General features: G+C 35.2%; 2 protein-coding genes across 6 annotated transcripts; one reads left to right on the top strand and one right to left on the bottom strand.

Moving 5' to 3' along the window:
- Positions 1–55,914: 55,914 nt before the first annotated feature.
- SERINC1 (serine incorporator 1) lies at positions 55,915–78,901 on the top strand. Its single transcript, XM_045544284.1, has 10 exons — positions 55,915–56,102; positions 67,743–67,904; positions 68,354–68,523; positions 69,523–69,602; positions 69,733–69,870; positions 71,580–71,749; positions 71,860–71,950; positions 75,481–75,625; positions 75,737–75,967; positions 77,314–78,901. The coding sequence occupies exons 1-10, from the start codon at positions 56,064–56,066 to the stop codon at positions 77,447–77,449; spliced, it is 1,362 nt and encodes a 453-aa protein (XP_045400240.1). The 5' UTR covers positions 55,915–56,063; the 3' UTR covers positions 77,450–78,901.
- A 7,788-nt stretch (positions 78,902–86,689) lies between these two features.
- HSF2 (heat shock transcription factor 2) lies at positions 86,690–118,871 on the bottom strand. Of its 5 annotated transcripts, none has more exons than XM_045544279.1 (13): positions 118,598–118,871; positions 105,934–106,042; positions 105,647–105,774; positions 104,712–104,836; positions 102,342–102,417; positions 99,652–99,713; positions 98,286–98,373; positions 96,568–96,716; positions 95,906–96,148; positions 95,160–95,265; positions 90,997–91,050; positions 88,182–88,266; positions 86,690–87,744 (listed from the first exon to the last, which is right to left on the bottom strand). In XM_045544279.1, exons 1-13 carry the CDS (start codon positions 118,688–118,690, stop codon positions 87,449–87,451), a joined length of 1,614 nt encoding a protein of 537 aa, XP_045400235.1. In that variant the 5' UTR covers positions 118,691–118,871; the 3' UTR covers positions 86,690–87,448. The 5 variants fall into 5 exon arrangements, with proteins under 5 accessions (XP_045400235.1, XP_045400236.1, XP_045400238.1 ...); XM_045544280.1 differs by having other exon boundaries at positions 95,906–96,145; positions 118,598–118,806; XM_045544282.1 differs by lacking the exon at positions 90,997–91,050 and having other exon boundaries at positions 95,906–96,145.
- Positions 118,872–144,179: the final 25,308 nt, after the last annotated feature.

The raw sequence follows: 144,179 nt of genomic DNA, 5'->3' as shown, positions 1-144,179 counted from the left end.
AGTATATATTGAGAAGTAGAATTTCTAGGTTATGGCATACATCTTAGTTGAAAAGATATTTCTGTGCTAGGAAGTTTTATTAGGATCATAAAGGCACAGGCACTGAAGTAAGAACCTCCTCAATCCTGCAGTCAAGAGTTACACATCTATCAACTTAGTGGCAGTCGTATTTTTCTGATGGAAAACACTCTAGTTAGACGAACCTTTCTGCCACTAATTAGAAGATGTGAAGCCTCTCCAGACCCCTGTTTCCTCAGCTGCAGTATTGGAGATAGTGCTATATGATTTCTCAGAAATTTTCTAGATCTTTAAATTTTCCTTCTGTTATTTATATCTAGTTTCAGTCCATTTTGATAAGAAAAGACACTTGGTATGATTGGAACCTTCTTAATTTTGTTAAGACTTGTTTTGTTACCTAATATGTGATCTATCTTGGACAATGTGATATTTGCACTTGGGAAGAATGTATATTTAGCTGATGTTTGGTGGAATGATTTGTATAGGTCTGTTAGGTCCTTTTGGTCTATAGTATTATTCAAGTTTGCTGCTTCTATGTTGCTTTACTATCTGTTTTTTTTTTCTATCTATTATTAAAAGTGGAATATTGAAGTCTTTTAATGTTATTGTGTTGCTATTTCTCTCTTCACTTCTATTTATGTTTGCTTTAGGTACACTCAATAATATATTCACAATGCTACAGCGTTCCACTTTCAATCCTCCTTTCATTTAATCTATCCAAAAGTATGCCAAAATTTGAAGTAAAATTAGATCCATTTGTTCACCAGAAAAATATTAGAAAAATAAATAAGACTTTCCCTCATTCTGCTATGACTTCCCAAGTTAGAATCTCCCACACTGCAAAGACAGTAAATACTAACTCTCCAGTTCTTCATCCAAGTGAAACCAACAAAAGAGGTGTAGCCCAGCATAAAAAAGAAAGTCTGATAAGCCTGACAGTTGGCCTCTCTGGTCTATTCTCACTGGTCTCCGAGGTCCCTAAGGAACTGTTTACCTCTGTAATCAAGAAACAATAATTTAAGTTCAAATCTATGAAAATAAACTAATCCAGATTGTGTTATTGTTATTGCTGATATTAATATCATCACTCCTGTGATTAATGGTTCCATTAGAAGAAGTATTTGTGCTTAGATGAAAACCAAAAAGACACATTAGGATGAAACACTACAGAATGTATATATATGTGTTGAGTATGAATGTATTTTCTTAAAGTAAACAGTGGGAAAGGGTGTGGTGCTAACTAAGGTAGCATTCTAAATAGCCGCATAGATCTACTGGAACAACCTAGAAAATAAAGAAGAATGCTTAAGAGGCATTTCAGAGAATCATTTGTAAATAATTGTATTTTGCAAAATGAATTATAGGTCTCACCTTTAATATGTGTCTTACTGGCATATTACCCATGTCATTATTAGAATAAAAATCCTCTATTCTAAGAACAATTGAATATTGCTATAAATAATGTGTAAGTGGTTCCATAGAGGTGCTTTGGCATATCTGTCTCATCATTTGCTGTCTGCATAATGTAGAAGATACTATTAATATTTCTATTTCAAGGCTAGCAATCAAATGTTTCTGAAATATATTTTGCAAATAAAAGTATTAAATACTCTATTGGTTTGTTCAAAATAATCATCACTAAAGCTTAGTTTGTTTGATTTCTACAGTGCATTATGCAATGAAATCAAAACATCAACCCATATAATCAACCTATTTGAGAGAAATAGCAAAAAAGAAAAGAAAGAAAGCACGTGTGATAGAAGTATTTTTCTGTCTTGATTGCTGACTATTCTACATTTTATATTACTCAGTATTAATACTCAGCAAATTATTATGAAAACAGAAAAACAAAACACAACTTATATAGCCAAAGACAACAAAATGCAAAAATAATGTGCCTGTATTTCTTTCTAACATTGTATTCAATAACTATCTCCTTAGTGACTACTATGTGTTAGTCACTGTTTCAGGTCTTGGGATACATAAGAGAACAAAATAGACAAAAATCCCTAAGCTTGTGGAGCCTCTATTCCAGTCTCTACTTAAACATGTTTATATGTAATAATGTGTTAACCTGTCATCAGTTCCTTTATCACAGGCAGCACAAAGGAATTGCACTGTCTACCAAAACCATCCATAGCCACAAAAAAAGCAGTGACTGCCGTAGGAACATAAGATACAAAAGATGGCAGTCACCTATCTATCTCGTAGTACCCTCTTCCAGGTAATACCACCCCTAGTTCAACCTCTTTGAAGGACATATTAACAAATATTATTAAGAGTGGCTTTTGAGGAAAAAAACAAACTTTGTATCCAGAATCTGTTTAATAGTAACACATTCTGGTGTAAAAACGTCTTTTGGCCTTTGGAATCATTCACAGTCATTCTCATCTGGATAAAAGCCACAAGCCAACAACTGGGTGGGTTGTTAAACAGTAACCACATCTCCTAGTTCTCTTACATTTTCTTATTCACTTGCTTTTTTGGTGACAAATAGGAGAAAAGAAAGAGAAGCCCAGTGGAGTGAATAAATTCTACTTGGTGAAGAATTAACTACCAAATACTGAGCAGACATGTTAAAGCCGCTCAAGGATGACCTGGATGATTCTAGGACTTCTCTCTTTTAAGACGTAACTGTTACCATGTTAATTCCATGAAGATGACAGAGAATAAGCAACTACAGAGTCCTGTCATCTATTACCCATAGCCACAAATGTTTCTCAAATAACTACTATGTATACTGTACATTGTAAGGTTCATAGTGGTAAAAGACAATCTTTGCAGGAAGGAAATAAACATTAAAAAAATATAAAATGTCATATCCCCACATTTATAGTGACTTCCCATCCTCCATTCAGACCATTCTTGCCTGTGGAGATAGAAAGCTAGAACAAAAACTTCATATTTTTGTAGATAGCATAGAAATGGAAAGATGGCAATATCCTCATAGCTCTATCCTGATAGTTCAATCACCTAATCTTTACTCAGCACTCAGAGACATATGGCACCATTAAAGATCTGCAGTGGCCCCTGCCCACAGGGTAGATTAAGATATAATAAGGAAGAAAACCAGAAAAAAATATATACTAAAGCAAATGCACATAGGTAAATTACAGAATTAAAGAACAGAGCACTTTAAAAGGAGGATTATGTTTGTGTGAAAGAAAATGAATTTATTTTAAACCTTTAATCTCAATCCTTGAAATTGTAAGGATTTGGTAATTGTTTTTCAACCTTTACATGGTAAGTTATTTAAATTCAACAGTCTTGCTATTTCCCATTGCAAATCTATTTAAGTCCTTTGTAGGTCTCTCTGATCAAGTAATTTAATTCCTTCTTTTTTCTTTCAGCTTTTTATGCTTAACAATGCTTAGTTTTAATAATAACTAGCCATGATAAGTCAAGATGCAAAGGAAAATCTCACATCACAAAAGAAATGTTATAACAAAAACAGCTCTGAGAGGACTGACGGGGGGGGGGGGGGGGGGGGATTCTCTAAACAGAACCAGCATTTCCTAGATCTTAAATTCAATACCAAGAAACTGCTTCAGACCTGAAATGCTGTATTCTGCCCTCTATATAGAAGAATGGTGGTGGGATTGTAATAGTTAAATTCTTCCAAATCACAGTGTGATGTAGTAGTTAAATTTTTATTTCCACAAAATTACCAGAGCTATTTGAATAGTAACTAAGTTGTTATCCTGGCTGTGCAATAACCAAAGGTCCCTGGTTCTGGTGGGACTCAATGTGATTGATGGAGGACCTTGGGCATTTGGCAGGCTAGAGTCTGTAATAAAGAATCAGCACCATCCACCTAGTGGTGGCCCACACAAGAATTGATGATAATGATTGTTTCCCCATCAGCTACGACTCACGTGTTCCTAGACGGTGAAAAAAAAAAAAAAAAAAAAGCAGATTTACCACAGTTCATGTCAAACAAGATACTCAGCACAATTCAGTAAAAATAAACCTTATTATTTCATCTATTTATTAACATTTCATTTTGGAGGCTCATCAACTAAAACAGATCCAATCTTTTAAAAAAAGAAAAAAAAAAGTTGGTGTGCCAGGAACCAAGGTAAAAGACCAAATAATATTCTCTGCTGCTTGTAGTATATGGTGCATATAGATATGATACTGAAAAATACCAGAATACCAGCCCCAATGTTGCAGCCGCATGAAAAGCCAATGTCAGGTGGAGCAAATCCTGCACAGGCAAATGATTCATATTAATAACACACTAAGGAAAAAGAAGAGAGATACAGAAAAATATAACACTGGGGATATTTCTTTCTAATTCACTTAATGAACAACATACTAATGGCAACAGGCTTAGTAACTACCTTCATTTAATAGAATAGATGAAAACAAATAACATCATTACATGTCAACATCATTTTCCAGATCTCCCAGTTTACCATCAAAATCAACCAAATTCTAATTGCTAGAGCTTTGTGTGTTTACTGTAATTCATAATTTAGGATAGAACACTTTTCCATGCTTAGACACCCCATGTGAACCATTTCAGCCTAAAGAAGGATCTTCAAGCAAATGTGTTTGAATTTAAACTGTATTCATGTGAAAATTTCTATTTTCAAAGAAAGGAAAACAAATTTTAAAAGCTTTACTATATTGTACTGGTAAAATAGGTCAAATGTAAAATAGTAATTAAATAATTTCAGCATAAATTTACTGAAAATTTTTATTTTAAAAATTAAAATAAGAGATGTGTTAATTTTACTGAATAGAAGGCACTTGAAAACCTATTTTTAATAATCTCAGAACAAGGCTGACTGTATTATTTGTCTATACACAATGTCTCCTTTTCTTTGCATTTTAATCTCTCTAAATGAGAAGCAGCTGGTTGTATTTAACACAGATCATTTATTTACTGTGGCTACTTGTGTGAGAATAATTCAGACTTCCCCAAGCTAAACCATTAAGAGATTGCCACTTTATTTTCAGTAATACTATTTATTATTGACAACCTAATCTTGATACATGAAGCCTAGAGAAAATATGAAAGGATAACCTCCATTTTGTTGTGTAGTACTTTTCATTAGAAACTGACACATCTCAAATTTTAAAATTTGAGTGAATGACCAAATACATCATATTTTTATAAATAGTACTTTGTTACTAATTATTGATTAATGAACCATAAAGATGAGTAATACATAAATCCCTACCCTGGAAAATGCTACAAGGTAGTGTAGAAAATAAAAATAATTCATATGTTTTTGTAATAGAAGATAGAGTAAAGAATGTGGCACAAAAATACAAAAATACAGTGAGAGTTCAAATAAGGGAAAAGCTCCAAAGAATTTGAAATACCAGAGAAGGTTCACAGAGGAATCTGAAGAGAGGTTTGGGCATGTTGGATAGAGGGGGAAATGGAGAATATTCCGTGCAGAGCAAACACAAATGCAAAGCTGTGAAGATGGAAAAGCATGTGTTGTGTCAGGGCATTAGTGTAAAGTCCAATTTTATTAGAATTTAAGAAGACTATAAGCAAGTCATTGGAAATAAACCTGGGAAAGTAGGCTATCGTAAATTGTGGCAGCCTTCAACTCCTGACTTTATTCTAAAGTAATGAGAAGTCATGAAAAGGATTTGAGCAGGGGGAGTGATATGATCAGATCTGGCTATCAGAAGATTAACATCATTAACTGTGTACAATGTGAGAGACAAGCTGGCAGGCTCTGCGGGCTCAGGCAAGAAGGAACAGAGACCAGCATTGGAGTGGTGACCATGGAAATGAGAAAGAAGGTAAGATGGATTAGACAGAGGAAACCTGGACAACTAGGCAAATAACTTAATGCAGGAGATGGAAAAGACAAAATAACAGTTTGGCATCTAGGTGACTAGAAAATTAGTGTTATAATTCATCACAATAGATAAGTCCAGAGGAAAATTAGTTTTGCATGGGAAATTGATGAGCTCCATTTTGAACAAGTATTAATAGAATGCGAAATGCTAGAAGGGTAGCAAGAAAGAGAGGTCAAAAATTATATCACTTCCTCCGCCTTTTTTTTTGTTTGTTTTACATAAGTAGCAAATTCACCACCTTGAAGCATCATATGTGATGCTAACTGATTTGCCAGAACCTGTGAAGATGTCTTGGTCTAATTCTGACTTAATTTTTGACCACAGCTCACCAGTCTCATTTCACTCCCATTTGAAGTAGAAACCATCTTCCTGGCTCTTATTGCTTCTATCCACATTTTCTTCAAACTTAAACATTTCTCATTGATCAGATGTCTCCTCTCTTTTAACACCATCCTAAAGTAATTCCTGTTCACTAAGTTTTATCCCTTTCCCTTAATTTTTTTTTAAATTCTTTTCTCCAACTATGCTTTTTACTGTTTCTCTCCAGTTAATACGTTTTAAATAAATGTATGCCTTCTCTATTTAAAATGAGATGAAACCATTCCATTTTCCCTCAGTGCTGCTGTTTTTCTTTTTTACATTAACATTTAAGAGCAAATGGGTACTGTTTTTCCAGGATTGATATGGACTTGATTTGATGAATTCACAAACCTGAAATCTTTATCACCTGTGTCCATCAAATTTGTTTGAGAAACAGCATAGCAAAATACTATAAACTCCAAGAAAAAAGCAACATATAAACAAAATGAATCCAAATACAAAGTCCATAGTGAGAGTATTCTCATTTGCTTTTTCTTTGCATTTCTTCAATCTTGCTTCCCTCATCCCAGGAAAAATTATTCCACCATAGATTTACTTACATAAAAGTAATGTAGGTAGGGTTTTAATTTCATTTTACTCCCTAGAATTCCTAATTTGAAATCTGCTTATGACACTGCTTGGCTAAGTGCCCTAATCAAGCCATGAGTCACTCCACCCTTTCTGTACCCCCAGCACTTTTTACATAGCCCTATATATAATGTTACAGTGTAATCACTGGCTTTTCATTATATTGTGAGACCTTTAAGACAGGGACTATCCCATCTTAATTCTTATATGTGTCATGTCTGGCACAGTACCTGATACATAAAAAGTGGACCAATGTTTAATGAATAAAATACATGAAGAAATGAATGGATGACTGTAAGAGACAGACCTAATGGCTATCCAAGGATCTTTCAGAAGCACCATGCTTAAAATGTCATATCTATTTCCTTGATTCTCTCTCCTGATAGTTTTCAATTTGTTTACAAATCTAAAGCCAAGCATCTTAGAATTAGTTTAAAAATACATGAGATAAGGCCAGGCGCGGTGGCTCATGCCTGTAATCCGAGCACTCTGGGAGGCCGAGGTGGGCGGATTGCTCGAGATCAGGAGTTCGAGACCAGCCTGAGCAAGAGCGAGAGCCCGTCTCTACTAAAAATAGAAACAAATTAGCTGGCCAACTAAAAATATATATAGAAAAAATTAGCCGGGCATGGTGGCACATGCCTGTAGTCCCAGCTACTCGGGAGACTGAGGCAGAAGTATTGCTTAAGCCCAGGAGTTTGAGGTTGCTGTGAGCTAGGCTGATGCCATGGCACTCACTCTAGCCCGGGCAACAAAGTGACACTCTGTCTCAAAAAAAACCAAAAAAACATGAGATAATATATGATATGCTTAATAAAATTAAGATGTGCTATCTTAAATGTATTGTTTTTAACAAATAAATACTGTCAGTAATGTTTACTTACTCTAAACTAAATTTGCTTTTTTCCATTATATTAGCTTTGTAACCTTTTTTTCTGATTATGGAAGTAATGCTGTTTGTGGTAAAAGACTTGGAAAATACCAAAAAGCCTAAAGAAGATTAGATGACAATATGAAGATGGTTTTATATCTGGGATCTACGTCCTATCCCAAAGGTCTATATCTCTGTTCTTGTGCCAGTACCATGATGTTTTGGTTATTATATCCTTATAGTAAAGACTGAAGTCTGGCAGACTGGGGTGCGTGAACCCACAGCTAATAGAGATGGGGAGCACTGTATGGGGGAAGGACATGCTTGTGGCCCTGGCTTGAGTGAGGCAAATGCATTTCATGTAACCAAAATATTTGTACCCTCATAATATCCTGAATTAAAAAATAAAAATAAAGTCACTCTTTATCCCCAAAAAAAGTGTACAGAAGAAAAAAGTCATTTATTTTTTGACATATAAAATTTTACATTTTTATAGTTAATTCTATTCAGAGTTTTCTATTTCTGACTTTTGTACTTATAGATTGATGTTTATTTAGCTATTAGATTAATATTTCTTTATGAATATTAAGTGAATATTCTTTACAAATATTTTGTTTTATTTTAAGTATCTTTTATTTTATGTATCTTTTAAGATACTTATTTTAAGATACTTTTAAGTATCTTTAAGTATCTAATTATTATCTTAAGTAATAATTTTTATAATAACATATTTCAGGCATGTGGAATGATATAGCTATACAGAGCTACAATGCAGCTTAAAAAACGAAACACAACCGAAGCCTCCTATGTAACCCTCCCTATAACATTCCTAACTGCAATAATCCCCCTAGAGAAGGATTATTCTAGAGAGGAAGATATTGCAGTTCTGATTTTGACTTTATCATTTTCAAGCATGATCTATCCATAAAATTTGTTATATATTTCATATCATTTTGCACTTATGTAATTTTTGGCATATATGCCATTGCTGCTTCCTATGTATAAATTGTTTTGTGTATGTGGTTTTACACAAGTTCTTTTATGAATACTGCCTATTTATGAATTCTCTGAAGGTTTTTTCATTTAATAATGTTTTGAGATTTATCTCTATTGACACAAATAATTGGTAACTCATTTTCTATTAATTTAGCCAATTTAAAATTAAGTGAATATAACTAATGCTGGTGCTTTATCTAGGGTTGTCCCAGAAGCAGACCCTGAGATAACGATTCAAGTGTGATAGTTTATGTGCACAATACAAGGAACTGTGACAAAGGAGTGTAGAAGAGAGACAGAGAACAGAAAATAGCCAGTTAATAGTGCATTATGAAGCCTGCTACAACAGTGGGTGACCACAGCTTAATTCTGTAGATCAGTGTAAAATACATGTTTCAAAGGGTATTTTATTCACCAACTCTCACTCACCATTTGAGAGCTGCTCCTGAGGTATGTTGATTCTCTAATATTTCTGACTTGGAGGACATACTTGGAAAAAAATGCCTTCTGCACTTCAGAAAAAGCCCAAGCCCAAGCACAGAGATACAGGTGCCAGCAATTAGAAGTCACCTGCATACACCAAAATGCGACAGTTTGAGAAATATGGGCAGGACAATGGCCTTGACCAAATTGGGGTGGGCAACAGGGTAGTGAATACTCCTTTTGCACTAGCTTTACAGTAGTCCATCTGTGCTATATAGAAGAAAAGCAGATGTTTAAAACATTACCTGTCATACCTTCAGAGTCAGGTTATATATCTGCTGAGGCTAGAACTTTAGAGAACTTGGTAAAAAAAATGTCAGGATGCTGGAATATCTTAGCCAATTTTCTCAAGCTTCCCTATTTAAAAGCTAAAAAGAAAACACAACCTTGCTTTATTTCTGTATCTAATAGTACAAGATAGCTGAGATTCAGATAGCCATGAGCTTTAAAACTTGAAAAAGGCAAATTCTACACCCTAAGGAAAAGTTAGTGCAAGGAGACCCAGGGAGGCTAATAATAATGTTACAAATAAGAATAGGATCTAGGAGAAGCTACAATCTGACTAGCCCTTCTCAAGAACCTTGAGTGCTAAACCTAAAGAAGGTGTTAGCTAGGACATTTTATGTAAAAGTGAAACTCCAATTTAATCATCTGAATTAAAAGACAGTCAAAAGAACTTTCCCTGTCATGCTACCTAGAGATATGATGAGGATTAGTTATCCCAATTCCAAATAATTGTTCTGCACCACCATAAACCTTTAAGCTAAGAGTTGAAATATGGGTAGATCATTGAGGCCTAATACTAAGAAACAGAAACAGAAACCACAGACTCCAATTTCTCCTGAGACTATGACTCAATACAATCTCAGGTTCCAGTTACTAGTCTACACCATTAACCAAATGAAAATTACCTGGATGCCTACCAAGGTTTTAAGAAAGTTTTCCTCCCAGAGAAACCCTAAACCTGGCAAGCAAATGCTTAGAAATACTCAATCCCTAAGCATTTCCTACACCATCAAATCCAATAGAAAATGGGTTGCTAATAAATGGCAGCTACCAAAAAAACACTCCTTCTCGATGTCAGTATCAAATGTCAAGTAATTTACTGGACAATATAAAATTGTCAAGTAAAATATTTCATGAAACAGATTGGCTGACCAAGGAGCTCAATATCTTTCCAGGGCAGGAAGAACTTACAATTCCTGATGAGTAGAACCACTGTTTAATAATTTCCTCCCTCTTTCCATTTCCAAATGATAATTTTATTGAATTTTATATTCTATTTACCCCACTATCATCTGTTATGTTTGTTATAGATCGTTAACAAATATACCCCTTAGTCATAGACTGCTCGACCATGAGAAGCTATGTCTGAGACAGACAGGCATAAAGCAAAGATCCTGATCCGGAAGTACATAGAGTTTGTGCTCAATGTGGCAGCACATATGCTAGAAGTACGTAGAGTTAACTGTACAATGCACATTTGTACTTTTTACAGAGGAGGTGAATATGGTATTTTGTTCTGTATAAAATAGTTACATTATGTTACATAGGAGAAATGTATATATTAAAAGAAATGTGAACATGTATGAGTTAAAAGAAAATGTATGTGTTTTCTGGGCAATCAAGGGTGATATAATGGAGGTGTATTGATTTTACTCACCAAACATCCTAACTACAGAACTCATCTTTTCTTTATGGATGTCTCTATTTCCAATGCATTAGGTTTAGATGGGCTGCCCTAGTTCTTGGGGCATACTCTGACCTTATCCTTCACAAGTAGAATCCACAATTACTGCTTAGGAGGTGGGCACATGTCAACCAAATCAGCTTAAAGACTTTTGCTAAATGTATTGGGGGAAAAGCATTGTTATTCCACTGGCATCACTAAGCTTGCAGAATATAAGCCTGAGATTGCCAATATTCATCTTTGCTACCACTTACAGAGCTTCTGAGAATGAAACCAGCCAGGAAAGCAGAGCTGAGAGGCATGGAGAGAGATTCTTGATAACCTTGTGTAAGCACCTAAATTCAGCTGTACCCAAAGCCGACAAATACATCCTGCCCTTCTCAGCAATTTGAGCCAGAAAATTCATTTTTCTGCTTCAGTAAGTTCAAGATATGTTTCTGAAACTTAGAGTCCTAATAAATATAAGTATATTTCTGATCTTACTCTCTATTTCAATAGTTCAAACTTTTAATTTCTAAGTCTTTCTGTTATGTAATATTTATTAAATTTCTCAGGGGAAAAAAAGCTTGCACAGAAAAACTTTCTAATTCCTTAAAATTCACTTGTAATCCTTCTCCTGTTTTAATATTATGAATATTTCCAAGAAAATCAAGAGCTTGGAGGGCATGTTTGGCTCCATCATGGAAGTAGAGTTCACTATGAATGCTACAGAATAAGGATATATTGTAGGAATCAGACCTTACCCAGTTGTGGGAGGAGCTGGGTAATTGCCAGTCCAGAGTGAGAGTAAGATGATCAAAGAAGTAGAATCCTCCTGAAGTGCTGGTGCAAGTCGAAAGTCAAAAAGTGAATGATTGCAGGGATATCCGAAAAGAGCAGCACATCTAGCCAGCAAAGCGAGACTAAGGGGGACGGGGGCGAGGGACTCGTGAGAGGTGTTTGGGAGGCTACCTATACAGCTGCTGTCGATTTACAGCCAAGCCTACGCTGAGGATTTGGACTGCTCTTAACGGCCAAGGACAACAGTTGTGAAGAACTCCTTCTCCTGATCCCTTTGGCCACAAAGAGAATAAAGGCTGCTGTTTCACACTTGTGCCTTCCAAATCTCACACAAGTTCTCTTTTTCTCAACTTTAACTTAAAATCTTTCAGGGGAGAGGATTCTGGGAAATGTTGTTCTCATTTTAACCAAGTTGACACAAAGCAATCCAAAACAATCCTCTTCTGGTCAACCGGGTATCAATGTACAGCTCTTTTAACCATATTCGTTATAAGACAAAATCCATGCTTTTGCCTCACATGATGCAACTCTCTTGCATAACTGAAAACATACTATCCCTTTCCCCAGAAGAGAATACACAAAATATCGTCTTAGGGTGATTTCTTCTTCTGAATCACGCTCCCCTTTTGATATCCTATAAGTAAATACGGAGCTGTAAGTTTAACTACTGTGAACACGTCTTATTTAGATAGTAGGGGAATGGGAAAGGAAAGAAGAAATAAGAACAAATATAGACACAAATTTATGTTAAAATAAAGAAAAAATACTCATAACTACAATTCGCATTTCTCCAAATGGCCATATGATCATAGCTGGTATTTGTAACTTTCTTCTTCTACTAGCTATTCTTTAGTCTCTGTGCTCCCAGAAAGCACCTCAGCTGGTGGTGATTTCTTTCCTGGTTGGATAATCAAAACCTTAATTTTTGAAGGGTCTGTACCTTTACCAGTCCCAACTCTATTGGTCAGTTGCAGCTTCCTATTAAATTCTATTGCAGGATATGGAAGTACTATGGCACCTCAAAATACCTTTCCCATTCCAAATATGCTCCTTTTTACCCAACATAGCATAGCAACCCAATTTTTTGCCAGTTGATTAGTTGGTATGAGAAGTCCACAGTGGTCAGGTGTCAGTATCAATAACCAGTTTGGTGAAACTATTACTGAGTTCCTTGTTATCCCTCCCTTGGGAACTAAGATCTCCAAACCTGCAGTCAAAATTTACAGGAATAAGAAGCAAAAATGTTGATAGATAGCCACTTTGTGTCAACCCCTCGTACCTTAGTTATGGAAGAAGAATAACATATATTGGTCTCAGATTCAGATTCAGATTGAGATAATATATCTAATTCCAGAGAACATTACTCCAGTCCCCAAATAGTGTTGCTATCCAGCTGGCACCATAACTGAGTTTTCAAAAGGTCATTCTACTGTTGGTATCAGGCCAGCTGCTTTGGTGTGATAAGTAGCATGCTAAGACCACTGAATTCCATAAACATGAAACATTGCCCCACTGCATTTGTTATAAAAATAAGTTCATAGGTCAGAGACAGTGCTGTGTAGAAGTCTATGATATTGAATAACATGGTTATTCATGTATGCCTTGGATCCAAACCAAATATGGATGATGGTTTTGGCAGAAGCATTGCAGGTAGAGAAGGAAAATCCATATTGAGAGAAGAATTTATTCTAGGGAAAATAAAGCAACAACACTTCCACGATGAAAATGGTCCAATATAATCACTCTGACAGCAGGCGGCTGACAAGACGCCAGGCATATGGTGTCATATTAGTAGTGTCTCAGGTTTTGTCTATTGGCTGATTGGACATTCCGCAGTGGCCATGCCCAGATCATTCCTGGGTTGGTGAGCCCATGCATCCCCTCCATCCTTGCTTCCATGGCCACCTCCTGTGTTCATTTAGCTTGGACAGCAGTGGCTAGGGAAAGTTATTGACTGATGTCCACAGAAGAGCAACTTTTCACAAGATTCCTAAAATCTTCCTTTACTGATATTGCTCTTCAGTGAGCATTCACACAGGTCACAAATACCTTCATACTCTTGTACACAGTCAGGTCTCTCCACATACCACTTCCTCAGATTGTCCTGTGACCAGTTTTCTGATTCTGTTCCTTCCAAGTCTCTGACTATTCATCCAAACATTAAGCAGTGCATATGGATTGAGGCAGATCCATGTATTTGGCCAGCTTTTCTTCCAGGCAAAAAATAAACAACCAGGTGCACTGTTCTGATGACTTCTCTTAGCACTGTCATTTAGGGTTACCTGAGTGGAGTTACAGCCTTGCAGCTTTCCACTTCAGAGTGATGCTAGCACATTGTGCAGAATCACCTATAAACCAGACCCTAAATTTTATTATTCCCTAGTCAATTGGTCATAGGGAGCTCTCCGTGAGACCATAGGCACAGGTTGAGATGGAGGAAGCAACAAAGCAGAAATATTGGCTGTGAGCCTCTGTGATACTTGCTCCTGCACTAACTTGTGCTTTCAAGACCTGCTTGAGCCTCATCTGCTGTGTACCACTTTCATTTGATGATGGAGTGCTGCTGTACATATCCAATGTTTTGGCTTGGTGCCAAACACTTGGTTTGTGACAGGTAGCACATGTGGCTTAGTAACTCACTGTACAATAGTCAAACTTTCAGTTACTTGTCTCTTGGCCATTAGGAAGCCTGAAACTGTTTTTAAAAGGAGGAGAGTTTTCTGCAGAGGAGGAGAGCTCTGCTCCAAAATTGTTAAAGCTTTATGTTAGGATTTACTTGTAAGGACCTGCCAAAGTTCCCATGCAGCATCCCTATCTACCGCTGACACTTGAGGCACCATAACATCTGCTCACTCATGTGCCTCAAGTTGTAAAGCAGCTAGTATGGCAGCTTGGACCTTATACGTTGCCTTCTCTTGCACTGGTCCTACTCAAAATTGGCAGCCTTTAGAGATACTTCGTAAATGGGTCAGCATAACATGTCCAAATGAGATATATGTTGCTTCCCAAACTCCAAAGAGGCCCACAAGGTATTGCACCTCTTTCTTAGAAGGGGGCAGATGCAATAATTTGTTCTTCATCTTCAAAGGGATTTGTTGACATGCCCCAGACCAAGTTCACCAAGGTGGCAAGCCCCAGAACTTTGATGTGGTATTTCTGTGTTATACACATCCTTGCATTTCCAAGGTGGTGAGTTTTTCTCTTACATGCTGTGATGAGACTAGCCTCTTCAGAAGTATCAACACTAATATAGAAGAGCTAAATGATAGTGAACAGGATCTTCAAACCAGCCATCAAGTAATGTTTTGAAAGAAAGCAGAATACTAAGTAATGGAACCAAAGGCTAAAGTCCTAATGGCAATTTGAAAGGAAAAGTAAGCCTGCAGGGTAGAAAATCACTAAATTAGGACAAGAAATTATCCCACCACATCAAAGAGAGAATGTTACATTCAGGACTAGTTCTGAAGGGCTTTTATCTTCTATTTTTCTGTTGGCTTTTAACACTTTGTGTCTCTTCTACTCTTGACCTAAAAACTGAATTTTATCAATTTTCCTTGCCACAATATATCAAGTTCTAATGCCTCTCTGCTGCCTCCAAGATAAAAAGCCTAAAGGCTCCCGACTATTTTCACAGCCTTGGCCGTAAAACTTCACCTCATCACACAACTTGTTCTCAAGTCAAGATGAATTCCTCACCTTTCCTAGAGGAAAATATTGTGTTTTCTCAACTTCCAGTCTTTGCACATCCTGGGCCTTTGCTGGGAATGACCTTCCTCCTCTTTTCTTGGATTACTCAGTTTATCCTCAAGACTCAACTCAAATATCCTTCCTTCTCTGATTTCCTTGCTTCCCCCAAACAAGTGGATCAGTTCCATCTCTAGGTTAGCCCCAGTATGCAGTCCATATTGTTAGAATGCTCACCACAGAGAGTGTTGTTTTTCTATCTGTATGTGTCTATCTCAGTGACTAGAACAAAGAGGAGCATAATAAACATTTTATCAATAAATAAATGGATAGATTTATTACCTTATGGTTTGTCCAAATCCTTCACTATAGCTCCCTATCTATTTACCTGTAACTTTCTATTGATTTATTTAAAACCTTTAAGAGAGAATTTATTTTTCCCAAACAGCCATGCAAGAAATTATCTAAAGTCACTAACAGAATGCTCCTTTGAATTGGTTTTTTTTAGAGATCACTTAGAAAAGTCTGGTACTTAATGTTTAATTAGTTGATATTTTTGGTGGCCCAACCTTGTATGAATCTCTGTATAAGAAAGAGAATTGACCTATTAATTTAAATGTTGATCTTCTTTTTATAGTTTACTCTGTTAAAGTTATGTACTTACCCCAGAATAACAGACAGAGCCTTAAAATTAAAGTCTTTGTTTTCCAAAGGTCATACTAGCTGTGTGACCTTGGATAAATAACCTCATGACTGCTAAGTTATCTTTCCATTGTAAAATGAAGATAACAATTCCTGCCCATCTTAAAGGTTACTGTAAATGTGAGTTTTTAAAGTGAGTACAAGCACTATTCATATGCAAGCATTGTGAGTATCATGTGCCTACTGAACATATTGGCACATTTAGAGAGGCATTCTATGGACGTCCTCTGTGTCCTACGATTTATTTAACAGTATATCTCTACCAACCTGCACACTGTCTGAACAAAATGGAAACTTAATTAACACATATTTAAATATCTACATTTCAAAGCAAATCATTGAAACAATGCCTGGAAAATTCAGGAATCTTTACTTTATAGATGCAATTAATTATTTTTTCTATCATTATTGTAGGCTAATATGTTACTTTCATAAGAAAGAAACAAGTAGTTGGTAGTCACAGTAATGTAGTCTAGCAGTCCTTGTATATAGGCCAAATTCCAGCCCAGGTGAATCCTAACTCTGTAGTATAGAATAAATTGGCAAATTTAAGGAATCTATGAAGTGCTAAAATTTTTGATTTTTTTTTTTTTTTTTGAGAACTACAAATTCTCAGTTATACCTGTTGACCTACAAATGCAAATGGCCACCAGAATACTGGAATATACTGACAATCGATTTCCCTAAATAAGAAGCACCTGTGTTACTTTGCTCTGCTCGTGTGAGTTGTGAAGAGCCTGGAGCTCCAGCTGGCCCGACAGCTGCTTTGCGCTAGCAGGGTGCTGCAGCCATAACTGTGGGGACAGCAGTGGAGATATGGCTACACTTCAAGGGAGAATCATCCTACCACTTAACATTTTTTCCTGTCCTGAAATCTCACCTTTATCTTGCTTTATCTTCATAGTTCCATTCTCTATGGAGAAAACTGTAAATCAGATTCGTTAAAAATTAAGCATGTTCATTCATTTCACAAAGGTTTATTGAGTTCTTAACATGTGACAAAGGGCAGCATGCGAGATGTGGTAATATAAAGGAAGATAAAAGGCTCGCTGCAAACTCAGGGAGACAGACCTGTGAATGGCTTGTGTCCAAAGGGAAGCAAAAGGTAAAACCAACTATTAATAATTTCACATGAGAAAGAGTCAGGAAAGTCTTCTCAGAAAAGGTGGCATTTGAGCAAACTTAGAGATGAGTGCACCAAGCTAATAAATTTAGGGATTTCTAGAGTGAGGGAACTGCATACAATTAAGACCCAGGGTATTTATCTGCTTTGTAGATCCTGAAAACTACTAGTAATTTAGACTCATGAAAAAAAAAAAAAAAATGAGTGCCTAGAGATGAGTGCCAGTCAGGATAGCCAAGGGATAAATGGAGAGTTGGTTGCAACAGAACAACCATGCTATTACCTTGTGGTAGCAGACAGCCTCTCCTAGGCTTTAAATGACTGCATCAGTCAAGAATGAATCCCAATACTGTAATTTGAGCAGGGAGAGTTTAATATAAAGAATTACTAACTATAACAGGGAATTGGAGTAACCAAGTATTAGCTAGTAAGAAGTAAAAAAGACTCTGGTGAATCTAGGAATAGCAGGTATATGGAGCAGCTACCACCCCTTAGGATGAGATAGAACTCAAGGATGAACCTAGTCTCCAATGTCTCACTCCCCAACTCCCACCCCAAAGGCCAAGATCCAGACCTTGTGGAAGAAGGCACAGAAGTGGCTCACTGGATGCAGAGACGGTGGTGATGCTGCTCAGTTGGAACTTGCTGGAAATTTAACCTCTAGGGTGGCAAGGGTAACTATTCTAGGGAGAGGGCTCACTGGAAGCACTCTGTTATATTATATTGAATAAAACTGCCTGATGGGAAGATGCTGAGGAAGCTGCTGGCCTCTGAGTTCTGCCACCTGGCATGAACTGTGAGGCCAGGCACTGGAGAAGTTGCCTGAACTGGGAACAGGCCAGAACTGCAGATTCCACTCATGCTTTAGGAGCCTGACAAAGGGAAACACTGGACCCAAGAAGGAAAGCCCCCTCGTCCTGCAGCATCTCGCCAACGTCCCGTAGTACAAAGCTTAACATTACGCCAGCTGCAAAGAAAAGTGTTTAATTGGCCCAGTTTCCTTTTTACAGAGCAGGCAAAAAGGGTGAAATTAGAACTGTGAGGCAGCTGTGGAGAGAGCAGAGAACCAACACAATATCAAGAATGAACAAAAGCTCAGGAACTGGCGCCGTCTCTAGAACTGGCAGTGAAGGTAGAGGCTGAAAACAGAGGAAAGTTGGAAAGTTGTTTTAAGAAGTAGTAAGATCCAAAGAATCCTTCTGTCACTTTCTACATCTGGGTGACTGCCCTCCTTCAACCCAGAAATACTGGAATTTTATTCTTTGAAGACAAAAGAAAAGGTCTTTGGACTGCGAAATTCCAAGCATAGTGTGAAAATTCGACAAAAAGTGAACATAGATGTAGTGAATACAGAATGCTGAGATCCCTGAATTCCCTTACAGATTTCAGAAGGCTGGCTCAATGTTAACAACTTTTTAGTTCCCCACAATTAAAGTGATAAGACATCAGAGGAAGGCACTAATGTGAGCAATAGAGACAAAAACAAAAACTGAAACAAAGACCTTACAGGTAGAAGAAAGTTCAAATGTTCCCAGAGAAATAAGAGAAAATATTGCATCCATGAAACAAAAACAGGATGCTAGATAAAAAGGGACATTTGCATAATAAAACAAAAAAAGTAACATGATAAAAAGCATGGTGGCAGAGATTAAAAACTCTGTAGTAGTGATTAAAGATAATGTCAAGGAAATCATCCAGGAATTAGAGTACAAAGATATGGGAAATGAGAGACAGTCCAGGAGGTGCAATATTTGAATCAAGAAGTTTCAAAAACAGAAATCAGATTAAACCAGGGACTCACTGACAAAATAATTCAAAAAAAATTTCCCAGCACTGAAAGACATGAGTTTCCAGATTAAAAGTGCCACTACATTACAGCAGTAAAGATGAAAAATAGACTCATACTCTAGCCTATAAGTGAAATTTCAGGATAACAAAGGTAAGCATGAAAAGAAAAAAAAGAAGCTAGTATGCCATGCAAAATGGAGGAATCAAATTAACTTCAGGCATATCAACAGCATTACTGATCTCTAGAAGGGAATGAAGAAGTACCTTCAAAATTGTGAGGAAAAAAAAATCTGTTCAGCATAGAAATTGATGTGCAGCCTACCAGTATTATGGTAAAATAAAGACATTTTCAGGCATGGAATTCCTCAAATATTGTATTTCCCATACACTCTTTCTCAGGAAATAAAGGATATGCTCCAATAAAACAAGAGAGTAAACAAGAAAGAAGAAAAGAGGGGATCAAGGAAACAGGACACCCAAATTAGAAGAAAATCAAGGGAATTTTTATCTTGGCAAGGAAGGAAAGTTCCTGGACAAGTGGTTTAGGGTATCTCTGAAGAACAGTCTATTCAAATAGAAAAAGAAAGGAGATCTCCAGCTGGACGAACCCATAAAATACAGTTTATAAATTACCTCATAGGAATGTTCTTTGGGAAATTTGTACTGAAAGACTGTTGGAAGGATATGAAAAATTAGCAAAATGAAATCAGTCTAATGAAGAAGCAAGGCTATCATTAATGTCCAGAAAAATAAAAAGGAGAAAAGGAAATGTAATATTAGTAAATTTCTAAAATGCTCAGCCAGAAATATTATTTACATAGTCACAATAATTTAAGCAATGAATATAGATGTAAACAAAATCTTTTAATATAACTCTACTGTCAGTAATAAGAAGGGGAGGCAGAGGAGAGGGAAGTTTTAGGGTGTTTTAGTTTTAGTTTTAGGGAAGTTTTAGATCCTCAACCAACATATTAGAAAGTCAATAGAGACCAACTATAATGGAATAATCAAGATACAAGAGTATGTCCGTATCATTTAGAAATATGGTAATATATAAAGAAGAAACCTCTAAAGGAGTCAAAAGTGATTGCTTCTGGGAAAGGAAACTGGAAAAGAGTTTGGCAGAAAATTACTATATTTTGTTACATATCAATTTATTCTATTTGACTTATAAATTATGTGCCTATATTATTTTTTTAAATAAAATCAATTTTAAAAGGACAAGAAAATATATTAGTTAAAAATGTATTTTTCATATTCATACCCATTAAACCAGTATGTGTTAAGAACTGACCGTGTCCCAGCTCAGTGCTATGCAGTGGGCATAAAACTGGAACAAGACAGGGTTCCTAACCTCAGGGAGCTCACGACATTAGAGGATGACAGAGGGATGGTGAGAAAAACATGAAACAAATAAATAAGAGGACAATGCCATAAATGCTAGAATATGGTATTAACCATAGCATAGGAAATGAAATTCTTTAAGAGAAATATAAGAGGAATATTTTTTTTGACAATAAATGTTTTTACAGTTTAAAAGAGGTTGCTCAAGCAGGCTACCATATCATCTCCTTAATAATAGTAGTAATAGGTACGCTTTTTTTTCACTGCCTCATATGTATGATACCCATATGGGGTCTATTACCTACATCATTGGATTTAATCCTCCTGACTCTAATGAGGCAACTCTTATTAGACTTATTTCACAGATGAGCTGAATCATAGCAGCTTTAAGAATAGAAGAACTTCACATGAGTGCGAATGGCTGACACATGATTCAGCCTCAAAGAGAGAGAATAAACGATTATCTTCTTGGCTGTGATCCAACAGTGTATTTCTTTCTGTGGGTTGTAGTCAAGAACAGTTGGAAAGCAACTTCTGCAGGTTACCAGAACCTCACAATGGTTGTGAAATGGACCTGTGTGCTAGAACATGAAGATATCTTTGTTATGCGAAACAGTCATTTAAAAATTGGATTGTAACTATTTATTTACACAGACATATATAGTTACCAAAGAATGTATTTCTTCTTTTCCTTTAAATAAACTTCTTAAAATTTCCATGTGAATGAATTCAAAACACAATCAAAGTATGCCTAAATGTTCTCTTCTTTTGTAATTCTCAAAATGCTAATATTAATTGTTCTCTTAATATATTCTGAATAATGTAATTTAAACTTTAGATACCTAACTCCATTTTCCTGCCAATTTAGTCATTGTGTGCTTGCCATATTTGTCTCTTTATAACCTAAAATAAAGAATGGAAACTGAATAATAAAATGAAATGCTTAACTCTATTTTGTATTCATTCTGCCATCCTATTATTGAAGTACTTTGAATAGTAACTACATGTGATCTGTGTAACTATCACAATACTGCATTCTAAATTGAAATGCAATGATAGATGCTATAAATATTTGATGTCCTTTCCCACTATTATTCTCTATGTATGCTTTCCATTTTGGCATCAGATGACCATTTTGAAAAGAGTAGTATGAGATTTCATATTTGCCAAGAGATTTATTTTTTATAATGCTTTAGAAATGCTTGGGAAATCAAGAGTTCGGCTGAGTTTAAACCATTGCTTAAATTCTAGAAGCCTTTAAAATCCTCACCATAAAAGGTTATTTTCATATTTAAAATTCACTGTGAATTTATTTGTTTTGGGACCAGAAAATGAGTTGAGTGTTGTCTTTAAGCTACTGTAATTCCCAGGTGTGTTTCATATTAGAGTCATGTCAAAACAACTCTGTTGAAATTAAATTACCCTTGTTTCTTCTTTTATAAAACATTTCCAAGTCTGGGAGGAAAGAGATCCAGTAAAATAGTAGCAATAAGGTTCTTGTTCTCAAAAATATGAATGGTAAATAAAATGTTCTACAGATACACACAGACCTATTTTATGAATTTGGCTTTGCTATTCACTGATCTAAAGCTGACTTGTACACATAAAAAGTAAATAACAAATGATGCAAGGCAGTCATTTGTCTTGCATCTATGCTCCTAGAGCATTTGCTACTTTCTACCACATATTCTGTTATGTGTGAAAGTCTCATTTCTCCTACTATGATACAACTCTTTAAGGAAAAGGCCCCTTCTCTTATTTATTTGTTTATTTTCCATAGTACCTAGCTCTGATTTTGCACACACTTAGCAATCAATGAATTTATTGTATTAATATTACAGTTTTAAAAATCTCATCCTAGAGTACAAAGGCATATATTAGTTTTTTGAAAATAACATCTGTCCATTCAAGAGTATCTGAAAAAAACAGTAAAGTTAAAAAAAAAAATCAAATGAACCACAGTTTCTTTATGTGAATATATCAGAGGCAGTGTTTTAAAATAATGACCTTCTTTTACCTTTTTCTTGTTTGTGGCTATTTTCTTTTTTTTTTTCCTAGAGACAGGGTCACCCAAGCTGGAGTACAGTGGAGTGATCTTAACTCACTGAAGTCTCTAACTCCTGGTCTCAAAGGATCCTCCAGCCTCAGCTGCCTGAGTAGCTGAGACTACAGGCTTGGATCACCAAGCCGCCAGCTTTCATGTTATTTTTAAATCACAGTAAACAGTTAAGTAGGTAGATAATATTTAATATAGTGTGTATTACAGCATTCCTTTGTTTTGAAGTATAAAGTTTCTTGCAAACTAAGCTGTGGCTGCAAACTATGCCCCTCCCTCCCTAAGTTTTTGAAATGCAACGCATCGCTTTGAGGACAAAAGCGTGCTAAGTGATTGGTGATGGGACCACAGCTCATGGTGTAGGTTTTAGGATGCATTGTGTCCAAACAAGAGATACTCATGCTATCCACAGCTTTGAAGTGTGAGATCCTGGGGTTCATTAGATATTATTAGCAGTTTGTTTCTCCACTTTTCTACCTTGATCACTCAAAAAACTTACCTTCTCAAGAAGAGGAAGAAGTTCACATCTTTAAACAGCTGAAGACCTAATTGGCCCCAGTGCATTTCCAGTTGACACTAAATCACTCCCTATTTACACTGTTAGTCATATGCTTCCATTAAAGCAAAATACTCCTTTAAGAGAAGACATGGCACCATATAAAAAATTCACTCAAAATGAATAAAAGACCTAACTGTAAGAGCTAGAAACACAACTTTCAAAAGAAAGCATAGGGGAAAAGCTTCATGATGTTGGATTTATTAATGTTTTTTGGATATGACACCAAAAGCACAGGCAACACAAGCAAAAATAGACAAATGGGATGACATCAAACATAAAGCTTTTGTGCCTCAAAGGACATAATCAAGAGAATGAAAAGATAACCTACAGAAAGAAAATATTTATAAATTATCTATCTAATAAGGGATTAATATCTAGAATATATAACAAACTCCTACAATTCAACAACAAAAAATCAATTAAAATATGGGCACAGACTCTAACAAACATTTCTCCAAAGATGATATACAAAAGGCCAACAAGCATATAAGGAGATGCTTAACATTGCTAATCTTCAGAGTAATGCAATTCAAAATTGTAATGACATATCACCTCATACCCATTAGAAAGGCTAACTAATAAAAAAAAGAAAGTAACAAGTGTTGACAAGGATGTGGAGAAATTGGAAACCTTGTGCACTATTGGTAGGAATGTAAATTGGTTAGCCACTACGGAAAACAGTATGGATGTTCCTCAAAAAATTAAAAATATAACTACCATATGATCCAGCAATCCCACTTCTGAGTATTCATCAAAAAAAAATCTAAAACAGGATATTGAAGAGATATTTGCACACTCACCTTCATGGCAGCACTATTTGCAATAGCTTGGAAGTGAAAGCAACCCCAGGGCCCATCAACAGATGAATGGATTGCAAAATGTAGTATATACACACAATGGAAGATTATTTAGCCTTAAAAAGAAAGGAAATTCTGACATATGCTACAGTGTGGATAATTCTTGAGGGCATTGTGCTAAGTGAAATGGTCCAGTCACAAAAAGACCAATACTATATGATTTGGCCTATATGAAGTATCTAAAGCAGACTGATTCATAGAAACAAAGTAAACTGGTAGTTACCAGGAAATGGGGGAAGGGGAAGAGGGGAAGTGGTTTAGTGGATATATGATTTCAGATCTGCAAGATTAAAAAATTCTAGAGATCAGTTTCACAAATGTGAGTATACTTAACACTATTGAAGTATATACTTAGGACCTGAAATCAGTACAGCAAAAAGACATCTGCACTCAAATGTTTATCATGGCACTCTTCACAATAGCCAAGACATGGAATTAACCTACACGTCCATCAATGGATGAATGGATAAAGAAAATATGGTATATATACACAATAAAATACTATGCAGTCATAAAAATAAAATCCGGTCACTTGTGACAACATGAGTGAACCTGGAGAACATTATGTTAAGCAAAATAAGCTAGGCACAGAAATACAAACACCATATGATTTCAGTCATATGTAGAATCTAAAAAAAGATGATCTCACAGGAGGAGAGAATAGAATTGTGGTTACCAGAGGCTTGGGTGGTTGGGACTGGGGAGATGTTGGTGAAAGGACAATCACAGCTAGATAGGAACGACAAAAAAATTGTACAGAACAGCCAAACATACAGAAACAGAAACTAAATGAGTGATTGCCTGAGGCCATTGTTCTGATGGGGGTCAGGGGAGAAATAGGGAATGATTACTAATGGTTATGGAGTTCATGTATTGAATGAAAATGTTCAAATATTGATTGTGGTAATGGTTGCACAACTCTGTGAACATACTAAAAAACACTGAATTAAACATTTTAAAAGGATGAATTGTATAGTATGTGAATTATATTCCAATAAAAATATTAAAAATAATAAAAGTATTTAAATGCCCCAAAAATGATTAAAATGGTAAATTTTGTATTATATGGGTTTTTAAAATTTGTTTTCCATAATAAAAAAGTCACTTATTCTTACCCTGGACCATAACGTGTCTACTTCCAATGCTTCCTTGAAGGTAAAATATGATGGAAAAAGAAGCTTGAATTGTGTGCCTAAGGATAGAGATAAATTTTATTTCAGATTCAGGCAAAGAACAGAGAAAATTGTGATCATAGTGCATCAACTTTCTAGTAAAAAATTAGCTGTGAAAGGTACTTTGAAACTGGATATGAAATTCATGAGAAAAACCTTTGTTGGGAAAGCAAGAAAGGAGGTGATATATTGTCTTGTTTGACCACTATAAAAAATACCATAAACTGGTGGCTTATAAAAAAAAGAGGAATAATATATTTCTCAGCATTCTGGAGGCTACATCCAAGATCAAGGCAGATTAGGTGTCTGGTGAGAAACTGCTTCCTCACTGACAGCCATCTTGTCACTCTAACTTCACATGCCAAAAGGGGCAAGGGATCTCTCTCATACCACTTTTTATAAGGACATTAATCCCAGTCATGAGGACTCCAACTCCATGATATAATCACCTTCCAAAGGCCTTATCTCCTAATGCTATTACCTTGTGGGTGAGGATTCAGTGTATGAATTTTGGGGAAACAAACTTCAGACAATAGCATGCATTTACACAGAGTCTGAGAAGAAGAAATAATGACTTTGTACTAGAGGAGGGGGTTCGGCATCACCGCAGGAATATAAGCCAGAGGAGAAAACCACATGTGCACTTAGATGTGCTAATTATTTCAACTTTGCACTGTCTGCAGAGTGGGCCTATGGTGAATGGAGACAATTGATATTCATAAGATTTCTTCTAAGGAGATGCATGCATGATTTATTATAGTAAATTCCTGTATCAAGTCAGATCTTCAGAAAGTAACAAAATCAACTTGTGTTACTCAGGCTCATTATTCCATAGACTTACCAGACTTATAAACCATCAGTAAACATTTAATGTGCACTTATTATTCTGAGTATCAGGGACATGATGATTAACAAAAAGATATGGCTCTTTTCCTTTAAGAGATTATAGTCTAGTTGAATAAAGTGACAACATTTTCACTGTAATATAGCAAGTGCAATGACAAGGTATGGACAAAGTGCTAAGAAAGCAGACTAAAATGCACTTGGCCCAGCCTGCACATTTAGGAAATAATTCTTAGATTTGATGACCTTAGTCTCAATGGATGAATATGACATAACTGTGAATATTAAGATGCTTTGGTAATAATAATGAACAGCACTATAGAAGGAATCCTTGGAAGGTGGGAAATTACATAATAAATTTAGAAAATGCAAAAATAAAGTGGATGGCATATGATGTAGAAATAAAATATATTTGTATTAATGAATGTGGGCCTTGTATACTTAATCCTTAATGCCTCAGTTTCTTAACCTAAAAGGGATCATGATAATTACAGCAATGGGTACATTTATTGAATGCCTGTTACCCGCTAGACACTCCTCCTTTCCCACAGATGTGATGAAGGCCCTCTCAGCGCCTTCCCGTGTGCTCTTCCTCCTGCTTGGAAGACATGGCCTCCAGCTCTCCTACTGCAGCTCTGTTTCACTCTTCAGTTCTCAGCTCAGATGCTTCCTCCCAAAAGTGGTCTAACGGGGTCCTGACAACCTCCAGCCAAAGCAGAGCCCTGCTCCTTCATTTCGCTTCATGAAATCTTCTCTGATATACTTGAACAGTGTTAGTCCCTCTCACTGGTGAACTCTAATAGAACTGTGAATGTACCACCCCCAAAAGACTTAAAGTACTCTATTAAAATTGGAATATCTGTTTATTTTCTTCTATCCCCTTCTAGATCGTCTTAAATATTAAACTCTTAAACCAGGGTTGGCAATCTACGCCCACAGGACAAATCCTGCCCACTGCCTGCTTTTGTACAACCGAGCTAAGAATGGCTTTTACATTTTTAAAAGGTTGGGAAATGAAAATCAAAAGGAGAACATTTCATGGCATGTGTAAATTATATAAAATTCAAATTTCAATGCCCATAAATAAAGTTTTATTAAGACACAGATTCATTTTTTTTTTTTTTTACACAACAACAGAGTTGAATAGTTGTAACAGAGACCATGTGGCCCACAAACCCTAAAATATTTTCTTTCTGGCCCTTTACAGAAAACATTCACTGATCTCTCTTTTAGAGGCCAAAGGTGATATTTTATTCTTTTTAAAATCCCTATTGCTTAGTGAACAAGAAGTGCTGAGTGAATATTTGTTTAATATTTAAACATTTCCTGGAAGTGTTAGACTTAGGAAAGAAAAGTATTTTTAAAAATCTCTTTAATGGAAGTCAGATAGTAGTTACCTGTGGTGTTGCATAATGCCCAGGAGTGAGCACAACAGAAGCTTCTGGGGTATGGGAAATATTCTAACTTGATTTTGATGGTAGTTAGAATGTGTTAATTCCAAGAATTCCAAGAATTGTGCACTTATTTGTGTTTTTCTAAATATATATTTTTAAAAAGTCAACCAAAAGAACAAAAAATGAAACCTTGAGTGATTGGAATATTTCTAAAGACTTTGACCTCTAAAAATTCTGAGATTCTAAGACAGAATCCAGTAAATAATGATCCAGATGATCCACACATGGCAAGGGCACATGTACCATTGCCACCCCATGGGTGTGAGTAGGTTACCAGCACACAGTTGAAATCAGATATCTGTTCAGCCCAGCTCTTAAATGGCACATCTTTAAGATGTCCTTGCAAGATCAGGGAAGAGTCTCATGTACTCCAATATTTAGCCCAAATCTCTCACTTTTCCACTGTTCCCTGCCTCTTCTCCCTGATTTATTCCTTGGCTGCTCTCATTCTCAATGTTTTAGTATTGCTTTATGTGGTTTCTAATATTCTGGTTTCTAATATTAATCTGTCCTAATTGATTCTAAATTTTTTGTATCCTCTCAGTTTCAGCCAACCTGGCTCCTGCCACAAGATAGGCCTGAATGGGAGATGATATGGCTGCAAACTAGGACACATGGCAGCTGGACAAGCCCTGGCCTCCCTGCCCAAGGAGGGATGTGGGGCCCAGGAAAACTGGATGCAGAGTACAAACACGGAAGCAGGCCAAACAGAAGTCTGCAGCAGAGCAATCAGAACTGGGAACTTGGGTAAGGTTTATGGGATCTGTCACATATTACAAATATTAAAAAGGAAAAGGAGAACATCTTCATAACCCAAGAAGTCTATCTTAACAGAAAGCACAAAGGAGGCTTGGAAGTTGAAGGCAAGAACTCAGGCAAGTGACTGTGCATTAATGATCAGAGAATCATAAAAGATGAGCATGCAAGAGGCAAAGGGAACTGAAAGCCAAATCTTTGATTCATCTTGAGATCTTCTACAGGTTATGTTAAGGCAAAAACCAGTCCCCAGATAGGTGGGACTGAAGCCTGAAGGTGAAGAAGAGTAGAATTACCTGGATGACGTGTGGAGAAAATAACCAGAAGACAGCTCTATGTTTATACTATGGTCCTCCAGGAACCCAGACACAGGTTTGCTCCTCGGCCACAAGTAGTTATGTTTGTGGCCTTTGAGATTTATACTTTCTATTGTTGGACATTAAATTCTATTATATTAGATTCTATAGGGAACCCAGTAGTTATTAGAGCTCCTTTAGTTAACACTGATTTCAAATGTTAGCCAGAAATTATAAAAACTTGTGAAGAAATAGTTTGTTAAAATTTAAATTAATAAACAAAATCTCAAGTGGGAATTTTTGAACAAATGAATGAACTACTGAGACACTCATTTATATGTGGTAACTGCTAATATGCCTTGTCTGTTCTTAAAGCAATTTCCCAAGGATCGCTATTAAGAAATACTTTGTTCTTCAAGCTTCTGTGTTATATTTGAAACTATGAAAAGACCTTGCCTTTACTTTCAAGTACTATTTAATTCCAACTTTCTCTTATTTAGACTAACTTGACCTTCCATGAATCTGAACTAATAAAATATTTTTATTGAAAATGATCTCTTTTGTTCTATGAGTTATAAAGTATTAAAAAAATTAAGCTGGTCACTTAAAAATCTTTTATTCTCTTCAAGTAACAACTGTTAATTTTTAATGTTTACTGAATTCAAAGAAGTCAGAAATAGAAAGCTAAATTTAAAAGATATTTTTGTGTCTTATTGTTTGGCTTTCAAAATATGCCATTACACCTGCAACAAATGATTTGAAGCCAGAGTTTTATCATGAAATAATAATTCTGAAAATGGAAAATTATTTTTCCATTGTGTATTAGGGTTGAATATTTTATGATTTAATCTCCATTTAAATGTTTTATTCTTTCTTCACAAAGAAAAATGTGAATTTATAAGAAACTACACTAATACCAATTATAAAATTGAAATATCTTTATTGTTATCTCTATAAGCATTCTAAGAGAGAAGGAATTGCACCAAAACTGTACCTCTTACTCTTGTGAAGACCTCAGTCACAGAGGCATAGAATGAATGTGATACAAAGCCTGAATAAAACTACTCTATGCATTTCCCCACCTTATTGAAGGAGTTCCCCTTGTCTCCCACCCCTGGGGCTTATATATGGACTATAAATATTTAAAGGGAAAAGGTTGTGTCAGGAGGGGTTGTGGGACTGGGGTCTCACTTCCCCTCCTCCCCCTTTCCCTGGTCCAATTTTAAAAACAAAAGCAAAAAAACCCACTACTCTCTAAAGCAGTCTTTCTTATCTTGGTATCCATGAAAAGGAGATTGGTCAAGGCCCTAAAACTCTTCTCTTTTTTCCCACTACATACATTAAACGCTTTTTGTGTATTGTCTTAACATTCAAATATGTGCCACTTTGTGAATCTAACTCTTCATTTTGTTCTGCTAAATTTGGCTAAAGGTGGCTTGCTTTTTCAAGCGCTGTTTAAATATTTTTTGTGAACTCGTGTTCCTTGAAACTTTATCAGTGTGATTTCTTTGTGGTCTCTGTTTAAAGTATGTGTCTCCATAGAGGATTTGAGTTTGCTAAAATGCTAGGAACCTGTGGGTACTACAAGCCCAGGACGACTTTTACATAAATTTATGGCTTGGGTTTTTTTCCCAGGTATATGGGGCATGTGAATTCTGGCCTCAAACCAAAGGGAAGCCTTGCTGAAAATTCTCAAAGGAAGAATTTCATTTTTCCCCACCTCTGTCCAAGACCAAGAAAGGCAAGTATCCTTATTCTTTACCTTCTCCTGAATAAGATATTTCACTACCATAATATATTTTTTGAAGATTCCTGGATTTGCCTCAGGGTTTTGCTACAATCTCTCATCTTAAACATGATCCCAAGTGTTCCTGACTCTGATAATCTTCCCATTAAAATTCAAAACTTTAAATCACCAAGGATCAGCAGATACCCTTAGTGCAAATGCTGACATTAGCACTGATCTAGATGGAGATTCACAATTTCTTATTGTTTCTGGTCTTTGAGAAGTTTTCTCTCTTTCCCTATAATTATACTTTTTTTTTTTTTTTTTTGAGAGACAGGGTCTCACTTTGTTGCCCAGGCTGGCATTCAGTGGCATGATCCTATCCCATTGTAACCTCAATCTTCTGGGCTCAAGCAATCCTCCCACCTCAGCTTCCCAAGTAGCTAGGACAATAGGCACACACTACCATGCCCAGATAATTTTTATTTACTTATTGATTTATTTTAGAAATGAGGTATCACTATGTTGCTCAGGCTCGTCTCAAACTCCTGGCCTCCAGTGTTCCTCCCAGCTCAGCCTCCCAAAGCCCTTGGATTATAGCTATGAGTCACTGCACCTGGTCTAATTATGCATTTTTAAAAAATATTTTATCCAGTAATTTAGTTGTTCTTTCACTCCAGATCCAGGTGGAAGGAGAATAACTCATCTGTAATTTGTACTTCTTAATGTAGAGATCAAGGGCAAGAGAGCTGGTGAAACCACACAATGGAAATCCTTTTGCTCAGACTGGTGTCACTTCCAATCACATGTCATTGGCTAAAACAAGACACATGGCTGATCCTGACCTAAATGGTGTGGGAAAGTATGTTCCTCCCAAGGAAAACACTGTATGCACACAGCATTGGATAGAGAGACAGAATCCTCTTGCAGGGAAGGGAAGAATGAGCGGTTGGGAACAAAAATACAATCTGCCACAACAGAGATCACAGGTGGAAGAGTAAATCTGGGGAATAAGATGATGTGTTCACATTAAGCATGTTATGCTTCAAATGTCTATGAGACATTTAGGCACAGATGCTAAATAAGCAATGGATATGTAGATGACCCAGAATTTTAGGAGAAAAATCTGAAAAGGAGATATATATTTTAGAACCATTACCATTAAAAGTGGTATATGTATACCATGGAGCACTACTCAGCCACAAAAAAAAAAAAAAAATGGTGATCTAGTATCTTTTGTAACAACCCAGATGGAACTGGAGGCCATTCTTAGCAAACTATCACAAGAATGGAAAAACAAATACCACATATACTCAATACTAAATTGGAACTAATCAATCAACACTTATGTACACACATGAAAGACTCAAGGGAAATCAAGTAGGTGGGAGAGGGGAAGAGGGGATGGGTAAATTCACATCTAATGGGTACAATGCACACTAACTGGGTGAAGGGCACACTTATAACTTTGACTCAAACTGTACAAAAGCAAATTATGTAACCAAAACATGTGTACCCTTGTATGATTCTGAAATTTAAAAAAAATTAATTGCTAAGAAAGAAATAGAAAAAATAGTAGTTAAAATCTTATGGAAGTAATGAAATCTTTCATGGACAAGAGAGTAGACTTCCCATTTGGACATTGACATTTGGATTCTTCCAATTTTCCTTCAAACACATAGCTCTCTAGGTCTTTCATTTTCTAATGTTTTTATGGAGATATAAATGTCAAGAAATATTTCTGTACTATAAGAAAAACAACAGTCCAAGTGTGATAAGGTAGATAACTGAGACTTAGACTCAATGTTTGAAGGATACCAAAGGGAGTTACAGGTGGAAGAAGCAGGGCATGTCCTGTCCAAAGGGGCAGCTGGCACACTGCTCCAGCCAACTATTGCCAGGTGGCAGTGCCAACCTAGGGGATCCAGAGAGTCCATGTTTCAGGGAAAGCTAAAAATGGATTTAATGTATAATATCCAAATTGTTAAATTTTGAATCAATTTATTTCCAAGTATTGCAAGAGCCAAAAATAATCATTATTATCATAATACACTATCTGTAGACCATATTTGGCCTGTGAAGTCACCAGCTTCCAATCTCTGATATAGAGAGAAGAGAGCAAAGAAAGAAACTTGGTAACATTTGAGGAATCAGCAGTAAAAGACAAATCCACTAAGGATAATGGTTGAAGAAATATGAGAGGACAAGAGCCACAGATCCCAAGAATATTCTTGAATATTTCAAGAAGAACTTAATCTGGTTATTTTAAGGCATTGATGTTGTCCTATTTCTCAAAGATGCACAAAATAAAATGCATTTTATATTACTTGAACTAAAAATATAGTCCTCTGAGATGCTGGTGTGTTAGGACACCTCTACAATTTTAAAAAGGTTAAGATGTGACCTGGAAAGTGTCTGCATTGCAAGTCTTTACATATTTCTAAACCAAGACATTTTATTTACCATTGTTATGCACAATGTTTGTCCTTCAAGTGGACAAAATATATAATGATGTCTATAACAAAATACAATATAAATGTGGAAAATGTTATAAAAGATGGTAAAATTTTATTTTTTAAATAATAGTTTAAAGTCAGAAAATATAACACAATTTGTGCTAAATCATTGTTCAAGCTATGGGAAATATCTCTGAGCATCCAGGCGTATCTAACAAACATGCTAAAATTAGACAGAAAATGCATTAAGAGAGACTGACATCAACTTTCAAGAAATCTTAAATGAAGGGTAGCATTTTCTGAGCAACTGCACTCAGTTTCTGAATACTGATCACTTAATGGCATGAATGTTATTTGAACCATAGTAAATAAAGCGATGCCTCATTAAATGTATATTTATTCCAGGTAGTCAAAGCCTATACTCCCTAAGACAAGATGAAATTTATAGTTAAATGGATTGTTTAACAAAAGGAAAACACATTTAATTGATGGTAAAGACCCTAAAAGAACTAGAAAAGGAGAGAGAAAGGAGCAGAAACTTTGTTTAAGAAAATAAATTCAGGCCGGGCGTGGTGGCTCATGCCTGTAATCCTAGCACTCTGGGAGGCCGAGGCGGGTGGATCGCTCGAGGTCAGGAGTTCGAGACCAGCCTGAGCAAGAGCGAGACCCCGTCTCTACTAAAAATAGAAACAAATTAGCTGGCCAACTAAAATATATATAGAAAAAATTAGCCGGGCATGGTGGCACATGCTTGTAGTCCCAGCTACTTGGGAGGCTGAGGCAGTAGGATCGCTTAAGCCCAGGAGTTTGAGGTTGGTGTGAGCTAGGCTGATGCCACGGCATTCACTCTAGCCAGGGCAACAAAGTGACACTCTGTCTCAAAAAAAAAAAAAAGAAAGAAAGAAAATAATTCAGATTATTAAAGACTCTTTCAGCTATGATCCCCAAAATCAAGAGACTTGACACCCAATAATAAAGTCTCAGAAAGGAAACATTTTATTCATTTCTCCCAAGTCTACCACAAAAGGCAATAAATGTAGGCCCACTCCACTGAGCCAGGAATGGAGTAAAAAATGCTTATGAGTATAACCCTTATCAGCATGCCTCCAAAGAATATGTATAGTTATTTGTTTTAACCCCTAGAAAATATTTGGGGGAACTTTCATAACATGCATTGAAATTAACTCATTATCATTACCAGAAACAGTAAAGTAGTTGATCATGTTTGGCTAAGTGTAATAAAAATCTCTTTGGATTTTTTTTGTTTTGGTTTTCCCATATTATTATCCTCTCTTCTATATTTGTTTGGTGTCAGAATTCCCATTTTCTTTGTAATATTGTCTGTTCCCCATGCTATCATGGAAAATAGGTGTTAAAAGTCAACATCCCACCTTCTTGACCTCAGATGGGCACGTGACATGGCCTGACCAGCCATGGTCCTCCATTACTCCAGCCCCAGGAAACAGCAGAGGAATGGGCAAGACTAAAGCTAGGCTATTCTCTCTGCCTTGTAATACTCTAAAATAAACAAGTCCACTCTTTTTGGGGGGAGGATACTAACTAGACATAAACCCTTCCTGAATGAAGTTTGTGGTAGTAGAAAAGAATAAAGCTAAATTAAAAAAAAAAAAAGGGATGGAAAAAAAGAAAATCCTGAAGACCTTATTTAAATCCCTGGACCCACTCACCCAGAAATACAAAATAAACTCCTTTATTTTCTTAAGCCAGTTTGAGTTGAGTTTTAAGAAATGGAAATATTTGTATAAATTATTAACACCAAATACCAACTATATCCACAATAATGGTACCATTTGGATAAATTTACTAGTAATCCATAAGCCAATGATGCATATTTTTACCTCCTCTGTGACTTTTAAATCTCTGCAAGAGTTGCTACATGAAAATGTCAAAGACTCACTATCGCTTATGTACTGAATACTTGTGTCACCCAAACTTTATATGTTGAAATCCTACCCGCTAATGTCATGGCATTTCAAGGTGGGGTCTTTGGGGAGTAATTAGAATTAGATGAAGTCATGAGGGTGGAGCCCTCATGAATGGGATTACTGTCCTTACAAGAGTCCAAAGGGAGATTGCTTCCTCTTTCTGCCATATGAAGACACAGAGAGAAGACTGTTGTCTATGAACCAGGGAGCAGGCCCTCACCAGACACTGAATCTGCCAGTGCATTGTTCTTGGACTTCCCAGGCTCCAGAACTGTGAGAAACATATGTTTGTTGTTTAAGATACCCAGTTTGTGGTATTTACTTACAGTAGCCTAAAATGACTAAGACATTATCCTTGCCTGAGTCTTAAGGGAAAATATATAATTAGCAATGAAAAGTTACTAAAAAGTGAGAGAAAAGAAGCCAAGATCTACATAATTCATGAGCTGCAGAATTCATCCCTCAAAATCTAGAATTTAGTATATTAAGTATGTATATAAAGAAAATATGTTTGGCACATTTATGACAAAATAAATTTCCCCATATCTAAAAAAATGTAATACCTACTTATTTTATAGGAATTGGCCATATATAGGATTCTAGGCATGTAAGTTCTTAATTCTCTGGAACAGCCAGAAAAATTCTACAGATAGTCCCAGACAGCATTGTTTGTGTGAACTCCCAACTACACAGCATAAAGGTTTACAACTAGCAATGTGGGGAAAAACTCAAAGATAATTACTTCTTGTATGAACTGTGTAAATGTAATGAAAACAAAAATTTATCTATAGAAAAGTGTTAGAATAGAGACACAATCTTCTGTTCCCTTCCTCAGTGTTACAATTCAGTTTCTTCAATATTTACTGAACACCTAGTATCTGTTGGGTACTGAATATAAAAAATGAATATGACATAGTCTCTGCCACTTAGAAATTCAAAGGATATGGTGGAATTTTCTTCCATTATTTCTAATATCTCATTGGGTAGCCAATGACTTCAATACTGAATAGATTATTGGGGAAAGAGGTTTCTCTAGTAGGCCAATCTAAGCACTGCCTCAATAAACACATCATAAAAAAAACTGATTTATTTGGAAGAGCACTGTTGAGAGAATTGGTTTTGTGTAGTCTTGTTGCTATGGTACAAGTCTATGTCCCATTCTTTCAGTTGTATTATTTCATACCACTCACCCACTATCACCCCTCATCACCTGATGAAAGTATTCAAAATGCTTTGGAAACTGAATGCATGGGGCACTATCTTTGCAATTTTTCTATAAATGTAAAACTATACTAAAACTTTGAAAGTTTGTTTTAAAAAACCAGAATGTGTGGATAATGAGATTTTTATCCAGAGATTTTCAATATATTTTGCCAGCAATTATTAATCAGTAGTCCAAAAATCTTAGGATATTGAAAAACAACCTGAGAAGCTAATATAATTATCTTTTGTATTAAGTATTTTCCTCAGATAAAAACAGAAATGAGACTTTCTTGGAGGTGACTTTTTCAACATATGTTCTAGAACCATAAGAACCAAAATATTTTAAAGAAGCTTAGTGAAGCTTAATGATCATCTGCCAATATTTCCAAGGGGACATCAATGGCATTTTTATTGAGATAATTCTCTGTGGTATAACACTGTCCCATGCATGAAAGGATAACTAATATTCTGGCCCCTGCCCCATGGCACTCTTCAGTTACTGTGACAACAAAAACAGCCCTACTTCTTTCTAAAAACCTGCAGGGAGGAGGTTCCATCTGGCATCACAGGCCCAATTCCTGTTTTTAGAAAAGGGTAAATGGAAGTCCAGAGAAGTTAAATGGCTTGATTAAGGTCACAGAGTTACCAAAGTTCAAACTAGCAGATGGGCTTTTCTTAATTAATATTCCAAAGATACAAGAATGTTTTTTGATGCTATAGCATTCTTTTCAAGTTTTCTGAACTTTTGGTGTTTGGATTTAATGTGAATTAACAACAAAAAAAAAATTCTCAAGCAAGAAAGTTCAAGGCTTGTGTGGAATTAACTTGGCCATACATAGAGTTGGATTTAGTAATTGGTTTTAAGTTACTAACAGGACTCTTAAAATTTCATTCTCTCTTAACATGAGCATATGTCTCATCACTCTTAAGGACAACTTAATAAAACAGTTAAAGATTTAAAGCAAGCAGTGAGGATGGGAAAATATCCCATTTCTTTCCAGAAGAGCTAAGGTAGATAAATGACTGCAAGAACAGGAATAGTGGGAACCACCTCCTCCCTGGCTATGGATCCAAAAGGAGAATTCTATATACCTATAGTGAATGTACAGAGAGGAAGGCCAAGGTCAAGTCAGTGAATGCTGGACTGGCGAATTCACCCCTCATATAAGATGGTTAAGGAAATTTGGGGCCCAGGAAAAGATACTGAAGGATAAAGGGGGAAAAATAATAAACCTGAAGACTCAGACAAAGGACAAGCCTGTGAATTCTACATACTACCTAAGCAGAAAATTATTTTATGAAATTCCTTGGAGTTCTCAACCTCATGGAAGAAGACAAAGTAGAATCTCAGAGAAAGGTATTACTAATGAGGCACTACCTATATCAAAGTTATAGAACAATGAACATTTATGTGCTAAAAAGCACAGCATCAAATATGTGTAATAAAATCTATTAGAAACGTGAAAAAATTGAGATAAAAGCCCTACAATTTTTTATAAACTATGTCAACATTTCTTATGTGTCTTAGTATATTCAGGCTGCTATAGCAAAGTACCATAAACTGGGTGGCTTATGAACAACAGAAATTTATTTACCACATTTCTGGAGACTAGGAAACCCAAGGCCAAGGTGCCAGCAGATTCAGTGTCTGATGAGGACCCATTTTCTGTTTCATAGATGGCACCTTCTAGCTGTGCCCTCACATTGTGGAAAGGATGAAGGAGCTTCCTTGGACCTATTTATAAGGGGACTGTCCCACTCATCTCCCAAAGGCACTACCTATTAACACCATAACATTAGTGATTATATTTCAATATATGGATTTGGGGGAGCGAGGAAATATAAAAATTCAAACCATGGCATAGTGCTTTGATAGCTCAAAATGATTACTTTTTAAAAACTCAGAAAATGTTAAAAAGGCTAAAATTATCCTAATTAATAAGGTTAAGTTTAGACAAAAAATATATAACTTATATTAGAAAACATATCCTTTTCAAGAATTTATGAAACAAAGACTAATCAACTACTAGGATATAAAACTTCAATTATGCTAGAATAGAAGTGATAAAAGTCATATTCTCCGACTAAAATGTAATAAAACTGTAATTTAATGATAATGGCTTAAACAAAAGGCTCATCTTTGTGGAAAATGGAAAACATGTCCTAAATAATTATTGGGTTAAAGGAAACCCAAAGCTTCTAGTAAAGAATATTGAGAAACTCTCAAAAAATAAGAACTCTTTCTATTAACATGTATGTAAGATATGACAAAGCTATACTCAAACAACTAATCTCTTATACTTAAATTACTTAATAGAGAAAAATAAATAAAAAGAACAAGTACTCTAACAAAACATAAAATGTTAGAGCAACAAAAATAATCAAAGTCAAACTAGAAACTTAAAGGAAAAGGTAGTTTGATCACTAAAAGCAAAGACTGGTTCTCTGGGGGAAAATTTCCTTTGAAACAATAATAGGAATTAGTGGGAAAAACATATTTTTGGAAAAGTTACCGAGGCTATCTTTGGTCCCATATTGTTCCCTGAGTACCCAATGTTATTGCTGATTTAGAACCCAGAAGTAACTGCAGATCATAGATCCAAAAGGCACACACCTTATGATAAACTCGTGGCTTCCTATAAGCTGGATTTTACTTGCTTTCCCTCTCTTCGGAGTTCTTGTCCCAAGAGTGCTATCCACAAACAATAGAGATTCTCTCAACATGCTTATAACTGATTATTATTAAACCCAAGCTCCTTCTGCATTTAGCATAAATGGATAAATCTTTTTATCTGTCTGGTTCTCCAAGTCCAAGCTAGAAACAGTATCCTAACTGACATGTTCCAGTACTTCTTCTCTATGCTGGTGGCCCTCTGCTGCCCCCTCTTGGTTGTGAGCAGTACTCTCTCAAACACTAGAGCCTATAGCTGAAATCTCTGAATAAAACCTCCAATGTTTCAGAAATACCTGTGTAAAAGTCACCAATTCTAGGCCTTAGCTCCTGGAAAGCATTTCTAGACCTACCCTGGGCCAGAAGGGAACACATTTCCAGGAAGGGAAGGACCTAGTCCTGGCAGGATTCACCACCTGCTGACTAAAGAGCCCTTAGGTCTTGAATAAATACATTGATAGCCAGGCAGTAGTCACCGTGGAGATTAGGTGAGACTGTGCTGGCTTTAGATGTGACCTGGAGCAGTCCCAGATGTGGTGGCCATAAGAGAGTACTTGCATCACTGCTCTCACAATTCCAGGCAGCCTAGCATGAAGAGTGAGACTCCTTCTCTTTGGGGGAAAGTGAGGGAAAAGAATGAGAGATTTTGCCTGGTAAACCAGAATGCTCCGCTATTTTATCCAAGGCCACCAAGGCAATATCACTAGGAGTCTGCAAGATCTAGAAAATATCCTCAAAAGGGCAAATCTAAGAGTTACTGGCCTTAAAGAGGAGGTAGAGAGAGATTGGGGTGGAAAGTTTATTCAAAGAAATAATAACAGAGAACTTTCCAAACCTAGAGAAAGATATCAATATTTAGGTACTAGAAGGTCATAGAACACCAAGCAGATTTAACTCCAATAAGACTACCTCAAGGCATTTAATACTCAAACTTTCAAAGGTCACAGGCAAAGAAAGGATCCTAAGAGCAGCAAGAGAAAAGAAACAAATAACATATAAAGGAGCCCCAATACATCTGGCACCTCAACACTACAAAATATCTGAACCCAATAAAACCTCAACATAATGAAAGCCATATATGATAGACTCACAGGTAGTATCATGCTGAACAGGGAAAAACTGAAAGCTTTTCCTTTACGATCTGGAACAAGACAAGGATGCCCACTTTCATCACTGTTATGCAACATAGTACTGGAAGTTCTAGCAAGAGCAATCAGATAAGAGAAAAAAATAAAGGGCAACCAAATTGGAAAGAAATAATTCAAATTATCCTCCTTGCTTGCAGATGATATGATCTTATATTTAGAGAAACCTAAAGATTCCACCAAAAACTATTAGAAGTGATAAGAAAATTCAGTAAAGTTGCAGAATACAAAATCAACATACAAAAATCAGCATTTTTATGTCAACAGCAATCTGAAAAGGAAACCAAAAAAGTAATCCCATTTATGATAACTACAAATAAAATAAAATGCCTAGGAATAAACTTAACCAAAGAATTGAAAGATCTTTACAATGAAAACTATAAAGCAATGATGAAAGAAATTGAAGAGGACACAAACAAATGGAAAGATATTCCATGCTCATGGTTTGGAAAACTCAATATTGTTAAAATGTCCATACTACCCAAAGCAATCTACATATTCAATGCAATCTTTATCAAAATGCCAATGACATTCTTCACAGAAGTAGAAAAAATAATCCTAAAATTTATAGGGAACCACAAAAGACCCAGAATAGCCAAAGCCATCATGAGAAAAAGAACAAAACTGGAAGAATCACATTACCTGACTTCAAATTATACTACAGAACTGTAGTAACCAAAAGAGCATGGGACTGGCATAAAAACAGACACGTAGACCAATGGAACTGAATAGAAAACCCAGAAATAAGTCATATATTGATAGCCAACTCATTTTCTACAAAGGTGACAAGAATATAGATTGAGGAAAGAACAGTCTCTTCAATAAATGGTGCTGGAAAAACTGGATATCCATATGCAGAAGAATAAAATTAGATCCCTATCTCTTACCACATATAAAAATTAAATCAAAATGGATTAAAACTTAAATATAAGACCTGAAACTATAAAACTATCAAAAGAAAACACTGGGAAAATGCTCCAGGACACTGGTCTGGGCAAAGATTTCTTGAGTAAGACATCAAAAGCACAGGCAACCAAAGCAAAAATGGACAAATGGGATCACATCAAGCTAAAAAGCTTCCATACAGTGAAGGAACCCATTAACAAAGTGAAAAGACAACCCAGAATGTGAGAAAACACTTGCAAACTACTCACATGAAAGGGACTAAGAACTAGACTATATAAGGAGCTCAATCAACTCAATAGGAAAAAATAATCTGGTTAAAAAATGGGCAAAAGAGGCCAGGCACAGTGGCTCATGCCTATAATCCTAGCACTCTGGGAGGCCGAGGCAGGAGGATCTCTTGAGCTCAGGAGTTCGAGACCAGCCTGAGCAAGAGTGAGACCTCATCTCTATTAAAAATAGAAAAAATTATCCAGATGTGGTGGTGTGCACCTGTAGTTCCCATAACTTGTGAGGCTGAGGCAGGAGGATTGCTTGAGCCCAGGAGTTTGAGGTTGCTGTGAGCTAGACTGACAGCATGGCACTCTAGCCCAGGTGACAGAGTGAGACTGTGTCAAAAAAAAGGGGCGCGGATCTGAATAGGCATTTCACAAAAGAAGACACACAAATGACCAAATGTATATGAATAAATGCTCATCAGTAGTCATCAGAGAAATGCTAATCAAAACTACAATGGGGTATATCATCTCACCCCAGTTAAAATGGCTTTTATCCAAAAGACAGGCAATAACAAATGTTGGCAAGGGTGTGAAGAAAGAGAAAATCTCGAACACTGGTGGTGAGAATGTAAATTAGTATAAAAACTATGGAGAACAGTATGGAGCTTCCTCAAAAAAAGTACCATATGACCCAGGAGTCCCACTGCTAGGTATATATACTAAAGAAGAGAATTGAATATAGTGAAAAGATATCTACACTCCCTTGTTTATTGTAGTTCTATTCATGATAGTCAAGATTTGGAATCAACCTAGTTGTCCATCAATGAATGAATGGATAAAGAAAATGTGGTATATATATACAATAGAATATTATTCAGCTATAAAAAAGAATGAAATACTGTCATTTGCAACAACATGGATGGAACTGAAGAACATTGTGTTCAGTGAAATAAGCCAACCACAGAAAGACAAATTTTGTATGTTCAACTCATTCATATGTAGGAGCTAAAAATTAAAACAATTGATCTCATGGAGGTAGAAAGTAGAATGATGGTTACCAGAAGCTGGGAAGGGTAGCAGGGAGTGGGGAATAAAGTGGGGATGGTTAATGGGTGCAAAAAATATAGTTACATAGAGTGAACATGATTTAATATTTGATAGCACAACAGGATGACTATAGTTAATAAGTTGTATGTTCTAAAATAACTAAAAGAGTAGAATTGGAGCATTCCAAACACAAAGAAATGATAAATATTTGAGATGGTGGATAACCCAATCACCCTGATTTGTTTATTACACATTGTATACATGTATTAAAATGTCACATGTACCCTATAAATATATACAACTATTATGTACCCCTAACAATTAAAAATTAAAAACAAAAAAGAATCATTGATACATGAAAATGTTTGAAATAAAAATAGAAACTATGCCCTTGAAGAAAAAATAATACTACATGTTGTTTTCTAGGCAACTCAATTAAGGGTTAGAAACTTTTTCCCCCTTGTAGACAGTTAGTGCCTAAAAATTCTAAGGTGTGCTGTGCCTTTGTTGTGGTAGGGGAAGGGAGGAAGGACCTTCAGGGTGAAAGCTAGCTTTAGTGAACAGGATTCAAGGATTAAAAAACTGTACAATTACTGTACAATTCTTTCATCCTGAAATTTTTATAAAGTAAAAGCAGATTAAGTTAAACATCAAAGTTATCCTTTAAAGAGAAAAGAAACACAAAAAATATGAAGGTTGTACAAAGTAAATAGGGAATGACTGGATTTGCAGACCTTTGAGTACTTTCTTAATACCCACTGAGACACGTCCCTTCTTTCTCCATTCATTCATGTACAGCTTCCCTTGTTCTGTTTCTGATAACAGCATTTTGGGTCCCCTATAAGAGTCAGGTTTCTGTTACATACATCAGAAAGCATTGTAGCTGTTTTAAAGAAACAGGGACTTAATACAAGAGATGTGGTGCTTTCAAATGACTAGGAAGGGTGATAGGTGATAAGTCATGAATAGATCCCAGATCATCACCCAGAACCAGCCAGCCAAGGCAACTGCTGATCCTGGCAGGATCAGGAAACAAGAAAGTCAGGAAGCCCTTCCCTGGCAGCCTTCAGATCACTCCACTTTATTGTCAGCTTCAGGAATACCAAGTCTAGATGTGATCCAAAGATCCAGAAGCTGCTGTCAGAACTTAGTTCCTGAAATACACAGCCTTAGCTGCAACTGGGGAAAGGGAATCTACCACCAGAACTCTTGGTTTCATGGTCACCCTGGACCTGCTAAACTTCCACCAATAAAGTGGACTCTGTTTAAACTCTACTGTCCTCCCCTCTTAAATCAGTTCCAAATTCAAGGCCAAAGAAAGTGCATGAGAAAGGTAAAACCTAAATCTCATTTAGAATAATAGCTTCACAATTGTGTGGGAAACAATTTTTAGTTACCAACCTATGCAGTACAGGAAGCCGCACTAAAAGGAAGTTGAAAGAGATGGTGAACTAGCCAGTGAACTAAAACCACTGTAGTGTACAATACCTAAAAGATTAATTTAAAGACATGGATGATGAAATATAATAATCAAAATGATGTTCATCTTTCCTTTTTACTCCAATTCATATTAAATGTTTATATTTCATTTATTTTTGAAAATTGTAAATATTCAGTAATATAGTTGACTGCAACCTTCAGCAACATCAGCTCTAGTAGGAAAATATAAATGACTAGCAAAGTGATGCCATGACTGGCTAACCTAATGAGTTTTAGGCAATGGAATTTTTCAACAGTAGTTCTCTATTAGTAGTTTCACATTAATTTATTTAACTAAGACAGAAATAAGAATCCAAAAAATATTACAATATGTTTTCACAAACTCAAATGTCTACAAGGATGTAAATGTATGATTTGGCTTAGGTTTAAGAAAAATCAACTGTCAAAACAAAATAAAAATACGTTTCTTTTTACTGATCTATGGCATAACATAACACAAATGTGTATGGTATTATAAGTTTACATTTTATATTTGAAACCAAAGAGTGCAAATTAAATAATGGAAATACTATGTTAATTTTTTTTTTTGAAATTTGTTACTCCATGGCTTGGATCACTCATCTGGCACTTATTCTCTATATAAACATGCCAATGACAGGTCTTCAATTTGGGTTGTAAAATTCAGTACACAATTCAAACATCAATTCTTAAACATGGAAACATAATTAGTTTTATGTAGTTTTGTAGAAGAAAATACAGTTTACAAACATAAGTACTTTCATGCATGGAGAATGCTTGCATGGTCATTTCTATAGTAGAATTCATTTGAGGCAAAGATATTTGGTGAATTTTGGTATCCCAACGTATTCATATTTAGTTTTCACTTCTGTATTGCACTGCAGTTCAGTAAACTTTTGTTTTAGCTTTTCTGGGTGCTATCATTATTTACTGAGAAAGAAAATCTGAACAGTGTTCATTTATGTTTTAAAAGTTTGAAATCGTTTTTGGAATTCAGTCTTCAACTATAAAATTTTGGAAATTGCTTCATTATAGGAAGGTGAGCTAGATTGTTCATTGTAAAATAAGCTTTAACAAAGACTGGATCAAAATAGTCACATGTGGAACTATTTGCGAATACCTTTCCCAAGAAATATTTAAAGTGTTTAGGTGGGAAGCTAAGAATAGAGAATTTGAATGTGTAGTTTCAAGATAAAATGAATATCATATATAGAATAAAACTCTCATTTGGGACTGAACTACTAATTCAAAGATAAATATATACAGATTCAACAACCTATTTTTAGAAGAGCTGTTCTACTCTTCTACTGTTTAGCTGTTCTACTTTCTCAGACAAAATATTGGTTTTATTTGTACAAAAGCTATCATATTTATTGGTTGGCATGAATAATACCTACACAAATCTCTCAAGCATTATAATGCCTGCTTTTTATGAAGCCTACATTCTGGCTTTAAATGCAAGAGGAAGGTCACACTGTGAAAGTCAGAAGAATTTGTCATGCTGTTCCACAACCAGGGCCTTCAGAAGACAGTGTTATGGCTCCTAAAGAATCAAAAAATCAATTTGTATACAACTAACATTGGCTGCAGGCATTTTGGAAGAGGTAGCAAATGCACTAGAAAAGTCCTATTTTTACTTATAAGTAGATGCCAAATTAAAAATTCCCTAGGAGTCTGGGAACAACAAATGACAAATAAGATGTGCCTACAAAGATGAAATTATTTGTGATCACACCATGGGTGAGGTGTTTTTAAAAATTAATATAATATTCACAATGAAGCTTTACACATTCAGTTCAGTTTATTTTTCAGCTTCTGTCCTCAAAAGCTGAAAGAACCTCATGGGTTTTTTCGTTAAAAGCAGCCATACTTTCTAAAAACTTGCTTCTTTCCCCACCTCTGTAGTCTCATCTTTTTAAGTAAAGACTGACACCATCTAGAATAGAGGCTGATTTTAATGCTGTGAACCTTAAAATTAACTTGATTGGTATTTCAAAAGCTAAGAGGAAAAGTTTTTAAATTTTTCAAGGTTGCAAGGTACATCTTAGATACAATTTGTGGCAACTCACATTTCTGCCTTTTTAAGTTAAATTCTAAGACAGGCCACAGAGTCAAGTTTTGTTTCCAGAACACTCACTTGTTCTATGCGCTCATCTATAAAAGAGAGCAAATGTTTTTAGGTATCATTTATTAGATGAATGAAGTGTTATTGAGATATATCATCATAATGTACCAGACTTATTACCCTTGCTATCACTGAGGGAGAACAAGATAGAAAATGAAATTTTACTTTGTGAGCTAGAGTTCAATTTAATACTGTTTTGCATTAAAGCCTTCTATTTTCCTGGAAGTTGGGGGACTGGGTAGGAGGTAGAAAGCAAACTCTGAGAGCTCTTTCAATAGATATCATGGATGTCTTTTCTCTAAACTTGTTACTGTTGTAAGCTTAGTAATAGCTATTTATTTAGGATTATCAACATACCTGCTTGGAATTTTTATCATAGAAAATACTAAACAATCTAAGAAAAAATAAGCATGATTTTCAGACTTTTATTTTATCTGGATTTTGATATCTTAGAATATTTCCAAGAAAATAACTTTGAAAGACATTAGAAATTTTGAGTCTCTTAAAGAAATGTTTTCATTGCAGGTCAGGAAAAGGGAAAATGGGATCCTAAGTAACTACTCAGTGTCATCCACATCTTCCTTCACTTATCTCCCTCTGCCATCAAGTTCATTCTTATACCCATTTATTCATAAATATTTATTGAATGTATATTACGTGCAAAGGCATGCCCAGTACTATCAGTGCCTTTATGCTTCTCCAAAGAAGACCTTAAGGAAACAAATCAGAAGCTTCATTAAAATTTTCAGATAAATACTTTGCAAATGAATTATTTAGTTTTTAATATCAAAATATTTTCTTAAAAGATCAAGTTACTTTCCACAGCCCAAAATTATAAAAACCTCTAGGAGAATAAAAAATTCATTAACTATGCAATTATAAACTCCGCAGTTATTACCAAAATCATAGCACCTGTGGTAGGCTGACTAGTGGCCCCCTCCAAAGAAAGGCATATCCTAATTTCATGAACCTGTGAATATGCTGCCCTATGTGACGAAAAGGATTTTGTAGATGTGATTAAGTTAACAACCTAGAGTTGGGAGAGTAGGCTGGTTTAACCAGGTAGGCCCAATCTAATCACAAGGGTTCTTATAAAGAGGGAGGCAGAGTCAGAGAAAGATATAACAGAAACAGAGGTTGGAATGAGGAAGGGCTGCAAACAAAGGAACGAACACAGCTTCTAAAAACTAGAAAAGGCAAGAGAGTGGGTTCTCCCCAAAGCTTCCAGAAGGACTACAGTCTACCAACACCTTGATTTTCACCCAAAACCTATTTTGGACTTATGACCTTCAGAACTGTAAAATAATGAATTTGTGTTGCTTTAGGCCACTAAATTTGAGGTAATTTGGTATAGTAGCAACAGGGAAATAAAATAGCACCTTTCTGAACACCCACTGTGTGCCACTACATACTGTAAATGTATTATTTAATCATAAGAGCCCTATGAAGTAGATATTATTATCCCTGTTTTACATATGTGGGAACTAGTGCAAAACTGCTTCAGCAGTTTGCTAGAGACTGAACTCTTAAGCATCACTAGGTTTCCTCACGACCAAGCAAGTTAGTCTACACATACATGTGAAACAGCATACCAACCTAGTAGCAATTTTAGCATTGAAGAGTTCCACAAAAGTGCTTACAGTTTTTCATGAATTGTATTTTGTACCTTGATGAAAATTTTGTATGTTTACACTATTGTAAATTTCAATGATTGCTTGAACCTCACGGTAAATGTTGTTACTTTTGTTTATTCTTGATGGCTGTATCCCATTTCTAACATTTTCTCATGTTTTACTTCTGGGAATTAGGTGAGATATCTATCTGCCATTGTTTCCCCCTCTCTCTGAATTGTACCAAGACCACAAGCTACCACCAAACACAAATTATATTTAAATAATGTAAGGTTAAATGGTTTACTTAATCAAGGCAAGGCTACTTGGGAGATGGTAGAGCTGGTGTTGTTTAAAATAGAATTGTTAGAGCAGAATATAAATATAAATTTGATGTTAGAATAGAAGCCTTAACTGACTTCTTTGTTAAAAACTCAATCTTTCTCCAGGAGTGAAATATAGAAAAATGTTTTCTAGCATATGTATTGGCAAGTTCCTATTTAGGCACCATATGCATTTAGTCAAACATTAGGTAAAACATCCACATATTTACCTTCTAAGATAAAGAAGGCACCTGTAAGCATTTAGAACTTCTTGCCATTTGTAACTACTATGCAATATAATTTTTTATTATTCCTACCAATAACTATAAATTTAACTAGTTTTAACTAGTTCCTCATTGTTACATGTTTTCTTTGGTTAAACAATAAGATGTGCTCTTTTATATTTACTCTTTAAGTATACAGTCTATTTGGAACTGCCTTCTGCTCAAAACATAGCAAAAAAATTATATTATTTTTTTATGTGCCTCTCTCTCTTTTCCAATGAGTCAATAGATTAATTAAACAATTAAGTTCAGTACAGTGTTTTTGCTCATGCACTACTGAGGAAGATATATGTCAGGTTTATATTGCTTGATATCAGAGATATACGTATTTTCCAAGGGGTTAAAAATACTATACCTTTAAACTTGACATTGAGATACCTGATTTTAGACTATATGAAAGTAATAATTGCTTTTTAATTTTACTAAAAAGCTAACTTTTCTAGTTTTTTTATTACAGAAAGAATGATAGGATGTTTCCCTTACACTGCAGAATGAAAACTGTCAGCTAAGATCCAATTGCAATAATTATTACTGATGGCGATGCCAAAAACAGAAATAGCACTACTTGCTGACAGATCACAGGTGGAACATGGGTTACCAGCAGCAATAAAAAAAAATCACATTTCAACTTGAATGGCAGGCAAATTTGGTATAGAAATCTCTGAGAAATTGATCGACTCATTGTAATCTTATTTATACAAATCTATACTTCCTAAGCTAAAATTTTATATTTATAGTTATATCTATATCATTATTGATCAAACTGTTTAAAAACTTTAAATTCGAAATGAATATATTATTTTAGGTTCATGAATGAGATGTTACTGATTTATAATCAGTATACCAATAGTTTGAGTGTTTTTTCTAAATAAGGCATTTATTTATTTATTCAACTAGCTTTATTGATTGCCTAGCATAGGCCTAATATTTTTCTAGCCTGAGGATAGAAAATTGTCTAAGACACACTCTTGCTCTCTTCAAGAAGCCTAGGCTGGTTGGGCAATGGAAATACAATAAAATAACAATGCAATGATGTAACCAGTCATAAACTGCACAGGTCACACAGAGAATGGGTAAGTGATGAAATAATGTTAGGGGTGAGCCAAGTAAAAAAGGCAGGTTTTTACATAAGATGCAATAAATGTTAGAAGAGAAACAGGGAGTGAAGGAAGCACCAATTATGTAGATGTCATTGGGTAGGTGGAAGAGTATCTGATCCTATTTCTCTCTGTTCTGAACCTGTGAAGATAAACTTGTAATTCATCATTAGCGTGGAACGGAACAGATATTAGTTTTAGGAACTAGACATAGCCTGCATACCTAAGTTACAATTTGCATGTCCTTGCTTATGAAAGGCCAGCAAGGAATTTCCTTAACAAATGATCTGTGCACCGAGTCCTTCACAGGCGCCTGAGGCCTTTACCTTCCCTTTTACATAAGGAGCCATGGGTAGGGGAGGTGTTTCTGAGATTTTTATTTTCTTTTACAGTTTTAATTGTTTTGAAGTTAAAGCAAATCTTCAACAGGGTAAAAACTGTGAAGAAAAGAAAACCCAAAGTTCTTGATCACTTGACAGAAAGAGCTTTATGTAAGAATTTGCCAAAGTGTTGTATGTAGTAATGAAAAATACAGGCAGTAGAATGAAGTATACAGAAGTGGGTGAGAATCAACAATTACTGTCTGAAGTCAGCTGAGATCAGGCTGCTTAAAATGCCTCTGTGCATCATCCTGTTATTACTATTAATTCTGGGGCAAAGAAAGCTAAGACCATAAACTCAGATGAATAAAAAAGAGATCAGGATAACTTGGCTAAAAATAACATTATAGAATATTTGTATTTCTTGAAAATAAAGTCAAATCTAACAAATTTCTTGCAAATAATATAGTAGTTTAATAGCCTAAATAATTATCAGAATATAACATTTACCCTTCTTACAAATTTCTTAGATTTTATTCTTATACCAAAAAAAAAAAAAGTCAATTGAGATGAAATAGGTTCAATATCTAAAGCAAATGCACAGGCTTAAAACCACTTTACCCAAAATATCTAATTAACTTACACAGAGAAAAGTATGTTTGCTTGTTTTTTTACCTTGTATCACCTGGATAATTGCCTTAATTTTCTCCTTCAGCATTTAGACCTGCACTGTCCAATATGGGGACTATTGAGAACTTGCAATGTGTTGGGCCAAACTGAAATGTGATGTTAAGTGTATAACACAAACCAGATTCTAAAGACTTAGTATGAAAAACAATGTAAAACATCCCACTAATAATTTTTATATTGATGTCATGTTGAGATGATAATATTTTGGATATATTGAATTAAATACATTATTAAAATTAATTTCATGTTTCTTTTTCCTCTTTTTAATGTGGCCACTACAAATTTTAAATTACAAATGTGGCTCACATTTAATTTCTGTTGGAAAGCACTGATTTAGACATTGCCGTAACAACATATTTAACAAGAATTCAAAAATCTGATAAGTACCAAAATAGAAGTAGTTGATTTCTTTCTATAGCATAACATCTTTTGTGAATGCATGCTTTATTTTAATAGAAGTTCTTCAATGTGATTTTATTATATTCTATCCACTCCTATGTGAGGCCAATAAATCTTAAAACCTATTTTAGCTAACTGCCCTTGAGATGCAAAATGTTTTAGAAATGCCATTAACATTTTTTTCAAGTAGTCATTCCCTTCTTAATGATTATAAATCAGTACATTAAACATTAGAAACATATTTGAATTCTCTATTCACTTTATTATTTCCATAGTGAATATTTCCTTTTTTCCCCTGAATTTATGTATGTTCTGCCTGAAATAAATATATTTTTGTAGACATCTATTTTACTGATACAAATATGTCTGGTTATCATGGGAATTACTGGTGTAGACTTCAGCAGTAGAAAGAGCATTGTTCATTTGCTAGTTTAACATTAACATAATGAGGAGAACATTTGACATATCTTAGTTTTTGAATTTTTTTCAAAAATAACAATGTCTTAACTGACGAAAGCAAGTCTTTAATCAGAATATGGTCTCTGGCCGGGCGCGGTGGCTCACGCCTGTAATCCTAGCTCTGGGAGGCCGAGGCGGGTGGATCGCTCGAGGTCAGGAGTTCGAGACCAGCCTGAGCAAGAGTGAGACCCCGTCTCTACCAAAAATAGAAAGAAATTATCTGGCCAACTAAAAATATATATACAAAAAAATTAGCCGGGCATGGTGGCTCATGCCTGTAGTCCCAGCTACTCGGGAGGCTGAGGCAGTAGGATCGCTTAAGCCCGGGAGTCTGAGGTTGCTGTGAGCTAGGCTGATGCCACGGCACTCACTCTAGCCCGGGCAACAAAGTGAGACTCTGTCTCAAAAAAAAAAAAAAAAAAAAAAAAAAAAAAGAATATGGTCTCTTCCAATTCTAAGTTTATACTGACCCCTATGGGTTATTATATCCTAATCTACTTCTGACTTATTCTTAAAATACTTAAACATGTTTATATTTAGGATTTCATTATTTTTGGAAGAAAGCCATAAAATACTTTTTATATGTCCTTTAGCTCCTTGGATTATATAACATAAACCATGCACAAATATTATTCATACTTTGACAATTTATTTGGGGGGACCAATATGTTTTAGTCCTCATTAGTTTCAGCATTGATCTGCTGAAAACAAGGGAACTAAGTGGTATAATTTCTAATTTCCAGAAACATGTGACCTGATTATTTTCTTTAAAATACGTTCCATTTTCACAATATGTCACAGATATAGTCCATTTAAAAATTAACTTTAAAGTTTATACAGAGATTTGTGTAAGGTAGGAAGGATTATGGGACCAAGGGTGAGTCTAATTTCAGTCAACATTGATGGAGGATCATTGATACTAGGTTAAACTGGGAATTTTTAACGTTGGTATGCAAGATTTCTAAACCATAACTGTGTGGATTTCAATAAGGATTACAGGAGGTGGTAAAAGGTTACAGACCTTTATTTTCTTTATGCTGAAGATACGGTTTTATTGACATGCAGGTAAATTCTGAAACCAAAATTATTTTGGTAAATATTCTCTCAACACAAATGACTGACAGCCAGCAAGTCTATATTTCAGAGCAACTTATTTAGTTACATAAACCTAAATTTTATACCTAAATGATTCTAGGAATTGCATTGGTTAATATTGATTTTTATGAATCCATTATTGAAATTTTTACTATGACCAGGATAAGCTTGGTAACCCTTTTTACATTTTTCTCACACCAAAATGATCATACCTATGCTCTACTTGGGAACTGCAATTCTTTACTTATCTATATGTGAGAATGAACCTGGACTGTCTTCTGAGGAAAACTCTAAGCCTGCCTATAGTATTCCAGAATTCTCTTAGCCCATTTCTGCGCATGTCTACTCTGATATGATCTTGGTTTTACCCCTGAATTTCCCTACAGGACTATTAATTTTACATTTCACTTATTCAAATATTAAATTTTATATCTCATCCTTAATTGGCAACATAGAGAATTCATGCTCAGATTCTTGGCAAAGACTATAACCTTGAGTTCTCTGATGCCACACTCTAATCAAAAGTTTAGTTATGAAAAAAAAATCCTAGTATTGCCAGAAGGCTATGCAGTTCATCCTTCCCTCCCTCAGTATTTCTTAAACCAGTGGTCCCCAACCTTTTTGGCACCAAGGACTGGTTTCATGGAAGACAATTTTTCCACAGACAGGGTGGGGTGGGGCAGGGGAGCATTGCGGAGCTCAGGCAGTGATATGCAGCCCGTTTCCTAACAGGTACCAGGCCGCGACCTGGTGGTTGGGGACCTCAGTCTTAAACTATATTCCACAGTATAATTATTCTGGTATATATTAATACATGTTTCATGGGAAAGAAAAGAAGTTTTCCAAGGTCAATAAGTTTAGAGAACATTAGGAGAGAAGGAATTCTTAGATACTTCAAAATGCTAATGTACAATATCAATCACAAGAACATAATATGCAGTACCACACCACTGTCTTCTCCTCTCTATCTTCCTTCTCAGCTTCACAGTTTTTCTCGATTGAGTCCCCAGATATCTCTTTTATCGCTCCCTGTGATCCACACCTGAGCTGCAATTGCTCTCCGCTTTTCTCAATCCAATATTCTACCTTCCAGCAGGCACAATCCAACAATTGATGTCTCTAGTCAGCTATCTTGGTTGTTTTCCCCTATCATTCAAATTTGACTACTCTACTCTAAAATATTTATGGAAGAGCAAAAGATCAAGGACAGCAAAAACAAGCTTGAAGAAAAGAATAAGGTAAAGAAACCCTTCTAGTTAGCAAGACATTTGAAAGCGACTATTTATGTAATTAAAACTATGTATGAGAGACACAAGGATGGACAATTCAATCCATAAAACAGAACAGAAAGTCCAGAAACAGACATGTGTGTATGAAAATGTGACATATGACAGTAAAGGTATTGCAGGTGAGAAAGAAAGAATGTGTTATTCTCCAACTCATACTAGGACAGTTGTTTATCTATATGAAAAACTAAAATACAATCGGACGTAGTGGTATAGTGGAGGTAGATCAAACTGACCAGTTGCTAAATATTCATGAATTTCAAAAGCTTATTGTTAAACTATTGTAGCTGGAATTCAGCCATGCTGGGAGTATTTTAAACAATGGAAATCAGCAAATGCTACATATTAATATCAGGGCTCACCCACTCAACCCAGAACCAGTTTACCAGCATATCACTATTGCATTTCTACCTCATACCATACACAAAAATCAGTTTTAAATGAATTAAAAACCTAAGTGTAAAGAGCGAAGTTTAAGACAGAGTAGAATACATAGAGGAAAATATCTTTAAAATTTTGGGACTGAGAAGGAGTTCTCAGCAACAAGTCATGTAACTTAAGGAACAAGTTTGCTAAATTTGACTACATTGTAATAATTTTTAAAACTACACTGAGGGGTCATCAAAGGATACCATAGAAAGGTGAAAGGATAAGACCAGATTGGAGGATGATAATTGCCACACACATAACAAAGAATTGCATTCAAAAATATATTAAATCCATATACTACTCAATAAGGAATAGATGAATATCCCTCTGAAAAATAGGCAAAAGACTTAAAAAGCAATTTTTTACAGGAGAGGATATCCTAATGATTAATAAAGAGAGTTCTCAACCTTACTAGTTATCAGGGAAGTACAAATTAATAGCATAATGAGACAATTCACTTCTCTTATGTTCATTAAAGTGTGACAAACCCAAGTGTTGGTAAATATGTGAAACAATTCATACCCTGTGGGAGAAAGTGTATATTGAGAAAACAACTTTAAAAAGCAATTTGCAAGAGTCAGTAAATTGAAGATACTGTAGCACAGATTGCTACTTGGTCTCTAACATTCATTCACTATGTCCATTTCTTGGGGGGGGGAGCAAAGCAATCAGGAGCAATTCTGTTTATGAAGTTTCATTTCTTGAGGACAGTGGAAAGTTCATGGTTATTTTTACAGGTCTAAAATATTTCAAATTGTAAAGATGCTTAAAGTTTATTGGGTGACACACACCTACCTCAATTTTTGATATGTTGCATTTAAATGCCCATTAGGCATCCGGATGAATCTCCCTGTGGAGATGAAAATGTGGATCTGGAATTCTTTCTTGAAATTCTCTACTATAAACATGCCACCCCTCCTTAATTAGCTTTGGTAGATCCTTTTCTGATATCCCATACTTGTAGATTCCCCAAAGTGTCTTCCCAAGGCTTGTGACAGAACAAAGTTATGTATGGAAGTTATAATCTTTATTGGTAAGATACCACTATTGGATCTGTATATGAAGCAGTCTCATATAAATTATAATACTATAGGTCTGCCCGAGAAAAAGACATTTCTCCTAGATCAGAAGTCGCATCTGTGTAGATCTCCAAATGATCCACAAAGATTAAATATCATCTGGGCCTCATCCATAAAAATACCAAGGTGTCTGGGAAGCAAACTTCTATGTTATGGGTCACGACATGATAGCCTTCCCAAGGATAGAGACCAGGAGATTCTAGGAAACCTGGGATAATTATCTGAGAAATTGAAGTAGCCCTTTGGGTTGAGGTTATGCCTATTCTAGGTTGGCAAGCCACAGAAGCTAATTAGTCTTGGTAGGGGAAAAAAGAAAAGGAAACTAGACTGTATTGCTTGTTTACACACGGTGCTATCATTTATAAGAGCATGTCATAAGATTTAATCTTCGCAACTCTGTAAGGTAGGTATATTACTAATGAAGATACTGAGACTCTGTCAAGTATCTTAGATAGATATTTTGACAATTTATACTGAAAGCAGAGTTTAAAATGTAGAACTTAGGGTAAAGGGTGTGTGGAGATGATATTAACAACCAAAGGGAGAAGGTACAAACTAAAGTCAACAGCTTTTCCCCACCTGATTATTCTTCCTGTGTTAAAGCTTTGGTTCCATATTCAGGCTTCACGTAACTCTACACATTTCTTTTTGATCGTCTTCCTCAATCCTTTATCTTCAACTGTAATTGCAATATAAATTACTTTAAATTTTGTATCTCATTAACTCCTGGTTTTCAAGCTTGCATTTTCAAGCATGTTTCAGAAACTTCAAGTTCAACATGTCCATACCAAACTCATTATCTTTTATCAATCCCATTCCTTCCTTTTTGCTCCCTGTCAGTTAATGGTCACAGATCTGCCGGATTCCTAGGTGTTACCCCACCTCCACCATGCAATTTTTGTAGATTTTATGACACTTTGCTACTAGATATGGCAATGACTATTTCAAGTTATTTCTGTGTGTCAAACTCTTTTCCCAGAATATTTTCAGGGACCAATGACTACAAAAAATAAGAACCAGAATTTTTTTATGAATAGATTCCCTGCAGATGTGTACTGTCACCTAAAATGCAAGGGTTGCACGTTTCAATGGCTCATGACATTCAAAATCAATTATATGTTTGAATTTTTATAATTACCATCTCTTGTCTAGTTTAACATTTTTGAATGTGCAAACTTCTTGTAACATTTTAATAGGACAAGAAAATAAAAAAATGTGCCTCAACAGCAAACAGAAGTGATACAGAGAACTGAAAACACCCAGGTGAATGTATATATATCCCATTAAGACTTGTCCTGGGCAGTGGGCTGCAGGATTAAGTTCCGAACGTAAGTGAACAAAGTAGATGCAAAAGTGAGAGAAATGGGAAACAAGTGGAGGTGCAGTGGATAAACACTGGAAAAGATGAAGCAATTCCCCCCAAAAGCAGTACGAAAGGTTCCTCTGACAGGGGAGGGCAAAACGTGAACCACCACCTCAGCTCTGTGACCTACTAAAAATGTCCAAATTCAAGTAAACGGTAAAGGCAGGTCTCTCTCACACCGTATTCTTAATTTGGCAAACTACCGCCACCCCTGCGTCAGCCACAAGCTTCTCTCCGGCACTCTTAAGGAAATCCATGCGGAGAGCCGCTGCCGGCCCAGGGACGCGCACACACACGCAAGCTCAGCACGGCGCTCTCCAAGCGTCGCACACCCTTTCGGGCCTCGAAGGAAGTGACGCACGGCGGAGGGGCGGGTGCGCTCCGCGCCGGAAGTGCCTCGCAGATGGTAAATAAGCCCCAAAAGGCCAGAGAGACGCGGTCTCCATCTTGTCTGCTTCCGCGGCTACTGCGACGTTGCGGAGATGGGGAGCGTCCTGGGGCTGTGCTCCGTGGCGAGCTGGGTAAGGTGTTTTGTTTTGTTTTTTTTTTTTTTTGCAGCCCCCGGCGTGCTAGCGTGAGAGGCGGAAGAGAAGGCAAGCGGGGCTGGGCGACGCCCGTCGGGAAGGAGGTAGCCCACCCAGTCGGGAGTGCCTTCAGTCCCCATTTCCTTTTCTTCGCCTCTGGTCACTCCGATTCAGCTTCAGGGCCTTGGGTCTTACGAAGGACCGTGGTGACCGTAGAGTGCAGTGGCGATGGGAAGATGACCCAAATGGAAGAAGTAACGGGAGCTAGAAGTGCCCCTCCCCCAGCCTTCCTTGGTGAAAGCTGTCTCCTTTCAGGCTCCTTTTGCTTTTTTTCTTTTGTGTCTGCTTAGGCCATTTCTACAAAGGTCTTTAGCTCCGTCTCTCTGTGGGGTACCCACTCTCTTCTCGTCATCTCGTCCCTGGCGACCTCCGACTGCAGCACTGTCACTCCCGGAGGCATGTTGGCCTCTTTGTTCTGTGGCGCAGACTGTGATCAAGAAGGGCCGATTATTTGGGACAGCCTAGCAGTAATATTGATGCAGGAATACAGTTTTTGAAATGAGTAGTCCTAGCTCTGCCATTGGGTCTTCGGCTTTAATGATATTAGTGAATTACTGTGCTTCTCAAGTAATAATTTTTGCACCTGAAAAAGCTGGTCAGTTCTGTGGCATTAAACATCTTTTGTCTTTTTAGACATAAAACATGCCTGTGTAATCTGAAATTTCATGCTTATAGGTGTACGCTGCATTTTAATTAAAGAGTTGTTAGAATAAAACCATATTCAGTATAGTGGCGAGATTTCTTGTTCCAGGTGGCACAAATTTCAGTTTACTTAAAGTAACCTCTCCCTGGTCCATAATAGTAGATAAAACATTATCAGTACAGTTGATAAAGATATTTGTAATTTTGGGCGAGGTATTTGGGGTCGAATCATATATCTTTAGTCTTATTTCTAAATTCCCTTTCAAACTATTGCTTATTTGACTTCCCACAATGATTCCATTTTATATACGTATATATATCAACCAACATATTTATTATTTTACATACTTTTTTATTTTACATCTTTTCAAAAAGGTTTTGATATTACCTGAACTATAAATGTTACATTTTAATATAATATGTGGAGGTTGTTACTCCATCCAGGCCATTTTCTTGATTCTGTTTTTATTTTTGCAGTTGGGCATGGATACGTGGTATGTTTTATTTCAGTAAGATACTAGAGAGTCTACTTGAGCCTACTGACTGTTTTATACAAAAGAAGCATATTTAGTGTAATAAATAAAAAGTGTTGAAAACTAATAAGTGATTGTTATAATAACATTGTTTTGAATTTTTGGGGGAGGAGGGGGAAGATGTCATGTAATTTAATTTGTAATCTTAGAGCTTGTCCAGTATCAAATGGGCATGCTGTAGATCTTTGTATAAGAGATTTAAAAGGAGGGATACATGTTTTCTGTTTTATTCCCAATCTCCTTTTTTGTCTGAAGGATGATTATCATTTTAAAAAAAGGTTTTAAGTATATTTGTATGTGTTTTAAGTCAGAAAGAAAATAGCTTTAAGTGAACACCATGGAAAAAAATTGTATTCTTATTAATACTTTTACATGTTAGAGCACAGCCTTTATTGACTAGAAGAATGTGCTAAAATTGACACTACCTTTTAGTCACTGTTAATACCGAAGTACATTAGAAAAGTCGTGACAAGGAGGCAGTTTTCTTCTGATAATTAGATGTCTGGCAGATAGAGAAGCTAGGTGGCCAAGGTTGCTCATCATACTTTTAAGTCCTTATGGTCAGTCCAAGAATTTATTTTATTTATTTATTTTTTGTTTTATTTATTTAAAGGTGAGGATCTTGCTGTGTTGCCCAGACTGGAGTGCTTTGACCATTCATAGATGGAGTCATAGTACACTGCAGCCTTTAACTAACTCCTGGGCTCAAATGAACTTCCCTCCTCAGCCTCCCCAGTAGCTGGGACTACAGGCATGCACCACCTCACCCAGCTTAGAATTTATTTTAGAGTTTGCAGTTTCAGTCATTTTTTCCTCCCTTTTCTTCCTTATGCCTTTGTCTCTTTATTGATTAATTGTTCAATTTTAGTGCACTCCAGTAGTAATTGAAGGAGAATTTGCCTTATGGTAAACAAATCACCTCTTACATTCTTAATAGTCAATATTTACTTAGAAGTTTCGGTGAAAATAAAATTTATTCAAATTTTCAAAAGTAGCATTCAGTTCATTAAATTAGATCAGGTAAGCCAGAATTAAAAACAAACCAGCCTCATGCGTTCTTAGTTCAAGTTTCTGCAGGCTAGTCAAATTTAATGAAAGTTTTTTCTTATAAAATAATTGTAGAAAATTTCTGAACTGTATAAAAGTGTAAAAGAAAAAAATTATAATAACCACTGAGCAAAGACAGGAATGTTAAATTGTTGATTTTTGTTTGTTTGTTTGCTTCTTAAGAGACCTAGAGTTAGAATGATCATAATCCTTGGTTCATGGCAGTATCTTTATTGATGATTCATGTAGGGTTGTCTCTTTTTTTTTTTTATTGGTAATGTAAACATTATCATAAGCATTTCTGGACCTCCCACTAAATCCTGTGTTACCAGCCACACGTACCTATTTATGTGCTTTTCCCAGTCTCAACATTGGTGTCAGTGAATAGAACTGACTTTTTCAATGACTGAATCTTGAATGCAATAACTATCATTTCTTTGCCCAAGATACTTAATATAGTTAAATGGTTAAGAAGAAAGAGCTAGTGATTTCTGAGTGCCGATTTTGTACCAATCTATCCTAGATTTTTATTAATACAATGACTTGTTTTGTAGAAATGATTCATAGTTGCTATGAATGGTCAAGCAATACAGAGTGCAAAGAAAGTAAAAATGTCCCTTCAAAATCCCACCACTAATAACATTCCTTCTCCTTCCATGCATATATACAAATGGGTGAATAGACAAAAAATACTGTCTTAGGAATGGTAGCATGTTAAACATGTTTTTAAACAAAGATTAAGTCTAATTTTTCTTGAATTTAACCAAAAAATAAAGGAATTGTTGAATGTTAAGTAAGAATTTCATCAGGAGATTCCTAAAATTCCTAAAAAGATTTCTCTGAGGAGTTGTTTCTATAGCAGTGATTTTCAACTGGGCACAGTTCCCCGCCCCCAACCAGGGCATGGCATTTAGCAATGTCTGCAGACATTTTTCCCTGTCATGGCTTGGGGTGAAAAGTGCCACTAGCATCTAGTGGGTAGAAGCCAGGGATGTTAAATATTCAGTGTACAGCACAGCCTCCAACAACAGAGAATTATTCAGTGCGAAATGCCAGTAGTGCCATGGTTGAGAAAGCCTGTTTTAAGCTTAAGAGAAAGATTGTATAAACATTGAAATTGGAGTAAATTTTTAAAGGATATTTTAATTTTAGACTCACTGCCAATAAAGATGGAAAAAATTAATATTCACTCATCCTCCTACCATCCTAGTTCTTGTAATTGTATAATTTTTAAATTCAAATCCATATGCACATAGTTCTTTGTAGCTTAAAAACAGTACACTACCTCCATTTCTACCTCTTGGAGTTAGTGTTTCTTACGTATTTATCACTGTATTTCTAAATAAAATGCATATGGTGTATTCTTGATTTTTTTTTTTTGTTTTAGACATTGTCTTCTAACTATGAAACATGAAGAATAGCAACCTTCCTTGATTTCAAGTGGCCCTTATCCCTCACCCCCACCAAAATCACACACTCATTATGTCCCTTTATCTTTACATAACACTAATAGTTTTTGTTAAATGAACATTATGTCTATTTAAATGAACTAGTATATGTAAAGCTATAGTAAGCACTTAAATATGTTCTTTTATTATTTTTATTACTGTGCAGTGCTCTTCATAGTTCTCTCATGTAATAAATATACAATGACTTTTCCTTTCATGTACAACTTTTTGTGCTCATTGGAGTTACTGCTTAACTTTAATTTCTATGTATGTAGTTCATTTAACCCCAGAATTTTCCAGCTGTATGCATCTCTCAGTAAGTTCAGATGCACGTGATGATTGATCTAGCCTTGGTGGTTCTCTCTCCTGGAATCTTCTGCTCTAGTCTACTGTACTGGTAGTCACTGTTTTTATCCTGGGTCTTACTTTATCCTCAAATGAGGATGAACATTGCCTCTCTTGGGTTGAAACTCTTTTTTTTCTGTATTCCTTGTTCTTTCTTGGTTTATAACCATATTTTTGTGAAGTTTTTTTTGACAGAAGAGCATAGCAGGTACACTTATGGCCACAGAATTCTAGGTTGGAAGTCATTTTCCCTCAGAATTTTGAAGGCATTGCTCGTTTGTAATCTGATTTGTAGTGTTGCAGTGTTGCTGCCGGGTATTCTGAAATCATTTTAGGAACCTTTTCTATGTGGTCTGTCCCTCTTCCTCCACCCCATCAATTGATTAAATTTGAGTTCTTTAATTATTTTCTTCTCTGTATCCTCTGTTACTCAGATAGTGTGCTTCCTGGACTGAAACTCTGGGTTTCTTGTTTCCTGTTGTCCATCTCATTGTCTTTTTGCATTACTTTCTAAGAAATTTCATCAATTGTTTTCAGGACTTCTGTTGAGTTTTTAAACCTCTCATATCATTTTTAATAACCAAGAGTTCTTTCTTGTTCTCTGTTTCATTTTAATAGCATCCTGTGCTTGTTTCATGGAACACTATCTTTTCTTACATAATCTATATGATCTATATGATATACTCCATAAGTATGTTAAAAATACTAGATATTTTTATGCTTTCATTTCTCTTGCATAGTTTGTTTCCTTTAAGTTCGCCTATATACCCCCGACCCCCACCCTTTTTAATTCATGCTAGAGGTCTACTCAATATTCAGTGTCCTTGACTATTCATATTTAGGAGTGAGACACTAAAGAGCTTGGTAGGACTTGTTAACTGTACTTTGCAGTGGAATGATTTGGCTGTGCCATTTTATTGCAGAAGGCTAGTACAGGTGTTTTTATCTAGGCCTCTTGATATATCTAGAGCAAACTTCCAATCTCCTGCCTGGGGAATATATCTGCATTCTGGGAGCCAAGTGGGAAAAGAATGGTGAGGTTCTCATATTCAGTGTGTAAAATTTAATTTTATGTTTTTAGTTTGGTACCCATGTTGTGAGCTCTACTTGGTGCTCATCTGTCAAGACCCCTGTTTTATTTATCCTCTTAGTTGGTTAGCACAAGAAATGGAATGAAGTGTGGGAATCCAAACTACTCTTTGAAAAGGCGTTCATACAGTCATCCTATTTTCACTCTACCTTCAGTATCACTTATAGAGGTACCTGGTGCCACCAATTCCTGATCTTTTTTGGCATTCTGCTAAACAAATTGTGTTGCTTGTTAACTTTCTCCTTTAATAACTTAGAATTCAGCTTTCTTGCTCTTTTAAAGTAGTTAATACCTTCTGCTTTTCACCTATTAGATTTGTTCCCCTGTTCTTTTTGACCTTTCAATTTTATTCCTTTTAAAAAAATCCCTTTTTCATTTTATTGGGGTTTCTATGGGGAGTATAGGTAAATTCATATATTGTCTGCCATCTTTAAACAGAAGCTCTTTATACTGCCATATTTATGTTGCCATTATGGTTTATACCCTAGGAACACTGAGGCTCAGCATTTTATGTTTTAGTAAGGTTTCTAGGTAATTCTGATAGAATTACTAGAACCACTGCTCTAAACTTAAGTGGATTCAGAGCTCTCCACTGGTCTTTTTTACTATGGCTTCTCCTTCTCCCTGATTTTTTATTTTAATGTCATCTCCTAATTAACCATATTGTCATCCAGTAGATTTTTCAAAAAAAATTCATGGGTGCAGAAATCCTTGAGTTCTTTTATATTTGAAAATGCCTGCTATATTCTTGAGACACATTTCGGACTAGTATATTAGTATACTCACTTCCTTCAGAACATACAGTTATGTTTCCATAGTGTTCAGTCTTACATCAACTTGCTATCTACCCCCTCCCAACACACTTCTGCACATGTGCGTGTGACTTATTTCTTCTGGTTGAGTATCTGAAGAGTTTAACTTTGAAATTAAATAACGAGATAAGTCTGATTTTAAATCTTTAATCACTTTTTTCTTCCCCAAAATAGTGTGTTCTTTTGGTCCACAGATTTATTTCTTCATCTAAGGAATTTTTCTTATATTAGATCTTTGAATGTCCTATTTTTCCTTTTCTTTTTGTTTTTCTTTTCTTTTTTTTTTTTAATGGTCTTTTTTTAGTTTAGAGGGTTCTTTATTTTAAGGACTTTTTTTTAGTAAAGGTATAATTTACATACAGTAAAATCCACTCTTTGTAGTATACAGTTCCTTGAGTTTTGACAAATGCATATAGTCACGTAACAACTACAGAACAGTCATAATGCTAAAATATTCTGCCATCCCAACCTTGGCAACCCCTGTTTTCTGTCTTTAGAGTTTTTGCCTTTCTAGAATGTCATAAATGGAATCGTACAGGATATGTAGCCGTTTGAGTCTGGCTTCTTTTTTTGGTGTGATTTCATTTGAGATTCATTCATATTGTTCCCTGTATTAGTAGTTTGTTCATTTCTATTGTTGAGAAGCATTTTATGCTTCATTTTTATGAGAAGCATTTTGTTTTAGATGTACCACAATTTGTCCATTCACCACTTGAGTTTTGATGATTACAAATAAAGTAGCTATAAGCATTCCCATAAAGGCTTTTTGTATGATGGTAAGTTCTTATTTCACTTCGGTAAATATCCTAGGAGTGGGATTGCTGGATCATATAGTTAGGTGTATGTTGACTTACAAGAAATTGCCAAACTGGTTTCCAGAATGGCTGTACCATTTTTCATTCTCTAACAGAATTCTAATTGTACTGCATTCTTGTTAGTAGTTGTTGTTATCAGTTTATTTCACTTTAGCCATTCCAGTATTTGTGTAGTAGTATCTCTATGGTTTTAATGTGCATTTCCCTAATAACTAATGATAGTGAGTACTTGTGCTTATTTGCAGTTCATATGTCGTCTTTGGTAAAGTATCTGTTCAAATACTTTGCCCATTTTTTAACTGGGTTGTTTGTTTTCTTATTACTGAGTGTTGAGAATTTTAGATTCTGGACACAAGTGATTTTTAGATACCTATCTTGCAAATATTTTCTTCAAGTCTGTGGTTTGCCATTTTTTTCTCTCAACAGTGTCTTTCAAAGAGGCAAAAGTTCTTAATCTTGATGAGACCCAATTTATGCATTTTCTTCTTTTGTGTTTTTTAGGAAATCTTAATTTTATATGTGGTTTGATTATGGTGTAAGGTTCACTTTTGAAAAAACATGGATATCTAGTTATTTCAGCACCGTTGATTAAAACGATTATCCTTTTCATATTGATTTGTTTGGTGCCTTCATCAAAAATCCCTTGGCCATACTTGTGTGAGTCTATTTTTGAACTTTATTATGTTCCATTTATTTTTGTGTCCACCCTTTTGGTCATATCACTGTTTTGATTACCATAACTTTAAAGTTAGTCTTGAAATCCGGTAGTATGTCTTCCAGCTTTGCTTTTTTGTCAGAATTGTTTGAGCTATTCTAGTTCCTTTGCCTTTTCATACAAATTTTTGAAGCACCTAGTTTATTTCTGCAAAATTGCTGCTGGGATTGTGATTGGAATTGGGTGAATCTATAGATCACCTTGGAAAGACATCTTAAAAATATTGAATCTTCCAGTCCATGAAGCCAGTATATCTTGCCCTTTATGTAGGTTTTTGATTTCTTTCACCAGTGTTTTATAGTTTTCATAATTTGGCATCTTGTACATATTTTGTTAGATTTATATCCAAGTATTTAAGTTCAGTTTCTGTTTTTACTATTAATATGTAGAGATATGATTGATATGTGTATATTGACCATGTATCCTGATATCTTATTAAAGTCACTTGTTAGTTCTAGTTGCATTTTTGTAGGTTCTTTGGAATTTTCTATGCAGACAGATGTGTTATGTGTGAATAGGGCAGTTTTATATCTTCCATTCCAATTTGTATGTCTTACATTTCTTTTTCTTGCCTCATTGTATTGGCTAGGACCTCCACTGTGAAGTTGAATACAAATGGCCAAAGCAGATATCTTTTCCTTGTTCCAGATCTTAAGGAGAAAACATTCAGACTTTCACCATTAAGTATGAATGAGAGCTATAGGCCGGCGCGGTGGCTCACGCCTGTAATCCTAGCACTCTGGAAGGCCGAGGTGGGCGGATCATTTGAGCTCAGGAGTTCGAGACCAGCCTGAGCAAGAGCGAGACCCTGTCTCTACTAAAAATAAAAAGAAATTATATGGACAGCTAAAATATATATAGAAAAATTAGCCAGGCATGGTGGTGCATGCCTGTAGTCCCAGCTACTCGGGAGACTGAGGCAGGAGGATCGCTTGAGCCCGGGAGTTTGAGGTTGCTGTGAGCTAGGCTGATGCCACGGCACTCTAGCCCGGGCAACAGAGTGAGACTCTGTCTCAAAAAAAAAAAAAAAAGCATGAATGAGAGCTATAGATAATGGTAAATGCCCTTTCTCAAGTTGAGAGTGTTCTCTTCCATTCCTTGTTGGCTGAGCATTTGTATCATGAATAGATATTGAATTATGTCAGATAGCTTTTCTACATGAATTGAGATGGCCATAATGCTTTTTCTTTAGTCTGTTAATATGGTGGATTTCATTGACTGATTTTTAAAAGTGGAACCAGCCTTACTTTCCTAGACTAAACCCTACCTGGTCACTATGTATTATCTATTCTTTTTATATAATTTTATATTACTTTTATATTTTGACTTGCTAAAATATCACTGAAAATTTTTATGTTTATATTCATGAGGGATTTGGGTCTTTTTTATGATGTCTTTGGATTTATTATCAGTCATTCTGGCCCACTTTTTAAATAAGAAAAATATATATATATTTACCATTTCTATTGTTCTTCATTCCTTTGTATGTTGATTTAGATTTCTATCTGGTATAATTTTCCTTCTACTTTAAAGATTTCCTTCAACATTTCTGGTACTTTAGGTCTGCTAGTTTTTGAATCTCTGGTCTTTTCCATGCCTGAAAACTGTCTTTATTTTGCCTTAATTTTTAAAAGATACTGTCACTGAGTACACAATTCTATGTTTACAGTTTTTTCTGTCAGTACTGACTTTTGGCTTGAAATGTTTCTTACTAGAAGTGTGATTTATTTCTTTGTTCCTATGTATATACTGTGAATTTATTATTTGCCTGCTTTAAGATTTTTCTGGTTATCATTGTTTTTAAGTAATTTGATTATGATGTGACTTCGTGTAGTTTTCATCATGTTTATCTTGCTAGGGCTTTGTTAAGCTTCTTGATCTGTGAGTTTAGAGTTTTCATTAAGTTTGGAAAAGTTTTTGGAATTATTTCCTCAAAAGGATCCACTTGTCTCTTCTCTGTAGTTTACTTCTCTCCAGTTGAAGTCCAATTCATGGACTCCGGCTTCACTTATATTAAGCTGCTTGAAGTTGTTTGACAGTGCTCTGATCCTTTATATTTATCTCTTTCATTCTGGATCATGTCTGTTGTTATGTCTTCAAGTTCATTAGTCTTTTCTTCTGTGTCTTAGTGATATTTGGGGGGCTTAGATATTTCATTTTTCATTTCTAGAAGTTTGATATGGGTCTTTCAAATTAATCTTTCATGTTTATCCTTAACATGATCCAGTTTTCCTGTGCCTCCTTGAGCATGTGAAATACAGGTAAAATAATATTACAATGTCCTGTTTGTAAATGAACTCAGTCATCTATATCATTTCTAGGTTGGTTTTGACCGATCGATTCTCATTATAGGTTGTATTTTCCTGCTTTGCATGCCTGCTAATTTTTTATTAGATGTCAGGTGTAAATTTTACCGTGAGTGCTGGATATACTTATAAAGTACAAAAAGTATTCTTGGGCTTTGTTCTTGGATGTAGGTTATTTACTTGGAGAGAATTTGACCTTTTTGATGTTTGCTTTTAAGCTTTGTTAAGTGAAACCAGTGTAGCCTTTAGTCTTATGGCTGATTTTTCTCCAGTACTGAGTAATAGCCTTCTAATATCTCTACCAAATGACTCATGGCTTATAACGTTTTTCCACTCTGGATGATAGAACTCCCAGATACCACCCTCAAACCCCTTGAGTAATTTATTCACGTGATCAGTGCTCAGCTAGAGCTTGCTTTCTGTATAGCTTTGTCCTTTCCAGGGTTCTGCCCAATGAACTCTCCCTACTTGTGAACTCTAGCTGCCTTCACTTCCCTGAACTCCCAACTCTGTTTCCTTAAATCACATAGACTGCCAGGCTCTGCCTGAATCCCCTTCCCTGCACTGGACATTCTCCCCAGGCAGAAAGACGGGCCAATCATAGGGCTGACATTGTCTTCTCTCAGAAATTACTATCCCACATTGCCTGTTGTTCATTGTCTGAAAAACCATCATTTAATTTAATTTTTTCCATTGCTTAGTCTGGTCACTGTTTGTCCATCTTGACCTGAATTTATGGTAATTATCCCAAGCCTTTTCCATCAGTAATTTTATTTTCAGCTATGTCTGTTTTGTTCCTTGATAGTTAACTTATTCTTTGTTTTTTCCCTTTTTCATTTCTTTCCTTAGCTCTTTAATTCACCCTTTCCATCTTGTTCTGTTTTTTTTTGTTTTATTTTTGAGAATCTCTTTTTTTTTAGCTTTTTATTATTTTTCTGTAGCTTAAGCGAAATACTAGTAGAGAATTTCCTTTTCTTACTGAGTTATGTTTATTTCAGACCCGAATCTCCATGTCTTTTTTTTTTTATTCCTTTCTTTGAGGGGAGCTGTTTATTTTTAATTTTTGCTGGTGTATGTTTGCTTACTTATCGTGACCTTTATTGTTTAAGTTTCTTGCTGAAACTTAATATAAAGCAGCTCTCTTCCTACCTTATATTGGTTGCTTCAGTTTGGCTGGCTACATATTCCTTTACTATGGTATCTAAGACTCTTTCCCCCCAGAGTTACAGGTGTAGGGCTGGAATGTCTTAGTTCATCCAACTTCTGAAGTCTGATGGGAAGATACCCTATTCCCTTGGATCTACTACTAGTTTATTGTAGAGTTTATTGGACAAAGTTAGGTAACCCCAGTTGTTTACTTATCCTTTTTGCCTGACTCTAGTTGTAGTTTTCATTGTTATTACCATCACCAAGTCAAAAGAGGGAGAAGAGAGGGGTGCCAATTCACTTTTTTTCCTCCCTGGAGGTATTTGAGAATTCTCAGAATTTTGTGGATTCACCAGTATGATTTCTGGGAGCTAAGGGGCAAGGGCTGGGGGTGTGCTTAGCAGCTACTCATGATTATTCCATTTCTTTTCTTAGCTAAATTTTGGTTGCAGCTGGTGATTTCCTTTCTCTTTGTTGTCTTAACTAATTTATTCATTTTGCTTAGTATATAGTGCAAGGACTTTTTTGTTTGACTTTGTAGATGATGTATATGAATCAAATACTTTTGTCCCTTGGTAATTACTTTTCTTGTTTTTTTCTTTTTTGAACAGGTAGAATGTAAATTTTCATTGTATTATTTTAAGCTATACTGATTTTTAATAATATTCTTTTTCCCAGATACCATGTTTGTGTGGTAGCGCCCCATGTTTGCTGTGCAGATGCTGTCCTAGTGGGAACAACTCCACTGTAACTAGATTGATCTATGCACTTTTCTTGCTTGTTGGAGTATGTGTAGCTTGTGTCATGTTGATACCAGGAATGGAAGAACAACTGAATAAGGTTAGTCTTTTTTTCTTATTTATTAACCGAAGCTGTAGTGTGTGTATATATATATATATATATATATATATATGTACAAAACTGATTTGGGGGTATTTGAAAGAGAATAATGTAAAAATAAGATAGTATATAATCCCAATTTTAGCTCGTAATCTTTCAGTGTATATCACAGTTGAATGCAAGTTTTAAGAATTTAGCATCAATCAATAAATCTTTAGCTCAAAATAAGCATCCAGTTTAGGCTTGGTATTGGTAGTTTATCATTTGCTCACATGGAAGTTTAACTCTTCATTTTATCTGGTTAAACTGTATCAGACTCATCTTGATGGTCATCATAATCTATAAAGTAAATTCCCATTTTCCAAGCCTTTACTTAAACTATTTGATTACATAGAATTTTCACCTAATGAAAAAATTATGGTTCATAAACTTCTGTTTTGTTTTTCTAGATTCCTGGATTTTGTGAGAATGAGAAAGGTGTCGTTCCTTGTAATATTCTGGTTGGCTATAAAGCTGTATACCGTTTGTGCTTTGGCTTGGCTATGTTCTATCTTCTTCTCTCTTTACTAATGATTAAGGTGAAGAGTAGCAGTGATCCTAGAGCTGCAGTGCACAATGGGTAAGTTTTTGAATAAACTTAAATATAAAAGTCTAGGTAGCCTCTTCTCAGTAATTTCTGGTTTATCTAAAGAAACTTTAAGGTGAAATAAACTTATATAATTTGCAGAATTATTTTGTCTATTCATGAATGACAAGATTTAAGAAAATCTTGTCTGTACTAGAAAATGTCATACTTTGGGTATTAAATAATAGCTTCAATAATTAGTAATTAACTTCTGATCCGTAATGTTTTTTATTTTTATCCTAAAAAAGAGGATCTGTCATATTTGTGATTATTAAAGGAAGAGCTATTTCTCCTTCTCCTCTTAGCTTTTGGTGGACCAGTCCCTCTACATAGAACTCATAGCTCCCTAGTCCTACAGAGCAGCCAAAATAGAGAACTTTATATCTAAGCAGGGTATTGATTTCTTTAAATGGTTGGTTGTATTGTACAACTCAGAAATATCAGGGTTCCTTTTATCAATCTCCCTTAATGTAGAGCACCGCTTCCAGTATTCTGTTTGTGTTTTGATTTAATATCTGCTATTGCTTATCTAATGACATGTGCTACTAAAGACAGCAGGAATAAACAAGTGGGGTATAAATATTAATGAAAAAATATGATGTGACAGGTTGATTTTGTTTATTTTGTTCCTTTAGTCATTGATTGTTTTAAAATATTATCAGAATTTTGGATGGAGACATCATGCATTTATTAAAACTATTTGTACAATGCACCTTATACTTTCACATATTATCACACTTGTGTAAAATAAACCTGTGAAATGAAACTGATATTCTTACTTTATCATAATGAATTAGAGGCAAATATATCTTCTTTAAAATTGTCTCAAAAGCAGTTTAATGTAATAGTTATCTTTTCTGATTTTCAGGATCTCTTTAGAAAGAAAAGAGCAGTCACATAGAATGTAGCTGTTCTTTAAGATTCAGTCGTTTCATATATGAAAATATTTGTTGAATAACTATTAATAAGACATTATATATTTTTTTGTTTTAGATTTTGGTTCTTTAAATTTGCTGCTGCAATTGCAATTATTATTGGGGCATTCTTCATTCCAGAAGGAACTTTTACAACTGGTAAGAAATCTTTTTCTCTTAAATTGTTTTATGCAGATATTTTATAAGGTATTTTACTGTGATTATGGAAAGGACATAATAAAAACTAAACCAGTCACTCACTTGTATGTGTGCTTTTTCTTTCTTTCAGTGTGGTTTTATGTAGGTATGGCAGGTGCCTTTTGCTTCATCCTCATACAGCTAGTCTTACTTATTGATTTTGCCCATTCATGGAATGAATCATGGGTTGAAAAAATGGAAGAAGGGAACTCGAGGTGTTGGTACGCAGGTAAGCTTTTATCTCACAGAACAACTGCAAGATAATTGAACTTTGAAGATGAGACTAGATAATGTAGACTGTAGGAAAATCACTTAGGATTTTTATGGTCTGTTTTTCTGTGAAGAGGTTTTTAGTTTATGAGTTTGTGGGTGGCATCATATCATTATGTCAGCAACTTGTTGAGCAGATCTTTGGCAAATTAACTGGGAATATACTCAAGAACCAGGAAAGAATCCAAAGGAACCTGAATAGCTAAAATAAGTGTTCCAAAGCCTATTGTTGAAAGCATGTGTACTTTATAGTGTAATTTTGTAGCCTACAGCAGGTTGAATGTACAATATTAAAGGGAAGAGGACTGTTAGAAATAGATAAACACAATGGTGCAATTTATAAATAGCAAACAGAAAAAATACAAAAAGCAACTCTGGGATATTTTATATAACGGCAAAGGATGCTTTTATGTGTATCAGTAACAGCTGAGGGAATTTCTATAGTAATGCAATTAATGATTGATGAGCTTGAGTCCTATAGTGTTGTACACTAAATCAGGAATCAAAATATAGATGCTTACAGGGATAACAAGAATAAGGGAAGAAGACTAAGTTTGCACATGCTCAATCATGGGGAAAATAGTGGGGACTGTGAATGAATTGGAAAGTGTGAATGCCCCACTGTGCATAGCTACTCCTCAGCTCCATCTCTTAGTTGCCTTGTGAGAATATAAACTCAGTATTGCCTGATTTTTCTTAGAAGAAGCCATAAATCTAGATTTTTGGGTAGAAATAATCTGGCTTTTAGCTAAAAAACAAAATTAAAATCAGAGTGCAGGCCAAGTTCAATGTATCTGCTGGCCCAATATTTCTCTTATACAACTAGTTTGTGGTGTTTGATCTCAAAGGTTAAAGTCAAAAGAGTTTGGTGCTCAAAGAAATAAGCTTTAGTCATTTGGAAACTTCACTTACATAGAGTACCTTATTCTTTAATACAAAGTCTTAATGCAAGGGTTTCTGTCTGTCTGTTCTCCCTGCTGTATCCCCAGGCCCTGGAGCATTGTAGGCATTCAATAAGTATTTGTTGGATGGATACCCTGTCAGTGAGGCAAATCTACATAAATACTTGTATATTAAACCCATATTAGCACAAAGACTAAAACGTTGTGTATGTTAAAATTTATGTAGAAGAATCTTAGGTTGACTTTTTAAATAATGACTTACTCTTGCATACTATATATTTTTTTAAGATTTTAGTTGATGAGGAAAAGCATCGTTTTGTGGGTTTAACATTTACTATGAAAATAATTTTGTTTGTTAATGCCCTTGTTTACAACTGAATAATTATGGTTCTTTAGAAACCTAAAGTAGTATTCCTCTTACAGTTATTTTTCTTTATTTTAAAAATAATGGCTAATGAATGTGAATGTGGTTTTTAAACCCTGTAATATAGATGTTACTACTAATAAAAATCATATTAGTATGTTACTAACTTACTGTCCTTTAAAATATATAATAGTGAGCTATGTGTAAAGACTATAAAATTCTTTAGCAATAAAGGTCAAAATTAATTTTCTTCCCTGCTTTCATAGCCTGCATAGTGCTGATAATGTTAGTTGCTTAAAATATATTTTTGAATAAAATGACATTGTTTATAAAATAGGTCCCATGCCTAATTCCTAATGTTTGTGATAAAAAGCTAATTATCCAATTATATTTCTTTCACAGCCTTGTTATCAGCTACAGCTCTGAATTATCTGCTGTCTTTAGTTGCTATCGTCCTGTTCTTTGTCTACTACACTCATCCAGCCAGTTGTTCAGAAAATAAGGCGTTCATCAGTGTCAACATGCTCCTCTGCATTGGTGCTTCTGTAATGTCTATACTGCCAAAAATCCAAGTATGCTCTTCATGGCATTGGTTTTTATGAAGCCTGTACCTTTCTAAGTTTTCAAAACTCTAGAATGATGTAAGAATATTTATTTGTGTTGCTTAATTTCTTTTTTGTAGGAATCACAACCAAGATCTGGGTTGTTACAGTCTTCCGTAATTACAGTCTACACAATGTATTTGACGTGGTCTGCTATGACCAATGAACCAGGTATGTTTTGTTTGTGTAATTTGTTTTTAATGAGTTCTGCAGTTTTCTTTCAAAGATTGTCAAGTTTGTGAAATAAGCTACTTAAAAATAAGGCTTCCAGAGGAATAAGGAATGTAAATAATACCATTTTCATCTTTATTACTATTTTTAAATACTTTATTGCTAAAAAATGCTAAGTCATATGAGCCTTCAGCAAGTTGTAATCTTTTTGCTGGCGAAAGGTCTTGCCTTGATGTTGATGGTTGCTGACCGATGGAGGGCAGTGGTTGCAGAAGGTTGAGGTGGCCATTTCAGTTTCTTAAAGACAGTGAACTTTGCTGCATCAGTTATTCTTTCTTTCAAGAAATATTTCTGTGTAGCATGTAAGACTATTTGATAGCATTTTGTCCACAGTAGAACATCTTCCAAAATTAGAGTCAGTCTTCTCAAACCCTGCCTCTGCATTATCAACTGAGTTTATGTAATGGTCTAAATCCTTTTTTGTCATTTCATCAGTATTCATAGCATATTCATCAGAAACAGATTGCAGCTCAAGAAACCACTTTGTTTGCTCATTTATAAGAAGCAACTCCTCATCTGTTCAAGTTTGATCATGACTTTGCTGCAGTTCAGTCTTCAGGCTCCAATTCTAATTCTAGTTCTCTTGCTATTTCCACCACATCTGCAGTTACTTCCTCCACTGAAGTCTTGAACCCCTCAAAGTCATCCATGAGAATTAACAACTTCCCACGCTCTGTTAATACTGATATTTTGACCTCTTCCCATTAATCACGAATGTTCTTGATGGCATCTAGAATGGTAAATCCTTTCCAGAAGATTTTCAATTTACTCTGCCCACATCCATCAGAGGAATCACTATGACAGCTATAGCCTTACTATTGTTTTTAAATAATAAGACTTGAAAGTCATAATTATCTTTGATCTGTGGGCTACCGAATGGATGTTGTGTTAGCAGGCATAAAACAACATTAATCTCCTTGTACATCTCCATCAGAGCTCTTGGGTGACCGGGTCCATCGTCAGTGAATAGTCCTATTTTGAAAGGGATCTTTTTCAGAATAGTAGTTCCCAACATTGGGTTTAAAATCTTCAGTAAAGCATGCTGTAAACAGGTATGCTGTCACCCAGGCTTGGTTTTCATTTATAGAACAAGGCAGAGTAGATTTAGCATAATTCCTGAGGGTCCTGAGATTTTTAGAATGGTAAATGAACATTGGCTTCTACTAAAGTCACTGGGTACATTAGCCCCTAAGAGAGTCAACCTTTCCTTTGAAGCTTTGGAGCCAAGTATTGATATCTCCTCTGTGGATATGAAAGTTCTAGATGGCATCTTCCAATATGAGGTTTTCTCTTCATTGAAAATCTGTTGTTTAGTGTAGCCACCTTAATTATGTTAGCTAGATCTTTTGAATAACTTGGTATAGCTTCTACATAAGCACTTGTTTCACCTTGCACTTTTATGTAAGGGAGATGGGTTCTTTCCTCAAACCTCATGAACTAATGTCTGCTACCTTCAAACTTTTCTTTTGGAACTTCCTCACCTCTCTCAGCCTTTGTAGGATTGAAGAGAGTTAGGGCTTTGCTCTGGATTATGCCTTGGCTTAAGAGAATATTCTGGCTGATTTGATCTATACAGACCACTCAGACTTTCTCCATATCAATAAGATGGCCTTTTCACTTTTTTACCATTCGTATGTTCACTAGAGTAGCACTTCTAACTTCCTTCAGTAATTTTTTCCTTTGCATTCAGTGCTTGGCTAACTCCTTAAGCTGGGCAAGAGGACTAGATTTCAGCTTATTTCGGCTTTTGACATGCCTTCCTCATTAAGCTTAATCATTTCTAGCTTTTGATTTAAAATGAGAAACATAAGACTGTTCCTTTCACTTGAATACTTAGAGGCCATTGTAGAGTTACTAATTGACCTAATTTCAGTATTGTGTCTCAGGGAATAGGGAGGCCTGAGGAGAAAAAGGGGAAACAGACAGAGAAATGGCTGATCGGTGGAGTGATCATAACACACACATTTATTTAAGTTTACTGTCTTATATGGGCGTGGTTCATGGCACCCCAAAGAAATGTGACAATGGTAATGTCAAGATCACTGATCACAGATCACCATAAGACATATAATAATAACAGACAAGTTTGAAATATACAAGAGTTACAGAATGTGACACAGACACAGTGAGCACATAATGTTGGAAAAATGGCACTGATAGACTTTTTCAACACAGGATTGCCACAAATCTTCAATTTGTAAAAAGTGCAATCTACGAAGTTTTTTTTTTTTTTTTGAAGGTGTAATATAACGAGAGGTATGCCTGTATAAGAAATTGTGTGAGAATTATAAGAAGTGTATCCAGTTTGCATATTGCTTAAGATCAATATATAGAAAGAAATAATAGCTCTTCAAATGCCTGCTAATTTAACTGTAAACAGTATAAGTTTTTCACATTACTGAATTACTCTTTTACTACCATGCAATTAAATATGCTCATTGGGCATTGTAATGAATCTCTTCATAGGCTAGTTATATAGCATTCCATGGGAATAGGAACCAATGTAAGTCAATTAGGGGGAACAAATTAGTGAGAAATTAATTACTATTTTTAAAAGAGGAAGAAAATGATCTTTTCTCCTAAAAAAAATTATAAAATGTTTGTTATCTGAATCTCATTTCATTGAGTTTACAAACTCTGTAGATACTTTACCATAGGTACTTTATCACTTGGATGAAGGTTGGGATTTTTTTTGTTTTTTGTAAATTACAGAAACCTTCCTTTTCCTAGGTTAAGTGGTTAGAAAGAATTATTAGTAATTTGCTTTAGAGATTAGTTTTATTCAGTTGGTTTTAAGATAAGAATTATTTTCATTAGTAAGATGGAGTTTGACAGATGGAGTTAAAAATATACTTTGGACCAACCCTACTTTAATTCTTTCTTACAAAAGAATAAAGAAACTGAATAAACAGTAGGTTGTTATGCCTTATTTGGTCATTCCTGCAAAATGTTTGCTAGGGTTCTCACAACTGGTATTTTTTGTAAACTGTCTTGCTTTTTTTAACAATGTACTTTGAGAAAGGGATAAACCTTATAAAGTCAGTATTGTAATCTCACTCTTTCCTGTGGTAGGAAAACTAGTGCATTGTGGTTTAGAACACCACCTGCATTTTATTTCTAAATCTACTAGAATTTTACTAACCTTGAAAGGTCGTCTAATATTTCACCTATTTCCTAATCAATAAAGAGTTAATATATCTCTCAGGTCTCACATGTGGTTTAAAATTATTTAACTTTTCCAAACACTTCTATAAAATTAGAACTATAAAACTTAAAAGGAAAAAAACCCTTGAATTACCTTATTAATAAATACAAGTTGTTTTCAAGTATTTTGTTGTTATATTTGTGCCTTTTGAAGTAAAATTTTTTGAATTTTCAAGGGTGTAAGAATTTAAAAAGAACTCATTATGCTATAAAAAAATTTTTTATATTATTCTAACATTTAAATTTGCCCTTAATTTACATTATAGAAACAAATTGCAACCCAAGTCTACTAAGCATAATTGGCTACAATACAACAAGCACAATTCCAAAGGAAGGTCAATCAGTCCAGTGGTGGCATGCTCAAGGAATTATAGGACTAATCCTCTTTTTATTGTGTGTGTTTTATTCAAGGTAAGAAAAACTATGGAATTTTCTTTTAAACGAGAAGTCCAGCTATTTATGAATTGTTTCTTTTTAAAAATGCTCTTTTCCTTCTTTCTTCCTAAACTCTCTTTCATGCAGCATCCGTACTTCGAACAACAGTCAGGTTAATAAACTGACTCTAACAAGTGATGAATCAACATTAATAGAAGATGGTGGAGCCAGAAGTGATGGATCACTGGAGGACGGTGATGATGTTCACCGAGCTGTAGATAATGAAAGGGATGGTGTCACTTACAGTTACTCCTTCTTTCACTTCATGCTTTTCCTGGCTTCACTTTATATCATGATGACCCTTACCAACTGGTACAGGTACTTATATCTTATAAAAACTTTGGATGTGGGAATTCTGAAGGATTTTTTAGGACTCTTTTGCAAAATGATGTGATATGGAAGTACTTTTTCGCTTGTGATGTATTTCAAAATTTACAGCTAAATGAAAGGGGACCAGCATGAGAAATGCGAAGTTTACCTCTTTGCTTTAGCAGTAACAGAATCATTGAAATAGTTCCAAATCTTGAAGAGATTAAAGTAAAATGTTTCATGAAACTAACACTTGTTTTTACGAAAATGTATGTTGATAGCTGATCTGACATAATGTTTATTTTTTTAATACTGTAAACTCATTCCCAACATAGTACAGTAAAAGGTACCTCTTTTTCTGTTTTGTTTGAACTTTGTCATTAAAAGTTCTGAAAATTATGAAATAGAAGTGTGAATACATTAACATAGATGGATTCTTAGAATTCTTTAAAACTATAATTTATTCTTTTTTATCACTTCAAAATTAATTCATAAACCTTTTTCTGATAAGAATAAGGTGCGATTTGTAGTATTTTCATTTTTAAAAATTCTAAATTTGTCCAGAAGAAAGATTTGGTTAAGATTCAAATTGAACTGTATGGTTTTGGCAGTTTTTAATAATTTTTTAAACAATTTGTAAGAAGACTTTCAGTACCAGCAAAAGATGGAGAAGAAAAAATTATTCTTTGCTATATTTCTTTAAGAGCAGCCTTTACTGATTTTTATTATTGAAAAGAATATATTTTTTAAAATTCTTATAGTGTAGCATATTAAGCTATAAGAATCCAAATAGTTCTTAGTAATTCAGGGCTTTAGCTGTTAGATAATAGTAAATGTTAAGATTTTAAATCAAATGTTAAGACTTTAGATCAAAAGGATTTTTTGGTATGTTTCATTAACACAAAAATCAGCTAAACTTGGTGAGATAAATTTCCTTCCTAGTCTCTTAAATCTGAGAAGGGAAAGGTGGAGGGAGGTCAGGACAGGGGGGTCTCATATACACCTTGAACAATCTTTTATGTAATAGTAATATTTATTCAGAGGTTACATTCTGTTTCTCTTCTATGTATCTAATAACATGCCAGAAATACATAAAGTGCCTCAGAGTAATATGCGAAATAACTATTTTGGAGACTTATGTGTTTATTCTATTAAAGGAAATTACTGATTTTTACCTTCATACCAGCTATTAAAGCAGTATAGAAAAGCAAGGTAGCAAATTAGATGCAGCAACAATATCTCTGATATCACAGATTGTGTACAAAGAACACTATGGAATTAATGAAGTATCATAGCTTGATGGCTGATAATCCAACTCCCTCTGCCCTTTTTAAAAGTTTTCCCTTAAATTTTAGGTATGAACCCTCTCGTGAGATGAAAAGTCAGTGGACAGCTGTCTGGGTGAAAATTTCTTCCAGTTGGATTGGCATCGTGCTATATGTTTGGACACTGGTGGCACCACTTGTTCTTACAAATCGTGATTTTGACTGAATGGGACTTGTGGCATGAAAGTCCCACTTTGATCATTGCTCATTTGAAAAGAATATTCCCAACTTTTGTAAAGTTGTGTATGTACGTGCTTCCCATGTAACTTCTCCAGTGTTGTTCTGGCATGAATTAGATTTTACCGCTTGCCAATTTATTATTTCTTTGCCAAGTGCATTGATACGTGAATTAGAATGAATTGTAAAGGGAGAGTTTTATGAGTTTGATGTTAACATTGTTAGGCTTATCCTCTGCCCTGTATGTGTGAAATTAAGAGTGAAAACAAAACTGCTTGACAGTTTGAGTTTAAAATTGTGTTAGACCTTAAGCTGTTTCAGAAAGCATAAAAGCAAATGTGTGGCTGCCTTTTGAAATATTTGATATGTTGTCTTTCAGGAGACTGCAAAGAAAGTAGCTATTGTAAAATGCCAGTTGTCTGAAAAATCTTTTCAGGTTTTTCCCTTGATATGAGAGTAAAGAACTTATACAGGTAGGGAGTGTTTGCTGGACAATAGTGTAGGTTTTATGTATGGAGGTTGAAGCACAGAGCCATTAAAGACAGGCTGGTGGTGATAGGAACTAAATTGAATACCCAGTGAGATTATAATCTTCCTTGGGTAGAGATGGCCTTCACTTTATAATGTTTTGGTCATTATAAACCCATGCAAAAGTTTGGGTTCAACAGAAATACTAGGAACTAAAGGACTTAGACAAGGTTATGAAAAGGATAATCATGGGTTAGAAGGAAGTTATTGAAAGCCATTTTGAAAGTTTTGAAAATCAAAGGTGGTAAATTTTTGAGAGGGCAAGAAACTGCAAAATACTAGACTTCAGTAGGTACTCAGATAAAATCTAATCAAGTTCTCTCATTTTAAAAATGAAGAAACTGAAGGTCAGATTTAAATAGCTCAAATAGCTAATTAGTGGCAAAGCTGGGAAATTTCAAGTCTGCCAACAATACCTAGCATTCTCTGTGACATTTAAAAATAATTTCTATTCAAAATACATGCTTAATTGATTTTATCATTACTGGTGGATAATTTATGTGATGTGGATTGCTGGTCTTCAGCATGCCTTCTGTCCATAAACTGAGGTCAGCAGAATGATGAAATATTTTAGAATAAACTCCTGCTTACAGTACAATACACGGTTTAAAAGATGTTTAAAATGCTTTTGTATTTACTTCCACGTAGCTGAAATATATAGATTATTAGAATCTTTCAACCTGAAAATCAAGCATTATGACAGTAAACTTGGGTAGAAATTCTTAGTTATTTGTATGTGTCATTAGCGTCTAATGAAGCTTTTTAAATCTACATTTGCTTCTTTAAAAGTATTTATTAATACGTAATACAACAATTCAGCTTATTCCTGAACGTTATTGTGTGTGTTGATACTGTGTTCCACAATTTTGAATGGCTGTGTTTTATCTCTAAATAAATGAATTCAGAGAAAGTGTGCACTGTATTGATTCTTTAGCAACTCAAATTTAGGTGGCTGTAGTAACACTCAGAACCGGCCACTTGAAAGTAATTGCCCATTTTCTGTTCCGATAACTGAATTGTTTTGAAGATGGTTTTTACCCTTATAGTTGTCTGTAAGTGACCCCTGAAGTTGGATCTAAATGTAGTGGTATTCTCACCCTAACGAGCCTTAAGTAGGTCGACTTGTTCAGTTTGGGGAATATTTTTAATATATTCCATTTCCAGAAATTTTTTTTAGTTGCCAATTGATGCTTCCCTTCATTTACTGACACTTAAGATAGTATAAAAATTTCCATTACTAAAAAATGTAGGACTCTACTTCTACTGTGAAAATACTACAACCCCTATGAGTTACCAAGTGTTAGTATATTTTATTTAATAATTACTTTGAAATGGTCTGAGTTTCTCCAGTATTTTAGGCAGTATAGTGCCTATAAAAGTCTCAGGCATTTATCCCAGATAAATAAAATCTTACGTGCACTCAAAAATCTGTACACAAGTGTTCATAGCAGCTTTACTTGAATAGCGAAAACTAAAAAACCCAGATGTCCTTCAGTGGGGGGTGGATGGTAATAAACACACTGTAATACATCTATACCATCAAATGCTACTTAATAAAAAATCAGTGAACTGTTAGTACATGCAACAACTTGAATAATAGGTGAAAACCAATCCCAAAAGATCACATACAGTATAATTACATTTATAGAACATTCTTGTAATGATAACATAATAGAAATGGAGAATGGATTGATGGTTGCTTGGAGTCAGGGATGAGAGAAGAGAAAGATCCTTGTGGATCATGGATTGTGCCTTTGGTGTTGTATCTAAAATGTCATTGCAAAACCCAAGGTCATCTAGATTTTTCTTCTGTTATCTTGTAAACATTTTATAACTTTGCATTTATGTCTGTGATCCATTTTAAGTTAATTTTTGTGAAAAGTGTAATGTCTGTCTAGATTCATTTTTTGCACGTGGATGTCCAGTTCCAGCACCATATTTTGAAAAGACTATCTTTGCTCCATTATATTGCCCTTGCCCCCTTTTCAAAGACCAGCTTACTATATGTAGGTCTATTCCTGGGCTGTCTGTTCTGTTCCATCGATCTATTTGTTTGTTCTTTCACTAGTACTACACTATCTTAACTAACTTTATAGTAAGTCTTGAAGACAAGTAGTATCAGTCTTCCAATGTCAGTTTTCTCCTTCAATATTGTGTTAGCTATTCTGGGTTGTTTGCCTCTGCATATAAACTTTAGTTCTTTGATTTCTTTCATCAGAGTTTTGTAACTTGCTTCATGTAGATGTTGTACATATTTTGTTAGATTTATACCTAAATATTTAGTTTTGGGGGATGCTTATATAAATGCCATTGGGTTTTTAATTTCAAATTCCACCTGTTCATTGCTAGTATATAAGAATGCAATTTATTTATTTATTTATTTATTTATTTATTTATTTTTGAGACAGAGTCTCACTATTTTGCCCGGACTAGAGTGCCATGGCATCAGCCTAGCTCACAGCAACCTCAAACTCCTGGGTTCAAGCAATCCTTCTGCCTCAGCCTCCCGAGTAGCTGGGATTACAGGCATGCGCCACCATGCCCGGCTATTTTTTTCTATATATTTTTAGTTGTTCAGCTAATTTCTTTCTATTTTTTTTTTTAGTAAAGACGGGGTTTTGCTCTTGCTCAGGCTGGTCTTGAAATCCTGAGCTCAAATGATCCACCCGCCTCGGCCTCCCAGAGTGCTAGGATTACAATCATGAGCCGCCATGCCCAGCCTTGCAATTTGCTTTTGTATGTTAACCATATCTCCTGCAACCTTGCTATAATTGCTTATGAGTTCCAGTTCTGTCTGTTCTTTTGGATTTTCTACATAGGTAGGTGATCATGTTATCTGCTAACAGAGACAATTTTTGTTCTTCCTTCCCAAGCACTATACCTTTTATTTCCTTTTGTCTTACTGCATTAATTAGGACTTCTGTTAACAGTGTTGAAAAGGAATGGTGAGAAGGGACATCCTTGCCTTTGTTCTGACCTTAGTAGGAAAGTTTCTAATTTCTCACCATTAAATAAGTTAGCTGTAGGATTTTTGGTGGATATTCGTTATCAAGTTGAAAAAGTTGCCCGCCATTCCTATTTTACAGAGTTTTTGTTGAATAAGGTTTGGATTTTGTCAGATACTTTTTTGGGATCTAATAATATGATCAAGTGATTTTTCTTTAGCCTGTTGATAATAAGATGGATTATATTGATTTTCAAATGTTGAACCAGCCTTGTATACTTGGGATAAATCCCACTTAGTACTGGTGTACCAGTATCTTTTATACATTGTTACATTCAATTTGCTAAATATTTTGTTGAGGATTTTTATAGCGATGTTCATGAAAGATACTGGTTTGTAGTTTTCTTGTAATATTTTTGTCTGGTTTGGTATTAGGGTGATGCTGGCCTCACAGAATGAGTTAGGAAGTATTCTCTCTGCTTCTGTCTTCAAGAATTTGTAGAGAATTGGTATAGTTTCTTAAGTGTTTAGAAGAATTCACCAATGAACCCTAGCGTTTTCTGTTTTGGAAGGTGATTAATTATTCACTTTCAAAAGCAGATATAGATTTATTCAGGGTGTTTTTCTGGTGTGAGTTTTTGCAGATTTTGTCTTTCAAGGACTTGGTCCATTTTATCTAGGTTATCAGATTTGTGGACATACAGTTGTTCATGGTATTCCTTTATTATTATAATGTCCATGGGTTCTGTAGTGATAACCCTCTTTCATCTTTGCTACGAATAAATTTGTCTTTTTTTCTTAGTCTGGCTAGATAGAGGCTTATTGGTTTTATTGGTCTTTCAAAGGCCAGCTTTTGGTTTCATCAGTTTTCTCTATTGATTTCCTGTTTTCAATTCATTGATTTCTGCTTTAATTTTTTTTCTGCTTGCTTTGGATTTAATTTCTACTTATTTTTCTAGTTTCCAAAGGTGGAAGCTTATAATACTACTTTTAGATCTTCTTTTCTAATACATGCATTCAATACTATAAATTTCCCTCTAAACAGTGCTTTCCACAAATTTTGGTAAGTCGTATGTTCATTTAGTTCAAAATACTTTTAAATTTTTCTGGCTATCTTTTTGGCCCATATGTCATTGAGATGTGTATTGTTTAATCACATTTTGAGATTTTCCAATTCTTTTATTGATTTCTAGTTTAATTCCCTTATAGTCTGAGACTAGACATTGTATAATTTCTATTCTTTTAAACTTAAGATGCATTTTATGGCCCAGAAAGCCATCTGTATTGGTAAATTTTCAATGTGAGTTTGAGAAGAATGTGTATTAAGTTTTTGGATAAAATAATCTAGCTATATATGTCAGTTATATCCAGTTGATTAATGGTATTATTGAGTTCAACTATGTCCTTCCTAATTTTACACTTACTGGATCTGTCCATTTATTTCTGATATAAAGGGTGTTGCAATCTCCAATTATAATAATGCATTCATCTATTTCTCCCTGTAGTTCTATTAGTTTTTGCATCATGTATTCTGATCCTTTATTCCAAGGTGTGTACATGTTAAGAATTATGTCTTCTTAGAGAATGGACTCCTTTATCACTATGTACTACATCTTTTATCCCTGATAATCCTTGTTCTAAAGTTTGTTATTCTAAAATTAATATAGTCACTTCTCCTTTCTTTTGATTAGTATTACCATGGTATTTTTTTCTCCATTCATTTAATCTATGTCTTTTCTTTTAAAATGGGTTTCTTGTAAACAACATATAGTTAGGTCTTGTTTTTTGCTCCACTCTGACAATCTTTTAATTGGTCCAATTGGACCACTGACATTCAAGGTAATTATTTGTATTTGGAGAAATATCTACCATAATGTTAACTGTTTTCTATTTGTTGCCCTTGTTCTTTGTTCCTGTTTTTATCTCCCACTTTTTCTGCCTTTTGCGGTTTTAATCGCACATTTTATATAATTCTATTTTCTCTCCTTTCTAGCATATCGGTTATCCTTTTTTTAGTGGTTGCTCTAGAGTTTGCAATATACATTTACACATAATCCAAGTCCACTTTCAAATAATAATATACTGCTTCATGAGCAGTGAAGACTTTATAGTAACAAAATAATCCTGATTTCTCCCTTCTGTCCCTTGTGTCATTGATGTCATTCATTCCATTTATAAGCATACTTAAGCATGGTTTATATACATACACACATATATGTAAGCACACATAACCAAATATTTTTAATGAACTGAATTAAGAATCAGTATTGTGGTTATATTAATTTTCTATGGGAATAAGTTGATATAACTTACTAGTAAAACACTACAGCTGGCATTTGGGGAAAATTTTAAATTAGTGATACAATTTAGTAGTTTTAAGATTACAGGTGTCTTCAAGTAGTTTGGGTAAAATACTTGTAGTAATTTTTTTATTTCATCAGTTTTCAAATTAATATATTTTTAAATTTCAGGTGCATTTATAAAATTCATTTTTTTTCATTCTCTGTGCTTTCTTTCTCAATCTTACTTAACAAAAGATTTTGTTTCAATAGTCTTTAAATAAACAAGCCCTAGCTTTGTGTTCTCACTTCCATCTTTGTTTTCTGTCATTGATTTCTGTTATTTTTATTTCCTTCCATTTTATTTGGCTTTATTCTATTGTTTGACTTAATCCTTTCTAACAAAAGCATTTAAGCCTAGATTTTTTTTTTTCCTAGATACCACTTAAACTGCATCTCATAAGTCTTGGTATGTAGGGGTATTTTTAAAGTCATTAACATGATTATTTTCAATTATTCTTGTTTGATCCAAAGTTTAGGTTTTTTTTGTGTTTTGTTGTTTTTTTTTTTTTGAGACAGAGTCTCACTCTGTTGCCCGGGCTAGAGTGAGTGCCGTGGCGTCAGCCTAGCTCACAGCAACCTCAAACTCCTGGGCTTAAGCGATCCTACTGCCTCAGCCTCCCGAGTAGCTGGGACTACAGGCATTCGCCACCATGCCCGGCTAATTTTTTCTATATATATTTTTAGTTGTCCAGATAATTTTTATTTCTATTTTTAGTAGAGACGGGGTCTCGCTCAGGCTGGTCTCAAACTCCTGACCTTGAGCAATCCACCTGTCTTGGCCTCCCAGAGGGCTAGGATTACAAGCGTGAGCCACCACGCCCGGCCCAAAGTTTAGTTCTTTTTCAATTTCCAAAAATGTTAAGGAATCTCGAAATGGTACTACTGGTTTCTAGTTTATTTGTATTATAGTCTGGTACCAATTTCTTAAAATTTATTGCCTGATTTTATGACCTAATGTGCCATATCAATTCTCAAAAAACATTTCGTGTGCTTAAAATGAAGGACTAGGCTCTAATTCTTGGATGCAGCATCCTATGTGTTAATCATGAGTGTCAGCTGGACATTCTTCCAGTCTAAACACCCTTTTTTCTCACACTGCTCTAAACTCCCCGAAGTATGCCATCTGTATGAAATACACACTGACACACCCTGAAAGAGTATTAGCTGTCTGTAAGTCACAAGCTTTTGTGGTCCTACTTTTATCTCCGTAAGGCAAAAGAAAGCTAGAGGTGGGATGAACATGGGGGTACCCTTTTGTCTTCACACTACAGTACTCGTTTCCCAGACAGAAGAGACTTCCTGTGGTAAACACAAGCTAGATTATTTTTAAAGAAACCAGATCTTCAATTCCCATGTGTACTCTCTTCCCTAAAAATTAATCTGCCTGAAAAGGTGCTCTGGACAAGGCACCATCCTCATCCCTTTTAACAATTACTCTTCATACTTAACAAAGCACAGATACACCTTTTATCCATTCTGAATCTTTCCAAGGCACTTTGGAAAATTTTGCAGATAATCAAAAAAGGGACACTTTTAAATACTGGTGAGAAAGAGATGTCACCAACTGGTTTAAAAAAAATCTTTGTAATTTAGGTGGTTTCTAATTTTTTGCTTTTCAACAAAATTGAAAGATCTAATTGAGTCACCAGTTGACAGATCACAAAAAATAACTTGATAATAGTGAATTCTGGGTATATAATTTTGAACAAGTTCAAAGAATTGAGTAACACTGCTATACAAAATTTTTCTCATCTACTTGTTCTGTATTATAAACAAAATTTCTTAGGACTTTAATATCAATAAAAACAAAAGTAGGAATATAACTGATACTTAATAACTATTACTATAAAAACCTGAGACATGTTTATCCCACTAAAAGATGTACTTCTGATAAAACCTTTTTGTTTAATAATAGATCAAAATTTGGACTATATTGTATTAGTAAAACAATACAAGTTATAACAGATTAACCCCCCAAAACTCTAGCAGAACAGTAATTGTTCCTCTCTCATCTGAAGTCTAAAATGAGTGTGGGTGGCTCTCTAAAGCAGTGATTCTGGAAGCCAAGTTCCTTCTTGATTGCATACCTTGGAAGCTACATAGGCCTTTGCATCAAGCCAGTGGTAGGTAAAGGGTATAGAGGATTGCATGAAGGAGATCTGGAAGGTAATCAGTTAAGCCTCTACCCACAACTTTTTATACTGTTTTGACCAGTTGTGTATTTGTAATTGGAGATAAATTTCTTAAATGCCTAGAGTTACAGGAAACAATTTCAAATTTAGTTGTAAAGACGTGTGACAGGATCATCAATGTATAACTTTCATGCATAATAAGAAAATTCTTTGAGGAAAGTGAAATGGATAATAGAGATCAAATCATTATGGTATTTACATTCCTTTAAATAAATTTAAAAGCAGCACATAACAATTGTATTTTAAACTGGCAGTATTACCAACATCCTAAATTCCCTTCCACTATTTAAACTTAAAATGAAAAAATCTTAAAATGTCAATTACCTCCCTGGTAGTTTTTAAGTTTTTCAAAATTCTTTTTAGAGTGCTTTTAGAGCTCCAAAATGCCCAAGGAGATGAAAATTGATCATATCCCACAATGAGAAAGGGAAGGGAAAGAGAAAAAGTCTCTTCAGTTTTCCCCATTCAGTTTCTAAACTCCTCTTATTACCTTAACAACCTTTAGGAAAGTGATCTCTTCAGGTCATGTAGAAACCTGTTTCAGGGTTTTGAATTCATCAAGATCCCAGCGTCAGAGTCAAGTACTTTGGGCTCTAACATCTTTCTAAGGGTTTCCTATCTTTCTGTGATAGGCCTTACTTTGAATATTTACATCATAGTAAAAGAAATTCTAAGACACTGAGATGTAATATGGCCTTTGAAATTCATCATTAAATAGCCCTATCCAATATTCAGATATTAACTGCAGTATTTCCAGCCCTCTACTTGAAGGTAGAATTCTTCAAGTGATAAAATGCCTTGGCCTTGCATTAAGTCTCCAAAATTCTTGTGAGCAACTTTCAAAAGGGAGGAGATTTGACTATTTCTCTTACCTTATGTCAGGGCAAAAATTAATAGGCCCTTGGTGGCATCCAGTGATAATGGTCTTACCTCATTCGGGACAATGAGAGGCACACTTCACTCAGTTTTTTATTAGAAATACAGAAAGCTAGCCAGTAAAATTTTTAACAAAGAACTTTAAAATACATTAAATTTAGAGACATCATTATTCCCTTGTAGCAATATACAGTCTGTTTTTTGAGATGAGGCACAAAGATGTTGGTATGACTCATATTAAGAATAATGGACAACAGACAGTTTAAAGCCACTCCCTCTTATGAGGAAAAAAAAATGTTTCATTCGTGAGGGTGTCACCTCTAAAGAAGACACAGAGCAGACACTACTACTCAACATCCATTATATTTATTTTACTAAATAGTATGGTTCAAAAAACACAAACCAGAAAACCTTTACTTAAAATTAGTCCAACTAAGTGGATGGGGTTGACTCCATCCCATTCCCCCCCCCCCCTTCTTTCTATGTATACGGAGCTGGAACCTTATCAGACAGTGAGCACTCTTGGAAACTTTGCCTTTCCTATTGAGTATGCATGAACTTTTTTGAACATAAATGAACTTCTCTGAACCAAGAGAGACAAATGAAGTTTTACAAGATACAGGCACTTTATGTTCCCAGTTTTAAAAATAAGCCAAGTGAAAAATATTTAATAAAAGTAACCGGAACAGAGAAAGCTTTAGGAGTTCTACCATTAGTTCAAATGACTTACACTCAATGCAAACAGACAGCATCAAACAAGTAAAACAAACACAAACAAAAGTTTAACTGGGGTTAATGGTCAGATTTGTTTAAAAAAAAAAACAAAGAATCCAATTTACTACAATTGGAGAAAAATGACCACTTGAATCCAACTTAAAGATATGCCAATAATGTGCATTAAATCTGTGTACTTATGCAGCTGAGTAACATCTGAAAGCTTTGCAAGAATGTGTGGTTAGTGAGAAAAAGCAAAAGGTGCTTTTATTCCACAGTATCTAATTAAACAAAACAAAGCAATTTACAAAAAAAAGTACCAAATGATACTTTAAAATAAATAGTTCATCATTTTGATGAATATATACATGTAGAGTCCACTTCTCGGGTATTTAGCTATCTAAAAGTGGCATATCACTATCCAGAGGTGCAGGAGCAAGTTCGCATAAATAAAACAGTGTAGCTTCACTAGCTTCAGCTTCAGTCAATGGCTCCAGGCGAACAAGCTTACTTTGGGTTGGTTCTGGGTCTAGGCTGCTATCCAGAAGCTCATCAACTTCTATGGGTTTATCTACAGAGGACATAACTTCTGATGATGCTGTTGTACTCCCCTGTTCAACAGTAGAAGCAGGGTTCCCATCAAGGAATGCAAGAAGTGGAAAGGCAGTGTACTGGATAAGCTGCTTATCTATAAAGATCAGAAAAACACTTTTTTATCACCAGCTTATACTATGTTCAAGCCGAAGGGAGAAAAACGAAAACAGAGATGTGCACATATGCAATCACCACTCTTACATAGCCAAACAAAAAATGACACGATGCTTTTTGTCAGTAAATTTTAAAATTTGCAAGTCAGAGAAGTTAGTCTTTACTCAACAATAAGAAATGAGGTTCTTTCAGTTCTCCTAAAGTTAAATAACAACAAACAAGCAAACCCCGCCCCCAACTTTAAGAACTGTTACCTCACCTATTCAATTGGTGGAACCTGAACACACTATACACAGAAGTGAAGCCAGCATATTTTTGTTCAATTGTTAAATATGACAAGACTTTCCTTGGTTTGCATTTGTTTCTACATAAGATTCAAAAAAATTCTATAGAAGCTAATACTATATCTATACCTACCTGGTTTGGATTTAGATTTTCTTCCCTCTTCTGAAACTGGCTGAACTACATTGTTCTTGGTAGTGTCTAATCCTTTATTCTCAGACTAAAAGAAAAAAAAAATATAAAAGTACTTGTTTCATATTTTATATGTTCCTGAAAAATATCAAAAAATAAAAAATTGATAACAAATATTGGTATATTATCTGAAACATATGCGAACGGGGAACATCAGGAAAAATGGACTACGGAGAGAAATTTGAGTAGAAGTATCAAGACTGGTTAAGAAAACTATTATTACCACCAAGGGGATGAAACAAAGAATCTGAACTAGAATGATAATAACTGTGAAATGGAAAGGTTATCTCAAATAGTAGAATAGACAGAATTTGTCAAGGGTAAAAGATGGGAATGAATCAAAAACAACTGGTTTCAAAATGCTAATTTAGAGATAACTCTTTAAGCAATTAAATTCAATTTTAAACAGTTTTGATCAAAAAATGTATTACATATATCACTCATAAACACCATACTTAGCATTAGCGAACATATGTAGAATAGCTCAGGATTACATGGTGACATCCTGAAAACTATTTGTCCCTATACTTAGAAGCCTCAAAGTTGAGGTGGTGCTTCTTCTTGTCCTTTCTGTGGCTCCTTAAGTTCCTTTCTATCCTTTAAATTGCTTCTTTCAACCACCGTCTTCTCTCCTTACATCTGATTGTGGTAGGGAAACTAAATCCTTAATGTTGTTAAATTCTTCAGTGTTCTTTTCAACGATGTTCAAATTCTGAGGTGCAGAGGTTCACAATTTTTCCTCAATAGCTGTAAATCCCAGACACCTGCAAGTCCCAGATATCTGCATGCTGTTTAAGTATACATGATACAATAAACATCTATAAACTAATTTTAATGATTCCCGATATTCATCAAAAAATGATGCAGTGTAAGTTTCAGGATTCAGAGAAGAAAATGGTTTCCAAAATATAATAAAAACTACTAAACCTTTCTAAAAAATTTGCAAAAATTTTTTTTTATCTTTTAGCATTCACAATACATACATAAACATTAATCCAATGATACCTATTTTTGCACTTCCTAAAATAGGTATTTTCCAAAGATGCTACTGTTATTCTAAAACATGAGAACCAGGATGACAAACGGGTTTCATTGTTCCAATGCAAATTCTCATTCATTACAGTGGCCACATAGATTGCTGTACTGAGGAGTATAAGGCATTCTGATTTATTAGGAAAGTGTTGTAATCCATGTCATATAATACCTGCCACAAGCAAGGGAATGACAGCTGATACGCTAATTATTTGAAAACGTTAATCTGGATTCAGAACTATGATGAAAACTCACTCTCTAATTTTTCCATAATATTGTAGAGCAATATCCAATTTGCTCCTTAACTGCTATTTCTGAAAACCGTATCCAAGCTACTGGTTTTGGGAATAAGGAAGATGATCCAAGAATAAAGAATGATTCAATGTCTACCAATAAAAAGTAAAGCACATTCTCTAAATGAATGTATGAGTCCATTCAACAGGTCTATCACTTAATAACATTCAACACCACCGTATTTACTGAAACACAGAGCTAAGGTGTTCCACAGAATCTTATAGTGTAAATCTAGGCAAATTATGGTCCATATGCCAAATTCAGCATACTGCCTTGTCTATAAGTAAAGCTTTACTAGAACACAGCTACACATTAAGTATTTGTATCTGCTTTTGCACTATAACTGCAGAGCTAAGTAGCTAAAACAGAGAACATACAGCCTGCAAAACCAAAAATATTTACTACTGGCCCTCTACAGAAAAAGTATTCTAACCTCTAATATAAATCATCCAGATACTGCATGTACAATCAACTTCCTAATTCACAATTTCATAAATCCTTTTAGCTCATGCTGTAATTTTGAAAATATAGGAAATCTGGTCAAGCTATCCTCAATGTTGATAGTCACGAACATTCTACCCCTATTCACTCAGATTTATTTGAGACGTGCTCCTTTTTGGACTTCAAAAAAAAAGAATAAAACTAAAATTCTGACTTTACCAATCTGGAACATGGACTTGATTTACCTTTATGTTCAATGAAAAACAAGGGTTACTAAACAATGTAGTATAAGGTAGAGGAAGTATATACCTATCCAAGACAATAAGTTATACTAAATAACAATGATTTACAAACATCTGCTCTAACAACTTCAAATTGTCCTTACTACTCACTAGGAAACCAGTTCTAAAGACTCTCCTGTCAGCATTTGCTGAGCCCAGGTTCCTGTGTTTAAAAAAATAATAATCTTTATTACTTAAAAAAAAAAAGTCCAAAACCCATACATCATTGTTCCAACTTACTTCTCCTCCAATTAGTAAAAATTCCTGAGTTTTTACCACATGTTAATAAAACAAAGGAACATATAGGAAAATATGGGTACCAGTAAATTTTCAATAAAAAATGCTGAGAAGTTGTTTAAAGAAGGAGTAAGACTGTAAAATGTAGCACATAAAACATGAAGAAATGTCAATCATTTATTTCATAGATATATACCTCAATATGCCAAGTTCAGTTACATGATCACCCAGCATCAAAAGAAGCTGATTTCATACTGGTAGTTAATCCCACAAGTTCCAGCAGAATTGGGCAATAACTTACCACATAACCAAAAGCTAATTTTTCATTTAGAATTTTATTATCTTGATCACAAACATTAGGTAAGAATATAAAATGCTTTTTGTAACTGGGAGTGATACTGCTCTCTGCTTCCTAGGGGCTTTTTTCAGATATTTATAGCTATGGGTCCTGAGCAACATGAATTAAAACTTACTTTTGTATTATTGATGTAATCTGTGGGACTCATCTGCACAGAACTAGTGAAAAGCTGAAAGACCAAACAAGAAAGATAAGTTTAAAAAAATATTAAAAAAGAATTGTGTGTTCAAAATTTGTATACAGCCAAGTTGGGTGAAGAGATGTAGCTCCTGCACTAGCAAGTTTACATACAGTAAACAAGTTTGGAAGAGAAAAGCAGGAAAGCAAAAAGAAAAACAAATAAAAGCAGAATAAGATAGCCCATGCATTAGACAGAATTTTATGTTGTAAGAATTTCTTATAAAACAGTGGGATAAATCACTTGAGACAATGGTGGTTTTCCCCACCTCCCCTCTCCTTCATGATTCTCTATTCAATTGCATTTCCTTTATTTTTTTTCTCTAAGTGCCTTTGGCCTTAAGTGGCCCAGGCTGAGATCTGTGCTCTGACACTAAGACGTCACTGAATACCTGCTAATCAGGTAAGTATTTTATAGAATCTGCTCTATGACAGTGTCTCCTAAATTATACCTCAAGCAGAGCCCTCTGACAAAATGGCAAATCTACTTGTTGGTTCTATTCATCTTACCTAGTGAGGGAAGTCAGTGCTAAGACAACTGCTTATTGTACTCCTCAGTCCAGCCAGTTTACAGATAAAATTGTTTAAGTAATAAGCTTCAAAGTCATTCATTACACAAGGATTTACTGAGCATCTAAGAAATAACTGTCATCATTAAGAATACAAGATAAAGATGTTATTCTTGCTCTCCAGGAGCTTACAATCTAAAGGATGAGGTAAGACCAACATGAAACAGTAATATACACAATCCAGTATTTTAACAAAGGATGGTGGGGCTCAACAGTACTAAGGAGTTAAGAGAATGAGAAGGGAGGAAAGTACATACAGACACACACACGATCAAACAAAAAGGCTTTGAAACAACTATGTAATATATATCAGTACCTGGATAATGTTAGGTTAGAACTTGGAAAGGTGAGGACGAAGGGTATAGTACATTCATATAACACTAGCAACAACAAAGAAAGTAAAGTATGTTCTAGAAATAGGTAAGACCATTGAATATAGAAATAACATAGAAGTTCTGAATTGAATAGTGAGTTATATACACAGATTCAAAAAGTACAGTGAAGTCAGTGGATCAGGCCATATCCTCTCAGCAATAAAGCCTTGGGAATGGCCTGACCAATGAAATAAGGTCATTTTATGAGAATGAGCACACCAAATGGTTTACAGGATAGAATGAAATGCAGAGAAGCCACAGGTAGATCCTTCTTCCATTCTCTCTGACATTAATTCTTCTCCTTAAAGTTCCACATTCACAGTAGTCCTATAAAAATCCCTGGCTTTTCCTTTTCATTTCCTCTTTCTCCTTTCATTCCAACTACCATTCCCAGAAGAGAAAAGACAGCTCAGATCCTTGAGACTAGATAGTTACACATGATAACTAATCTCTGCCAGTTCAGCCTGTTATTCTCTAACAGGCCTAACCAGATTTTGCCCCTACTGAGGGTGGCACCTGAGGAGGGCCAGCAGTGTAAGCTCCTGTCTTCCCCTCTTTGCCCCACAACCCGTACCCCATTGACTCAGGAATATCTTACATGTATTCCCAGCAGACAAATGATATACATCTTTGCCATTCCAGAAAACAAGGTAACTCACAGATTTTTTGTTTATGACAATACAGCATAATTCAAGGATGAAATAATGAGGCTCTTGAATGAGAGAAGCAAAAGTGGAAACAGAGAGTAGGGATGCCTTGTGAATACTATTTTAGAAAACAGACAGGACTCAGTGAGTGATGAGATAAAGATAAAGAAAGGGAAACCAAGGTGATTCTGTGATAACTATCCTGGGTGATTAAACAGAAGTCTGATACCACTATAGAAAATAAGAAAGCTATAAAGGGTAACTAATATAGAGAATAAAGCAAAGTATGGCATAGAACACAATCTGAGGCAAGATATAATCGATGATCACAAAGGCATGGAATTAGAACTTATGCCAAGTTTACTTTAGAAAATGCTAAGAGTTGGAGATATATATTTGAGAGCAATCTCACAAGCCAAAATCACATCACATAGGAAGAGTAGAAAAAGAAGGTAGAAAAAATAAAAAGGAGGATAAAAGATTGGGTGCATTGGGAATGCCCATAAGTTAAGACATTAGAAAAAAGAAAACCTCTTAGAGAAAATAGAGATGGTTAGGCAGACAGGAAAAGAACAAAAAAGTCCAGTGCCTCTAAAGTCAATGAAAAAAGTTCTGTTGTACAGAACACTCAATAATAATAGTGTTAATTATTTATAATTCTTGCAACAGTCCTTTATGTTAGGCAGTAGTCACATTTAATAGATGAGAAAACCAGGTAAGAGAGGTTAATTTTCCAAGGTTAGTAACGTAGCTAGTAAATAACATGAGTCAGTAATGGAACCCAGACTTATCTGAATCAAAACAAACCTTCTTCCACTAGCCCACTGGACTGATTTAGCAAAACAAACCAAAAAACCACACAGTCTACTTACAATGAATGGAAAACCAAGACAACACAGACAGCACAGGGTTGGAGTAAATAAGCACAACAATACAAGATTTCAGAAAAAAAACAGTGTGAAAAAGAGGTAACAAATATAACCACTCATTTCTAACGTTTTGTAGTGAAAAACAGAAACAAAATGGTAAATGAGCAAAATGTCAAAATGCTTGTTTTTTAAGAAAGAGAAGATCTGTACTATTAAAGGCACATGGGAAAGACTAAGGACAGAGAAAAAAATATATACAGACAGCAGGCAGCAGTATAAATTAGCTTTAAAGAGGAAGTAATAAGTATTTCCTCTAAGAAGAAAAGATATGAAACTGGAAACAGACACACCTTAGGAGAGGACCAGGGCACAATGAATTATCTTCTGTGAATAGGGAGGAGCTGGCTGGATAAGATCTTGAGGACAAGTGTGATAAATGTTCCAAAGTTGAATTAAAATGACCTAGTTAAAGACTGCAAAGATTTGTAAATGGCTAGAATTATGGCATTTGACTTCATTCTCAGTGATCTAAAGGGAGGATATTTTAAAAGGTCCCTGGATTCTAAAGTGGGGATAAGAGCTGATAGAATTAAGGTCTGTCAGGTTACCATTAACAACATGAATACTTAATTCACTTAATATAGTTACACAGGTCAGCATGGAAAGGAAATCTTCAAAGAAAGTGAAATCCACTCTCAGAGGTGCTGATGATTTGGAAAGGGTGACAGAGTCACAGATCACTGACAATGACTGATGAAAAGTACAGGAGTACAGTGGTAAATTAATGGACTTGAAATAAGATTGAGAGTAGAAAGGACTAATTCCTTCGGCCTCACTGAGAGGTTCTTAAAAGAGTAAAACTACAGAATCTTTTGATATGAGAGAAGTTGCAACTTAAGGCAAGAAACACAGAAAAAGGAGTAACAAAACTTTTCTGGATAAAAAAAGAAAGCGATTCACAACAGAAAATGGACAAAGGACAGAGAAAAAGATTCATCTGAGCAGGACCAGGCCATCTAGGAAGCTTTAGGTAAGGAAAGGAGAAATAGCAGGAACAAGAGGGAAGACAGTGAGAAAGGTGATTAGTGTCAGAAATGGTAGATAAGGATTCACAGCCCAGACAATATTGGAGTCAAGTTCATAGAGATGGTCGTGGAAACTGAAGCAGGGGAATCTTGGGACTAAAGACACAAAAATATAGCAAATATATTAAAAATATATTTGAATAGAAAATGTTAATTAATTCCCAAAGTATTAATAAATGTGTCCATGTTATTTCTTGGCTAAGTACCTCTATTACTAATTTTTACAGATTTCTATTCAGTAACAATTTATCCCAGAGCAAAACATAACACAGTGACAAGTCTAGGCAAGACCTGGATTTAATAGTACTGCTGAACAGATTTGATATGTTGTCACAGGGGATTAACTGAACTGCCCTATTCAGGAGCAGGTAGTGATTACCCTCCTTCAAAGTCCCAAACCCATGTGTTCCTTCTTTCTGATAAATAAAACCACCCATTTTAAAACAAGAAAATAAAAACAACAGTGTATAATACAAAAAAAAAGATGTGATCATTTTTAAATAACATACATAAATACATAAATTACCAGTACAGAAAAGATTATCCAAAGTACCTACATCAACCAGGAGATCTGGGTCTATGCTAAACTGTCTTCCTGACAGCATGGCTTGGAAGTCCTCTAAACTGCAATCAATACTGTCAAGATAATCCAACAGCTCAACCCTAACAAAAAAAGGTAAAAAAAAAAAAAAAAAATCAAATGTTAGATTTCCTTGTTTTTATATTTAAAAATCACCATTTCAACCTGGTTAGGTAAAATACTGCTAGCAACTGCTGAATCCTTACCAGTTCTTAATCTCAAACGAGTTTAAGATTTCAGATTCCTGGAAAGGTGGTTAACTGAGAACTCATAGTCTTTACAAACTTACAAAACTTTAGTATTTGCAGAAAAAAGCTTCTGCAACACAGTCTGATTCACCTTTTTCCTCTATACCGTTATAAAATGTTTAAACTCATTACTGATTATTAGTTTTCTTTATGTTACAAAATAAGTCCCTTAATAGAAATTATATTATTCTATATAGTCCTAATACGAAGACAAACACACAAAATCACAAACACCTTATGTATACTCAAAACAAGTATTTCATTAAAGAAATGTGAGGAACTGCCAGGAAAATCCAAAGACTACTCTTGGGATGATTAAATTCCTTTCATTACAGAGATCAACCCTGAACAAAACAGAGAAAGATAGACTACATGGGCTTATCATCTCAAAGGAAGATCACTCAAAGAGTAACAGAATATGTGAAGTGAACACAGAAAGCAAATAATTTTATAAAATATCTAGATGAGCACTCACTTTCCCAAAAGATTGATGTTATCATTCAAAATGGAATCCATCATGGTCACAGGATCTTCTGTGGTCAGACTAGATGAGCCATTTAGCTGGACAGCACTAGACATGAGAGGGTTGGTGCCATCACTGCCTGAACTTAGGGATTCTCTGGCTGGTTCACTCTGCTCTCCACTCTGGATGACAGGTGCATACTCATCTTCATTGTCATCTTCAACTATGACAATATCAGGGTACTGGCTACAGCTACTAGATCAAAGATATGAAAAAGAAGAACCAATTACATTATCAGACAAGTTCAATAAATTCTATCCATTCATTCCCCATGAAAACTCTCTCCCCATACCACATACTGAAAGGCTTAAATTTCCTGAGTAGCTTAATTACAGTACTGATACTTCATAGGATATAAGATTACGAAGCATCAATGAAAACTGTTCAACTCCAAAATAAAAAAGTCAATCAATTCTCATTACTTCTTCATTTGGGGGGAAGAAGAGATGAGGCTTTATCTGGTTGAATAATTTGGCTTAATTATTATATTCAGTTTAATAATCCAAATATGAAACAGATACTAATTTATTAAAGAACAAAGCAGTTTTGAATTTAGCTCTATAATAAGAAAAGTGATCAATATTTTCATAAATTTTATCTCATAAACTCCTTACTTGGAGGGATCAGATATAACATCCTCATTAGTTTCTGGAATAACTGGGATATTTTCTTCATCTGCATTATCATCAGTAACATCATAAATAATGATGTCATCTGAAATCCGCTCTCTTGGCTTTAAACCTTCAGTTCGACTATGGGGAACCTAAAAAAATCAGAAGAAAAATACATCTAAAAATTAAAATCATACTATCAAACAAGTTATCATTTAAAAAGTAACTGGGCACATAATGGTAAGCAAAAGAGATATGCCCTCTGCTTTTATGTGACTTATATACTAATTGGTATTAATTGCACCAATTCACAGAGGTATGAGGTACATTATGTGCAATCTACTTAATTCTTTCTTTTACTGTAAAGGACCCTGAAGATGACATGTCTAAGAATGTTTCTATGGAAAGATTTTCAAATCTGAAGTATTTTTTATACTTAAAGAGTAAAAAAAAAGTCTTAAGACCTCACTAGAAATTTCAAGCATAATTATTGATGGCCACTGTGCTGACAAATTATTTCAGCTCAAGCTACTCTGTTTTTACACAAATTTTCTTACTCATTAACTAGCTTCACCAATAGAAAAGAAGTACTTCAATTATGTCACAGTTAAATGTCAGCCTGGCTTTTTAGCAATGATTTTTTTTTTTATTAATATTAAGGTACAAACATATTCAGGCCACAGTTACATTAATAAAGTAAGTTCAATTCTCTAAAGCAAATTAATCATTACTATAATATAAAAAAAATCTTCAAATTTAAATACAACAACATGGAGGCAAAATACAGAGGCGAAATATTTTAAAATATATAAATCCAGTTAAATTAAAAAATCTTCATCCATTTACATAAGCCTTCAATCCTAAAAACAAAATAGTTTTAGGTATGCTTGATTATTCAGAAACAGTGGTGGCAAGAGGAATCAGATGTGAGGTTAACTGATATACCCAAGAACAAAAATCTTGGTACTTTAATAATAAATCTGAGGCAATATTTACAATTCTAAAATTTGAAAGTAACAATGACAATAAGATAATAAAAAAGGTTTAGTCTCTGGACTGGACTAATTTGCCACTAGATGTAAGTTTGACAAATTATCTGGAGTATGTGACAAAAATGAAGGTAAACAAAAATATTTTGAAATATTTTTTTAAAAAGTTAAAAGCTGTCTAGTCAGTGCACATTTATAATAAAAGCTGGAAATAAAATAACCAATAGAAGAATGCATATTACATTATATTATTACATCATCTTCACTGAAACACATGAACTAAATCTCTATGTTTGACAAATCTCAAAAGCAATACAAAGTAAAAAAAGCCACATTGCAAAATGATATGTACAAAATGGTATCATTTATATGAAGTTTAGATATATACAAAATAATATCAAATACTATTCTTGGATTCACACATACAAAATGGCCACAGGAATAAAAAATATTAATTCAAGATAGTGATTACCTCTAGGTGAGATGAGAGAGGAAGAGAGGGGAGATGAAAGAGGGAGAGAAATGAACTTGGAAATAGGCAACTGGGACAACTATATTCGTAACGATTTATTTCTTAAAATAAGCTGAAGCAAATATTGAAAAAGGACATGATTTAATAAAACTGTGGGATGAGCACTTATATTATTTTTCACTAAACTTTGAATGTATGAAACACTGCCATAATAAAATCTAGTTTGATATAAATGTAAAATGGACTCTAAAGAAAATTACTTTATGATGGTGATTATCAGTTGGTTCTTTGACTATGTGTTGAAACAGATTCTTCTTTTGAGCTCCATTAGTGTTTAGAAGTAGAGGCCTGAAAATGAAGAACATTCACGCAGTTCAGTGAAGCAAACATACAAGGAATTTAAATTGTTTCTACTTACACACACATGCACACACTCTCACTTTAACAATGAATAAAAAATTTCAGTAAGAATAAACAAAGAACTCTTAAAAACAATTATATCTTAGGAATAGAAACCGAGGAACAAGAATATCTAGAACTTTTAGTTCTCCATTCTTCTATACTACTTTTGTTATACTAAATTTAACAAACTAATCTCTCCAGATATACTTCACTGTCTACTGAACTACACAACTCTTTATGAACTGTCTTTACATAGTAAAAAATAAATAGGTAATATCTTCAGAACTAATTAGATGAGATAAGAGTTAAAGCCACAAAGCTCTAATCATAATCAAGCTTTCCCACTATCTTACAGCCTTACCGATGATCTTTTTCTCTTTCCAACTATTCCTTTTGTCCATTATTCTTCTTATATTTTAGCTGTGACAATGGTAGCTACCGACATTTACTGGTATTATAACTCATAGGTGAGATACAGGTTTAAAAGACTATTGAGTGGATTAAATATACAAGAGATCAAATAAAACAACTGTTGATTTTTTTTCAACATATAGCCTCATTTTTTAGAATTTCCTTCACTCAGGCCTCCCAGTGCTACTTTAAATTGCTAATGTGAATGAAAAATGAATTCTTTTTTTTTTTTTTTGAGACAGAGTCTCGCTCTGTTGCCCAGGCTAGAGTGAGTGCCGTGGCATCAGCCTAGCCCACAGCAACCTCAAACTACTGGACTCAAGCGATCCTTCTGCCTCAGCCTCCCAAGTAGCTGGGACTACAGGCATGTGCCACCATGCCCGGCTAATTTTTTCTATATATATTTTTAGCTGTCCATATAATTTCCTTCTATTTTTAGTAGAGACGGGGTCTCGCTCATGCTCAGGCTGGTCTCGAACTCCTGAGCTCAAACAATCCGCCCGCCTTGGCCTTCCAGAGTGCTAGGATTACAGGAGTGAGCCACCGCGCCCGGCCGAAAAATGAATTCTTTATTAACTGTATGTATGTCTATAAAGCGACCACTTAGGGTAGGCTATCCCTTATCTCTCAAAACATCAGCAGGATAAAAGCAGTAGAAAATAGTACTACTCTTGAGATGTAAAGAGTATAATTTAACGAGGACTGTTCTTTTGGGACAACAGGCATACACTACTCAGCAAATACAGGCCATTCATGGTTAAACACTAAAAAGTTGGTATGTATAGGTCAAAATGTTTTATAATAAAAACTTACCTTTTACGTTTTAAACTCACAAGTTGGTTATTCTGAACCAATGTAACAATAAACTGGACAATCTGAAAGGAAAATAAAATAAAAATTCTTCCTATACGACTCTCAATTCTTTATAAAACTAATTCTTTTAAAAACTAATTCAGATGATATACATCCTCTATTCTAAGTCACATATTTTTCACATATTAACATTTGAATTTGGATGCATCTTACAACTGATGTCTAAAGAAACATACCAGCGCTTCCAGGAGTTATTTTTTTGGTAATAAGCACAAAACTTGCCTGGATATAGATTCCAACTTTTTACTTCAAATACTTCCAAGAAGATTACATTACAATGCAAAAGAGAAAACTTGTGTTCAATAGGTGACATTTTTCTTATACAAGGTAATATAATCAGAGGCAAAACAAACTGCCAATCATCTCAGAATAGATCATAAATTTTCAAGTTAAAAAAAAGTTTACTGGCTGATTCTATGAAGATTAATGATGAGGCGTATCTGTCAAAGCTTCCCCCTGACAATCAAGAGAAATTGATTTAATCTTCAGCATCTGGTTAAATTTTGAGGGAAAACTATTAGTTAAACAGATCAAGACATACAAACAAGCCTTCATATTTTATTGCGTGTTTCTGAAAGTATGGTCTATGGACTAGCAGCATTGGTCTAGGAACTTGTTAGACATGTAAATTCTAGGCCTACTGCATAATTGTTGAATGTGAAATACAGAGCATAGGGCCCAGCAATATGTCTAGCAAGCTCTCCAGTGTGGCTGGATACTGATGTGAGTGAGAACCACTGGCTTAAGGTATGCCTTGAAATTGTATTGTCAACTTCCTGAAGGCGCTAAAAAATTGAGGATCAAAGAGGTATCGTATAGCTATCAGAGGTATCGTATAGCTCTAACATTGTGCATTCCCTCTCCACCAAAAAAGGCTACTTTACAATCAATATCTGTTCAATGGACAAAAATAGATATTTTAACTTAAGAGTTAGAAAACATTAGAGTCTTTGAAAAGATGGTTAGTCCCTAAAATGCCTATTCAGAAGAAAATACTGACAGCTAGTGAAAAGACAACATTTAAGCTTAAAGATACCTGTGAACCAATTCAATTTAAATGCTTTTTATTTATAAATTTACGGAAAGATTCTAAAAATATCAGTGGTTGAATTTATAACAACATAAATCATTGACTAAAATTATCCTGAGATCTATTCTACATCTAAGTTCTCTTTTGACATCTCTCCATCATGTTGCACAGAGTTTTTCTCTAAAGATGAGGCATCTAACATTTACAGCATCTAATTTCTGTACCTGACGAATCCTTTAACTGGTACCTCACACATACTATTCTCAATTAATCCATGGCCAAAGAGTAAATGGCAGGGTTAGTACCCAATTCCAGAAGCAGAGTAAAAATTATTGGTTGTTATCATGTATTATGTAAGCTCCACTCACCAAAACACATAGATTCAAACCCAAATTTCAGCAGACAGAATGTTAGTGTTCATTCATGAAAAATTAAGACATAATATAAATATTTTACCAACCATCCTTGCTTTTAGAAAAAAAAAAATCTACAGATTATGGAGCATTGAAGCTGATCATTAACTAAAACATTGTTTCCAAAAAACAACAACAGATTTTTCTCCATAAAGTACAAGTTAAGGTACATCTATTGTTTTAAATTAGATATTTTTAACAGGGCTGTGTATGAGAGTCACCTATAGACATTTTAAAAACGTATGTACTCAGACTAAACACTTAGAATTGAACTCTACTACACTCAACCTTCACTTGCATACTGATTTTTTAAAAAATGGTATATTTATTTTTACTACAGTCCAAAGGCTGCTACTGCTATTCATCTCTGCTCTAAGCCTGCTCTACCAGACCCAGATCCTGTCAGTCATAACCCTATTTTTAGCTCAAGGGCTTTCTGAGCAGGAACAAGTTGAAACTACCCTCCCCCTCAAAAAACCTGTTGCTTAAACTCAGAGTCCAGTTTCCTCATAAGCAAAAAATAGCAGTCTTAATTACTTTTGTTTCACCTCGCATTAAGAAATGAAAGTTGATATCCGAAGATTAAATCACAAGGACACAATGAAACAGAGGGATTCCAATTCCCCCATTAAATATTCAACTCATACTAAAATATAGGGCCATTTTACAACACTGTATTAACTGCTTTTCTACATACACTATTAATGGCATACATTGATAAACCATTTCTTGAACTATAATATGGTCAACTGATTTGAAAATAACAGTCGTTTATCTTCTGAGATTTTTAACTAAGCCTTTAATAGTTAAAAAAAAAAAATAACCAAAACATAGCAAGGCTGTCTTAATATTAATTTAAAAAGTCAAGAAATTGGTAGTGTATTAATGGAGCTCCCAACAATAAAATATCTCAAAATTGTTGTATTAGGCAAAAGATCATTTACTAAAAACTACTCAGACATTATCTGGGAGTTTAGAATGACCATCTTTGGCTAATGAGAAATGCTTTTATTAAAAAGAATATGTAACACTTAGCTTAACTTGATTTCTTTGTTTTACTTCTACTTGTGTACTCAATATATAAGAAACTAAGATCAATCACTGACTACCCAATAGAGACTTTTTTGAGTCACAAACAGTACCCATTAAACAAATGTCATATGGTTCTGGGAAAAAGAGCTTCTTACCTTTCGAATAACTTGCTGCTGTTGTGCGTGCTTTGCTCGTAATTCTGACACTTCCTTCCAAAGGGACTCATTTTCACTATGATATAATTAAATAACAAAACAAAATTAGAAAACAAGGCCTCAGTATCTTTAATTAAGAATACTAGAGAACTTAATTATACTTATTTTTACTACATATTTTTATGAGACTAGGAAAACTATGAATTACATAGGAATGTAATTATACAGGTATAACTATCTTGATACAACTCCAGAATCATCCCTTCTTAATTGTAGTAGCAGCTGCTCATGGCAATATAGACACAAAAACTTAAGAAATATACCTACATCATTATAGTAGTTGGCAATTTACTCCTTTTGACAATCTGGCTCATAACTCTTTATTTAAAAAATAAGCTAACATTTCAACTGTGGCTATACCAAGTAAATTCAGGCCTTGTGAATCACCTCAGAAACAAAAAGAAGTGACATTTACCTAGCATTTACTATGCTGTAGGTACTATGCTAAGCATTTTATGTGTGTTACTTATTTAAAACTTCTCTAAAAACCACCAAGAAAGGAATCGTTATCTTTATTTTATAGATGAGGACACTAAGGTAAATTAGTGAATTCAGAGAATTTAGGGGACTTGCCACAGATCATACAAACAATTTGGTGTTAAAGTCAAACTAAAGTTTCAGACATTAAAACTATCTTAGGATCTGTCTCAAACAAAAGGATATGCAAACCACTAAAATGTTTTATTTTTGAAAACCATATGTAAGAATATGATAAACCAATAACTTGCTCAATTTTAATAGTTTTTTTCCTTCATTCACCATTTTTTATTGAAACTGCACTGTGTTATTAAATGTTAGCAGCACTGATAATGCTGAGAAGGCATGACAGATAATCTACCCATTAAATGCTTTAATTCTTGATCTTCTGTTAATCTCCACAAAAGCCACCTTCCTTAATCCAAACCACTACAAAAGAGACTATTAATTTCCATATAAAGGTATTGAAAAAAAGATTTTCTTTAATATTTACTGAATATCACATTTTTTCTGACTCAAATTTAAAGATGCTAATATCTGCCTACTGAAGATAAGTAGAAAATGGCTACTTCTAAGGCTGAAAAGATGATTTGGGAATCCTTTTCTTAAGGGCTAAACATGAGATCTAAAAAATTGGGTCAAAGGGCAGCTAGTAAACACAAGATACAAGGTAGAGTAAACAGCGTAAGTGGTTAAATAGGCAAAATGGGAAAGACTAAGGCTTACAATACTTATAAGGCTCAAGGCTTATTCAAAAACAAAAAAAAAATCAAAGTCCAAAGTTCCTCTTTTAATGAAGATATCTGCAGTGAGAATAACTAAACTAATATTCCACATTTGAAATGGGAAAGAGGGTACATAAAATAGCTACTCTCAAGCCCTTGGCACCTATTAGGATAAGTGAAAATCCCAGCTACTTACTAACAAGAGTAATACACATCTACTCTATAAACAAGTTATTACTGTGACAAGTTAGGATAATGACACCAAGAAATGTAGTAAATAAAGCAGCTATCTTTCTTTAGATAAAAGTTTTGAATAACACATTCCCAAATATATGTGGAAGTAAGTATCAAGTAGGGCAACTCTTTTGTGTCCTTTTTTTCCTGTTTTTTGTGTCCTACTTTTTCCTAAGAGGTAAGCCACATAGAGAAATCTTAAGAAACAGCCATAAAAGAAAGGATGGGTAACATGTAGGATTTTTAAGACAAGTGTGCCCTCAGTTGTCCGTGAACACCATATGAAAGCTAATCTAAGTAGAATCATATTTTCTACACCAACTTAAAGATCTACTGTTTCATCAGTAAGACACACATAAAATTGTTCTGATGTGCTTAGGTTCAGATATTCTTCTAATTACCATAATTAAAACATAATATTGGCCGGGCGTGGTGGCTCACGCCCATAATCCTAGCACTCTGGGAGGCAGAGGCGAGAGGATCACTTGAGGTAAGGAGTTCCAGACCAGCCTCAGCAAGAGTGAGACCCCATTTCTACTAAATATAGAAAGAAATTAGCTGAGCAACTAAAAATAGAAAAAATTAGCTGGGTGTGGTGATGCATGCTTATAGTCCTAGCTACTCGGGAGGCTGAGGCAGGAGGCTGAGGCAAGAGGATAGCTTTGAGCCCAGGAAAAAAAAAAACCAAAAACATAATATTAGGGTAATGTCTCTGGCCACAAAAGGAACCAATACTTGCAGAAAAATGACCTTTGATCTTGGCTTAAACAAACTGATCTAAGTATTTAAAGCACCAGACAACCTCCAACCCCCAACAAACATACACACACACACACACCCCAAATTAGAATTATATTTGGAAATAATACTTTACCTTTTTAATTCAGAAAGCCTGGACTCAATAGTTTCTTGTTTTATTTGAACCTTCTGGGCACTACTGATAATTTTTGTTAAATCTTCCTGACGAATTTTATTTTCTTCTGGTTTTGAAGATGAAACCTTTCAAAAAGTAAATTTAGAAAATCAAACAAATACTAAACACTAGTGATTGTAATTCAAAGCTTCCCTATGATAAGAGGTTTTTGTAGCCTGTTTAGGAATTGAGATCTGGTTCCAAAAGCCGAGGATAAAATTCTAGAGAAAGAATAAACTTCATAGCTAAATGGGAGAGGAAATATGGAATAATCAGCTTATTTTTTAAGTTTCCACAAGGAGGACAATCTTAGGATCTTTCTGTCCCCCTTCTGCCAAATTCCTTGTAATTTCCAAGCTTGTTACCACATTTCACGTTTTTTGCAGTAATAGCTGCATGGTAGGCTGTCTTCTTTCATAGTCCACCCCTTTTATGAATTTAGTAAAATATTTTAGCAAAAGAAATGCATTCAAAAATGTATTACCAAATACCTACTACGTGCAAGAGAGTTACTGGGGGCACTGGATACAAAACACTGAACTACAGAAAAAGCCCTCCAGGGAGCTGGTATACTAGTGGGAGCTAACTTTTTTTTTACCTAACTTAGGAGTCACCCATCCCATTATAATGAATGACTCCTCACCTTTAATTAGAAGATAAACATTTTCCTTCCTCTAGAAAGTGTCTGAAGACTGAGCCCTCAGTAAAGTTGGGGACGGGGGAAGAATACAGGAAAATAATTAATTAAAGCTTTACTGGTCTAATTCATCTTAAAAAGGAATACCTGTGTACTTCTGAACAGTCTTAATTTCAGCAGCTAAAATATAATCTTTGCCAAGCATACTCCATGTCCATACTCTAACATGAGATGTTAGTTCACATTAACAGTAACTCACCTTCCTTTTAATGTTCTCCAACAAGTCATCCTGGCCTTGTTTGAAGTAAGGATGCTGAAATTCAACAGGACCATCTCTTTCCTGTTTTACAATTCCAGAGTCAATATGTACTACTTTGCGAAAACCATCTGAAAAAGATTCAAAATTCAAATGACTAAAATAGGCAAGAGTGAAAAATTAGTGGTGCTTGTATGGAATATATTTTCCTTTATCAACCTAATGAGAAAAAAATGGTTTAATTGGTGATTGATAACAGCACTCCAAAAAAAACTGCTGTCCATACTCACACATATTCAGTTGCCTCACAAAGCTTGCCATGTTATTGTGCTTGAAATATTTGGGAAGAATTTCTTTTGCAAATCTTTGCTCATCCAAGACTAAAAAACTTTGGCCATTCTGAAAAAAAAAAAAACAGAAAAGATCAACTATTTAAAATTATCTGAAACATCATGGTGAGGGTGAGAGAGACAGAGACAGAGAGAGAGAGATACTCAAAAATTCTCTTGGGTAATTCTTTCATGATACCTTCAGACAAACATTCCATTCTTGATAGTGGTAAGAAGAAACAAATTGCACTTAAGTGCCAAACTGCAATTAAAAGCTTTTTGATGTCAACCTCAAAAGTTTAGGAATGTATCTCAAACCAAAAGCCACATCATATTCTATAACGAAATATTAGGAGAATTTCTATTAATGCAGAAATGAGAAAAAAAATACAGTATATAGCCAGCATAATCATTTAACATTGTTTTAAAGCTAATGTAATTAGACAAAAAAAGACAAATTTTGAGAGGAAGTAGCACTTATAATTAGTTGCAGTAGACATAATTATATCCTTGTGCAATAAGTTGAAAAACTGTAAGAATTCAGTAAGATATATGATTATTAAATTAATATTAAAAGCCACTAGTGTTTTTCTACACAAAAAAATAAACAACTGGAAACTTACTACAAAAATACAGTAGCCAAGACAGCACGGTACTGGCATAAAGACAGACATACAGATCAATGGAATAAAATAGAGAGCCCAGAAATAAACCCTGCCAAAGGATTTTTGACAAGAGTGTCAAGACTATTCAATGGGGAAATGACAATCTTTTCAACAAACGGTGTGGGGAAAACTAAATATCCACATGCAAAAGATAAGTTGGACCATTACCTGACATCATACACAAAAACTAACTTAAAATGGATCAAAGACCTAAACATAAGAGCTAAAACTATACAAATGTTAGAGGAAGAGCTTCATGACCTTGGATTTGACAATGATTTCATGGCTATAACACCAAAAGTATAAGCAACAAAAGCAAAAATAGACAAACAGCACTCAAAAATCTAAGAACTTTTGTGCAAAGAACACTATTAACAGAGTGAAAAGGAAACCCTAAGAATGGGAGAAAAGATATGTGAATCATATATCTGATAACGGGTTAATATTCAAAATATATATAAAACTCCTATAATTCAAAAACAACCAACCTGATAAAAAAATTAGGCAAGGACTTGAGTAGACATTTCTCCAAAGAAAATATACAAATGACCAATAAGCACATGAAGATATGGTCAATATTATTATTCATTAGGAAAATGAAAATAAAAACCACAATGAGATACCACTTCACATCCATTAGTTTGTTTATCATCAAAAATCCATAAAACAGTGTTGCAAGGATGTGGAGAAACTGGAACCTTTGTTCATTACTGGTAAGAATATAAAATGACATGGCTGCTGTGGAAAACAGTATGGTGGTTCTTCAAAAAATTAAACATAGAATTACCAAATAATCCAGCAATTCTAGTTCTGGATATGTACTCAAAACAACCGAAAGCAGGGATTTGACCAGGTATTTCTACCCCATGTTCACAGTAGCACTATATTCACAATAGTCAAAAGGTGGAAGAAACCTAAGTGTCTATCGACACATGGTAATATGTATGGATAAACAAAACGTGGTGTATATATATATACACACAATGCAATATTATTCTACCTTAAGAAAAAAAAGAAAATTCTGCCACAAGCTACAACATGGATGAACCTTGAAGATATTACGCTAAGTGAAATAAGCCAGTCACAAAAGGATAATACTGTATAATTTATATGAGGTATCTAGAAGAGCCAACTTCATAGAGATAGAAAGTAGAATGGTGGTTGCTGGGGGTTAGAGGAGAGGTGTTCGAAGTTATTGTCTTATGGGTACAAAGTTTCAGTTTGGAAAGATGAAAAACATTCTGGCATGGATGGTGGTAATGGCTGCATAAAAACTATTAAGTAAATGCACTTAATGCTGCTAAACAGTACATTTAAAAATGGCTATAATGATTAATGTTATGTTATGTATCTTTTACCACAATTTAGAAAAACAATTTGAAATTAAAATGGAATAAAAGATCCCAAGAATAACAGAAAAATGTTAAGTACCTAAATAACAGAAAAACATTAAGTATCTAAAAATAAATTTTTAAAAATATACAGGATCTTTAAGAAAATATTAAAGCTACAGAGGTATATAAGGAAGACAAATGCAGTACTGTAAAACTGTCAATTCTCCCCAAATTAACCAATGTATTACATTCTCTCAATTAAAAAACATTTTTGGAATAGAGATGGAGATGCTATCATTTGTAAAAATACTTCATTTGTAAAAATACTTACATAACAGGCAAGAAAATATTGAAAACAGTGGTGAAGAGAGTGTTAACCCTACTCTACACAGATGATAAAATTCTTTCTCTCTTTCTTCCTTTTTTTTTTTTTTTAAGACAGAGTCTCATTCTACAGTCCCAGATAAAGTGCAGTGGCACAATCATAACTCACTGTAGCCTTGAACTCCTGGGCTCAAGAGAGCTCTGCCTCAGCTTCCTGAAAAAGTGGGCTACACGGGTGCACCACCACACCTGGCTAATTTTTTTTTAATTTTTTTGTAGAAATGGGGTCTTGCTATGTTGCCCAGGCTGGTCTCAAACTCCTGGCTTCAAGTGATCTTCCCACCTCAGCCTCCCAAAGTGCTGCAATTACAGGCATGAACCACTGCGCCTGGCCCAGATAAAATTATAGTGTTTACAAGAGTTTGGTACTGAAGAAAGAATAATTAAAGAGACGAATGGACAAACTAGTGAGGACAGAAGCAGCAGCAAATCTACTTGAGAATTTAGCAGGTAATAAGTAAAGACAGCATTCAAATGGGGGGGAGATCAGAATGGAGAAAGATTATTTAAAAAACTTTCCATTCGGGAGGAAAAAAACAAAAGCTCAATGTTATCTCACTCTTTACAACCAAGCTTTTGGAAACATGACATACTAAACCTGGAAGACATACAGATAAAAATAAATTTATCCACGGAAACTGCTAGCTTCCTACCCTATCTCCATTCTCTTCTACTTTCTTACTTACTAATAGAAACACAATCTTGTTTGATGAAAAACTCAATGTAAAATTTAGAAAAGGCCTAGTCTTATTCATAATTGAAGAAATATACAGCAAAACAAATAATAATTTTCCCTTATTAGACTGGCAAAACTTAAAATGTCTGATAACAACCAGTACTTTCAAAATTAAAAATGCATGCATTTTTCTCTACCTTAACTTTCCCTTTTACACTTTATTTCCCTCTCAACCTACCCATTTGTCTTTTCCTTAAATGCAAAATTTAACAATTTTTAAATCCTCCTTCTCCAATTCATTCACTTAACTCTCACTAAAAACTGGTTTTGGTTTCCCTCACTACTGAAATCGGCTTTCTAAAACGTCAAATGACAAAATCAATACCCTCTTTTTAGTCTTTATCTTCCTACACCTCTCCATGGCATTTCATTTGGTACTAACAATCCCCTCCTTCAATGTTCTACTCTCTGGGCTTCGATGCTATAGGCTATTGGGTCTCTTACCTCTCATACTTACTTTCTATTTTCTTCCACCTATCAAATAAGAGGTAGGTGTGTTTCTTAGGTTTCTATCCTTGATCATGGTGCCATTTATATTCTTTCCTTAGACAATCTCATCCACACCAGTGTATCTTGTTATTGACTTTATTTTCTTTATTTTCTATGATGATTATAACATCTATACTTCTGCCCCTAACCATCTCAAATTTCACTTGAATTTACACTTGTTAACACTTTGACACGGTGTTCTTTAACTTAGTATGTTCTCAACCCATTTCTTTATTTCAAATCCATTACCCACTCCACCAAAGTCAACCTTTTCGTGTATCCTCCATTCCAGCGAGACCCTTCCCCACTGAGTTTGATGTCAACAAAGAGATAAGTTAAAAACTCTCAATTCTAACAGCCAGTAACTTAAGGGTGAAACATTAAAAACTTTCCCTTTAAAATCAAGAACAACGGAAGAATCCCATGATCACTGCTACTATTCACCATCCTGAGGTCTTAGTCACTGCAAAGAAAGAAAAATTGAATGCACAGGTTCTGAAAGGAAGAAGAAAACTGTCATTCACAGATACTATGGGTGTACACTCAGAGAACTCAAATCAGTGAAATGACCTGCTCATTTGTTTATTATTAATATACAAAATTATTTATATTTCTAATTACCAACAACAGCTAGAAATGTATTATTAAATAAAGGATACCACTTACAACTTCTATAAGATACCTTGGAAGAAATCTAACAAAGTTGTGCAAGATCTAATAACAAAAAATTATAAAATTTTATTACACAAAATGAATTTAGAAATATGCCTTGTTCATGTCAATATTCAATATCATAGAGATATCTATTTTCCCTAATTTGATTTATAGTTTCAATGCAATTCCAATAAAAATCCAACAAGCTTTTATTTTTCTAAATGGAACTTTATTTTAGATCAACCATAGTCAAGACACTTCTGACGAATGGGTTGCCCTACCAAAAGACTTTTTTTAAAGCTACAGTAATTAAGAGAGTACAATATAGGCACAGGATAAATTGTCCAATTAAACAGAATAGAGAATCCAGAAACAAAACCATAATATCTATTATGGGCTGAATGTTTGTGTTCCCCCAAAATTCACATGTTGAAGCCCTCATCCCCAATATGATAGTATTTGGAGGTAGGGACTTTAGGAGGTAATTAGGTTTAGAAGAGGTCATTAACGTGGGGCCCCCATGATAGGTTTAAATGTCCTTATAATAAGAGAAAGAGAGACCAGAACTCTCTTTCTGTCTACCTGCCACATGAGAACACAGGGAGAAGGTGGACCTACAAATCAGGGAGATCCCTAACTAAGGAACTGAACTGGCCAGTATCTTCATCTTGGCTTTCTCAATCTCTAGAACTGTAAGAAATAAATTCCTGTTGTCTGTATTTTGTTATGACAGCCCAAGTGACTACGACAATATCTATGTGTAATTGTGACATAAGAAGTGGCAATATAGATCATTGGGAAAAAGAGGAACTATTCAATAAAGGTACTAGACAACTAAATATTATGTGGAAAATAGTAAAATGGGATCCTTCAAACCACATGCAAAAATCAACTCTATATGGATTCAAGACTTATGTATGAAATGCAAACCTTTAAAAATTTCGGAAGATGGAAAAGTATGTTTCTCTCCTTAGGGGAAAACAATCTGAAGAAACCAAAAACATGAACCACAAGACTGACTGATATATTTAATTATATTAAAATTAAGAACTTCCCATCAAAAAAAGGTAAAAGGATAAGCCACAAACTGGGAGAAGATATATGCAACACATATACTCAGAAAAATGGATATACAGAATATTTAAGGAATTCCTAAAAATAATCAAAGACCAATAGAAAAAAAGGGCAAAACAAACATTTCACAAAAAAGGAAACACAAATGGCCAAAAAACATGACAAGGTTTTAGAACTCAATAGTCAGGAAAATATAAATTAAAACCTTATTAAGATAACACTTTACATCCACTAGACTGGTAAAAATTAAGATGAATAATAATATCCAGTTTTGAAGAAGAGGTAGATTAAAAGAAAATCTCATACATGGCTAACAGGAGTATAAGCTAATTTGATCTCTTTGGAAAACAATTTGCACTATCTTAAGGTTAAACATTTCATACCCTGTTTTCCAGCAATTCATGTGGATATATAGACCCTAGAGAAACTGCTTATATACACCAGGAGAGGTATATAAGAATATTCATAACAGCACATGATACAGTTGATCATCTCTTTCTTGAACTATTTTAATTTCTGTGACCTCACGCCCTTGATTTTCCTTCTTTCTCGTTGTTCCTTCTCGGTCTCCTTTGCTGGCTTTTCCTTATCTTCATCCCTCTAAAAGTTGGAATACTTCATCTTTCAGTTCCTTCTATCTTCATGCATCTTTCCAGATGATTTCATTCAGTCCTATGGCTTTACCAGGCACAAGCTCCAAACTCCACCCTGAATGCCAAAGTCCCATAGTCAACAACCTATTCAACATTTCCACTTGGACATATTGGAGTGTGGAAGTCAGTCAGCTATTTAGAAATATTCCTACTCTTCCTAGCACTGCACTTTCCCACCCCTTTTGAAATTAGGTGTGGCCATATGAAATAAGCATGGCCGATCAAATCTAAGCAAAATGAAACAATTTCCAAATGACACTAGAGATCCATTTTACTCTCAAAGTTATTACAACCAAACAGAATCCCCAACCTACATTTCTCTTATCCTCCCCCATCTCACAAATGGATTCATCCTGTTGCTCAGGCTAAATCTATAAGTCACTCTTAATTCTTTCATGTCCCTCCTCTAACTACAGCCAATTCATCGGCAAGTCCTACAGTCTTACCTTCAAAGTAGATATCAAAGCTATTTCTCACCACCAAAGCTGACTACTTCTCACCACCTCTTCTGCGACTATCCTAGTCTCAGCCACCACTATTTTCAATACCATACTGGAAAACTGTGTTGGTCTTCTAATTGGTCCCTTCATTTTCAATCTCTATATCAGTCCTAAAGTCTGCTATATCATTTGTTCCTGCCTACCTCTCTGCCTTCACTCTCCTGTTCTCTAAAGATATTCCAATCACATGGGCCTTCTTGTTTCCTTGAACATGCCATATTCAAGGCCTTTACATCTACCATTCCCCTTTGTCTGGCCCACTTTTTCTAATCATTCAGGTCTCTGCTCAAACATCACCTCCTCAGAGAGGCTTTTCTCATCACCCTACCTAAAATACCCACAAAACCAGTCAATTTACATGACAGTTATCACTTTATTGTTCCAAATTCATTCTTCATTGTCTACTGTACAAACATGGAGTTAGGTCCCTTAAATACCTTCTTCTAGCTGCCATGATGTTAAGCTGTGTAAGTAGGGAATACTAGAGAGATATTACAAGAGGAATATCCTGGCTATGCCCCCTTAGCAGGGTCCTGCAGTGTAAGCAGGTTCCCTAGCACCTAGCTCTTGCAGTGCTGACAAGAATGGTGGTCAGGAGCACTGAAAGGCCAGCAGCTTTCCCTGGCACTTCCTCTCCTTTGGGAGGTCTCAAAACAAAGCATCTCTAGCAAGACATCTCACCATGAACAGCTTTCTAGGGTACTCTAGAGCAGATGCTGACAAGCTTTTTCTTAATGGGTCAGACAGTTAATAATTTAGGCTTGCAGATCATAACATTTTAACTCTACTTTTGTAGTGAAAAAGCAGCCATAGATGATATGTTAAGTAGTCTGGGCACTGCTGTGTTCCAATTAAACTTTATTTATAAAACAGACGGCTAGCACAGTGGCTATAGTTTGCCAACCCTGTCCTAGAGGGCATATTTCCCAGCAAATTCTGAAGACTGGGTTTCAAGTAAGTTCCATCCGTGCACCACCAGTGACTTCTCTGCCATTCAGTGAGACATGGCCATATTCTCTCCAACCAGCTCAGGATCTTAGCCTTAAGGGAAAGGGTTCATACTTGGGCACTCTATCTCAGCTTTATCTGTAGTAGCTGCTTCTGTAATTATTCCTATACTCTTCAGAGTTTTCTTTACTTCAATTTCCCTGATATAATCAGTAATTCTACTGAAGTTTCACTGCTGAAAATACCTGTGGGTTCTGTCTTCTGTCTAGACCCTAACAGATATACTCTCTGCTTACCCTACTTTATTTTCTTTACGGTACTTATCACTGACTGAAATTATTTGTGTTTGCTTTTTTTTTTTTTTTTTTTTTAAAGACTGAGTCTCACTCTGTCACCCTGGCTAAAGTGCAGTGGCCTGATCACAGCTCACTGTAACCTCAGCCTCCTGGGCTCAAGCAATCCTCCCACCTCAGCCTACCAAGTAGCCTACAGGTACCCACCACCATGCCAAGCTAACATTTTTTATTTTTGATTTTTTGTACAGACTGGATCTCCCTATGTTGCTCAGCCTGGCCTCAAACTCCTAGGCTCAAGTGATCCTCCCACCTCAGCCTCTTGAGTAGCTGGGAATATAGGCTGGCATCACCACACCTGACTTGTGTTTGTTTACTTTTTATTTATCAGTTTTTACCACTAGAATGTAAACTCCATGAAGGCAGGAATTTTGATTCATAATTGAGTGAATTCCTAGTATCTAACACATTGTGAAGTCATAACATATTCACAACAAATATTTGTGACTGGCTAAATGAATCTTTGGCCGAATGGACCAAATTATAGTCTTAGAATTTCAACTCTTTGATTATATCAAATGGAGATGAATGTCTCTTGCTTATACCTGCGCTTTCTTTCACATACTCCCACTTATACACTTCACTAGTATCATTCCATATCTGTGCTTATGGTGTTCCTTCAGTCTCTGCCCTAACATTAGTAAGTAACTTCTTTGTGCGCAAGAATTCCACCTTACTGCCATTTAAACCTGTGAAAGACTCAAGCAATACAACACAGAACTCTCCCTAAACGTTTTACAAGGGACAGAAAGCTACTAGAGTGGAGTGGGAGAGATTCATTTCTCTGTAAACCTTTCCCACAAATGCTGACAAGATTCCAAAGAGTAGTAACAGCTGTTACTGTCCAAGTTAACCTTTTTGCCCTTTTGGTTTAGAACAGCAGTCCCCAACCTTTTGGGCACCAGGGACCAGTTTCATGGAAGACAATTTTTCCACGGAACTTGCTGGGGAGTGATGCCAGCAATGAGGAGGGGTTGTAAATACAGATGAAGCTTTCCTTGCTCACAGGCCACTCACCTTCTGCTGGGCAGCCCAGTTTCTAACAGGCCACGGACTGGGACCAGGACTGGTCCATGGCCCAGGTGTTGGGGACTACAGGTTTAGAACACTCAAAATACTCCTACTAATAATCTAACACTTCAGATCCATCACTTTAAAACACTTTTCGAATTTGTAACTTTAACAACCAGTCTGTCATCAACCATTTCTTCTGAGTCTTTAGCTCATTCTCTCTCTCAAAAAATACTTGCAAATGAATCTTTGAATGAATGTTTCAACTTTTCTGCAGGCTCACTGAAGTTGGATTTTACCCCTACCCTGCTACACTTGTAGCCTTTCTTATTTTTATTTTGGAATACTAAAACAATGCAATGGTTGCTGGGATGTTCAAAACAATATTATTATAGTACGCTGGAAAGTCTAAGGGCCTACTGCTCAAATTCATCCGAAACAGAAAATACTGCAAAAATTCTGTTTTTGCTCCCTCTGCCTCCTATGTCCTATTCATCTCTGCTGATATGAGAGGAATAAAGAAGTAGAGATTGTCAAAGGACACAAAAAGGTGGAACAGATAGGTATGAGATCTTTAGCGGAAATCACTTGGTCTTACCAAGCGATCTAAAGAACAGCAACAAAGGTAAGAACACTGACAAAAGAATGACCTTCCAGTTCTTTCCTTCTTTTATAATGCTGCACTTCAACATGCACCGATTATCAAATTTCATTAACAGTAAAGACTGTTCTTCACTATATAGCAAGAACTTCCATTTAACCTCCACAACCTGTCTCTGAATATCAAGTTTCCCCAGTTGCTTCCAAGCCAAACACGTGTCCTCTCTTTAGGACCCTGTTGCATTTAAAATAGTTTTAGGTTGTCCAACAGTACAAACTCTGTCTTTGATTTGGGCAACAAACTCTCTACCAAAGCCAAGAATAGATATATAACAATAGGAAATGTTAAAAAAAAAAAAAAAGAAAAAGAATTTTTTTACCAGGAGATTAAGTGGAAAATGGAAAAACATACAATATTTTTTTAAAGACACTCTGGACCTAAAGATGTTGCTATTATTTTAGAGTCAATAGCAAATTTAGTATAATTTTGTTGCTCAGAATATTATATTTCTATATTTAATGGTGAGAATGAGGGTATTACTTCACTTTTCAATTTTGTCATATTGCAAGTGTCAAGGAAAACTAAACTTACATGTCTTAGGGATATTAAGCCAAGCTTTCCAAAATGCAGTTCATACGAGTTTTCTTCCCTTGTCTTACATTCAAGCTAGAGAAATAAATTATTTTCCACCAGTGGAAAAAAACTGCATAAAAGATTGCCTGGTTCCCAAAACATCTGCTTCTTCTAAAAGTTCTCAGTAAGATTTTCCCTCAGATAGTATAAATGTGAAATTAACTCAAAAGAAGTACAGCACAAGTTTGAAGGAAACCAGAAACAACCATAAATATAAAAGATAAGAGGAACTTATTTTGGTTTGTCATCCTAACATCGTTGTTTAATTAAAGTTTTATCTTTCAGTGTTAACACTACTTTTAGAAAAATCTGTGGAGAGCAAAAATAACAGACAGCTGCCCTAAGGAACCAGGCTTAGCCCTAAACACATTTATCCAGAATTGTCCACTAATTTGGGGAAGGTAACATTTTGGTATAAAACTAAATATGGTGCCAATCTGTATTAAGTTTAGTGTTACTGATGGGAGACTGATCCAGGACCTCAGAAATCTCTGGAATCCCATCTCCATTCCTGGCTAGCTGTATAATTATGGATAAGTAACCTGTTCAAACCTCAAATCCTCATCTATATAAGGATGAGGCTAACCTAGATGATCTCTAAGATTCTTTTCAAACATAGTTCTATCTTTATCATTCCCAGCACTCCCATTACATTTTCCAGGGATTTCATTCATTCATCAAACATTTATTAAACACCTACTGTGTCTCTGGCACAGACACTGACCTCAATGAGTTTACATTTTGAGGTTCCATATGCACATTAGAAAATAAGCAGTTAAAACGTAAGCTTAGACTTAATAATGGGATAAATAAGAGTGATTAAGTGGTTTATTTGATTTAGAATTCATAAAATGATGCATTTATGGATCAGTACAAAACTCCACATTTGACACCGCTCAGAAAACAAAAATGTTATTGAAATATTTTGGTTAATGAGTACTTATTATATCTGCCACTGCCATAATATCATTTAATTAAAACCAACTGCCAGCATATTCAGGCACCATTTATTTCTAGGCAGTAAAAACCAGAAGGCTTGTCCAGCCAAAAAGGTACAATAAAGTCGGCTTGGGTGGGGAGAGAATCTCAATCCAATTTCTAACATGAATATGTGGCTGAGTAACAGTCTGTGCTGATCCATCCCTGTCAACTTTTAATCCTTCTGACTGATGAAAAGCATGAGACATCTGTTTATTTTAAGTACATGCTGGTGGCTGGCTTCCTTATTTTCACCTTTCTTTGTACAACTGTACAGAATTCATCAAATGCTTAATACATACACTCACACAATGCCCCCCACCCCTGGGGTAGGGGCCTCATAAGATAACCCAGTTGCCTATATTGACCATATGAAAATTAAATTCTAGAATAAAGTTTTTAAAATAAACAAATGACACTAACACAAGGCAAAATATGAGTACATGAAGTTTTCACTATTATAATGGCATATTTTGTTAAGATCAAAGTAAATAAAACTAAGAGTTCCTACAACAGGAAAGGAACAGAAAGGGAGGAGGAAGAGACAGAACATTTACTCAGCACTTAACAGGTGCCAGGCACCATTCAGGTAGTTTTTAGTTATTCTTCTCAAGAACTCTACATGTGAAAATATGCCCAAATAGGTGATTGTCTACAATAAAAGAAAGCCTTCCAAAAATGATTCCAACAGCCTGGGAGTGTTTTCTAGCACGAATGCACTGTTGATGCAAATAATCATTCTGCCTAGAATCTTCACATTTGGAACTAGAAGGTCACCTAGGCAACCCATCCATCTTATGGATGACTCCACTTAACCCAGACAAGCTCAGGGGCTTGGCTAAGGTCATCCTTGTTTAAGAGATGAGATCAAACCAATAATCAAAGCATCCCTATACCACCCTGTTGGAAACTGTTTAGTGAAATTTAGAGATTACTAAATTACTGAACACCTATTATCACTTTTATTATAATAATCATAAAATTCGATTATACAAATGGCCCAGAATCTCCAAAGAATAATTTGCCATTTTCTATGAACCTGCATTTGAACATGTTTGCCTATGTCCCTGATTGCTCTAAAGATCCCAGATGCAAAGCGGGGTGTGTGTGTGCGCGCGCGCGTGTGTGTGTGTGTGTGTGTGTGGAGGGGGGTCTTGAGGAGAATCAGGTCACTGAGGTAAAGATTTCCTCTTGCAAACCCCTGAGCTGACGATCCCGGCCCGGGGCTCCCTGTCCCCTCTGCGATTCGTACAACCCGTGAGCCCGGCGGGAGGACGGGGGATGAGTGTGCAGTAATGCGGCTCCCGCGCCCTCGGCTCCCCTCGCTCCTCCCGGCCGGTCCCGAGCGCGGACCCACCACCCCGGACCGTTACGGGGTCCCCGGGGCCGCGGCGCCCGCGCGGCCGCCCCTCCCCCACCGCGGCCTGAGGCGAGCGGCGCCGGCCCGGCCCCCGCGGCTCCCCGCGCGAACAATACAGGGGGTCCCCGCCGGGCCGAACGCCAAGGCACCGCGCCGCGGGCCAGGCAGCCTCGAGCTGCAGGCCGCAAAAGACAACCACGCGGGAGACAGAGAGAGGACGCGGTTAGTCGGGGCGCTGTGGCCCGACCGTACCTGGCTCCAGGTGATGAATTCGTTGGTATGGGTTTCCTCCACAAGCGTCCACAGCTTGCTGAGGAAAGCCGGCACGTTCGAACTCTGCTTCATTGTTAACGCGGCGCAGGGATTCCAAATTCTACACCCGAACGCGACGATAGCGGTGGCGGCGGCAGCTGCTCCCCGAGAACGCCCACAACGCAGGCGCAGCAGCTCTTCGGCCCCGCCCCCCCGCTCCGCCGGGCGCGCAGGACGGCCGGGAGGCCCGGCGGCCGCACGTGACGGACAAGTCGCGGCGCTCCGCCCGTGCGCGGGGGTCCCGCGCCGATCCCGTTTCTGGCCAATCCCAGGGACAGACCGCAGGACAGAGAAAGACGATTGGATACTGCAGACATGGAGGGGTGGGAGCAGAAGGGAGCGCTGCCATCTCATTCGCTGTTTGTGCAGGAGCTTTCACAGTAGCGGCTCAGGAGACCGTGTTTGGTTGTTTCACGTGGAAACGGCTTAGTGTTTCTGGGTTGTGGCTGGGATGGTACAGAAAGTCTTCAGGGTCCTTTGAGTCATACGTTTGGCAGGCAATGTGTGGTTTGCACTGGTCTATAGAAAGGAATAATTCACATAGGGGAAAAAAATCAGCTTTCAATCATGGTTTGCTAGGCCCCGAAATGAAACTGTCTTAAAAATAAAAAACCTTGTACTTACATTTTCACTGGGAGAAAATGGCCTCTTTCAAATATGTTTATCAAAAAGAGTTTAAATAATAAATCTCTACTAAGCATATGTAAACCAGAAATTGTAATAGGCCTATCACATGGTGATTTTAATTCAACAGACGTCAAGTGCCTACTGTATGCCCAGCATAAAAAGTCTCATTTATACTATTTTAGTCAATTAAAATGCATGTACTTTACATGTACCTGTACATTACACATATATTTGTGTTTGCCTGAGATAGTTTGGTATAGTGGAAAAAAAATATTGGACAAGGAGTCAGTATATCTGAGTTTAGACTTAACCTCAATGGACCTTTTACTGTATATTTACTGGTACCATGTCATATAGAGCAATTATTTAATCTATTAGTGCCAGTTTTTCCTGTTTCTTCATTGGGAATAAGAATATCTTATCCCCAATTAAGAATATCTTATCAGCCATGAAGAGTGGCTTTAATAACATAATAGTTGTGAAAATGCTTTGAAAATATGAAGAAGTTTACAAAATTAAACTTTTATTTTTTTATAAATGTTAGCATGTTAAGATAAAAATGTATAAGCAAGTCAGAGATAACAACACTTTATAACGTAGGACTGATTTACTTCCTGGGTATATGTTAAATAGTACATTAAAAAATAAAATACACAATATCTTCCCATAAGCAAATATTTATTGAATACTACTTTGTCTTCAGCACTGATCTGTTTGCTGAAGCAAAATCAGATATGTGGAGGGATACATGTGATGAAGGAACTAATATTTGATGAGCTCTTACATATGCTCAAGACTTTACATATATTATCTCATTGACTCCTCACAGCAACCCAATGAACTGGGTCTTCTTATCCCAGTTTTTGAATCAAGATTCTGGGACTCAAAAGTTGATTAATTTCCCTATAGTCACAGCTAGGAAATGGGAGAGAGTATTTACACTCAGGCTTTATTGAACTCAAAAGCCTGTGCTCTTTTTATTGTACAATGATGACACCATTTCAAAGTTCAAGATGCTTGTATTCTAATTTAAGAAACAAGATGAATACAATATTCAGAAATCATTAATATTTTTAAAAAGAGCTAAATGTATAAAGTGAGTATTAGATAAGTTAAAGACAGGTTTGTGAGTTAAGGTGATTAGGAGAGAATTCATGGAGGTTAGGAACCTTGAGCTGAGTCTTGAAGTGCAAATATATTTGGATAGCTAAATGGAAGCTGCAGAATGAGCAAAGACCTGGAGGCTAATGAGTAGCACCATGCCTGTCTGTGGAAGGCAACACTCAGGAGATAAGACTGGCAGTGTTTGAGAGGGAAATGTGGCCTACTTTCATGACATATTTTCATCTAAAAAAGGTGTGGTTAAATACAAGCAGAAACTCTTCTTTGGGCATTTGATTTGTACAATTGTAGGGTTGTGATTGGTAGGGCCCTATACTTAGTTTAATGCTCTGCTGTCATCATGTTGAAATTCTTAATTTTTGAACAAGGGACCCTGCATTGTCATTTTGCACTAGGTCACACAGAACCATTGATGGTTCTGCTTCCTCTGCATGGCATCTTATAGACCATAAGTTTGAGACCAGTGATTCTCAAACTTAAGCATGCATCTGAATCAGTTGGAGAAGGGAGCCTACCAATATTAAGCAAATGAACAAATATCACTTATAAGGTAGTATTTGTAATACTCATAAGACAGGCTAAGGGGATAAGCTATTAACCATATAAGGAAACCATGGCATCAGAAAATTTGATGGTGTTATCTAAAATCACCTGGGTAAGGTTGGAATTAAAACCATGTCTTTCACAGTCTGAAACATATGTTTTTTTTTTCCTTTATACCATTGTGCCTAAAATTTTAGTCTACATCAAAATCACCTAGACAACTTCTTAAAAAATAGATTGCTGCTTTTGCACCCATTGCACTCTGTAAGTCTGGAGTACAGACTAAGAATTTGTTCTTCTAACAGGTTCCCGGATGATGCAGATGCTGCTAGCCCTGGGACCACATTTTGAGATTCACTGTTATGGAGGAAAAATTAGTAAACTGACCTTCCCTTGCTAACAAGGGAAACCTCCTCTTAACAAAATACAATCCAGACCTTCCAGGAATAATGTAAACTACTGTGTTTTCTTTTTCTGTGAACTTTATCATTCATATTATTGTATTAATAATTAATAAACTTTCTGAAAAATTAAGTATGACTATAGAATTGGGAGGGAAGAAAATAATAATTATAGACTTGTTTACACTTATTTATAAAACTGAGAGAGGAAGAAAACCAAGCTTTACCTCATAATTATTTCCTACCTATAATACTCTGCAAATATCAGAAGAAACAGATTTGAGCCAATGTCAAAGATTTTGACAGATTTATAATATTAGAGGATAAAAATGTCACTTTCTTAAAGGAGTTGCCTCCTATTGACTCCAATTTAAAAAGTTGGAGTATTTCCATGGCTCACCGGCAGCCTGGAGGGTAAGGTTTAGAAGATATAGAATACCGTTAGAAAATATGAGTGATCCAGACCTTTACCCGGGAAATAGAAAAACATATTGTGGAGCAACATGATACTTCAAAGCATCTGATTCCGATTGCCACAAATTCTGTACAATCAATTATGTAAAACTGATTGGAATCAACAGTGCAACCAAAATTAGCTTTTAAAGATTATAGATTATTTTCAAGGATAGGGTAATTGAAGCCAAAGGTGAACTGCATAGAGGTTTCCACCTACTTTCCTATCTGGGCAAAGGGTTGATTTTCTTCAGTTTTGAAATGACATAGGGGACCTTATGCAAATCACTTAACATTTCCCAGTGCTAGTTCCTCATATATAACATGTGAATGAAAATATTGCTATACTCACTTTACAGCGTGGCTTTGAAGATCAAATAAATTGCTTCTTTTTCCAGTCCACTTCCACAATCTTTACAGATAACTTTCTAAAACACACATCTGAAAAGGTCATTTCTTGACTTAAAACCATTCAGTGACTTCCCATAATTTCCAGATCCAAACCTCCTAAGATGGCATAAAAGCCCTTCCGTGATCTGATGACACCTACCATTCCAGTTATTGTCCACCACTCATTGACAAACATCGTACCCTTAGCCACACCCAATTGCTTGTAGTTACCTTACTGGTCATGTTTTTTCACACCTTATGTATTTCAACAGGCTGTTGCCTCTTCCCCATTTTCCCCCAGTTTCCTCCCTAACCTTTGAGGTGAAGTACAATTCTGTACTGACATCACTTCTTTTGTGAAATCTTCCTTGGTGACCCTTATTATATATTTATTACATCATATTGTAATTATTTATTTATATGTATTTTTTCATACTAAACTGTGAAACTCCTTCAACACATATTCTACGTCACATTTATGTCTGCTCATCTACAATGACTCTACAGTGGCTGGTATATGTTAAACTCTCAGTAAATACTTGTTGAATTAATCAATGAATACGTGAACACATAAGTGCTAACCATCAGTTTAGTCTTCCATGACCACCAAATCTGGATTAGTTCCTTCCATATGCTCCCCTAGATCCTGAAACTTGACCTTCATAGTATTTACCACACTGCTGTTGCCCACTTACATCTTGGCAAACCTCACTAGACTGACAGATTATGCTTGCACTGCGGACTAAACAAAGTGCTAATAACATAAGAACTGCTCAATAAATATTTTTTGAATGAATAATTTTAGCTTTCTGAAATCCTTTGGATAAAATGTACTCTACCTATAAGAAAACTCTTATAACTTACTAAGTCTCAGTGAGTATAAACCTTTTTGTTTACAAGAGAAGAAAATGAAGAGTTTAAGGAATAGTTCAACTGAGAGGCATATGAATGAGAAGCTATCAGTACTGTTTGACAATCAGAATCCTGGAAATGCCAGACATTAAGGGAATGTCATAGAGGCCCAGTTTTGAGGTCATTTATGTCTTTGAAACAAATGACAGTGACAAAATGCTTACGGACACTTGGGTAGGCTTTTGAGTAAGTGAAAAGCTAGAAGACTGAAATTTTTAAATAAGGAAATTCTTAAATTTTTAAAGAAGGTCAAAGAAGAATCTTCCTTTCTCAAAGGCTACAACTTGTATGCAAAAGGCATTGGCCAAAAGAGCTTTATACTGTTAGAACCAGTTCCCCGTTCAGCCCCAGGAACAGAGTGGCAGAGTCCAACGCTGCAAAAGGCAAAGGAGTTTATTGGCTGGCTCAAGCCAGGGTCCAAGTCCCAGAGCACCAACGCAGTGGTCTCTTTACGAACTAGGAACCCGCCCTGGCGTAAAAACTAAGCTTTTATACTTTTTAGTAGGTTACAAAGGCTGGGCACACCATTCCCTCTCCCCCCTTAGTTCATTTGCTCCTTCAAAGGTGGGTTGATCGAGTTGTCTCTTGATTGGTTGGCTCCAAGGTGCTCCACATCCCAGTACTTTTCCAGCTGTTTTGCAGAGTCATTGGGCGGGAAGAGGAGGACCCGTCCCGGGAACTCGTGACTTAGGCCCACCCGTCTTGGGGAAACCGAAACTTTAGGCCTGTGTCAGGAGATTCAGCCTGTCATGGAGTCACTCCTGCTCCCCCTTCTGCCCTTCAATACATGGGAAATGCGTTAGTACCACTTGTGCCAGGCTTAGGCTGGCATTGCTCTACATTAAACCTCCATTCTATGCCAAATTTGTTAGAATGCAGCTAGTCACCCAACTAGGGTGACAAACTAGTCCAGATTTGCACAGGACTTTTCCAGATTTAGTACTGAAAGTCCTATGCCCCAGTTACTGCCTTAGCACCAGGCAAACCAGGATGTTTAGTCACCCTAATTCCAGCCTCTTCCAGTTATTGATATTGGACAGGAAGCGGTGTATAGCAGGTATGTAGATAAGGAATCTAAAAATTTTAGTGCATTTTTTAGCCTTTTTGGAGTCAGTGTGAATGTACTCTTTCAAAAGCACCCCAATAGCTAGCTGATAAATAGAAGGAATCTGTATCCCATAACTCAAGGTCGTTGTGAAGGCTCAGACGCATGCAGAGGGATGTTAATAAGAAAGAACACTCAAGGATAAAAAACTTAAAGGACTAGAAGAATTAGAAAAATGTAGTGGATTAGAGAAATGGCCTACAATAGCATTCTATTATTTCCACTAGAATAGAATCATATTAGGGATCCAGTTTCTACTCCCCTGAAACTGGTCTTGTTCCAAGTGGAAGTAGTGCCCAAAGTAGAAGATGTTTGGAGTTCATCTTTCTAGACAATAGGGTTTAGGTGGTCATGTTATTCAAATCATTTGATAACAAAAATCTTTGAGCCCCCTCAAAGATTAAAGGAGCTGAATTATATGAATTGAATACAGAAGTCCTACTCATACCTTGAATATTAGATTAACCGGAGAAATTGATTTCATTGAAAAGGTAGCCACTGTCACAGCTATGCGTCATGATCTTAGATGTATGTAAGGAGAGTTGGCAATGATTGGAACATTTCACCTCTTTAAAGTGTAGCCGAGTACTATGAGCAGCATCTACATACCAGCCATAAAGAAAGATGTCTTTTCTAGTCTGTGTGCCCACAGTGTGGTGCAGTATAGTAGAGATCAAAAAAAGGCTCAGGCTGCCACTTTCTTAAGAAGGCATCCTAGGATAGAATTGAATGAATTCTGACTTTCCAGAGAAAAGTCTGGCATTGTCTGAATCAAAGAGTTGCTAGTACACATTAAAGAATTGCTAATTAATGGCAGAGCTCTTGATTTATAAAGCCCTATGTATGGTGATTATTATATTTGCTATAATTTACTTTAAAATACTACTATTTAAATAATAATATATAGTGTGATAGTTACTTGTAATCTGTACCTTGGGGAGATTTAGTTAACATTAGGAATGCATACTCCAAGGGTGGTTAGTTAGCATATGAAAGACAAATCAAATGTCTTCCCTCTAAAGGATTTATCTTAATTTTTCTTTATCAATATCAAAAGTTTTGTTAATTAGGGTAATTGATGTGGAAATGATTCTACCTTGGTGAAATGAATGAAGTTCAGGATATGTGTCTTGACTAAAAACAGTATATTGGCTTTCCCCACTCTTAAGTAAACTGAGAATAGAAATATCTTGGGCTAGTAGCTTATCCCTTCTGAAGGTGCCCTAATCTTAGGATTCTCATAGGTTCAGTATTCAGGGAATTTGGGTGGCTTGGAGCAAAAGTAAAAATAGAGGCTCGCCTACCACATTTCAGAACATTTAAAGATCACAAATGAAGTTAACAAAGTGTCAAAATATATTCCATTTTCCTACCTTGGCAAATAAATCTTCATAATGACAAAATCAAAAGATCTGTGTAAAGTCATAATTTACATAAGACACTAGGTTAGTAAGTTTGGCAAAATGTTTTTTTTAAATAAATTTTGATTCAAGAAGATCAAATTTAATTGTTGTTGTTTTGTGTTCTGTTGAAGAAGCAGTGGTGTTTTTGATAAACAACAAAATAAAGACATAATTCATAGGTCATTACATATTTATTTCATAAAATTATTTTTTCTTGCCTTTATTTCAGCAGAGTGAGTCAGGTTACCACCAAGATTGTCATATAACCTATGTTCTATCAATGGTAGTGAGCAAAGTATTAAAAATGTAATTGTATTCAAAGTACAACAGTATTTGAAAACCAAATTTCAATGTATTTTAGAAAATGTTTTTCAAAATAAATGTTAGAAATTGAAAAATTAAAGCTATATTCATGTTTTAAGTCATAAAACATTTAGAATTGTCATAAAATTAGTTAAATGTAAATTATAATGAATAAATTTAAAATTGAAAATCAAAATAATTTACATAAATTTGGTATTTTAAATTTAACCTTTTGAAAATATGATCAAATTGTATTAAATGCTTAGGAAAACAAACTTTTCTTTCACTCTGAAGCAGCCTCCATCTCTGACAAAGGCAGTAAGTAGCACAATCTATAAACCTTGTGTTTCAAGGGAGAAGTGTTTTCCTCGAGCCCTCACTGGAGTGGCGTTTAGGATTTCGCTATGCCACATCGGGTGCTGGATCCCAAGTGATAGAGGGGACCATTTGTTCCTTCATAAATTTATTTTTTGTATGTGTTTATGATATCCAGGGCCCTCTAAAGTGTTGGGCTGCAGGCAGAGACTCCTCTTCCTACAGTGTAAAGGTAATACCACTACTTACAGTAGATTTTGTCACCTGACTCTGTCTCAAAAGTTAGCTGGATCCTGCTGTTACAATCTTCTATGCAATGTACTTCATCAGGTTTACAGAGCAGGGTGAATAACTTTTTGCACCTTCTTGCTAATACATCTTTGTATGTGTCGCAGAATTTCAACTGAGACTCATGTTCATTGTAACATTTACCTGGTGGTAAAGTTGTGCAGGGGGACAACTTAACTTTATGTAGCTATGACTCTTTGAAGCTACCACAATAACTTAATTAGTGTAAATAATGAAATTGGCTTAGATTAGCTCTCAGGAGTATAAATCTGACAAAATTTTCTAAACTGATGCAACAAAATAGATCCCGAGCTCAGTTAGTTGAGAGGCTAACTTTCAGTGCTGGGGGCGAGGATAGTGGTGTAGGTTTTATTGCATGTGGACTTGCAGGCATTAGTGGCTGAAGATATATTCCAAGATGTACTACCAAGCACTATGCCAGATAAGGACCTCCCAGTACCACTCTGTGAAGAACTCCCATTGCCTCCACGTGGAGACTATACCATTTATTTTCTTTATCTACTTGAGCCACCTCCTATCTCCTTATTGCACATTCACACAGGGTAACACATGTGACAACCTGGTGACATCCTTTTAAAGTTTCTCCATCTATATCAGATTATATATGTATTTATGTACATATAGAGAGTTTATTGGCATTATTGTTATATACCTTTTTTCCAATTTTAAAAATTTACTTTTAATGGTGGCAAAATACACATAACAAAATTCACCATATTAACCATTTTTAAGTGTACAGTTCAGTAGTGTTAAGTAAATTCACATTGTTGTGAGACCAATCTCCAGAACTCTTTCCATCTTGCAAATCTGAAACTCTGCACCCATTAAACAACACTTACCTCTCCCCAGTCTCGTCAGTCCCTGGCAACCACTGTTTTACTTTCTGTCTTTATGAATTTGACTACTCTAGATGCCTCATATAGGTGGGATCATACAGTATTTGTCCTTTTAAGATTTGCTTATTTTACTTAGCATAGTATCCTCAAGATTCATCCATGTTGTAGCATGTGCCATAATTTCTTTTCTTTTTAAAGCTAAATATTTTTCATTTATATGCATATACCACATTTTGTTTATCCATTCTTCCATTAGTGGAGCTGTTTCTACCTTTTGGCTATTGTGAATAATGCTGCTGTTAACATTGGTATATATACATAATTTTATGCATTTTGCTTTTTCTCACTTGATGACACATGGTGGAAATTCTTTCAAATCAACTGGCATAGCTATAATTTATTCCTTTTAATGAGTCCATGATATTCTGTGGTGTGTATGCAGCACAATATATCCAGACATTCTGCTACTGATGGGCATCTGCTTTGTTTCAAGGCTTTTATTTTATTTCTTTCACTCTGAAAGATGTTGCCAAAAATTTCTTAAACATATATCCTTAAATACGGTGCTTTTATTTCTCCAGATTTGTAAATTCAGATCACATATAATTTGCATGGTAAAACTATACTTTACATTATTGTACCAGCATATAAAAAGAGAGTCCTGCTGCTTAAAAAGCTCCACATTTGAGTGATCAGAATGCTATTGTATACGTATCCAACACTATGACTCTCCTAGCAACCAGAAATGTCAACATCATGCTTCTATGGCAATAGCAAATGTTTAAGCTTGACAGAGAAGAATCTAATATTTGGTGCTTAGGAGTGATGTCACCATTGGATAAAAATGAAAGTAGTTACCTTAATTCTTTAGTATTTTCATAACACATTAATGCAAAGCCAGGAAACTGTAAATGTTACTACATGTGATTTTTTGGGCATTGGTGGCTGAAGATGTATTCTCTGTTGCCTTTGGACCAATTTAATTCTGGTGTATTATACTTTTCACTGGATTAAATTATAATTGTCAGTAACTATCTCTAGTCCTACTCAGCTGTGAGAAGTGAAAAGTAAAGGAGCCAGTGTTTACTGAGATCTTTATTGAAACTGAGACCCACAGAGGTTTGATCACATTATCAGATTCATAATCAGTAATATATATACATACATATACATATATATACACATATATACACACAAACACATATAGTGTTTTGAGTCAGAAATTTTCTACTTTGAAGCCTATGTCTTTCCACCACTTTGTTTAAGATTCACCCTACCATAACGCTAAAGGAAGTCTCTTATATCTGATGTGCCTGGAGGGTGTGGTTGGCATCCCCCATCGGAAGTGGTGGCCTTCCCTTTTGACTCTTTTTATGTCTCTCAAACCTATAACTGGGATGCAGTCATAGATTTGTGATTTGCACTCCAATTCCCCTGCCAGATGCAGAGCCCTGCTTCCAAGACCCACTCACTTGGCTGGGCTGCTTTCTCAGCCCTTACCCAGGGTCAGCCGTAGGCAAACTAAGATCTCTAGAATAAATTACAATAAGTATTAGAAATAATAATAAGTATTATATTATAAGTAAAATTATTAGTATTAGTATTATAAGTATTATAATATATTAATAAAAAGTATTAGAAAGTACAATATATTAATAGTTCTGCTTTTTCACGATGACTGTTTTAGGCTTTTAAAATATCAAAATCTGCAATAAACAAACAAACACAAATGAACAAAAATATGTTTTGGTTCTTCTGCTTTGCATAGTGCTTAGTTAGGTAATTGTGTGCTTTGGACCTGCGTCTTGTTTCAACTAGATAGATCATTTGGATCTTGATGCTATGTGTTATGGGCTGAATCGTGTCTCTTCAAATTTTATTTATTGAAATCCTAATCCCCCAGTACCTCAAAATGTGACTGTTTTGGGAGATACAGTCTTTAAAGATATAATTAAGGTAACATGAGGCCATGTGTGTGGGTCTGATCCAATATGACTGGTGTCCTTATAAGAAAGAAGATTAGAACACAGACAATACACAGGCCTGCACAGACTGAGGAGCAACCCTGTGAGCACACAGGGAGAAGGCAGCCATTTGCAAGCTAAGAAGACAGGCCTTAGAAGAAACCAGACGTGCCTAACCTTGGTCTTGGACTTCTAGCCTCCAGAACAGTGAGGAAATACATTTCTGTTGTTTACGCAGCTGGGACTGCTAATTTACTCTCTGCAGGAGGTCCATAACCTTCAGCTATACCAAAACCTTGGGTCAACCAAAAAGTCCAACTACTCTGGATAGTAAAACAACTGTAATCAAAATATTTTACTAATATAGTTGATTTATAATGACTGGCTAAACTGATGAACACATTTTTAATGGCTATTAGTATTTTTTATTTTAATAACCAAAAGTTAATGATAAGACATTATTCTAAGCCTAGGTGAACAGAGAATTATTTATCTATATTAAAATTAAGATTATAACTGTGATATTTATCATCAACTATAAAAGGTTTAATAAATATGCAATACTTGATACCCCAGAAGAAAAAAAATGACCATTGACATTTTGGATGTTGTCAAATGGTATTTTCCCTTGGCTAGTCTCCTGCTTATAAATTATCATTTAACAAGTAATTATATGGCTTTATACTATTTATTTATTTATTTCTGTATGTTTTTATTATATACAGTACTTAATTTTCAGGGATGTAACTTCTAATAAAAGAAAGATTGAATTTTGTTTTGTTTAGAACCTTACCAAGAATTGCTCACATTACCAACATATGCATTTATTTTTAAATGCAAATATACATCAGAACATGTATGCAGAAACCTTTGTAAAGGCTATCCCCCGCCAATTAAAGCCAAATTCCTTTCCATGCCTACAAGCACCTCTGTGATTAGTCTTCTCCCAACCCTGGAACCTGGCAAAGCCTCTGTACCTGGGTTGCAGGGCCTAGGGGAAGACTAATCACACACTTCTCTTAATATTTTCATTTCTTTTCAAAGGTGCTAGAATCCTTATTCTTCAAATACGTCAGGAACATTTTGCTTTAGGGCCTTTGCACTGACAGATTCCTCTGTCTGGAATGCTCTTTCCCTAGACATTCTCAGAGCTAACTCTTCTCCTCTCTTCTAAGACGTTGTACAAATGTCATCTTTTCTCTGGGGACTATCCTGACCAGCCTACTTAAAACTGCAACTATCTCAATTACTCTGCTTCTCCCATACACCCCCAATCCCTTTTTGTTTTTTCTGCAAGGGCAGGGATCTTCATTTTTTCATGTGTCCTAAGACCCTGTAAGTGTGCTTGACACATTATAGGTGCTCATTAAATATTTGTTGAAAAATGAATAAATAAAAAATAAGAGGAGCAGATTTTTAAGCAACACTCTAACACCTAAGTTATTTTAATAATAACCAGAGCTGGTTGAAGGACTTGGCTCTATTTAATGATGCCTTAGCTTTACTCCAAGTTAACAAAGAAATAGCCTACTCATAGAGGTCAAGAAAGGCTGTAGATTGATCCTTAAAAACATGAAATAAAAATCAAAGTACTTTATTTTTACTCTGAGCTTTGATTCTTTCGATAATAAACACTTGTCCAAGATTTTCCATATTACCTGTAAAAAGCATTTGTTTCACCATTGGAAAATTCCAATATTAATATGTCTTGGGACTTTACAATAAATTTGCAGAATTCCACCTTTTTAAATCAGTCAATTTTTGACATTTGATAGCTTCTGCTATATTTTCTTGGCTAATTCTGGAAACTTGCATTTTGATTTTCCTTATTCTCACTTTGTGTCACTATAGTTGTTCTGCCTATGGAATACACTACTTAGTCCAAAAATGCAAATTATTTCTCCAGTTTACTTACATCAATGGAAGATGCTATAAAAGAAAGAACATATACTTGAAGTTTGGTAGACATGAATTTGAATCATTATTAATAACAATGTGACTCTGGACCTCTCTGAGCCTCACTCACTTATAAGACCTCCTAAGGTTGTTGTGAAAATATAAACAGTAAATTTATTGTGGACAAATAGATATGTAATAGTAAATGTACAATAAATGTCCCCTGATACTGTTGAACAAAACTGATGTAGTAAATTACAATTTATTATGTATGAGTAGTTTTTCTTAGATATCTTCTGAGATTATTTTCTCTTTCTGTTAATGAATGTGCAGGCTTATATTTCAGGCTATTTTACACTTCTAAGATGTGGAATATATGGATTAACTTAGCTAATGTTTCTCTGAGTGTCTGTTAGATGTCCTCAATCATGTCATGTTCCACGGACAAATCAAGCAAGTGTGCAATACTTTGTGGTCCCTGCCAAGAACATATGATCTAATGAAGATACAAAATGAAAATATACAAAATAACTGGAGAATAATTAAATATTAACTACTTAACGTTGACTAGATATACAGCAAAATAAAAGATCAGAGTGAGTTGGAGAAATTAGAAAAATCTTCATGGGAACAATACAGATGAGTATTTGAATTGGCCCCTATTAATCCTTAGTATAACAATAAAAAACAGCTTTATGGCACTTAATATGTTCCAAGAACAGTTATATTTACTTTACATTTATTAACTCTTTTAATTTTCACCAAACCCCTCTGAGTTATATACTATTTCAATCCATTTTCACAAAGGAGAAAAGAAGCAAAGGAAAGGTGAAGATTAGTAACTGTGATTTTTAATCCTTCCCATCAAGTCTGCAGAGGGGTTGAAGAAGTTTATCAAAGGCAGAGTCTACTATGAATATGGCAGAGAAACCATCCTTATTGTATAACAAATAATGTACAGAATTCCCAGCTATTCTTCCACATGTACCCCCTTGCTTCAACATGATTAAGACATTCCTTCTCCCTGCCTCAGTGGTATTACTCATCTTGTTCTTCCCACTAATGCTTACTGATATCCATCCCTCAAGATCCCTCACAGAGGCTGCCTACTTATAGACAGTTTGCATGTTACTACCATATCCAGGAGAAAATTATTGTATTTTTCTTACGGTTCTGATATTATACTGCCTTTGTGGTTATTTGTTCTTATTTCTTATTATATTATGAGCAACAGAGGGAAAGAATCTTGTCTTCTTCATTTTTATCTTCCCCATTCATTCCTTATTGCTACTCCCCATCCATGGTGCCTGTACGTGGTAGACTTTCATTAAGTATTTATAAAATAAGTAAATTAATGAATACAGCCAAAGATATTGCTGTTCCCACTTTGCAAAAGTGGAAAAGAGGTAGCTCTCTCAATAAATGTGAAAAGAAAAAGAGAAAAAGACATTTTTAAAGATGATGGCATAGATTATACATGAAGGAAAATGGATGGAAGAAAAAAACAGTTGAATAAGAAAAAAGGGAAGAAATTATTAAAAATCAGTTAAAGAGTAATAATAAACAGGGGTTGAAATAAAATGTAATTGAAACAAAATAAAAATAGGAAAGAATAAATAGGAAAATTTCAGAGAAAAGGAGGTGTGGAAATGAAAGAAAAACAAGCAAATAAAATTCAAGGCGAAAGCAATATATGAAGAAAGAAATATAAAAACATGGAACAGTAGAGAAAAGAGTAGCAAATAGTAATAAAAAGAATGAATGCCCCATCTGTGGCAAAAGATCTGTAACTGGACCACCCTAAACAAGTCCTTCTTAGTAGAGCTAGTAAGAGTGAGATGACTTGTTTTGGTTTAACCTTCTCCCTGTGTTTGCACTAATTGATGGTACTCATAACAGGAATCATGGAGATGCTGAAATAGTTGAAAATGGCATTTTCAAAATATTTTTAAGATAAATGGATAAAAAAATCTTTTCCTAACCATATTTGCCCAAAATATAATATTTGGCAAGCATGGGCGCCATTAAAGATAGTTTGATATTTTCATAGTACTTTTGAGAACAAAGAAATCGCCCAATTATTTCAATCAATATACTTCCCACACCCTAACGGGTGGAGTTTTCCGTATGCATGCTAAGTCCAAGCAAGGTTAGGCTGCAGAGAAAGGCTAGTCTAACTGGCATTCATCGGCTGGCCTGCGTCTTTAGCTCCCTCTGCTGTTCACACTCTGTTACTGCTGTGACCCGTGTATGCATGCAGAAATAAGTCCACTCACTGGCAAAAGAAATGTCTACTAACGAAATCGGAATCTCGTTTTTTTCAGAAGCCCCAAAATAGTGTTCAGTATGATTAATTTCCTAATTTACGTTCTCCCGTCACTAAAATGGCTCATTCTTAGCAAAACTACATCACCAAATGTACTTCCGAGAGTTGTATTCCCTAGGATCAGATTTGCTTCCCTTAGTTAATATCAGTTTTCTTTTAATTAATGATAAAACATGAATGCACAGTAAGTGCTTCCCTTGACAGGTATGGTTTTTTAAAAAATTATCTAGATAATGTTAAAGGCACATGATTTCTCAATTCTTTCAATGATTCATTAGGACAATGGAATTTTGGAATATTCTGAATGTATGGTTTGCATTTAAATATTTTTTAAAAAGTTATTTTCTTACATCTAAAAATTTGATCATATCTGAGATCTTCAGAACCAGATCCATAATTATAATAGCAACTAGTACCCAGGGAGAAAAGACAATGAAAGCAAAAAGGGACAAATGGAGAATAAAAGAAAGTGAAGGAGAAAAAGAAAGGAACATAACAAAGAGGAGTAGAGCCTGGAAGACAATAGAAGGATGAGAATTTGGCTTAGTAGCTCTCACATTTAATCATTTAATTCAATTTGAATTTCTGTATTTCTTTATTAGTTTTATAGCAGAGCTTAAATATTCATTGTATAAATTTAAATTTGACATGTCTAGATTTTGGAATTGACTGACTTTAAAGGTTATTTTAAATAAGTAACTCTTTTGTTATCAAAACAATACTTATCCCTTGTTAAAATAAATAAAATAATAAGAAGGATAAATAATGAAAATTAGAAGTCCTGTGGCTCTTTTTCTTATCTCTACCAGTATCACTCACCAAAAGGAACAATATATATTTATTTATTTCCATGTGGCACTCATAATATACTAGGCACTATTATAAGTGATTTACATATATTGACACATTTAATACTCACAACAAATAACATATTCTCATTTTACAAGTGAGGAAACTGAGGCACAATGGGGTTAAGTAACTTGGCTGCTACACAGCTAGTACACTATTAAAATATCTCCAAAATGTGCTTAAATATCTATTCCTAGATTTATCAATTTTAGGTATTCTTTATTATTGACTTCTAGCTATGAAAGATGAAGATTTAGCTCATTTTTACCAAATTTTCCTACATTCCCCTGTCTCCCAATGTATTTTAATGAAAAATGTTATCTTCTACGCTATTGCTTTAGTTCCTGCAATTTTAATTTTTATAAGACCTCAGTTTTGTGTTTCTCCAATTATAGGGAGTATCTTTTGTTTCCACTTTGCATAACATGGTCAGGACAACTGCTCAACCCCTCAGTTCTCCTGCTTTCCCTTCCACCTGCCACTTTTTGTCAGTGTATTTTTAATGAGGTTCATGCCACTTACATTTTATTCTATAGCTACACCACTTTCATACTTTGTCCATAAGTTAATTCTAAAATCTGAAATTCCATGGACAGTGTTAACATTATTATGATCATGTAAATATTGTTCACTGGACAGGCAAGTAGTGCAATATTTATGTTTTTTTTTTTACCGCTGTTTCTTTTTTGTAGTTTCTAGTTTCTTTCTTTCTTGCATTATTTACTTTTGTTTCATTTTAAATTTTGTTCAACCTTCATATCACACAGTCTATGATATTATGGACCTTTCCCCCACCTGGTTCTCTTGCGTGGACCACTCTCTCTTGCAGGCCCACCAAATATGACTTGCATTCTGATGCCCAACTGTCACCCTGGGACTCATCTTCAATGCTCTTCTGAGGAGGACTCATTATTGCCTGGCATATTCCTCTTTCTTGGTTTATTCATTCATTTTGTTGGAATAGATCCTAAAGGAATTTCATCAGAAAGCATTATGAGGCTGGAGGCGGTGGCTCACGCCTATAACCCCAGTGCTTTGTGAGGCTAAAGCCAGAGGATGGGTTGAACTCAGGATTGCAAAACCACACTATGTGACACAATGAGACCCTTGTGTCTACAAAAAAAAAAAAAAAAGAAGAAGAAGAAAATAGAAAACACCATGGTTGCTAAGCTTTCTGGTTGTTTACATGTCTGAAAATATTTCTTTTTTTCTTCCACTGTTTTCTATCATCTCCTACTGCTGGTAGTCTATCTTTTGTTCCTTTTAAGAGAATTTTTTTAAATCCCCAGTAGAAAATTTAAACATATTCTCTATATTTGTTGTTTTGGGGTTTTATAATGATATGGTTCAGCATATGTTTTTCTTTTATTCATTGAGCCAGAAACATCATGGGCTCTTTTAATCTGCAAATTTTCGCTGAAGAATTACTTCAGCTATAGGAGATTTCTTCTATTATTATTTATTATTATCACCTCTCTTCTATTATTTCTGTTCTCTCTTCTAATGTTGAACATCTTGGAGTAAGAATCTATGTCTAGTTTTCTCTTGTATGTCCTGTTGCTTGACTTTTAGTTCCGTTATTCTGGAAGATTTTTAGTATTTGTGTTTTAATTTCCAGTAACATATTTGCTTTCTTATGTCTACTTTTTAATAGCATCTTGTTCTTGTTTTTTGTTTATTACTTTTATAGGTGCAATAGATATATCTTCTCAAGTATCTGTAAGGATGCAATAAGAAGTCTTTTTTCTTAAAGGGCCCTTTGTTGATTAATTACCTCTGTTTTTCCTAAAGTCATTTTTGCTTGAGTTTACTCATTTATGATGCATTTTTTTCTCCTCAGATTTTTGGTAGTTCTTGCTCGTCCATTTGTATTTAAGAAAGGTAATAAAAAAGCTGAGTGAGTTTCTGTCAGGTGCAGTATTGTTCTGATAAGCTTTTTAAAAAGGCATGTGGGTGGACACTAAACATTGTAATTTAGGACTCCTAAATGTCAGAGTTCCAACTCCCACATGAGCTGCCCTATTTCTTCCAAAGAAGTATATTCAGTTTTATAGAGAAGAATGGCTACTTTTATATTCTTTCCCTTCCTCCTTCCCTCCCTCCCTTCTTCCTTTCTTTCTTTCTGCCCTCTTTCCCTCTGTCCCAACTGCTTGTGTTCTTTCTCTGTCTCTCTCTCTATGTCTGTCTCTCTCTCTTTCACTTGGGGTTACACTGGGGTAAATGCTAGGCAGTTGTACCTTCTGTGAAAGAGGCTGAGAGAGGGAGGTGGATGTAGGGGGAAGTAACATACTTTGTCTGAAGTCTTTCAAATTCTCTCTCTGTTTTTAGGGCATGCTCCCACTTCGACTCTCCACTAGAGTTGGCATTTCAAAGTCCTCAGTCCTTGGGTTTGTAGTGGGCATTATTAGCTTTCTGTATGTGTACTTTACAGCATCTTCCTTGGACTTACTTTATCAGTTACTATTATCTGCTGTCAGTCTTCCCAAAATTTGTTGAAATCATTTGTTGATTGTCCCACTTTCTGTTCTCTTTCTCATTGTTGGTTCACACCATTTTTGTTTAGACGTCTACTATCATTTTCATTGGGTCTTGAGATAAAGAGGAGATAAATGTGAGTACTCTGTCTTTCATCTTGACTTTTTTTGGAAGGAAGACAAAAGTAATCATTCTCATTCATGTATTTGTTCATTCAAGAAATAATTTCAGTTCTTACTAACTCTCTGCAATGTACTGAGAGTATTATGATGAGCAAAACCAAACAGTCTTTCTATGCTCGTGAGGATTCCTAAGGGGGCAGATAAAGGAAGCGGCTTGACCTAATCTCAGCAAGTGGTTCCCTGAGAAGGTGAATTTGAATTGACATCCAAAAGATAACTGAAAATAAGGTAATTAAATGAACAGGACAGGAGGAAGAGTGTTCCAAGAAAAAGTAACAGCGTTTACCAAATCCTAGCCTTGGAGAAGAGAATGAATGGTGCTTAGAGAAACTGAAAGAATTCCAGTGGCTGCAGCATGGAGGACGAAGGGAAGAGCAATGTTACATGAAACCAGTGAAGCAGGCACTGGCCAGATGGTGCAGGGCCTTCTCAGCCACAGTCGGGACTCAGATCTTGGTCCCTAGGAGAAATTGGAAGCCTCTGAAAGATTATAGAAGGTTTTGGGGTCAGGAGTAGTGTGAAGGGAACAGTCTGACTGCTGTGTGGTGAAGTGGGCATGGGCAATAGTAAGGAAAGGAGATGAGTTTGGAAGCTATGACCATTATCCAGGTCAGGAGTATCAGTAGTTTGATCTAGGGTTGCAGAAATGAAGATGGACAAGAGTGGGAAGATTTGAAAATTACTTAAAGTTAAGTCAGTGGTCTGGACAATAGATTGGATAGAGAAAGACAGGAAGAGGGAGTTTTTCAAGGATGACCTCCAAGTTTTACGGTGCCATAGACTGAACAAAGGGGAGCTCCCAAGATAAGCAAGTTTTTGGGGAAAGAATATAATGGCTCTGGATATGCTAAGTTGAAATGTCTTTGAGACATACAAGTAGAGATGCTGAGTTGTCTTTTGAATATACAGAGGTGAGATCTATATGATACATATTAATTTGGATTCATTGGCATATAACTATTAACTGAGACTTTATTTTTTAGTAAGATTAATTAGGAAGAGAGAGCATATATTAAGAAGAGATGAAGGCATAGAGTTTTTATCCTGGTTAAGTGCTTTCAGTATAGCACAGTAAGACAATAAAAAGTCCCTTCTCATTTTTTAAAAAATTGTGTTTATAAGTAATTATAGCAATTATTGCTAGAAAACAAGTTGAATACCTGCCTTAAAGACAGAATTGCATATTAAAAACATTTACTCATAGAAGGTAATGTAACCATTAACTCACTTTGCTATATAGATGTTATGAAGCCCAGAAAGATATTTAAAGTATTTAGTGATAAAGTTCAATTTTTTCCTTCTCCATTTTTTTAGTAACAGAACATTTAGAATTGAACTTTTTTTCTAATCTACATTTCAATTATTTCCCTTTCAGTAAAACAGAATTTGGTTTTGTATGGAAAAAAAAGAGAGAGATTTTTCTTTGCTGTTTAAAGTATTTGGTGACAGCACAAGCATTATATTTAATTTAAAACAGACTTTGGCTTAATGTTAGAAGAAAATCTAGCTGTAGGCCCTCCCATTTACCAAGGGAAATTAGAGTTTAAATTATATTCAAGTAAAAATTGTAAGTAATTGCAACTGTAAGTATTCATGTTAGATTCTAATTTATATCCGATTTCACCTACATAAGATAGGAAATCATATTCCAGTAGTGCTACATGAAAAATCATCTCAGGCAGGTAAAATAATTTCTATTTTATAATTGTCATGGTAAGATTGTTCAATGTCTCTAAAACCAATGAAAGTGTTTATGTTCAATGTAAATTTTACATCTTTCCTCTAGGTGGTGCACAAGGCACAGATATGTTGGAAAAATCAATAGACAATCCCTAAAGCCTTTCCTTCTATATCTTATTTTGAATCTGAGTAAAACTTAATCTTCTTCTATCCATCTATTACAGTTTAATAATTGAGATGATATTATGTTATACTTTGAGATACTGAGATTTATACAATAATTTCTTGGAGTACAGTAAAATGTGGGTGTAATTTTTTTGACATTATTATAAAATTAATTCTCAGCCCTCAATGAAGATAATTTTGATATATTTCAGATCTATTTATTTCAGTTATTTCAAGTGAATGATAAATATTCAAATACTGAAACCATCATCAATTATACAGTTATTAGTGTAGAATGGAAAGTAGATTCATGAACTTCAGATTAGCTGTTGAAGGTGTGTGCTGCTACTGTGTTTTCATATACATTTGACAATCCTTATCTTTGTCCAAACATCCACTAAAGATGTAGGAAACCTGAAATCAGTGGCATACACATTTTGGACTATTCTTCCTCTACTGCAAGTACCTTTGAGGATGTTTGTTGCATAGAACACTAGCCACCATAAGAGTACAGGGCAGCTTTTTGCAAAAAATTATACAACAGTGAAGTTATTACTGGAGTTGTATGGTTGGACAGCTGGGATTGCTTTGGCTATTTGGAGTCTTTTGCAGTTTCATAGAGATTTGAAAGTATTTTTTTTCTGTTTCTGTGAAGAATGTCATTGGTATTTTGATAGGGATTGCATTAAATCTGTAGATTGCCTTGAATAGTATAATCATTTTAACAATATTAATTCTTCAAAATCACAAAGAATGAGACATTATAACTGATAACACAGTAATACAAAGGATCATGGAAAACTATATGCTAACTGATTGAAGGAAATGGATATTTCAATGCATTTTATCATACCTGTAGTTTCCTGTAATTACCAACACAATTACCCACAAAAAACTGTACCATCACCACAAGACTCCTTTGTGTTAACCCTTTACAGCTACACACCCCTTATCCCAAATCACTTGGAATCACTAACATGTTCTTCATCTCTACAATTTTGTTATTTTATGAATGTTCTATAATGGAATTATATAATATGTAACCTTTTGAGATTGTCTTATTTTTGATTCAGTATAATTTCCTTGAGATTTATTGAAGGTATTGCAGCAACTTGTTCTTTGCACTAAATATTTCATAAATGTATTTCCACATTAGTACATAAAGATCACACACATATATATATATATATGTATATTTACAAAAATGGATCATGCCATTGTGTAGATGTATCATAATTTATTAACCTCCTTACTTATTTCTTATTTGGCATTTAGGATGTTTCCTAGGTAGTATTTTTAATAGCACAGTGTTTCATAAATAAATTTGTATATATATTTTTGTCTACTTGTTTTAAAATATTTATAGAACAAATTCTTAGAATTACAGGTTTTCCATTTACATTTTTGACAGAAATAGCCCTCTAAATACTGAAGTAATTTTTGTTGTGAATAAATACAAGTGCTATTTTCCTATATTCTTATTGACATTCAATGTTATCAATATTTTAAGTTTATCTTTACATATCTACTGAATTAAAATTGTATTTCATTGTTTTAGTTAATGTATCTTTAATTGTGAGTGAAGATAAGCCCATTTTATAAATCATTGATTGTTCATATTTCATTTAAGAGAAAGAAATGTGAACATATACACAGGGAACAGTTAGTAAAGTAGTTTGCAGCTGAGTCTTTGACTAGGGAGTTGGTAGGGTATCATATTGGAGATGAAGGGATCAGATTGTGACCAAAGGATGTGGACTTCACTCTAAAGACTATTGGGAGCCTTTAAAGGGTTTGGGTAAACGTAATGTGTAGTGTGTCAAATTTATTGTAATTGGGAAACTGAAAACAGAAATTCATTTAAAATGCTTTTATGATGTTTCCAGGTCTAAAATCATTATTTAGACCTTTAGAGGGTCTAAATAGGCTAATTGTTGTAGTAGTCATGTAATGAAAGGATTCATGGAGGAACATCTCAAAGAAAAATCAACAGATGCTGACTGAACAGATTACGTAAAGGACAGTGGATTTTGATGTCACGGCCTTGGAGATATGGAGAAAATGCTAGCTGTTGTGGAAGCAAGAAAATTTTGGGGAAACTGATTTGGAGACTAATGGCTGGGTAGACATATATAATTCTGTCTTAAGTGTTATAAATTTAATGAACAAATATTAGTTAAGTGCTGACAATGTGCTGGCACCATGTCTATGCTTTTGTATACCATGATGCTCTAAGTGCTATAAGACTACTAATCTTTTCCACTGGATAAGACTGAAAAAAATTGTGATTTTTTTTGTAAGGTGATAGGAAGAAATGGGCACAATACGGTTATTATGGACTACACAAGACATAAGAAGTTTAAGGTTCCCAAGTCAGGCAGACTCAGGTTCTAGTTCTGGCTTCACTTCTTACTCAGTTCACAACCTTGAGTAATGTTGAATCCCTAAGCTTTCATTCCCTCCTTTCTACAACAGATACAACAATAGTAATTATTTCAAAGAACTGGAACAAAAAATGAAATAGATCATTTAGTAGTGTTCAGTATAGGTCCTTGCATGTAGCAAAAGTTTAATATTTTAATTATTTTTGTTATTGTAACTTTTACTGGACATAATTGTATGAATGTCCTGTCCATCTTTCCAGTTTCCCCTGAAGAGAATTCTGTGCTCACTTAGCCTCATTCCCTTTATCACTTTCGAAAGGGGTCTGACATTTCCTGATGCCAAATCAGGAGAATAGGTGCTGAAATGGAAAGGGTAAAGTTGGTGGGCTGATTCTTAATGAAAAAAGCTATGGATTGTAAAGATGACTGCCTGCAAATAGTCATGGTCTGTGGGGAAGGTACTGGAGGATCAATTTCAGAGGGAAATGAAGAGAGAGGAAGAACCAGAAGGAAGATGAGCAGCAAAAAATATTCTCTGGGTTGAGAAATTGGGGATTTTGGGACTGGGAGTTTCTGGAGACCTTGGGGAAGCTAGAAAATTGAGAAGAAAGGAATTCTGCTGTATTGTGGTGAACCAGGCATTTGGATTTCTTTTTCATGTTCCTTGATAAATGTAAGTAAAAGATTTGAGTCATGTTGTATGTTGTGTGCTACTGCAGTTGCTGCTGGTGCTGCCAGAGAGGAGATCATGGGGTAATTGGCAAACAGCCTTGCCCATGTCCTTTAATCTGTTACCCCTTAACTCACAGCACAGTGCCTGGCACATACTATGTACTAAGTAAATGTCTGTAAAACTGAATGGGTAGCGATGTCAGGCTGCACTCTACTCTCTTTTGTTCTCACTTCTCTTAATGGCAGCACCATCCTTTTTCCAGGTTTCTCCTCCACCCCCCAAAATAAAATGTTTGATATAATCTATGAAGTTTCTTTCCTTATATCCAGATGGTATCAATCTATCACCAAATCCATGATTATTCAGTGAGCTTTTCTTCACTCCCTCTATGATTACTCTGGTCCAGAGGCTGCACTCAGATGTCTCTTTGGATTAGGCAGGTAACAGAGCTGTCTAGTGCAATGAGACAGGGTATGGTTGGGCTTTAAGAACTGGAAATATGTGGGGTTTGGAAAGGAGTAGTACATAACAACCCACTGATTGATCTCTCTCTCTCTCTCTTAAATTTTATGTATTTATTTATTTAAGACAGAGTCTCACTCTGTTGGCCAGGCTGGAGTATAGGCAGTGGGATCATCATAGCTCACAGCAACCTCAAACTCCTGTGCTCAAGAGATCCTCCTGCCTCAGCCTTCTGAGTAGCTGGCACTACAGGCAATCACTACCACATCTGGCTAATTTTTGTGTTTTTTGTAGAGACAGGCTCTCCCTATGTTACTCAGACTGGTCTCCAACTCCTGGCCCCAAGCTATCCTCCTGCCTCAGCCTCCCAAAGTGCTAGAATTACAGGTGTGAGCCACTGCACCCTGCCTGAACCCTTTTTCTTAATTCGGATTCGGTTGACATAGACAAGGAAATCAATCTTAGAGAATGTCCTGTGAGCTGATGAGAAAAAGGTATATTCAGTTGTTTTGGGGTAGAATGTTCTGTAAATGTCAGTCAGGCCCGTTTGTTCTAGAGTTCTGTTTAAGTCCATTCTTTCTTTGTTTATTTTCTGTTTTGAGGATCTGTCTTGTTCTGTCATGAGGTGTTGAAGTCTCAGACTATTACGGTGCTGCTGTTTATCATTTTGTTTAGATCAAGTAGGATTTGCTTTATGAATCTGGGTGCATCTGAGTTAGGTGCATAAATATTTAGAATTGTTATGTCTTCTTATTAAATTGTACCCTTCACCATTATATAATGACCATCTTTGACTTTCATTACTTTTGTTGATTTGAAGACTAAGTTTTCTGAAATCAAAACTGCCACGCCAGCTTTCTTTTGGCTTCCATTTGCTTGAAATATTGTTTTCCATGCCTTCACCTTGAATCTGAATGCATCCTTCTAGGTTAGATGTGTTTTCTGAAGACAGAAGATACTTGGCTTGTGTATCTTTATCCATTCAGCCAGCCTATGTCTCTTTAGTGGGCAGTTCAAGCCATTCACATTTATTGAGAGAACTGATAGGTGGAGCAGATTTCTGTTCATCCTGTTGGGTAGAACTTCATTGCTATGTTTTCTCTCTTGAGCCATTGTGATATCTGGCCTTTGATCTTTAGCTTTTAAGTAGTTTTACATTCTTGAGGCAGGCACTATACTATATTTATACTTAAATCTCCAACACTTAGAACATTGTGTGTCACCCAACAGTCATTTAAAAACTGAGTGATCAAATGGCCCCAGTTCTGCTGTTTATATGGTGATCTCAAGCAAGTCATCTAACAGCTTCTGCATCATTAAAAATTTGAAGCTCCTTTTTTAAAGCTCTAAAAATCTATAAAAAGGATTTTTACTAAATACTTTTAGTGCCCTGTCGCCACATTTTAATTACAATTACATTAGCTAGACAGTTATGGGATATAAAAATAATTGTCCAGTGTTTTTAAACAGTTGAAAATATAGAAGATTTTTTCTTTTGCCCACTAAGCAAATAATACTTTTCTTTTCTCTTCTTTTTTCTTTTTCTTTCTTTCTTTTCCCTCCTTCCCTCTCTTCCTCCTTCTCTCTTTCCTTCTTTCTTTCTTCCTTCCTCTTATCTTCTCACATCTCTGAAGAACTAGCGTGGCACAGGGAAAAATGCCTTTAACTTGGGAATTAGTCAGACCGTTAACAATTATTTAACATCCACTACATGCCTGGTACTGTTTCAGGAGTTAATTAATGAATT

This window comes from Lemur catta, chromosome 2 (genome assembly GCF_020740605.2).
Source record: "Lemur catta isolate mLemCat1 chromosome 2, mLemCat1.pri, whole genome shotgun sequence".
In the NCBI taxonomy this organism is placed as follows: Eukaryota; Metazoa; Chordata; class Mammalia; order Primates; family Lemuridae; genus Lemur; species Lemur catta.
Note: the sequence above shows the minus strand (reverse complement) of the source record. Positions and strands in the feature narration are given on the sequence as shown.

Bases quoted from the DNA above. Each gene is read 5' to 3' on its own strand.
- SERINC1 (XM_045544284.1), top strand. From the start codon at position 56,064: ATGGGGAGCGTCCTGGGGCTGTGCTCCGTGGCGAGCTGG. The intron at 56,103-67,742 runs GTAAGGTGTTTT...TCTTTTTCCCAG, and splicing joins TGTGCTCCGTGGCGAGCTGG to ATACCATGTTTGTGTGGTAG. The intron at 69,603-69,732 runs GTAAGAAATCTT...TCTTTCTTTCAG, and splicing joins AGAAGGAACTTTTACAACTG to TGTGGTTTTATGTAGGTATG.
- HSF2 (XM_045544279.1), bottom strand. From the start codon at position 118,690: ATGAAGCAGAGTTCGAACGTGCCGGCTTTCCTCAGCAAGCTGTGGACG. The intron at 104,837-105,646 runs GTGAGTTACTGT...ACTTTTTGAAAG, and splicing joins TGGAGAACATTAAAAGGAAG to GTTTCATCTTCAAAACCAGA. The intron at 95,266-95,905 runs GTGAGTGCTCAT...TTTTTTTGTTAG, and splicing joins AACATCAATCTTTTGGGAAA to GGTTGAGCTGTTGGATTATC.